Genomic DNA, 138,123 nt, shown 5'->3' with positions numbered 1-138,123 from the left:
AGTTGGATTAGGCCGGACTGACATTCATTGTGATGTAATGTGGGAGAAGACTCAAAACATTACTGTTCGAATAATCCAGCAATTTAGTTTCCTCCGCTTTGACAAAGCCACATCGTCATTTCTTTGGAGTTTCAGTTTCTTCTGAAAACACTGAATACACTGACAAGTGGAGATGAGATGGTTGTGACTGCTGTCTTTGAAAGAGAGTGCAGAGTCAGCTGAACAACTCTAGGCGGCTGAGAATCGCAGCACAGGCATAATAACAGTTGATGAATCAATGTCAGCTCAGGAAGTAAAGGCTGCAAGTCGTCCCACATCCTCAACCCAGAAGCAGTAGAGGAAGCAGGCCCTCAACGTGGCCATAAGTGAGGGAAAGTATTTGGTTAAAGACTCGATTTGATGCTGTAATAGTAACAAAAGGACAAATTTACCCACAAAAAGCCATTTCTATATCAATTACTCGTCCTGTGATTTGTTAAACAAAACTTTGTTTTTCTCGTGGTCCTTTAAGCACACATCTGAATACCCAAGATATGCCAGGATAATTATTGCTGTACTGTACATTATCTTGTGTTGTTGAGTTACAACTAAAAAAGGTTGAAGACAGTAGGATTTGGTCAATTGGAACAAATGAATTAAAAAAAAAAAAAAAAGGATTTGTGCATTTTTTTTACAGATTTTTTTTTCTTTTCAAAGAGGAAGTGGCTCCTGGGAATTTGAGAAGTGAGCTGTAGCAATGTTGGTGTTGAGTAAGATGTCAAAAAGTAAGCAGGTGAGGTGTGCTGGTAAGAATTGCTGAGTAGACAAAGCGAGTGGGCAACATCAAAATCTTTCTGGGTCTTTTAGCACAATTTGGTGAAAACATTTCCTCGAAAGAATCTTTGACCACCACCAAATACATATCTTGTCTATTTCCCAAATGAATAATGTAAGTGTCTTGTCTAATTGTATTGATGACCATTGTAAAGTCTTTAAAAGGCAACTGGTTTGTTGGCTTAAAAAACAACAACTTCTCCTTCAGTTTTTTTTTTTAGTGCAGCAGTGTTGACATCACCGAGCCATTTCTGGGCGAGGGGGAACATGTCGACATTGGCACTTTCAACATGTTGTTGCCAGAGGTGCCCTTTTGAACGATTTATTGTGTCTGTGCTCGTGAGCAGGTTTTCTTTTGGGCCTTGCGTTCGCGTGTTCATTTCATTCAGGTGCCGTGTATGCCAGCCTTGCACACCACTCATCACATGCGAGCAGCTTTGCATCATCAGAACTCTCATCAGCCAAAAACACTTTTAGTTCCTCCCACAGCACATACACACACAGAGAGCACTTTGCCACACAACAACCATTGGACTTAAGTGTGTAGCAACAGGGCTTTACGCTCCTTTATTTTCAGCTGGGTAAGACATTTTTCTTTTTAAAATATTTCTCCATCGGCAATCTTCACCACAACCTAATTGTATTATCATGAATTCAACCAGGAGAGACTTGTTTCAGAGTTTAAGGAAAATTTATGACAATTGCATATTTTTAAATAGTCAAACTCTTTTGGCGATTGGACTCCATCCTGACTTAGGGTAAGCACGTGTAGTGATGCTGACATCTGCGCCATCAGAATCCCCCCTGGAGTCCAGACACTGGTGGTGGTAGTGTTGAAGAAGGGAGTTTGCTGTAAACCAGTGATTAATGGTGAGCAGGACTGAATGCTCATTGGAGGTGCTGGGGTGGAGGAGGGTTGCGTCGGTTCAAGCTCAAAATGACAACTGACAGCAAGCAGAGCGGGGAAACTATTTCAAAGTTTGACAGCAGCATTGTGATTGGCTTATAGAAATCGCTCCGTCTCCGACTGGTTGGATCATTCAACATCCACGCCCCCAATCAGCTGATGGCGTAATCGCTGCGAGACTAGACTGGTTTCATGAATAAACCGGAGAGTAGGGATTGTCCTCCTGACTGAATTTACGCTTCAGCTTCATTTAACAAGGTCGTTATTGTGCTACCTACTGCCGCCCACTGGCATGGAAGAGTATGTAATTACTCTGCCAGCCACTATTGCAGGCTCAGACGCTCAACAATGGCAAATTATTTGCGGCAAGTAGAAGAAGTAAGAAGAAGTAAGAAAGCAGCAGGGGAGAGTGTTTGAGTGGTGTTTTCTTTGTAAATAATTTGTTGGCATTATTAGTATTGTTTCTGAGAGTACGGCCACTGGCTGGCCCACCTCAGCCCCCCACATTTTGTAATCTCAAAAGTTTTCTTCATGATCATTTACAATTGTTTATAAAGAGAAACCTGAATCAAATTCAAATATGTTTCTTTACTTTTTTGCTATGACACACTGCTTTAAGCATTCATTACATATAATAATGACTAATACTATTACATTCCTCCTGAAAAAAGGAGCAAAATAATTTAGCTAAAAGGACATTTTCATGTGTGTATGTATGTATGTATGTGCATATGTATATGTATACAACCATTTGTCAATAAAGTACGGGAAGCTCACATCATCCATTAGACCTTTACATAGAACATATTTGTTTGTTGCTATATTAATGCTGTGAATGATTCAGATTGCTTCTTTACAGGCTGCATCTCTTTTTCTCAATGAAACAGACTTTTCTTGCTGTTTTGATCCTATGTTCACACCTCGAGTGACAAAAGCAACAAAACACCCGAGTGCGGCCGGCTACATTGTTGGAGAGTCACAGTTGAAGTGTTGCTCAAGTGCTCGTTGATGTAGTGATGTCATTTCATAGTATTGGGAATTGGCTAATGGCATTATTATATTATGTAGATAGTAGTTTAAATATTATTATAGGCCTAAATACAATGGGCTGAAGTGAGATGAACTGAGTGAAAACGTTATTTTATTCGATTAAACAAATAACAACGGCATAATTTGCGTTGAACAAAGGTGATGTATTGTAATGTTTGACATTGCAATGTTTAGATATTGCAATACACATCTCGCAAAATTCTTATTGTATTTAAAATTGTATTTGGACTTAAGTCAGCCCCCTGTTTTTTTTCTTTCTTAAGATATAACTTATTTTGATGATTCTTTAGTGCCAGGTTTAATGTTCATTTAACAATGACAGGCAGTGAGATTTTACAATACAAGCACAGAACAGCATCTAGTGAGCATACGCATAATATGTAACAATTATATACATTCATTCATAGATATAAAGACAGAATCAAATAGCAATCATTCCCACTTAGACATCCTAGAGCCTAAATTGTTCTTTTCCATGAGGTCAGACATCGCCAACTCCATTGAAACTCACACTTGACATGTTGTTAAATAACTGAATATATATTTACTATATTCTATAGTAACATAACAAACAGAGCTAAAACACTAATAAAGCATCAAAGTGTGATTCATTAGTCTGGGATACAGTTCAGTACGTGCTAGATTCCCGCTAGATTCTGCTACTTTATGAATCACAGAGTTATCATCGGCTCAGGGTTTTCTAATTCTGCATTCTCTATCAGTTTATTGGTATCGACCACATCGGGCTGGGATCGTTCACTGTCGAAGTAGAGTGGATTGTCAAAGGTGGGTAAAGGACGAGGAGACTTCTTGTAGATGAAGAATGCAACAACTATCAGCGTAGAACTGATCGTAATCATCAGCACGACAATCAAACTCGTGTGGACGCGACCGCGCGGATCCTGACTGCCATGAGGTTCTGCACAAGCAAACAGATGTGGATCAGTCAAAGCAATTCAAAGTGTGTTTTTGCTTTAAACATCATTTGCATTCACTCCATGTTTTTGATAACAGTCAATGTTGCATTACATGTAAAAAAAAATATATTATTCTTGTTAATAAATAATTCAAATTTACTCAACTTAAGTAGATACAAAGGTGTAACTTACCAGGTTTTTCTTGTTCTGAATCTTTGGAACTCACTGTGTAAAGAGAAGGAAATGGTAAATAATCTTTTTGAAGGAATACTTCCTGTTCCTATTGACCCCAGTCTCTCTCCAGTCTACCATTAAAATTATGGTAATAATTTTTCAGCAGTATATACATAAAGTAACAAATAAAATAACAGAATAAAAAATGATCTGATGCTGGATGTGGAATTTAAGGCAGTTGATGGAGGATTATCTTTAATGTTTTTTTTAGAAACAACCCTTGTAATAGCAATTGTTACAAATCATAAAGTTGTAAGATAATAGGGAGTTTTTATCTCTTCGTTTTATTAGATGTTTAGGACAATGGACCTTTAACAGAGGCTTGAGTATGACTCCTTATTCCAAAGGCTTTAAACAATGTGTCCACATGGATGAGGAGAACTGTTGAAAACGTCATCCATTTGAACCACATGGGAATGATGATCTTACCTTTGGGTGTTTTACAGATGTATGCTCTGTCGTGCCATCTGCGACCTGTCCTCCAGGTCCCACCTGATGTTTCCATTGCTGCATAGTCATCGTCTGGCTCAGCTTCACCCCAGTTAGTGTAGTCCACGACTGTTTTATCCAACCACTTCCATTCCCCTAGAGCCGAACAGAAACTTCATGTAATACTGTTTTTATAGTTTGTCATGTCACGGTTTGATACCGTCAATTTGCCCTGTCAAAGTGTGTATTAAAAGTAAACAAAAGAGCGACAATTAATAGGTTACCCTCTGGTAAACACAATTTAAAAAAAAAGGTATTTGCGCTAAAAGTATTTTCTCAAATTAATAATGTTCCCATTTTAATTTGTTTGTTTCACTTTCATCAGCAGGAACGTTGATTATATGACCAATTTGTTTGAATGTGCATTTGCACGGACAAGTGGATAATGTCTTACACATTCCTACATTAGAGGAATAATAATGTAGGACAGAGTTTAACATTATTCCACTGACAGCAATGTGTAAGTACAGTTTATTTGTGGGTGAATAAAGTACAGAACAGAAAAGAGTGCAATCATACCGTTATGAGTTTTGTACATGCCAACCCAGAAAGCGCTGTGGCCATCTTTAAATATTTCCACGTTGCTTTTGATGAATTGTTGCTCAGCAGGATTTTCAATGCTAGTCAGAATTCCACCTTCACAACAAAAAACAGTCAGGTTGTCACAATTATGAACCACTTATTACTAATTGCTGTTTGTTACATCGTACACTTGATCTACTCGAGATCTAAAAGTGTCTCTTACCATGCCGGACGCAGCTGCTCGCTGCATCTGCCCATTCAATTTCATCGGTTACAAACAAATAGCAATGGCCCTTAAACGGCAGCCAGGTGTAACTCTGGTGGTACTCCTCAGTCGTGTCTGGAGGGCAAATCCCTGGAAAGATGGTTGACTCTGTTGGTGGCACATCTGTGGGTTACAGAGACAGTGATGAGGGGATTGTAATAACTTGCACTGATCCATATCCTGGATTAATATTGCGGTATTGCATATGAGTGAAAAGTCAGTGTTCATGACTTTAATGGGAGAAGGTGGAAATCACAAACTCTCATGAAACTGATTATAATGTTGGGGAAAAAAACCACATCTTACACTAATGGAGTGTCCATGTGTAATGTCCATTTAATTCAGATTGTTTTTAAATGAACTGACGGATTAAATATTTGTTCATGGCTTCACATTAAAAAACAACAAATTTAAGGGATTCAAGATGATTGCTTTTGTAAAAAATATATGTATATATATATTTCCGGAATAAAATTACCAGGTTGTTTATTCTATATTGATGAAAGTATCTTCCTCAAACACCCAGTCTCGGTCGAACTATAGTTCAGTCATATAGAACAACATGAACATATGAGCTGTCATGGATCTCAGCTAGGCTAACAAGCTAACATTTGATACACCATACGCCGAGGATGTAAGCAAAATAAAGTATATTGTAGCACTTGCAGTATGATCACTTAAGCCCTCAGAAGTTGACACTAGGCATGACTGATGGATTGTGGATTATATTAATGTATGTTGCCTGCTAACAACCGTACCTGTAGACTGCATGCAAACACTGTTCATGGTCAAATTGCAGAAAGCGGTCTTCCACTTTCCATCCACATCCAGGTACACACAAGGTCGTTCTCTGCTTGGTTCATCTTCAGCCCAGCTGGCAGAGTGCATGTGCCAGCCGTCGCTATACTTAAAATAACCGCTCTGAAAGCAAGAGAGATCAAATTACATATTACAACATATTAGTTCAGCGTGCATTGTAAATGGCGTTTGGAAATGTCTCTCTTTGCCAAATAGATGGAACAAATTATATACAGAGTATAGTCAGCTGTCTTGTGAGGCTTCTATGCCATGTGACACGGGAAAAAAAAGCTAATCATGTGGAGTTCATTATTTTTGTTTCAGTTATTTTCCCCCCTGGAACTAGCCAGTAGTTGTTTTTGTGCTACAGCACCTGTTTGCTGAGTCCAATCCAAAGAGGAGCTTTGAGATTCATCGCCAGCAGCTCGACGTAGGCTTGCGTCCACTCATTTCGAAGGCTCGCCAGGTTGGCTTTATCCACTGCACAGTTTTTCCTGGCATCATCCCAGGTCAGATTTTTAGTGACAACCTTGACACTGTCATTTCCCAGAGTTACATAGATGTTACTAACAGATGGCTCTGGTTTAGGCTGGATATTTGGGTCTGTTGAGTCAAGAGATAAATAGTTGTTATTATTTTTTTATTCCATTTTTACAGACAACTTGACACAAGAACTACAGGTTGAAATGATGGTTTCCAATGTTCAAAACCACGTTTACTCTATTACATGTAATTTGAACTGAGGTTGTAGGACTCTATATTGAATGATTCATTGTTTGGCCTTAAAGAGAGAGAGAGAACAAACTCACCAAGATCTCGAAGACAGATAAATCCATTGGTGTCATTGCAGGGCTTAATTAACCATTTCCCGGTGCCAAAGAAAGGACTGTGGTTCAACACAACACATTCATCCTGGTGAAGGATGTAGGGAGGAGTTAGAAACCATTGGAAAAAGATTCTAAAATCTTTGGAAAAGATTTTTTAATCTTTTCAATCAAACGGCTGACTGGTTTAAACTTGCAGTGTTCTTAACTGTTTGAGTAAGGGAGGGAGTAAATGAATAAATGAAGGATCGATTTAGACTGATGCTTTTCTTAACTCTTTGAAGCAAGAGAAATTTATTTTAGGATAGGAATATATAAGCATTTTTGCTTCCACCTATACCTTTTTAGTCTCTTTTTTTGTATATTATAGAGTATAGTAATATTGTTATATCATGATTGACTGAATAAACAAAACAAACTTTGGTCTGCTCTGTTATGACAAAAACTAAAAAAGAGTTATATTTTACTTTAAAATGTTGTCTTAGATATGTTACCTCATTCCATCTTTGATAAAAAGACCCCGGACGGCGTCGATTTTTCTAAAGAGAACAAGAGAAACAATAATTCAAACTTTTTCATGTCTATTAAATGGAGACGCAACACTAAGCTAAGATTGTGTGTACTTACAGAATAGCCCCAGTTGGTGTATTTCCTTGCTTTTCCATCAGTCCAGTAAAATCCATCTTGTTTGAAAGAACTTAAACCAACCCACAGGTCTGTACTTGCTATTTCAGCCATATTGGTGGTCAAAAATGCTGAAATTTTTACAAAAAGTTCAATTTAAATTAAGTTCATCATTGTTTTTAAGGTCAATAATGAACTTTCACGATCTGTTTTCACATTGTACACATGATTATGTAGTACATATACACACCTTGCACGCGCCTTGTGGGGATTGAGGCCAAATTACCGCCCATGGTAATGCACTGTCTCATTGCTTCTTCCCAACTGGCCCGCCGGTTACTAATGACACTGTAACACTACGAATGAGAAATGAAACTGTGAGTTTTCACTGAAACACTGGTCTTCTTTCATGAAGCGTTGATGACATTTGATCTGATCCTGAAACATGCCTGTGTCCTTATTTTTCTACCAAACTATTTTTATAGTTTCTTCATTGTAGTAACTCTAAAACCATTGCCAGCTACTTATATATATATATATATATATATATATATATATATATATATATATATATATATATATATATATATATATATATATATATATAAAGAGGACTAGACTGTGTGACTGTACTTTGCGTGAGGAATGCATTGTGAGGTAAAAACATGTTGATAAATGACATATTTGTTTCTTTTGATAATGTTACCTAGATTTTTTTCCCCTATTGACCAATTTGTATTGCTTCAGAAGAAGGAATTTTCAACTTATGTAACTTTGCATGGAAATGAATCTTGTGTCAAATGGTTTCTCACATTTGATATATTTTGTATTTTTATTTACTTCAATTTATGAATACAGTATTTGTATGCTTGTCTGCACCACCAATACTTGCTTAAATGAGCACTTGCTTAAATAAGGGCATGTCATATGTGTACAAAATATGTACAAAATAACAAGTTGTATGGCATACTGTAATTTTGAAAGCAAATTATTTTACTCCTCAGATATTGAATAACAATTGTACATCACACCTGCACAAATCCATTCAGTCCCAACGTAACTTTCAATGCGAGCCAATGTCTAATTGTTGATCAGACTAAATGTTCATGAACTGACATTTTAGAAGTGGCACTGAACGTTTTAAACTGGAGATTAGTTGACAGTGATTTCTGACCTTTGAGTCCAACTTGGTCCACTTGAGTGGACAGCCACCTTTGGGAGGAACTGTGGGGGCTGCAGTGGTGTTGACAGGCGCTGAGTTTCCTCGTTTGCAAATAAACTGGTGCTCTTGGCCACAATTACAAGTACGCCAGAAGCCTGCAAGTCCAGGGGAGATGGAATAATTCACATTTTACCAGGAACTGTTTTTATTCAGAGTAGCGTATTGATCTTATCTAGAAGAGAGCTTTTGAGGTTCGGTTTGGAGTTACTCACCCATATAGTAAGTCATAGTAACGCAGTTCTCATTAAAGGAATTGGTGTTTGGTTGATCTTCATCCCATCTTTGTAACCCCACTGGAGAACCATCCATCCACCTTTAAACACACACACAGTTACATTGAATTATGACGTATGATCATCGAAACAATAACTGTTTCACATTCAACCTTTGTATCCTTGTTGATGTTTTGCAATAGTGGTAAATGAACAGAGGACAAATGCAATATAGAAGTTGCAATAAATGTAGCCTGGCAAGTAAAAGAAAAAATATATATAGAAAACTGATTCGAAAGTCAAATTGAAGTTTTAAATTAGTTTAAATGTCAGTACCAGTAATACTTGAAAATATTATAATACTAATAAGCAATAACTTAAAAGTAGGATCAATTTTAAAATTTAAAGTAGAGCAAAAACATGAATCATGTAATCGGTAAACTTGAATTCACTGAATTACATTTTTATGACATTTACTACTCACCAAAATGACCCATCAAGATCCACTGACAAACCTAAATAATACGACCCATAGCTTCTGGAAATCTGTGAACACATAATTACACAAGCTTTAAGAGCACTTTTCCAGAAAGTAAACTGGCTTTCAATATAAATAAAAATGTGTTGTTTTGCAAAGCCCAAAAGAATAAACGACTACCTGTTTCCATATGAAGACATTTTCATCTTTACTGCTGATAGACACCAAGTCTCCATGCCACTTCTGACAGAAATGACGGGCATCCTCCATGGACATCGTGTCTCTATTGATCAAGTACTGATTCCCTCTCCACACAAGCCAGCCATCGGAAGTGGTGTTAAATTCTGCAAAGGTGTGAGAAACAATGTGTGCTTTACTTTGATGTGTCTTCCTGGTAAAGTACATCTTTTACAGCCTAATGTCTGTCAAATAAAAGGTTTGTGAATTATTTTTATTGGCCCTCGCTAGAAGCTGTAATATTACTGATGCCAAGTGTCGCTTTTTTGTTTTGTTTAGTTTTAAGATGTATTGGTTTCGTTAAGTGGACCAATAAAAATCCTGTCTGTGAATGACCTGACTAATGGAAAAGAACATATTGAATGCTCACAGTTTCATTGTTTTTGCCTCTGTGTTACCATTTTTAAAGACTGTCAATTCATGACTCTTGGTCAATGCATTGCTTTGTCCATCTTTCATTTAGATTTGTTCAATTTGGATTTCGCAAAACATCAAAAACAATAGTAAGACTATCCTGATCATTTTGAAACTTGCTCATTATTAAAGTAATCTCAACTCTAAAATGGGACTTGTGAATTTATACCCGCTCTAACCAGCTTTGGCTAGTTTCCCAACATGTTTGACTTCATGTTTTCGCCACGCTGTGTGTGTGTGTGTTTGTGTGTTAACTTACCCACCACAGTATTATTTGGAGGTAGTTTTGGAATCACTCCTGTAAAACCACAAACAAGTGTCAACTTCCTGAAGAGAGAACACGAACACATCTGCCACTCTCTCCATTCTGAATTCTACTTTCAGTCGAATGTCGTGCTGTGTGGGATGGTGTAACTCAGAAAGGGGAGCATGGCAGTCGCCCGGTTTGACCCCTCGAGCTGTGAGTTACTATGATAACACATAACAGTATCCAGAAAATGACTTGAGTGAACTTTGCGTTGATACATATTCAATACGGTCTTCAATAGTTTCACTAGCAATATTTGATGACCTGACCTTATTTTACGAAGAAAAGAAAATCATGTAAAAAGTATTTCCTTTTCAAGTTTGTACAGGTGTATATTGTAGAAAACGTATCAGAGGTTAACATTCTCACTTTGAGCGAGACGGTTCACATCTGTATTACTGTTACAGCAAGACAATGATATTAAATATATATATAACCTGCAATACTGTGGTCTGTTTAATCCCATTTGATGTAAGGCGAGGCCTAAATATGGCCAATATATAAATCTCAGATTTACATATATATGAGCAAACTAGACCTCAAACAACAAAGGATGCATAACATACATTATTAACTACATCAAACTTTACTTTTTAGAAAAATAGATAACCAACTGTTTCAACTGTACCTGCACGGATCTGACACAGCCAGTCATTGTAACTCTCACAGTTTATATCGTTCCAGGACCCGACCTCGTCCCAGTTGTACGTTCTGAATTCAGTACAAGATTCGTCGTTGTTATGATTGTTTGGTTCTCCTTCCTGCCAGTGTTGGTAGTTCACCTTTGAACAGAAAGAAACAGTAAACCAACTTGTCTGTTAAACCATATGTATATATAAGTACAAAAATACAGGATTTAATACAGATTTATTGCAACAACAAAAAAAAAAAAGTAGAGCACAGTAAACTAACCGGAGATCCATCACTCCAAACATAACCCGTGCTCGTGTCAGGAATCTGAAGTCCAATCCAGGCTCTTCCATGTCTGCTGTACACAAAGTTATATCAATCAATCTAACGTATTTTAGAACGTTGTTACCCCGTAGAGGCAACTGTGACTGAAACGAGAATTACTGTACATCAAAAAAGTACTCAAGTTACATCTTAGTAGTGCAGTGAATTTTGCATTCTATTTCATTTTACTTTTATGTATTCATTGTGAGTGACCTTAAAATATTGACTTGCTTTTCTGAAATCCACTTTGGCGCCTGTGTGTGCCAGTATTTGTGATGTTTTAATCCTCTCATATACGGAGGGCTCTTTTACTGCACATTGTTTTATGTTCACTGGTGTCTGGTAAAATAGCATCTCCCCAGCGCGTACCGTCCCACACGTAGCTCGGCGTCGCTGTGGATGCTGAGCAGGTCTCCTCCGATGGCCCTGCAGTAATCCCTGGCCTCATACCAGGTCTTCTCATCAGCCCGAGGCCCAGTGAAGAACTTGAACACAAGAGTGAACGTCTGATTAAAGTAGACCAGATATGTAGAGCAGTAGAGTAAATTACTTGAATAGACTTTTATTTATTTTGCCCGATTTGTCTATCATACTAAGAGAAATTGACCCATTTCTAAAGCTAGAATAAAACAAATGTCTGGCCACTAAGGAGAAACAGAAACACGCTGCAAACAGAACACTGACATATTATTGTCTTTTGAATTAAACTATTTTTCATTATGTACACATCTAGCAGTAATGGATCAGCGTTGTCATTCATTTGGCAGGAGGTCGGTACCAGCCAAAGTCTAATATTTGCTCTGTTAGAGCTCTGTATTGGCCTCTACCATCATTTTTTTTTTAAATTTCAGCTGCTAACACTTCCACGATTAGTCTGTTGTTTGCTGCTGGATGTGGCACAAGTAAAATATGTAAAATAATGTTACATTTACATAATAAAGACGAATTATCTAACAATAACAACATACATACAGTATGCTATGGTGATTGTGACTGGATACTGGTCTTATTTAGTCGGTCTTTGCATGTTTTTAATCTCTGGTTGTACCTTCGAGCAGAAGTTTCTTGTTCCCACTCGGGCCCAACCTTCCTCGCACTTGGGAGGCGTTTGAGTCGGCGGCGCAACGGTTAGAACCGCCCCCTCTGCCAGGTGTTTGCAGATGTATTTTTCCTTGTTGGTGCAGGGCAGCCGTTCCCAGAGGCCGGCCAAGATCCCAGTCGTCATGGCAACGCAGCCCTGTTCGTAACCTTGAGTTGTTGAAGATAGAAAATAGTCAAGTGTAAGTGACGCAGCTCCTGTTGGTGCCTTCTATTTTAAAGATGGAGCGGCATCTCTCTCCATACCTGGCATTTCTGCGTTCCAGTGAGTGAACCCCACTGAATCTGTGTTGGTCCACACAAATTGATCAATGTTCTTCTGATTTGAAAGACCCAACCAGAAGTATTTCTCCGGTCTCAAACCCACCAAGCTGACAAGGAAGGCATTGTCCACCCTGGAAATGTTTACAAAAGATGTGTTGTCTCATCGTGTCAAACGCGCTGTATCGCACGTCCGCACACAGTTATTTCACGGCTAATAAAACACAAGGCGGTGTTACCCATTTGAAACGTCAGCTAAGTAGGAATCTGAGGTCTTGCAGTCGTCGTTCGCTTCATCAAAGGTCTTTGTCTCTGTTCCGACGAAGTAGCAGTAGGACCCATGTCTTTTCCACCCCTGTGGGAAAGGATTTGAGGTTTGAGTAGTTGTGATTTTAAAATGCAACATATCCATTTTGTTCATGAAAGACATGTATCTATGTCCAAGTGGACATGATGTTGAACCAGTTACTTATGTCAGGGTTTTAATCGTGCACTTAGAGGAGTCAGATGTTGATGGAGATCATATACTTGTTTCATAGATTGCATGTACATGTACTCACAGCTTTGCATCCTATATCCATATCTAATTCATCTCCGGTGCGTTCAGTGGCACTCTGCTTCATACAGATGAAGCCGTGTTTGTCACTACACGAGCGATCGGCCCAGTTCCCTTTCTGCAAGAAGAATTGTAGATTGAATGTACTGGATGGGTGGACTAGAAAAAACTGAATTATTAGAAAATAAAAGGAAAACTTGTCCATATACCAGTGGTTTGTTGTTGGACTAATATGTTTTAATTTTTTTTTATGGAATTCCCGAGAACCTGACACAAAAGATTGTATAAACAATCCACAAATAAATGTAGTTTCTAGCTACTGGAAAAAAGAAAGAAATCGACAAATCCGACAAAAGGTCTTATTTTGATTGTTTGCTGAAGTTACAACCAAAATGTGAGCTGATCCAATGTATGATGTAGTCAGATATACATGTATGATGTAGTCAGATATACATGTATGATGTAGTCAGATATACATGTATGATGTAGTCAGATATACGTGTATGATGTAGTCAGATATACATGTATGATGTAGTCAGATATACATGTATGATGTAGTCAGATATACGTATGTTATAAGAAGGTCAAACTATACGTGCAGCATCGTGGCGCTCGCTACCTTTCCCGTGATGAGAACGCAGTCATCTGAATCAGTGGCGACAGTTGGTTTCCCAAAATCCCAGCTGGTGAAGCTGACAGTCGAGTGGTCACTCCACTCGAACAGCCCCTCTGTCATTATGTCATTCAGTCCAATCCAAAGCTCATCCGTGGATGCTGCAGACAGGTCGGGGAGGAATGTGCCTCATGTCAACCGGTGGTTCAAATATCAGAATGGTATTAAAGATCCACAGAGTGAAATGAATGACGCTATCAGCGCCATAGGAATATTGGTAAACATGCTCAATCTTAGACATCTGTCAGTAAGTATTCTCTGACAGCAGAAACAGAAGGTCGGACTGTCTTTGTGTATATTGTCATCACTTACCGTATCCAAGTTGCGAGATGACAAAACTCTGGTCCTCCACGTTGCGGATGCTCACTAAGTCCCCGGTCTCTTTGCGGCACTCTTTCTGAGCCTCAGACCATGTTTGAATAGTACGATGAAGGTGAAAGCAGTGGCCATTGTAGGGAATCCAAGGGGGTGAACAAAAACCCTGCTCAACTGATGATTAAAAGAACAAAAGATAAATGGGGTTTATTAACTTATTTCATATGGTGAACAGGTCACGTAGAGACACAATACAGTATCCAGAGGAGGGTAGAATAGAATAGAGTTGAATATGTGTCTGTACTTTGGGGAGGAGATGGCGGGGCCCCGTCTTTGTAGCATATGTAGCCCTGCTTCTTGACGCAAGACGAGCTTTGCCAGGTTTGCTCCCCAGCAGAGTCCAGAAATGCACAGTTGTGTCCCGGATTACGAGTCGGACTTCCTAAAACAAGAGGGTGATTTCAATTAAAATTCCTCCTCTGCTAGTGCAGATCTACATACATCACGTCCTCGAGAGTTTTCACAGCATTTTGCACGTTTCGATAGTGTAAAATTGTTGAATTGGTAGGGTCAGAATGAATAGAAAACTGCATTTTATAGGCTCTAGGTCTATCGAGGATAGGTCTATCTCGAGACATGAGAGGTAGAATGACAGAAATACTAATTATGATTGATGAAAAGAAACAATGTCGTTGTTTCATCGGTTGGCCTTGTTAGAAAAGTGTACACCTGCACCTGCTGCTGGGTTCTTGCTCTCCACAAACTCCTCTAGCTGCTAAATGCTCCACTATGTTCAGCAGCTAGTCATTCACATTGTCTGTTTGGTTCTGAGCAGAAAGAACTGTCGGTTTTTAGAAGTTGATGTCTGAACGCTATAGAAAATGCCCGTGAGGGCCGTTAGAGGGAACTATAGCAGGACAGTTTCAGGCTCTAAAACAATAAAGCAGACACTGAAATCCTTGAAAGAGCCGGAGGGGAACTTCAAAGCCATGCAATCATTTTCTGTCGGTTTATATATGAACGACCTTCGTCACATACAAACAGACAATGATTCATTGTTTAGGTTTTTGAGGTGAAGTTACGCAACCTCACACCTGGGATTTTTCTCTTTTCTTGAACTTGTTAGTGACCTTCGGTATAGCTCCAGACGTATATGGCCATCGTTTATGGGAACTCCAGCGAAGCATATTTTTATTGGAGTGAAGTCTTACCTGTACTCCATCTCAGATAACGGAACGGCTTCCCATCAGACCACTGCCAGCCGTGTTCTGGGTCCAGGACCAGTCCGATCCAGAGTTTATGATTCCCTGATCCCATTAGCGCTGTTTATTTGTGTTTGTGTGGTTGAGAGGGGCAAAAAAAGGAAAAGGACTGAGTAAAGAAATTGTTCCTCTTTTTCACATTGTTCCTCTTTTTCATTATTTAAAAACAAGTCAGCAGAAAGACAAAACTAACTGAACAAGGAAATATATCACGGATCACACAAAAACAAAAAATGGGAAATTTTACAAGATGAATTATGAAATACCGTTCGCGATACTGGTTTGCTCCATAGGTGCAAGAGGCAACAGTAGTAGTCATTTCATCAATAATTTCCTGTTTTTTTTTTTAACTAAAACAGCTACAACCCTGTCAAATAATGTCTATAATCTATTAAATAATTGAATTTAAATTGTTTCACATGCAAATCGGCTAAATTAAAAATGTTATGGTGGACACTCCAGAAACATGGAGAACAGGGCTGTGAAATGATATTTTCCAGCAAATTTTTAAGATGTGTTTTCACCGCTTCTGAAGTATCAAATGGACTTCATCTTTCTCAAATAGATTTCTTTCTGAGGATGAATGCATTAAACATCAGTTTAAATAGCAATGTATGCATATGCTGCATTAGAAATATAACATAATAATTAAAAACTACTGTATAAACTAACCCTATGACCCTATAACCACTAACTCTATGTTGGCTCAGTTGCAGAAGCAGCACACATCCACCAGGCATCATCTTACCTGAGACAAAAGCCTGCTGGTGAGGATCATTGATGCTGAGCAGGGAGGTGCCCTGCTGTTTGCAGCTGGCTTCAGCCTGGGCCCACGTCAGAACCGACTGTGTGTTGACCTGGTAATACGTTCCTGTTACGGGGTTCTTTGCCCAGGTGTCTGTGGCTGTGCATCAATACAGCACAATAGAAAACAAAATGATTTAGTCATTTCAACAACACTGTATTGCTGTATCCTGAACTTGTGCTCTAACATTGTGCGCCATGTGTTGGAAAGCATCAAATACATTGATAAACTAATGGACAACCATTTGTAATGCGTCCTCTGAAACGGAATGAAGCTTTCTGAAGATGCATGCAGCGCTGGCATTTGGCATTCAAATCTTAAATTCAGTACTCACAGGTGGTCGGGCAGTATCCCCACTGCTCATGTTCATATTTTGTATTAACCGCACACCAAGAGCGCTTTACTGAGGAGTCGTACATCGTGCATTCTCCAAACCACCGGTCTTTGTACAGGAAGGGAAACGCGCAGATCTTACCAAACGCATTTCCTTCAATGGTATATAACTCTAAAAGGGGAAGAAAAAAAAAGATTGATCACTTTCAATTGTTTTTAATTGATTTGCTGTCGCAAATGAAGTATTCTGCAAAGGTGTATTGTTTTGCTAATTATTTTTAGGGCAAACCTAAACAGTTTCTTCATCATAATCTTTTCGTCACTATGATTGACTTTGGACGTGCACAAACCAAACTCTCGCTCGGAGGACCTTCATGCGTCGTTCAACTTGATCATACGTCAGATGTGAATCTGAGAACAATCATGCATAGTTGCTCATGTATTGTGTTGTTCAGTTTTAACACTGTACCTCTGTACGTTCTCGAACAAGCACCGCTGGCCGTCCCTGTGATTGTGAGCTCGTTATTGGGCCCGACGGTTCTTGAGAGGGCAATTGAATTGTCCGGTTTTATTTCAATGTAGAGCTGTTGGCCTTTGAGAGCAAGCATTGTTCCGTTCTTGCATTCCCACTTTTGAAGGTCACTGCTGTCGGCACAGTCATAGAGGCTTACTTCACTCCCCACACTTTTGCCCTGAGCGCCGAGGCACTTTTTGGTTGAGGTGGCAAAGAGACGATCCCCGGTGGTCCAGCGCATGTCTTGGCAGCGGTTGGACTTTTTCAGCAAACAAAAACCGGTGGCTTTGTTAGTGAGCGAGAATGGAGAATCTGAAAAGAGTGAAAAGATGTAAAAGTGTTAGTGTTCTTTTCAACTGGAGCTCCTCTCTCGTACAAACTAGATGTGCACTCAGGGCATCCTTCAAACCCAGTCTGTTGCTGAAGTGGTGTCAGCTTTTATTTAATGAAACCCAAATGGACATATGTTATAAGACATTAAAGCATAGTTATAGTTTACACAATACGATGACATTGTTTTGATTCCTGTCCAAATGTTCAGTAAAACTAATGTATGAAGACAGCTGATCTTTTGCATCAGTACCAAGAGATATCAGACACGTAGATACATACATACACATGAGAAAGCTTAAGTGCATACTGTACCATTTCTTGTTGAGCATGTTGGGATGAAGAGCACAAAGGCTGCTAGAGTTATCCTGTGCGTGAGCATTCTTCTGATAAGTCTCAGAGCAGGAGACATTGTCCACGCATTGCAAGCAGAGGACGTATGAGCATGAACATGAAAAGGAGGGAATCTTAATACCACTGACACTTTTTTTTCTCTTCTTCTTCTCATTGAGAAAGTGTCATGTTTCAGATTGGCACATTTCAACATTTTGCTACTGGTAAAAAGGGGGGTGGGGGCGTTGGGACACAAAAAAAAAATACTCCCAAACACACACTGGCTTGCTTGCATGGATGTCACACCCACAAAAGGGCAAAAAAAAAAAAAAAAAGCCCCATTCACTTCCTGGCCTGAAACAAAATGATGTGTAAGAGATTCATGCTAAACATGACTCATGAGTCAATAGTCCACACTCATAGACTTGGATGCACATTCCCGGTATACTGTTGGTGGCTGCAGGTTGACACTGGCAAGAGGTGACCTTTCAGTGCATTCTTATGTATACGTATGGATGAAATGGATATTCTGAAACACTAAAGGAAAACAATTAATTATTGAAAGTGACACGTTTTCAGGTTTATTTGAGGAAACACTGTGTCTAATTCAATGTTCAGTGATGGCATGTGCATGTGGATCACTGATGTGAAAAACACACTATCTATTCTATAAAACTCTTATAGTGAGAGACGTGAGAAGAAAGGAACAGCCCGATCAGCTGAGTATGTACTCGAGAGACAAAAATCAGACTGACACTTTGAGTCCAATGAACAGCTCCTCAACATCTTAGAAACACCTATTTACCTAAAAAAAAAAAAAAAAGTTGAGCTTTTTGCATTTATATTTCCTGCATCGCATGATTAGACGAGGCTACAACGAGGCTACAACTACAGTCAGTTGTGCAACCTTGTGTTGCAGAAAGACAACATATGATCCTTAAACCGTCCCAAACACTTTAGCAAGTAATACGCTGGTGACTTTTGCTTTTCAAGTGCGCATGCTTGCGTTAAAAAGCGGTTGAAAGTCACAAATCCGCTGAGCGTCTACAAATGCTATGGTACCTGGGAGGAGGCACGAGATTACTTGCGAGGTTATTAGAGCAAAGTGATGTTGCACTGTTGCTGATGAAGAGAAAATGCTGTGCATCCTGAGTGTAGCAACACAATATCCTGTTTGGGGGGAGAGGCATTCAGATGTTGAGGTTGGTTCTCCAACTCTTCCTTTACATCTATCATAGCATTTTGTATTTTCACTTCCTCTTTGGTTATTCTCCTTTTTGGCGCGGAGGGCTGTGCTGAAATATGAACTTTTGTGACTGCAGTGATTGTTTTATGAGGCCTGTACGTAGGACTAGTGCAGGTTTATATTCTGGTGTAGTTTCTTAGTAACTTTGTCCCACATTCTTCTGATAAATCTCTATCTCAATATGTTCAGGGTCATTAATAGTGAGGGAAAAAAGATGATGTGCTTTTGTATGTTTTCTTTGATGAACCTGCCAGGCCCTGCATGTGATAATGAGCCTGTACAGTTACATCTGGTACATGTGCATACTAGTTCATATTAATTAATCTGCATTGTCCCTTTTTAAATGAAATAAACACAACATTTATCAAAAAAAAAAGTGGACTGCTACCCGTATTTACTTTCAGGGTGCTGCAGGTTCACTAAGCCCTCAAGGAACCTAACTTCACCCCAAACCAAAAACAGATCCACACAAAGTAAAATGTCTAGAATATAGCTCTCGTCCCCCCAGAGGTAAAACAAAACACATGACGCCTGCACACCTTACAGGTGTGACCTGAGACCTTAAAGTCATTTACAGCCCCTGTAGATGAAGGAGGAAGAGGATGTTGATGAGGGTTTGGGACTGATAGGAAAAGTAGCAACCATTGTTGTTGGTTTTGGGCTTTAGAAGCTTTCTGAGCACATGATCACTGCACCTTTTAAAAACCAGAGGATCCTAATCTGGATTCTTTTTGTATTTTTTGCAAATAAAACATATAAAACACAAGAAAATATATTGATGTTATACACCAAATAAAACACCAAATCTTTTGCTATAAGAATCAGTCAGCCATTGAAGAAAAAAACTCAAACAGAAAGAAAGATAATCATAAAAGTATAAAACAAAACAAAAAAATGATGTTAAAACTTTTAGGTAGGATTTGGGAGAATTTAAAAGTTTACGAACGCATCATTTCAAGGTAAAAATCATCCTAAAAGTGCTTTTTTTTCTAGCCGGACCTGAAACTTTACATTTCTTTCTGTGTGTCATCTTCATTTACTCTTAACCAGTAACACTTATATATTTACGCATCTGAGCAAAACTTAACATTATACTTGTTTATTAACTCCAAGATTATTCAAATAGCTCTCGTGGTCGCAGAGACACAGCCATTTTACTTTGTATGTCATTTTCAAGCAGAAAGCTAAAAAAAACTCGGGGCTTAACAGGGTTTTGAACAGTTAAGCTGCATCCATAGTGCTTTTGTGGTCCAGGCTATTCTCTGAGGTTTGAGCCCATTCATGGTGTAGTACTCTGCGACCTAGAGTTGTTTGACTGCTGATGAAGTTATTATTAATAGTTCTTTCTCTCTGTTTTGTCTGGTATTTTTATTTCCCAGTTAGAAAGTCAGACAAGATTCAGTCCAGCTTGCACACCTTCATGCTAATATTTATTGTGCCAAATGCATCAAATACTTTTAGTTGATGCTCTTTGTTTCAATGTATGCGTCGGTTCATGAGAGGAACATCTCAAACTAATTCCAGGTCAAAGTTCACTCACATCAATATTTACGAAAACAAAGAAGGAAAAAAAACCTGCATCTTTACTGCCATCTGGAATATCTACGGTAACATTCGGTAGTGTTTGTTAAATATGTCACTGCTTTACTGAAGTAACAGTGGAGAGATAAGCAACGAGGATCATAAAGACAAGCAACGGAATATATTGCAGTTCACTGAGAAAACTCTGGACTTTAAGCTTGGAAGGGTTTACCGATAAGGAATCACAGCCTTTTATTACAACAATTGATGTGGCAATTGTTGTAATAGAAGTTGCTCTCCAGCAATTCAGTCACAAACTGTTAATCTGAGGGTTGGCTGGTGTAGGTCATGCTTTGAGGATCTTTACCATTTTCTTGCCATGTGTCATGTTCCTCCAGACATGAAGCCATTCTTTTTTTTGCTGTCAGGTAAGGGTCTTCATAGCTAAATACTTTCTTCAGGGGCCGTGGACATTATTCATGTGAATGCTGGTTGAATAAAGAGTGTAAAGATGGAGGAAGAAGTCACCACAAGTTGTCTGTCAGAACTTGTCAATAGCGTGCATGCATTTTCCCCTCCAATGTCTTGTTATGTCTTTGTAACACAATTCTCTTCACAGTATTGTTGGTCATCGTGTCTTCTAGTCCTGATGGGTTGTTCAACTGCACATCTGGAGAAAGTCTCCCTGCCGGACTCGTCTGTGATTTTAAGGAGGACTGTAAAGATGGCACAGACGAGGAGTTTTGTGGTACGCTGACTGGCAAATATTTTTAAAATCAAGTCCAATTTAACTTTTTTCAAACTAAAAGTCACCAAAGGAAATCAGAATGTGCATCAAGAATGCAGAATTTGACACAATTTCACATAATCTGTGAATATACTGTCTGATTGGGGCTCTCTTTTTCTTGTAAAGGGTCATGTTCCTTTGAGCGTCACTCCTGTGGTTGGAAAGACATCAGTAGTGGCTCGTACCGCTGGAGTCCGCAGATGGCAAACATCACCTCAATACCTGGAGAGGACCATACCACAGGAAGTCCGTTTGGTAAACATTAACCTTTTGCCTTGTTTTATTTGTGTCATTACTTTGTTGATAATACCTTTAAAACGGATCCGGCCACGTTTACAGTCTGCGCTAAAAATGTTTTATTAGATTACAAGATCAAGCCTTGGATGATAATCTTGTTATTGGATATTTGTCTGCTGGATACAGGACATGTCATGCATATAGATGGCCAAGAAGGCATTGTTTTTTCTTCGGCTCTTTTGGAGTATTCTGTTGCCCACCTGGCCGCTCTGGGATGCCAGATGAGGTATTAAAAACAATGCATTTTATTCAAGCTGTGCTTTTTCATAAATAAACATGTCCTTAAATGACAACACATTTCAATTATGTCTCGAGAATTTGTCTTGAATTTGCCATACATCCCGCGCTAGCTGTTGCCTGCTTTTTTTTCTGATTTGACTGTCAATATTTTTCAGCTTCTGGTACCATATTTACTACAATTCATCATCATCATCAGAACCAACAGAACCAACCCTTACAGTAACAATGATCAGAGGCAGCACTGATGAAAAGTGGCTACTAAAGCTTTATAAAATTAACACAAACGGTTGGGAGAATGCCACAGTTGTCATCGGAAATCGACCGGGAGGATACAAGGTAAGGTTTAGGCTGTTCACAGACAGTCAGATCAAACTGTGTTGTCCATAAATCAGCTTAGGAATCATCGAAAAATGACACCTCTTACAACTGCAGAACCTGAGAATTATTGTGTTTAAGTTTTCTTCCTCATGAAAATAATCCAGTAGTTGTCTTCACATTCATTGGTTTATTGTGGAGAAAAAAAGTTAGGGTTTACTTTTCAACCCCTGCTTATGTTTTATTTGTTGATACGAGCTATAATTGAATAAAGATTCAAGGTGTAGCGCTCGTAATCTCTTCAATTTTATTGTACCCCTACATTTATTGTATCTTTATCTTCTCTGTTTCCTGTAATTGTTTATTGTATAACAATATACAATAAACAGGGACTGGACAACGCTGGGGGATCAGTAGAGGCACATATTTCGTGGATGAAAAAACAAATTATTCTTGGGAAATTATTTCAAATATTGATTTTCAGAAGAAATGCAGAGTACAATACTTCTCTCTCTCCAGCTGCGGCTTTCTTTCCGCCCTGGAAACAAGGCAGCCAGCGAGGTGATGTTGGATGATGTCACCTTCGCCCACTGTGGAGAAGGCGACGTCCCCGCAGGATCAGACCAGCTCTCCTGTGACTTTGAAAAGGACACCTGTTCATGGTACCACGACTACACTGCCGGGCTTTTGTGGAAAAGTAGTAATGAAGCATTTAGTGGAGACACAACTGCGGGTGAGTATCCTACTGGCTGTAAAACAAGACTTTTGTTGTCTCAATGACTTTGTGGCATCCTTATTCTGCACATTTCTAATGCACACAGTAAGCTCAATATTAATTGAATGAATACGTTTATGTGATGATGCAGGTGATTACATTTTTCTTTCAATAATGTGCATTAGTGGCACTTTCAGTCTTAAATTATTAAGTATTTAATTACTTTTCTTTTCTTAAATGTATTAAATTAGTCTTCTGAATAACTCAGCATGTTGTCATTCACCCAAACTAGCATGTTCTCTTCATTATTTATTTATTGGATCCATTGTACGCTTCTGCCATAGCGGTTGCTTAATCTCCGTAATAGATGTCAAACTAGAATATGAATACATTCATGAGAGCAAAGGTCTAAATTAGGTCCAACAGTGTAAGCACATGTTGATTCTCTAGTACTAGTGCACTAAAGTGCACGGAGGGTTTGATGATTTGTAAAGGAATACATGATTTTTCTTTTTTCCTCCACAGGCTACTACATGCGCGTAACTGCAAACTACAAACTGAACATCTCATCAGCAGCCAGACTCGTCAGCTTCCCTCAACCTGCAGATCAAGTCATATGTGTGAGCTTCTTGTACCACATATTTGGCACCAGCATTGGTAGGCGCCTCACTGTCCATAACGACACTTTACTGTGCGCATGCATACGAATGCTCTGTTGATGTTTGTTTTGTTACTATCAGGTTCCTTGAAGTTTATCACAAAGCGCTCTGGTGAAGAGGAGACGGTCGTATGGATGAGAAGTGGCACCCAGGGAAACAAATGGAGATTTGCAGATCTTACCTTCAACAGTGACAAACCAATACAGGTATTCCCTTTGCTCTATTCTCGTGTTTATTCTTCTGCTGATTAATAACAGATGTTTTTTAGAGGACTTTTTAGAATAGGTGTATGGATTCAAAGAGTTTTACTAAGCCTTCCTCCCAGTGAAATTCCGATCATCTATCAAATAAGATCAATAATATTTAATATATGACTATAATAATATTAATATATTTATTTATTTATATTGTGAGTATAGATAGTATAAACCTATAGACACATTGAATTTAGAATAAGAAAAACCAATAGAATCTTTACCAAATGTCCCATTTATTTTAAAAAAAACCAGAGCAATTTAGAAAGATTTAACACGTGTGTTTTCTTGGAAGACTTGTTCAAAGATTGCCAAGAGTGTAAATGCACGCGACTCAATGTTCCTGCCTCTTATTTCAGTTTCTTCCTCCCTGTTTCTTCCGATTAATGTTTTTCTATTCTGATTGACGTCTAGTTAGCTCGGTTAGCTTTAGTGCGCCTGCATTGGATATGATTTTGACTTCCTATACATGTTTCATGACAAAAATCTCTTCAACCCACCCCGAAATGAACGTGTGTCCTTCTCCAGTTCATTATAGAAGCTGTGGCCGGTGGTACGGAGGGCAGCATAGGCATTGATAACGTACTGGTGTCCGTCAGTGAGAATAGCTCCTGTCCGGCTGAGAGAGAGTGCACCTTCCAGGGCTCCCTCTGCGGCCTGCTGCCCCAAACGTCTGCCGACTTCAGCTGGACCCGCATTAAGGGGGCGTCCCGACCGGCCAACTCTTCAGGCCCAGCCACAGATCACACTCTGAGGACAGAGGAAGGTACACAAACCCTTGAGTTACAGACTCCACTTGCTAACATGTGAGGACATGTAGCAATATTTGAGAATGATGCACAGTTCGTGGCGTAAACGTTAAATTAGTTATCGTGGATAACTCCGTGTGATGGGATGCCATACAAAACATCACATACAAATCAGCATGTTCACAACTCCGCCTTCTGTGTAGGTTATTACCTGAGTGCCCAGCTGCGGAGTCACGCTGTGGGGTCCAGAGGCGCGATGATGACTGCGGTGATGGAGCCCACTGCTGCTGACGGGGAATGCCTCATGTTCTGGTACTACATGGAGGGAAGTGAAGCGGGGGAACTCAGCGTTTCCCTTCAAACTCTTGACAGCAACAACAGTGTCCCGCTCTGGACCAGAAGTGGAGATCAGGGGACGCACTGGAGGCACGGAAGAGTGACACTGAACCATCCCAGTGCCCCGTATCAGGTTAGTTATTGAATAATGATTGGTGAATAAATGTTTTCCCAATTAGTGCACATATTGGAAAACTCTATGCACATGTTTTATACATTTTGTTGTCTGTCTCTTTACTTTCTTTCTTCTGTAAATGCTGCTCTGAATAAAGCAACATGAATTAAGTTAACTTACTGTAAGGACATTACAAGTTAAAACATACATGCACACAAATATGAATTTCATTTTCATTTGGAAAACACATTTTTTCCAGGTAATTGTATGCAGTGAGATGCAACAGTGTCGATGTAGATCCACCAAATGGCATTAAAGTAGAAGTTCACAGTCTTTCAAAAACAACATATGTATGGGAATGCAATGTAAACATCAAAACTCTCCAGTGAGACGCTTTAATTACAGTCGCCTTCCAAAATGACAAGAAAATAAAATATAAAAAGTATCTATTTAGTGTGTACAGTGTAATACTGTGGCAACAACGAAGCGCAAAGAGGACATTTGGTTCTAAAAAGGGAATAATGCTGGAAAGTAACGTTGACATTACTTTCAAAAGGGATCTCTACTTGTTGCCTGTATGTACAGGATCATACACGTATGAGCATTGTTTTCAGATTAATTGGAGTACGGGTGGATTGTGACATTTAGCGAAAGCTTTTTCAGACTCTTCATAGTTTGAGGGAAGTCATACAGTATAAATGGAAAAGAAAAATGGAAATACAGTGTGAGTCATAGTGGTATGAATGGTCCTTCTGAGTGACAGGTGATCTTTGAGGCGGTGGTTGGGGATGGACAGAGGAGAGATGTCGCCATTGACGACCTCACTGTCCTGAATGGCGCCTGTCCCCCGCCCGGTGCGTGACTGCTGTGAACCTTCAACTGTAAAGTTGAAAAAGAAAATTGACTAGTGTAAATGTGTGGAGGGGGCATTCTTTATTTGAATATGCGTTACTCCTTTCGCAGGATTTTGTGACTTTGAACTGGACCTCTGCGGTTGGGTCAACAATCCTCCAGCAGGGTCCGGAGTGGACTGGGACTGGCTGTCAGGGGAGAGCAAGGTTCAATTTGTCCCAGAAACTGACCACTCCACAAATTCTGTTTCAGGTAGTTCGCCACACGCATTCTTCACCTGTAGCCCAATGAGTGGGACATTTAGATTTATCAGTCTACAAAATAGAGAACAAAACAGGGATCTTGTGCCTAAGATGGACTGAAAAGGGAAACTTAAACTACTTTAATTTAAAGGTTTGCAATGCTTCAAGTCTGTCTGATGAACAACATGAACACTGAGACAGTTTGTGTTTGCTGTAATCGGCCCTCCTTTTCATACTAGCTAGAGGTCACTGAGATGGGAGGACAAGATCTACAGTTCTCCTGTCTGACAAATTAAGAGTAAATTTTCCAAAGTTACAGGCTCAATGGTACACAACTCCCTCTTGTCTTTCCTCTTTTAGAATCAGAATCAGAACCATTTATTGCCATGTATGTTTTCACATGTAATGAATATGTCCTGGCGGGACATTCAACAATAAACATTTAACAATAAACAAAGGGCAATAAATGGGAGCATGACTTTTTGACAAAGAAATATACAGTAGAATATAAAATTAAAGTTAAAATAAAGTGCACAGACAAGAGATAACAGCACTTTAAGGTGTAATGTAAGTGTGATGCGAAAGTGACAAGTGTCATGATAAGTGGCAAGTGTATTTAAATATGAGCTACAGCTGCAGTAGAGAGATGCTAACATAAAGAAGCACTTTCACACTTAAGATACTGTAACTTTGGAAGGTACCAACTTGATCTGTTGCCTCTGACTGTTGCTAGCTCATATTGACTTCAGATAAACTTTTTCATACATATTTTCCCCAAGACTTTAGATTTTGTCGCTCATCTCTTACAAAAAAAAACATGTCCCAATGTAGTAGTATAAACAGGAGGGATGATTGTAGTGCACAAAAACGCTTTGAATATTTTACATTCATTGGACAGCTGGGTTGTGGGTTATATGCAACTGAAGATGCTCCTCACACTAAATGTGAATATGACATCATGCAAACTATTTGCACTTGCAGGAGACTTTTGGAAAATGGTTCTCCTGGATATTTTGTGTTTTGTGTCGCTCCACAGGCCACTTTGCGTTCTTCGCGCCCTCGACGTCTAGCAGAGAAGAAATTGCGCAACTGGAGAGTGAGACGATGGAGCCAGTAGAGCGAGCTTGCCTTGAGATCTGGCACCAAGCCCATGGCTGGCTCGACGATAGTAAGTGCCGTCTTTTCTACTGCGTCAGAAAGCATCGATCCGGTCATTCGGATGTCACCATTGTTAGAGGGTTCTTTGCATTTTTGAATGAATATTTTTTACATCTATTTTTTACATACATTGCACAGTTATATTGGGCGGTTGGTAATTTACTGTAAATCCTGTCAAATCCTGCAGCCAAATGTAACCCAGACACCTACACTCTTGTCCTACATATATTATTAATCCTCGTCAAGAACGTTAAACATTTCTGTCAATAAACACAAAATCTGGTCTTCTGATTATGAATTTTGGTGTTTCCAGAGCCCTCATCCGTTACACTAACAGTGTTCGTGAATGAGACTGCTGGACTGCGACCTGTTTGGATTACAAATGGTTTTCTAAATGACTTGTGGATCCTGGACAGGGTGGACTACAATGCTTCAGGGCCTCACAAGGCAAAGCAAATATTGTATTTTCATAATAAATCATGACCAAGTAAAAAAAAAAACAAAGAAGAAAGAAATCTGTGCGAATTTCTAAACACCAAATTTCATTACAGATAATATTACAAGCCTATTGTACCAAGTCAATGGATGGAAACATTGCGCTGGACGACATTCACATCATCAGGGACAGGTACTGCGATGACGTCATCCCAACCACCACTCCAGACCCGCCCACCTCGACCCCCACCGCTCCTGCCTCCAACATGGACTGCACTTTTGAACAAGGTTTCTCTTGGGACGGGAATCGTCTCTTATCTTTGTGTCATAAAGTGTCATGGGCAACATTTCAGTAAATATTTGATATCCTGTTACTTTTGTTACAAACAAAGTAGTTTAACAAGTACAATGATATTTCGTGAAATAGGTCTATGCAGTTGGGTCCAGGAAGTCAGTGATGATTTGAACTGGACTCTGAGTAGCGGACTTAAAGTGGACCAGCCATGGGATGGACCTCAGTATGATCATACTGTTGACAACAATCAAGGTATGAACTGTCAGTAACGACATGAGCACCAACACTTTGAGTATTAGATTATCACTGGAAATCTACTGAGAACCTGACGTGAAAACATAAGAAGCCAAGGAGTTTCAGTCCACATGGTTACTTTACTACAGACACAGAAACGTCACCAGAACATGAATCAATCATGAATAACTGTCTTCTGTCTACTGTTTTCAAAGAAATATCTAAAAGGTTTGCTGATTCCAGCTCCTCATATGTGATGATTTGTTTTGCTTTATTCTGTTTTATATAATTATGATATATAAAAAACATTCCTCCCTGTCCACTAAGGGGTTTTCTTATTGTTGAATGGATCTGGATCTAAGGATGGGGAGAGAGCAGCCGTCTCTGTTCCTCTCACTGTGCTCACTTCACCTATCTGTGTTGAATTCTGGTACTACATGCTCGGGCCTTCAGTGTCCGGCCTGGACCTGCTGGTTGAGACAGTATGTATGCGAGTTAGTGCTACTCCAAACCTGCTGCTATAGGGGTCTTCACTTTTGAGCTGAAATGACTTGGTTTTGTTCTAGGAAACCTCTGAACTCGTCTGGACTCGCCGGGGGACTCAGAATCCAGAGTGGATTAACGCACAAGTAACCGTCAACATGACCAACGCCACCCGGGTAAAAATGAACTTTTTTAAGGCTGATCAATATTTTGAAGTTAAAAAAAATCTGCTGTTGTGAGATTATATATGTTCAGGACCTTTTAGAGTTTTAACAATCTCAAACATATTTATCACATGACTACGCCGTTACAATAAAGGCATTTTAATAGTTTAAAAGAGAGTGCCTTGGAGTTTCCTGAAGATCTTTTTTTATTCTCAAACGCTGGTATTTCTACACTGCCTTGTCTTGTTACGTATCTATTGATGTATATAATAAAGCCATATATATATATATATATATATATATATATATATATATATATATATATATATATATATATATATATATATATATATATATATATATGCAATAAGCTAATATTGGCTGATCAGTAGGGCTCAAATCTGCAATTCATTTATTTTATTCGGGTCTCCTTCAGCTTCATCAAGACAGAATACAGAACAGAAGCAGTTTTACAGAACCAAAACCAGCTTTTTATTAAATAAAGAAAACAAATATTATTGTTTTAAATGCTGTATGTCCACAGCTGATGTTCACTGGCCATAGAAACACCAACAGTCAAGGATTCATTGCCATTGATGACATTCGAGTGAAGGAGGGGGCCTGCACTAACCAGTGTACGTAAACACAGACCACCTTTGCCGTATGTTCACAGGAGATACAGAGATTGTTAAGATTTGGCTCTTTTCCACACCATTGTAGATATGTGTGGGTTCGATTCCAGCTGGTGTGACTTTCAGAACGTTGTCAATCACAAGGGTCGCTGGGTTCGCAAGAGAGGCACAAAACATCAGGTGGATCACTCTTATGGAACGGAAAATGGTGAGTAGAAAACCTCTGTGGTACCAATCAAGTTCATGCTAAGAAGACATGGTTGAAAGAACGGAAAAATCCTGGTCTCACCACAACTGGATGACGGTTATAATATAAAGTGAATCAATAGTAAGTCAGAAGTTATGCTTATTTATGTGTTGACGCTTGTGTTAGTTCACACCCTCGTAATCAGGACGCCACATTGTCAGAGGTTTGGGCAAAATAAAACTCTGAGGAGTTGCAAGATGGTTTCTCCCGCTGACTTTGGCGATCCTCTAACTTTTCATATCACTCCACCATCAGTTCGTTAATTTCTTTGGCTAATGACCAAATACCTGCAAAACTAATGACACTTCCATCAGCCTGAGCTGTGCTTTGTGTTGATGCCATTCAGCAAATGTTAGTATGATAACAAGCTCCACTAAGGTGATTAACAAAGAAAAAATATGCCATGCTCAACATCACAACGCTGGTATTGTCACTCTAAGCATGTTAGCATTCTGACATTAGCATCTAGCTCACAGCATCGCTATGCATAAGTACTGATAAGCAGCTAGCAGCTGTTTGCTTATTTGACACAATTACCTTGAAACTTGTTATTACAGTTCCTTTGTTGCTATATTATTCATAATAGATTTAGTGTAGTTTTTGTCTATTGAGATGAGGGCAAAAACCTGCAAAGATGTGTGCAAAATGATCTAAAACCATCAGTGTTGCTGTAACTGCATGTTTGGCTTAAAATGTCTCTCTCTCTCTCTCTCTCTCTCTCTCTCTCTCTCTCTCTCTCTCTCTCTCTCTCTCTCTCTCTCTCTCTCTCTCTCTTTGCTGCAGGTTTCTACATGACTTCGATGGCATCAAACACTACACAGACGGAAGTAGCTGGGCTGCAAACACCCGAGTTGGCTTCAGCTTCAGAGATATGTGTGCGTTTCTGGTGAGTCCAGTCGTGCCAATCATACACATTTGTGTACTGCTGTCTGCTGCGGGTTGTACTGTTTGTGTTTCTACTGTCCCTGGTCAGGTACTGGATCTCTGCAGGGTCCAGCAACCTTGGCGTGCATGTGCTGCCGAGCGGGGAGCTGGATGATGCACTTTGGGAACGATCTGGAGCGCCATCCTCGAACTGGGAGTTGGCGGAGGTCACTGTTTCCCCCCGTGGAAACTTCCATGTAAGACAGTTTTTAAAATGAACCCTTTTCTCACACTCTGTGTCAGTCAAACTTTCGCTTTCGCAGTGAGTCACTAAACTCCATTAAGGAATTGTATTGTTCATTAATTCCTGTTAGAATGCTTCCTAAAACAGTGTATGTCCCTCACCAGGTTGTGTTTAAGGCCGTCCATGTGCCAGGCACTAACTCTACAGTGAAATTAGATGATATTTCTGTGAGGGAGGGGGCCTGCAGTCCTCCAGGCAGCTGTGACTTTGAATCCGGACAGTGTACTTGGGTGAACATCCCCAAAGAAGATGGACATGACTGGGTGCTGGCTAATGGAGGCCTCCAGGGTCCACCGACAGACCACACAACGCAGACCCCTGAGGGTACATTCTTTGATATACCTCAAAATGATAAGAAAAACATGGGCATGCAGCTGTTGTCGACATCCCAGCTGTAAACAGAGATCTCAGTAATAGGGGAACATATTCCAAGTATAATGTATTACTGATTCCCCCTGAAATTACATTTTGATATCCATATATTTATACACAACAAAATACCAAGAGCAAATGTTATGAATATGTTGGTAACTTTGAAAGGTACAAAGTTATAAAGTGAATATGAAGTGAGCGAAATAATTAGTTCAACAACTGGCAATGTTGCAATTTATGATGAATATGAGCCGCTGAAGTTGCCGTTTGACCGGCACAGTCTGTCATTTATTAACTTCTCCTTTTATCCCTGACTTATGTCCTGTGGCTGTCATCACCTCCCCATTGCCACACAAACAATGTCCTCGTTGGTTCTCCCAAATAACTGCTTCAAAATCATTAGAAATAAACATTGTTCATCCACGAGTTCAAACTGCCAGAATAAGCAGCACTGAGAAGAATTCAAAGCTGATAGTTTGCACTTAAAATAAATAAGTCTTTTATGAGACGTGTGCATTTAGCTCCCACATTTAAATGACTGACCAATAACGACGCAATAATTAAGTATCCACATCTGTGATTTCAGGTTGGTTCTTGTTGAGCTCATCGCTGCACCCGAACCACAGCAACGTAGCGCAGGTGTTGTCAGAATGGATCCAGCTGAGTGACATCACCTCCTGTATCACCTTATGGTACCATATGGACGGCAGGTCAGCGAAATAAATCTACAAACCACCAACATTTTCACACCATACAGTATGTGACAATACAGAGGATGCACTTCATCCTGTTTGGTTTCCTCATTCACTTCCTCAGAAAGTGTGCACAAATGTCATTTAAACATGAATCACCTGCCTCATCCCCTTTGAGCAAGACTAGGACTATTCTGTGGCAGAGTTCACTCTTCACACAGATCTGTGAGCGTGGGATCAAAAAAGACCTAATATAAAAAATACGTTCAACCAATCAACCTGAAAATATGATTCATGTAGAATATGAAAAATCAAATAAGCCCAAAAGAAACAAGTAGTAGTAATATATTAGCCTTGCCTTTTATTATATTGTCTTTGTAAAGATACACATTTTGGTAAACTAACTTGACCGAAGATGTTTTCACAAATCAAACAAATACACTAAATGTCTTTATTTGTCAGTGAGTCTGGCACGTTGAGGGTGTTCATGCGTTCAGGGCCATCGGAAGAAGATCTGGTGTTCAACAGTAACAGCAGTGGACACAGCTGGACCAGGTTCTCTCAGTCTGTCGAGACGATCAAACCGTTCCAGGTAATCAAGAAGAAGTTAAGTAGTAAAAAAAAAAAAAAAGAAGAAGATCAAATGAATAAAATAAAATATATATTTTATCAATGCCGATCACTGATTCCCTCAACGACCAGCTGCTGATGGAAGCAGAGACTAACAACATTGGATTTATTGCCATCGATGACATCCGTGTCACAGCGGGCCCTTGTCAAGGTATTGATATTGCCTTCACTTCTATAGCTAATGACTGAAGTATGTTTGATGATGTTCAAATGAGAAATGAATTTTCTTTTTTTTTTCTTAAAGTAAATGAAACAACATCGGTATTTGTTGGTTGCACCTTTGAAAATGGAACATGTGGCTGGGAGGACGTCAGTTCTGGCCAGTGTCAGTGGATGAGAGGGAGGAATGCCACAATGAACACTGGACCCTCTGTGGACAACACAGTGAGCACTGAACTGGGTATGGCCACACACCAACCCACCAGCACACTGACAGGCAGACTGGCTGTCTCCGGCTCTCGATTCAAATCATAGAATCATAGAAGAAACAATTACCCTTCACGGTTAAAAGCCCTTTCCCAAAAAAAGATGGAAACACCAAGATCTTTGAACCATTTTTTTATCAAAACATTTGCGTCACACAAATATATTTTGGGTGAGATTAGAATGAGATGTTCTTTTAAGGCTGAATGTGCAAATATGCTGAACAAGCTAAAACCGCTTCCCTTTTTACGGTAGCAATGTTAGCTGCAGAGTGGGCACATCCTTGACTTGTTCTGGTTTGAATTTGCTATGCTAAACATGAAATCGACACCTCTGCAATCTTTTTTACTCAATTATGCTGTTTGGTCAACTGTCATCACACCTAAAATATATTGCAAGTTTGAATTTTGCACCTCATTTTTTGATTGTTCCAGGTTGGTACATGTTTGTGGCTCCTTACCGAGAAGATGGAATGAGTCCTGCTGCTGTGCAGAGTCCCACCATGAAACAGGCCAGCGCCACCTGCACACTACACTTCTACTACAACATGAAGGGAGAGAGTAGGTTTCACCTACGCGTGTTCGTGCAGACATTACAATCACATGTTCTTGCTTTCTTTGATACGATACACTTTATCGCACCCTAAAGGAAATGTGTCTTGGACTCGAGTGCTGCACACCTGATATGACAAAGGGCATGTGGTCTTATCATATAACTGCCTCCGTAGTCGTGATAATAGAGAAACAAACCTACAAACACGCAACAGAGTCTGCATGCAGTCTTTAAACCTGTGCTTTGTTACAGACATAGAGATGCTTAACGTGCTGCTGAAGGAGGGCTCCAGGACCACCGCACTGTGGTGGCTATCTGGTAATCATGGAGATGCGTGGCATCTCGGTGAGGTAACGGTTGGTCGATTTCCTCGAGAATTCGCCATCCTGTTTGAAGCCAGGAGGACCTTCAGCAGTCCCGGACACGTCGCCATCGACGACATCGGTTTCATCAACTGCACCCTGCCCGGTAGGCAACCGGCTCCAGCTTGCACGCTAGCCGGCAGCCGCTGGTTCAAGCTGATTCATTCAATGTGTTTTTGGTTTCCTTCTCAGAGCCCCAACCCTTGTGTCCGGAAAATGTGTTTGTGTGCAACAACAGTGTGTGTGTGCAGCACAACCAAGTGTGTGACTTCAGTGATGACTGTGGGGACGGGTCTGATGAGAGCAACTGCGGTGAGATACCACTCGTGTTGATGTAAAATACGTGAGAACTACTGAATGCACTGGTACGCTGGATTCTTACGCTCTCCTTGTTTCCTAGTTTGTGTTTTTCAAAATGTAGTACAGATTTATAGAGCTGCAGCAATTCATTCATGGTGAGGTAATCAATTGGAAGCTTGTTTTATCATTGTTTCATTCAGGTTATCATCATTGTTACGCAGGAATGACGATAACACTATTTCCTAACAATTAACTGTGAACATAATCAGCAGATTAATCTGCGTGAACTGTTAGTTGCAGCTATCCACAGGTTGTTGTTCTTCAGTAGCAGTTTATGACTCGTCTCCCTTTTGCCTTCAGAGCAACACGGTGTTGTTGAGCGCTGCAGCTTTGAACAAGACCTATGTTTCTGGGGGGAAAGCGATGTGCACACAGCTGGAGCAGCGTGGACGCTTCACAAAGGACAGGAAGCCTGGCCCAGACACGGGCCTTCCAGGGATCACACCCAAAACTCTGATGCAGGTATGAGTCTCTCTGAGCTGCTCGGCGTTGAGATTAATCCTCATGGTTCTCAATGTTATGCCCTTTGAATCTAACCTGTTCCAGGTCACTATGTCGTCCCTGGGGATCTGACTGAGGGCGGCCAGACATCAGAGATTCTCTCCAAAACTTTACTAGCCAGCTCCGACTGCACTGTGAGTACACAGAGAGGCTTTTGAAGAAGTAATGTAATCACAAGCCTCATAACTAAGAATGCTGACTTGCTAAATAGCAGGTCATATTTCCCAAGTGTCAGCATGCTGCACATTGCTAATTAGCGCAGGGGTACAGATGCCGCTAACGGCAATTTCATAAGTTGAACAGATATTTAGCCACAAATGAAGGTTTGGATTTCAAATATTAAACCTGATGATGGTGCAAAATGAAAAGTTGGTGTTTACCAAAGGGATTACAGCTGTGTTTCAATCTCTGCATTTTTTGCTCTACTTATCTGGCACAGCACAAATATAAACCTCTGAAGTATTTCACAGTAAGGCCGTGCTGATGCTGAGCTCTTATTATCTATCGCTTGCTTATCTCGGCTCTACAGTATGTTACAGGTTGGTCACAGTTCAAAAGACTGTTCTGCGCACTTACTGTAGATAAAAGCAAGTGATTCATTCTTGATTGATTTTAGAGCACATCATGGCCTCCTTTTCTTTACTTCCCTTTACTGTGATGACTCTTATTGTGTCCGTGTAGGTGAGATTCTTCTACTTCAGCCTGGATGATGCTGCAGCCACACTGACAGCCTGGTCCAGGACGCTGCGGTCGGGTAGGGAGGACGTTCTGTTGTGGCTCAGCGGAAACCCACACAGCTACGACTGGCGGAGAGCAGAGGTCAAGCTCTCCACCTCTGTCAATAGCAAGGTCAGTGAGGAGTCCACCAGGGCTTCGTTTATGAAAATGGTATCAGATTTGTTCACTCGATGTTATCATACGGGTATGATTTACAGGAGATCAATCAATCGTTCAGAACATGTAATAAATACAGGTATACCAGGATAGAATTCATCCATAGAATCCATACATTTCTAGAACCTGATGTGATGCGATTGGTTGTCTTTTGTCCTCTTGCACTCAAAGATAAACTGATTACAATGTGGTCAGAGGTCAAAGGTCAGTGTTGCCTCTTAAAACACGTTGTTGGCCATAAATCCGATATTTTAAGGTTTGTCTTGTTCTCAGATTGTCTTCAGGTATGAGCGAGGTGATGGTCTCAGAGGGCTGGTCGCGCTGGACGACATCTCTTTCTCGAGGGAGTGTCTATTTGACCCCGACAACAACAAACTGCCCGACCCGTCCTCCACCTCCGCCCCGCCTACATCCGCTACCACGCCCACTCCTCCGCTCCCCTGTCAGGTGAACGACTTGACGAAATGAGCTCATATAATATGTGAAACGTAATGTTTAAAAATAGTTTGTAAGCCTGTATCACCCAGAGCCGCTGCTCTCTTTGTGTTGCAGGATAATGAGTTTTTCTGTTGGCGGTCAGATTTGAAAGTGTGTATTCTGGCGGCTCTACGGTGTAATTATCATCCAGACTGCCCACAAGGGGAGGACGAGGACGACTGTGGTGAGCTGCGTGGTTCACTGACTGACAAATGCTTTTGCAGAACAGTGTCTTACAATAACGATGACTTTTTGTCCTCGGGTTGATTCATTACCAAGCTACTAGATCTAAAGCAGGGCGGTAACTAAATCTTGTTCCTCTAGGTGGGGAGAATGAGATCAATTGAGCATGTGGGTCGAAAGTATTGTGCAGAAAATATGTCACGTGACCACTGAAGGTTTCCTTCCAGATACAATGCGTAATGAGAAAATGAATAGGAAGGTCAAAATGTAGTTTTGTTTTATTTCTTTTGCACTTTTTGACCTTTTTGTATGTTCAAATATTCGATAACCTGAGTAAGTTTCAGTTTTGTATTCATACAGGATGTGCAAGTTGTGATGACAGTTGTGTTTTTTTTAAAGATAAGATAAATTATTATCATTTCAGGATAAATGAGGACTCAACCACAAGACCTCGTTACATTTAAAGTTCAAACTTATTTCATACGAGCAACAAAGTGTCACAAATGTCACAAAAGCCACTTTGTGACGAACACGTAATTAATGAATGGACTCCCTTTTTTCCTCACGCCTTGTCTCAAACTTTCAGGTCAGTGCACATTTGAGAGTGACCAGTGCCAGTGGACGGACACCAGTGACGGACAGAGCAGGTGGCAGAGGCAGAAAGCCAGCAACAACACTGAGCCTCCCACTGATCACACCACAGAGACGGGTGACTTTAGGGGCTTATTGACTTATTTCATAGTTTATTGATTTAAATGGACCCACAGGACAAGAATTCTAAGCATAACCTAACTCTAAACTCCACTACCTACATGTTTAGGAGACATTTCTTTTTGATTCAAGACGTTTTCTCTCGTTCTCAGGCTACTACATGAGAGTGAATTTCAGTCAGGGGTCCACTCAGACTGAAGCTCGACTCCAGAGTCCCCCACTCCCGCTTTCATCCCCTTACTGCCAGATTCTGTAAGCAAAAACATCGATGGCCACATTTCCTGCATTATCATGTCTAGTATCTGTAAAATATTTGTTTTGATTCAGAGTTCAATATTTAAAGTACAAATTGCTCAATGCTCCGCACCACCCTTGTCTTTCTTACCATGCAATTATCTTCCCAATCCAACGCTCTCCTCTTCTTCCTCAACACAGGTTTCACTTCCACATCAGTGCAGAGAGTTCTGGGTCACTCCGAGTGCTTATGCAGCAAGCTGAGGGGAGTGAAGCAATCCTGTGGTCACGCAGTCACAACACTGTCTCCCATTGGCCTCCAGAGCATCTGCCTGTAGGCCGACACCAGCAGCCGTACAAGGTGTGGGGGCTCGAGTATCCACTGAAGAGTTGAATAGTTACGTTCAATCCATGGGAATGGGGCATGCAAACAAATGACATATTCAATAAAAACTAATTCCTTAATGAATACGGGAGCATTATGAATGAAGAGGCTTGCATACAGGCCACAAGGGTTGACTTCGTCTATGGGATGGTTGACACATCACTGACAATAATAATAATAATCTATGTATTCACATTGAATGGAGATCTAATATGAAAACATACATTGGAATGTGCATATATGTATACAATATGTTTAAACACGTGAAATAATATGTTTTCTATGTATTGCAGAATATTTCAAATAAGACTTATTTTGTATGGAGTAAAACTATTGCTGTATATTATACTATATCTATCATATGCAGTATATCTGAATGTGATATAGCCGAGGGCGACACGTCATCTTCAAATTACAAAGTCATTTATAAATAGAAAATAGGTAAATAGAATAGATAACTTTAAGATGATCAGTAGTTTAGGGTGTTGATGAGGGCGAGGTGTGTAAACATTGGAAACTGGGTTACATTTCATACATGTTCATGTGCAGGGCTTTTGAAGTGCAATGTGTAAATGAATGTTTCCTTTGTTGTGGAGGACACTAATCGTGCAAAAGCATGAACGCAATCATTTCTAATGCCAGGTTTGGTTCAGCGGCATGAAAGAAGGGATTCAGACCGACACGACTTCTGGAGATCACATTGTTGCCGTGGATGATATTTCTTTTATAAACTGTGAAAAGTCCTACCAACCACCAGGTAAGTTTAAATGTATTGGACATGAGTAGCAGTGGTATGAGTCATAACTTAGCTAGTGGGATAAGTTTCTTTAAGCTACATGTGTTTCCCTCCTCAGCTCTGTCTGCCTGCGGCTGCTCTTTTGAAGATGGTCTGTGTGTTTGGGTTCAGGGGGCTGAAGATGAGCAGGACTGGCTCAGCTGGTCCGGATCCACTGAAACCCCCAACACCGGGCCTGCAGAAGACCACACCACCGGCAAAGGTCACTTTTCTGCCACACTACCCTTCGACAAGTGTCCTAAAACACTATTCACATAATTAATAGTAGTGTTTTGCACTTAATTAATGAATGAATTACTTTAAATACAGAAAGAACATTATTGCATTTGCTCGGAATTCTTCTTTGAAGATGGCTTTGGTAACTTTTACAGTTACTGTGGCCTCATGTGACAATTACTGGAAAATTCACAGGAGGCAAAGTCTCATTAAGACAAAAGGACTGACTCAATGTTGTTAGTTCCGTTAATGCTAGTCATCGCAGAGCCGTTCCTTCTGCAACGCTGTCTACAGCGTTGCATTTTATTTCCTATAAGTTCATCTTCTGATTTGCGGGAGGAAGATTATGTCATAACTTCTTAGAAAAGTCTCGCTTAAAATTGATGATGATGAGGTGGTTTCCAATCTGGGTTTACAAGATGATTACCAGAGTCAGAAAGCAGAATTAAACTAAACTCCAACTCCCCCGTAACATTTTATTTATCTTTTTTCAAATTAATTTGTTTTTGTGATTCTTTTTATTCAAAAATGTATTGACTATCAATGATTCTGTTGATTCACAGGTAAATACATTTACATCGAAGGTTCCCGACCAAGTGTGAAGGGAAATACGGCCCAACTGAAGTCTTTGCTGCTGCCACCTGCTGGTGAACAAGGATACTGTTTCACATTTTGGTACCACATGTTCGGCGCTACTGTCGGCTCCTTGAGGATGCTTCTACAAACAGCTGATCCATTCACGAAAACATTGGTAAAAGGAGGCATGAAATTAGTCGTTTTCTTAGTTTAACGTATTTTTCAACAAGTATGGATAACATAGGTCAGAGAAGGACACTTTTTTTTCAATCTGGACACCTCACTTCCCTTTACTACAATGGCAGAAAAACGGTCTATTGAGAAATATTTGTGACCGCTCCCCCTCTGTTTTCTCTGTTATTATACTTTTCACATAGTTGTGAAATGCTGATTGCAAAATACCAGAGATGCATTGTATAGTGAGTGCAAGCTGCACGGTGTCAGCGCATACCACGATGTTGCAAAAACCTCCTCACATCCTCATTGTGACGAGTGAATCAGCCTCTTGTCTTTCCTGTAGGTGTGGCAAAAATCAGGAAATCAAGGAGACGAGTGGCTGCTGGTGCAGAATCACGTGACCTTGCAGAAAGTCCACCAAGTGATTCTGGAGGCTACAGTGGGGGGAGAAGCAGGAGACATAGCCATTGATGACGTCTCCTTCATCAGTGGACCATGTCCTAACTCTGGTAATAAAACAAACTGAGGAACATCCCTGAAAAACCAACACCATTTGACCTTCTGGTTCAATTTAGACTGTAATTCTCAAGTCTGGTCTTCATTTTAAAGCGGTTGATTATGTAAAAGGTTGAGTTAAATAGCCATGAAAAGAAGGAGTCCTGGCACATTTTCAAGAATCTGTGTCTCTCTTCAGTGAGTCACATCCAGTTAATAATATCTTCCTCCTTAAGGACCTCATTGGCTCGCACACTGAAAAGAAAAAAAATATCTTGGAGAGGAAAAATGTTGCAAGTCTCTCTTCTCATGTAATTATTGTTGGCACAACTATGTGATCAAATCTTGGGCGATAGGGATGTCTTGATACAGTCTGGATATATTGTGTATTTATATGTTTTTCTTGTTGTCGACCAGCAGGACTAGAAATGATTAATCAAAGAGCTTTTGAATCATAAATGTGATCATTATTTTTGAAGCACTGACAGTATCCTTCTGTTAAGTCCTTGTTTAATATCTCACTCAGACTGACTGTACACGGTCAGCAACACAATTTGAGTTACCGTTTCAATTCTTTGCTAATTGTATGCATACTTTGTCGATGCTTTTCCAAAAAACATTGTCCCGTAGATATGTGTGATTTCGAGGAGGGGAGCTGTTACTGGCAGCAGCAGACCACCGATGACTTCGACTGGGTCAGACAATCGGGCTCCAGCCTAAACCCCAACACCGGGCCGGACAGTGACCACACCACCAACACACCCGGAGGCCATTACTACTACCTGCCCTCCTCTGCTGCCGACCGCGCGGGACAGAGCGCGACAATGTCTTCACCACTGTACCCTGCAGGTGTGTGCGTGTGTGTGTGTGTGTGTGTGTGTGTGTGTGTGTGTGTGTGTGTGTGTGTGTGTGTGTGTGTGTGTGTGTGAGATTGGACCCTATGAGTTCCTTTTCTTGCCCAATAAATCAGCCTTTTAGTATTCTAGTGTATTCCTTAATTATAATGATGATGATTATTCGCTGATACTTTTTTTGTAGTATTAGAGGAAATATTGTGATCTTTTATTTAAGTAAAAGTACTAATATTTTATTTTATAAATCTCATATACTCGATGCTAAAGAAAAAAGGCTGTGGCTCTTACATCATTAGATTATTATTGCAAATGAATTAATGTCAAAGAAGTGCTTCCTACTATTTTATATAAGGCAGCAACTAAAGATTATTAATTAGAAATGAATATGCTGATTATGTTATTCAGGAAATAGTGAGAAACCTGTGTAGTTGGTAAAAATCATCAAATTCATGAATAATGACCTAAATCGATAAATCTGTAAAAAAAAAAAAAAATGTTTAGAAATTGTTTAATTAATTGCTTGATTAGTGAATAATTTCAACTCAATTGCAAGTACTGTTCATCTGCATGTTCTATAAGCACTCCAGACTTTTTATGCTACTTTGTAAAGTAGTCAATAAATGTAGTGGACAGTAAATATGGCCAAATATATCCACTATAATTGCTAGATGTATTGGAGTGGAAGTATAAAGGAACATCTAATGGAAATACTTGAGTAAATTAGAAGTAGCGCTACGTAAAAACACACTTATCTGGACATTTAAGCGATCTGAATTGTAAAATAGATGATAATTGATTCATCTGATCTGTGTTTTCTTCTTCTGGGCCTTCAGACAAAAGAGCGTGTGTGCAGCTGTGGTACCACATGTATGGCAAAGGGATGGGGCAGCTCAACGTTTACCAGCAGAGTCAAGAAGGGAAGCAAGCTCTGATTTTCTCTCAGACAGGAGACCAGGGTCGACTCTGGAGGTTCGCTCAAGCGTCACTTCTGCCCCGGGTTCAGCCTTACAGGGTGAGTCACATGGATCTGCCCGAGACAGTCAGGTAGTAACACATGGGAGAATTTCCATTTGATGCCCCTCTTTAAATTCACTTCATTATACTTTAGAGGAAAGCTTTCGCCTGGTACTTTTGGCTGAATATAAAGTAACATGTTGAATGTAAAATTTTTACTTGCAACCGAGTTGTATTGGTATTTATACCAATATGGCTATCATGCTTCTTCCATGTTCATTAAGCACAAAATGAAATGGAAACCTATGAAGTTTGAATCTCTTTTTAAGGTTGAGGTCACCCAAAGTACAAATTATTGAGTAAATCTCTACTAAATCCGTATAATCCACAGACGAAACAGTTTTCTTTGGGGGTATTCTTTGAGTTAAATGAGTATTAAGTCAAATTGATATATCTAAACATCTACACATACAACTAGTGTGATCCCACCTCTATCACACAAAATGTAAACTGTATATTGCTATTCAAGGTCAGCAGGTTACATTGTGACACGCGTTGTGTTTCAGATCGTGGTGGAAGGTGTGAAGGCCGGCCCCACCCTGGAGGGAGACATGGCGTTTGATGATGTCCAGCTGACTGACACTCAATGTCCTCCTCCTGGACATTGTGACTTTGAGAGCAACTCGTGCAGCTGGAGCAACCTGGGAGGAGGAGTCGACCAGGGGGACTGGCTCCGCGGCAGAGGAGCCTCCTCAAACACCAACACGGGGCCCAGTGTTGACCACACCACCAACTCGACACATGGTAACGACACGTGCGCACTGATCTGCGATTCCACGTCGAAAGCGAGTGGATGTGATTTAATCTGATTTATGGAAACTTACAGAATCGTCATGCCACTTGATTGGACGTCATGTCTGCACTGGAAAAGCATAAAGGAGTTCCACAGCAGCCTTATTAACATATGTTAACGTATATTCACATATGTTTTACGGGTGTTTAGTAGGGGTTATGAATTGAACACTTCTTTGCTCACAGAAAAGTGCAAATCAAGACTCTGGAGGGAAACACACCAGTGTTTTTGTGGGTGATGAACAGACAATCTCTGATGAATGTAACACTAATATTCACTCTCGTGTTATTATGAAAAGAGATGCCTGCTGCGTCTGAAAAAGCTGAATGTGAGTCATAACAGTCAAGTTGTGGCCTGTAAAACCCGAACAATGAGTGGAAAAACACGAAGCTCTCTGTGAGGTGTCAGGAATTACAGAGTCTGTGACAGATCCCACATTACACATTTGAGCCATTCGTCATACAAAATCATTGGTTATTGCAGCTTAAACTCCTTACTTTCTGAATGATGATGGTACTTGCATTAAGACCTGTTCATAAGGCACTTAACATGCATGTAGTAAAAAAAAAAAAAGCTTCACATGTAGAGCACGGACACAAACCAGAGACACAGACATAACTAATCCAAGTTTATTATCATAAACCTGTGAAAGTATACATGTTTTCAGTTTGCTTTGTGGGGAGTGGCTTCAGTGCAGCAAGCCAGCTGTACATGTGTTTTATGTCGACCATATCATAAATGAATACGCTATTTGTGAGTGATCGTGCCACGTTTCCACCAGGTTTCTATCTATATGTGGACAGCTCGGTGGGTGAGTGGGGCGACATGTCCTTCCTGGTCGGTGACGTGTTCCAGCCGTCCACCAGGGGTCACTGTCTGACATTCTGGTACCACATGTACGGCCACCAAGTGGGGACGCTCAGAGTTTTCATAAATGACAGGTGACCTACTGGTAATGTCTCACGAGTTGCTTCATTGAACAGGATCTGTACACTGATAACAATTGAATAAACATGTGCTGTCCTGTCTCGTAGAGAAACACAATCTGGTGGAGACGAAGAAGGGAGTCTGGAGTGGATCGAGACAGGAAACAAGGGAGACAGGTGGCACATGGCCAGTGTGACTGTTAAACACGGAGAAGCATTCTGGGTAATTACGAACTCCTGGTTGTTTCATCAGAAGGAATGCAAACACATTCACACAAGTACTGTGCACAAGTACTGTACTGTGCTTTATACTTCTACTCTGCTACGTTTCAGAGGGACGTACGACACTCCGCCGGGGCTCGACCACTAGCTTATGAGCCACTTGACTAAACTAACTAATTTAATACAAAGCAATCAAACAAAAACTAAAAAATAATCCTTGATCTTTCTGATGAAATTCAATTTTAATGGAACAGCAGCATTTAGTAAATGCTGTGTCCGTCATTTATGGTGATAACTTGTATGATCACACATTGTTTTACTGTTTTGTTCACAACAGTATTTTACCAATGTGTATTTGATTTTTTTTTGTTGCAGTTTGTGTTTGTGTATCAGCGGGGTATGGGTACAGATGGGGATGTTGCTCTTGATGATGTCACTATCCTCCCTGGCAGCTGCTCCTCAGAGCCCCCTATTCATCCACCTGAGGATGATAACGGTAACTTGAGACCTTCTTCAGCTTCAACTGAGCAGAGCGTTATTCCATAGTTGTGTTATGAATTGGTTGTCAATTTATCTCACAAAATACAAATCATTAAGCCCTCATCTCGATATTAGTGTAAAAAACACTTGTTGAAAGTAACTAAAACTGATATGGATTGAACTACGAGGCATTCAATCGCAAAATGTGCCTAATTTCGCAACATTATCGCGAAAGTATTTGGTCTGCGTTGTGTATTAGCCTGGTGATATTTCATGTTTTCCTACTGTCAGCAAAGCCCATTGAAAAGGTCAAAACCAGCAAAGCGTTTGTCCATCTCTCCGTGCTTTCTGATGTGCGCTCATTGTCTCTGGCATTCAGCCACACACACATTTATCCCTCCTGAAAACTTGAATCTTCAAAATGGTTTAAAAGATGTATTATACAAAGTTTCGATAATTTCCTGATCACTGTAGTCTTCAGCAAACAATAAGCAAGTCAATATTTGTTCGGGACTATTACGTATTTACGACAGCAGGACAAAGTATGTCGGATTGACACACGAAGCGCCTCAATGCATTTATGTGTTTCAACAGGTTTTGGATAGCTGTAACAATAGAGTGCTATTGCACAGAATAATACGCTTCATCAGGTTTTGAAGACACAGTCAACACTTGATATTAGGATGAATGAATTGTTCATGTTGGTCTTTTTAGGTTGACAATAGGAAAAACATAGAATATCAACAGCTGCATTCCAGAAATAACCAATTCAAATGATTCTGTATGCAAATGTTTAAAAGTTTCTGTGCAAGTGGACAGAGTTTGTACAAAGTGTTAAGACGGAGGCGGATGTCAACTGTTTCTGCGTCTGCAGACGTATTGACTGCAGGTCTGGCTGTTGGTCTGACGATGCTGGCCGGAATCATCATCTCCATCTTCCTCTTCATGGCGAACAGGACGTGTAGTATAAAGTACAATGTCGTTCATAAATACATACATCATTTATGTCATGTGGATAAGAACATTGAAGAATGCTGGTTTTTGTTGTCGGCTGAGATTTCTGCTCGTGTGTCTCAGGAATCAGCCACCATTTGGGAATGACGACGCAATGAAGCAGAACTCTGTGTTTGACCTCTTTGACTGCAAGATAGATGTAAGTCAGCAGGATTTATTAACATAATTCTTGTCCAGCATTCACAAGGGAACAGATTATTTAATATTGTGTTTCCTTTTCAGGGCACGCAACACGGAACTGAATCAGACTTTACCTTCTCCAACCGTCTGTATAATCCATCTCCACGTGCGACTGACGCCACAGTAGCTTCATCTGATGCTTAGACCAGATTAATAACTACCAATTTGTAATTTCTACCTGTGTTCTTGGAGACATTTGAATCCCATTGTAACTGTTATTTATATGATTAAATATTGATGTTAGTGGGACAATTTACTGAGAAAAGATACGTTAATGTTAAATAAGTTCAAGTGAAAGCTAATGTCAGTTAAATGAGAAAGTATCCGTGACTCTTTACTTGTAATAATGACAAGAAGATTAAGAAACAAGTGATGATATGTATTACTAACCTAGAAACCATGTGGCTGAGGATTAGTGAACAATGAACATTTGAACTTTTTGGAGAATAGAATAAAACATACTTTATATTCTAACTTGTTTCATGTTAAGTATGCCTAAACTATTTTTGCCAAAAGCTTTTGGTCCTATTGTTTTAGGAAACTGTACACTGTAACGCTGTCTGTTTTTCTGTTCTGCTTTCGGATTTGAAACTGTTCATGTTTGTGAATTAAGTATTTTATTTACGGTTTTATTGAAATTTAAAAAAAAAATTAAACATACAGCTAACAACACTGAAAATTAATGTTCTGTGATATTGTCTGACGGATGGATGTCTTAGTGAGCAACCTAAAAGTCAACTTTGGTAGACCCCGGTCAGTAGAAACATGACTTTTCAAACTCAATACTGTTAACACCTAATTAGGGGACCCTTTTATATCAGGTCACAATGTACAAATCAAGAAAAAAACATGATATAAATCCCCTCTACACAACTCAAACAATAAATAGGGTTGTGGTGAGGGCTTAAAGGGCTACAGCTCAGTCATGAAATATATTCGAGGAAAAGGGTCACATTTATTTACACCTGCTTTTTTAAACATTTCTATTACTTTCCTTACTGAGGACTTGGCAACACTGAGTGAGAAGCTTTGTTTGTGATCTGTGGTTCGATCAGCAGATGGCGTACGAGCTCCAAGCATGTACAAAGGACAAAATGGACTGTAAAGAATCAAATAGACAACGAGTGTAAATATTTACTCAAGTGGAGAGATTTTTTTAACCGTCTGTTTCTAAAGCATTTAAAAACCTAGTACGCATTCTATGTATGATTCCAGGAGTTCTTAATAGTGCCTTCATCAGATGACTATTTGTGACGCGGTGCAGGACCAAGCGCCGCGCCCCACGTGCCGGCAGCAGGGCGCGTTTTCCTTCTTCGTCTTCTTTTGACGCGCATGCGCATCGCACAGCCTTCACTTTGTACAGCGAGTCTGAGCTACGGTCGCGAGGGAAGACTGCACGGAAAGAACAATGGGCGTAGATGTCGAAACCATTCAACCAGGAGACGGTAAACGATGTATTTTATTCGAATCGCTCGATAACCGAAGTAAATGTCCTGTTATTTCAAAATAAAGCCGTTTTTTCGTCTTTTTTGAACCCCACGTTTTTGTTTTTTTTCCTCCCTCATTTCAGGAAAGTCTTACCCGCGGAAGGGACAGACGGTTTCCGTCCACTACGTTGGTAAATATAACGCTATTTCACAGCTGACTGCTCATTTAGTCCATTCACACTAAGACCACATTACCAAATGCTCGATCATAAACCCGCGGTCCGTTTTCGGAGGTGAGGTCCGATGCTGCTCTCGTGCCTGTGTGGTAACGTTAGCTTAGCACAAGTACTGGGAAACGGGGGGGCGACGGCCAGCTTGGCTCCGGACCAATTTAACAGAATATGCAGCTCCCAAATGCTCGCCATCTTATATTATATACTACACGTAACGTCAGTCGCCCCCACGTTGCCTGTACGTGTGTTGAGATGACTGCATTGTGTGCGTTACTTCATGGTCGTTTAGGTGGTTTAATTCTACCCACGACAAATCAATTATTCCTTAACGATACGTGTTAAAATGTAACTGCTATAAAAATTTAAAAAAACACTGCCAACAAGAGTGCATATCTATTTTACTGCATGTAACGTTAGTGGTTCTCAGTCTAGATTGTGTTTGTCTGGGTCTAGTTTAGGATGTATGTATAAATGCCTTTTGAATATAATGGGACTATATGGCTGTCAAAGCACCACTTTTGCTAGAAATTCTGACTGGGTTACTTCAAAATAATCCACAACTGCTCACCACGTGGTTGTCTGTATATGTAAGTTATGTATTTTGATCAGGTCTTTTTTGTCTTTTTTTTCTCGGTTGTTGAACAGGCACACTGACAAATGGGAAGAAGTTTGACTCTTCTCGGGACCGAGGAGAACCCTTCAAATTCAGCATTGGCCGCGGTGAAGTCATTCGTGCTTGGGATGAGGGTGTAGCTCAGGTAAGGAGACGAGTTTAAACACAACCACGCTGACAATTGTATACATAAAGATGAGTTTACACATGTTGGACTTGTGACTTAGGGCTTGGTAATTTGGTCAAACATGAACATCTTATCTCCAGAGCTGGGATAATTACATTTGTAATAATTCCCCCTGCAAAATGTGCCAGGACAATAAAGTTATTAAAGGGCCATACCTTTTTAGCTCTTCATGAGGAGCTAAAAGAGGATTTTGCATTTTGGGAGGAGCTCACAAAAGGCTAGCACCATCTGGTGATCTCCTCCAGTTGTTGTTTTCCTGTCTTCCCCTTGATATCTGCACACAACTGACTCTAGTTTTGGTTACTCTGGAGGTAGAAACAGACTGTTCCAAGTAAAATACACACACCAGTTTGTCAACTCCTGTGGCTTCACCTCTTGTAACCAGAAATAATATAACAATTACAAACGGAGCATGAACATCAGCGTGCAGAGTCTTCTTTGGGATCGTTTGCAATTGTCTTTTTTATGACACAACTAATGTTGATCCCGCCCCAACTCGATGGAAATGCATTACTAAATCACTGGAACCCACAGAGATGCCAAAAAGCAGGTGTGCCATTCAATATCAAACCTTTTACTACCTTTTTTATGGAGCTTGCTCTTCATCTCCACAGATGAGCATTGGCCAGAGGGCCAAGTTGACCTGCTCGCCGGACTACGCGTACGGTGCCGCAGGATACCCGCCTGTCATTCCCGGGAACTCCACTCTCATCTTCGATGTGGAGCTGCTGGGTTTTTCTTAAAGTTGAAGGTTGCACGTCACAGTTTCTCATGCCATCAACATCTGACACAAATAACTTTATTTAAAGGTGCCGTCAGCAGCGTTTATATACCTAAATAAATCACTGTAAAAATGATTCTGATATCTTGGGTTGATTGAGACAAATTTGACACATGCTGGTGCTAATGTTAGTGCTAAGATGACGCTGGGATCTAAAAAACGTAAGAAAACTGCCACTTATTTCTTTCAGGATTCACGTCGCCTCCATTGCTACGCTTGTCTGAGAAATCATAGATACTTTGTGGAATAATTAGAACCACTGGCCTGCTTGTGTGTTTTTTTTTACAACAATCCAACAGAACCACAACCGAATCCAAGCCATTAGCACTAAATTTGCACATAATAAATATGTATTCTAGTGTCCCAAAAACAGTGCGGAAATGGTTATTGTAATTTAAAAGAAATGCGCATGAAACACCTTTTTAATGAAGAACTTATTTGTGTTTTCTTGCATTAATATATTTAACAGATGCATTGAGTTGATGGTTTGGAACTTTGACACAATGTAAAGAATGGCTTGCAGACAGTAACGGATTATGATTTATTTTCATCCCAACATGTATTGCCTTTTATCGTATTGATTTTGAACTCTGACTCTTAAACTTTATTCTTGTCATTTCAACAAGAATAAAGGCTTCAAGTGTCCTTGTGTTATGTCATGCTTAACCTGTTTTTTGGTAATGTTTTACTTAAGGTGTCATTCATTAGCACGGGTCTTTTCCATGGGTATTGCATTCAATTGATCAAGTATACAACATTAACATGGCATTTATTGAGATTCACATGATTTAGACTTTGAACAACTATTTTGACTGGGAACAGATTTCTCCAGGTGTCCTGTAAATCGGGTAGGGCCAGAGGCGTTAGGAATGTTTTCACATAAACATTACTGCTATCAAACTGGAATCTGCTGTGTTCAGGTGCTCCGTAGCAAGTGTAATGCAGCCGTCTGCACGTGTAAGCGTGCAGGTAAAACATCTTTCCCAGCCTCTTGTGAGAGACGGTTTAAGTTCATCTCAGTAGTGAAAGAAGTTACTATTTACTTCAGTAAAAGTACCACAGTGTAAAAATGCTCTACAAGAAAGAGTACTGTAACTTAAATCCTATGAAAAGCACATTAGTATTGCCAGGTAAAGGTACTTGAAATGAAACAAATTAACAAAACGTAATACATTTCAATAAATTGGTCGAGTTACATTTCATTAAGCTGAAGCTTTTATCCAAAGTGACTTACAATAAGTGCATTTAACCATGAGTACAAACTCAGGACAACAAGAATCAAGAAGGTACCATTTCTTCAAGAAGCCCAAACTACAAAGCGCTATTAGTAAGTCCCATTAAAGTGCTACTTTCTTTTATTCAAGGTAGTTAGAAAATATGTGGTTTTAGTTCTTTCCCAAATACATACTTTTGCTCTTGATATACTGTACATTTCTGCTTTTAAAGTTGTTTATTTTCAAACATTTTATTTTTATTCTGTACAGTAACAAATCAGCTTCACAAATGCAGAGCCTTCATGTGTGTTTGGGTTTCATGGGTTTGTTTTAGGGCCCTCTAGTGGGGAAATCTCTGAATCGCATGCGGGACGTACCATCTGCTGCCTTCACTTGCTCTTTGTAATCTTCGAGCTTCACGATCAATCTCTTGATTGAGGAAACTATCAGCAGTTGCAGTCCAAAGCAACAATGCTCCACCAACTAATTACGACAGTAAAATCCTGATTTATTTTTTTATCCATCAGTATTCTAATATAGTATCACAGTTAAAGGGCCCATTAATCTACATAAGGAGTTTACTGTAAGTAAATGTTCCTTGTTAAAGTTACCAATGCAGCGTTTTTACTTTAAATAGAGTATGTCTTGTGTGGCGAGCTAGCAGTTCTCCACCACTATTTTGGGTTCACATTAGTGACAATTACGACGGCAAGTGAAGGCGGCATTTGGTCTCAGCTCAACAGGACAGACTCATACCTGAAGAAGCGTCAAACTGACGCACAGACGCACAATCTGAAGGTTTAACGTGGACATCAACATGGCGAGGAACTGTACGCTTGGCCTCAATAATAGTTAACGTTGCCTCGTCTTCCATTTGTTTTTATTTTTAGAGAAGTGGATTACTTCTTTTTTTTTGACTTGGTAGGTAATTAACATTTAGACGTTGGAGGGTCGCGGCGCAAACTCATTGCGCTTCGTTCTTTGCGCTTTGACGATGCGTTGCGAACTGAGAGGAAGGATGACGAAGACCCTGACGAAGACTGCGCATCTCATCACTGCACTGGTTTTCGTTTTCCAGTTACAAATAAGCTTCACGAAGCTTAAATCCGCCTATGGTAAGTTATACAATGTGACTATTCTTGAATCTAAAAATAATTGGTTATAAGGTAACCTAACTTAAGAGGAACAGGAGTCAGTATATATACATTCAGTAAAAAGCTGCTTCAGTAAATTATTATTTGGACCTCAAGCTTTTTTTTAAATCACAAAGTTGTGTAACATTTCTGTTAAAATTAACAACTATAAACACGGACTACTCACTACGTTATATTTTTTAGTGTAATGTAATTTTTGTTGCAATTATTAATGATACTTTGTATTTGTATAAAGCTTTAAAAGTACTCAATGCACTTAAAAGACATACAATAGAGGCAACAATAAAACAAGAAAGATAAGAGTGAACAAAAATAATACTACATTTTGTGCATGGCATATTGTGTTGCAATATACATGTAGCACCCCCTTAACTATAGTCAAGTGATCTATACGGAATTGTAATGGAAGAATGAGGAGGTGCTTGGGTTCGAAAATATTTGAAAGACCATATAGGAACTTTACAAGACCACAGACATCAGGTTCCGGTTTAAAATAATTTAGTTTGCTTATTACTAATAAATTGGCTTCTGATACTCTCATAGAGAGCATCAACACGCTGCTCACATCATGCAGGGCCACCATGTGACAGAAATATAGACACAGCATCACAGCTGTCTGGACTCACATGCCTGGTCCTGGACCTGCAGGTGTGAAGAATGTGAAGCATGCTTTCACTCTCTACTGCGAAAAGACACAAATCGGACGCACAGTGGTCACTGGAAAGGGTGGAATGACGCGATGACAGGGCATGCTTGCCACATGGCGCGCGCTGGGGAATTGTTTATCTCTTGTTGCATGAGAGAAGAAGATGCAGGAGTTTGTGAACGGGTGTTTGAGATGTTCAAAGATGCTTTCTCCACATCTAGCAATCCATATAGAATTGTCTTTACTTATTTCTCTGTTGTTACAATATTCCACACTGAGGCTGAAGCAATTTGTATGTGAAATATTCAAACTCAAGACTCAATGTTTTTTTAAAGGAAATATTCTAGATTGCGTTTTACATTGTTGTAAACAGACTCCCCTAACATTTAGCCCGGCATTTTTGGCATTTTTTGGAAACGTTAAAATAATTGGCCAAGTTTAAAATGAGAAACATTTGATGGCTGCAAATCCTCAAATGTTCGCTACCTTTGTTGGTCTTTCTCGCATTCTGCTGCAGCAAACGGCATCATGCTTTGGGGCCCAGTAGGCTGCGTCTTCTACTTTCCTCCAGGCCGCTAGGGGCCGCTAGAGGAAACAAGTTCCTACAGTGAGGGGATAGTAGCTTGCTGAACTTTGGGGGGAAACTAGGCAATTTTCATTATACGAGAAGCTTTTGTTGTTGATTGATAAATTACTTAAATGATTTTCATATTTGGAAAATTTGGGGTTCCTGAGTTTTGTATTTTTCTCTGAATATGTTAATTTATTTACATTTTAACGATTTATTTTCGTTGTTGGCGTTTCAATATTGGTTGTTGTTGGTGCTTCAATATTAGTGAATTTTATAAACATGTTAGCTATAATGTATGTAAACTTCTTTGTGCCCTGAAGAGTTTTTCTTACCTTATTTTTTATTATTATTTTAAATGCAGTAGATTAACCGTTAATCATATTTAAAGTCTCAAAAAAATAAGTTGCGACGCAACAAAATAATCTTTTTTCTTCTTCTTCAGTTACGTCTAAAACGAACAACATGATACATTGCCACATCAATCATTACTTTTGTTCTTTGTACAAAAAGTGCTCTAAAATGTGGACTCTCATCAGGCATTTTTATTTTTTATCATTAGTAATATACTAATGATTTACCGAGTATAAAAAAAGAAAAGAAAACTGGAAGCAAATGATGTGTTCCAAACATAAACACTAACCTCCCTCTCGTTGATTCCTCAGGGGTCTACCGCCCTGACACACAGGGGCCGTCTCCTCCAGAGGTACGGCCGTATGCGGCCACAGGAAACAACAAGCCCAGCGAGAGGAGTCCCAGGTCTGCGGCCCCCGGCTGGGCTGCAGATAAGAGGGGCCACTACAGAGACCAGCACAAGCCAGAGGACTCGGATCCAGACCTGCTGTTGGACGAGGGGCACAACAATTCTACACAGATTGTGGTAAAGTTATTTACAGCTAAGAGAGGTTTCGCAGATGAAGGACAGAGGGACTGAAGCCTTATCTGAAAATAATGCTCCAGGGATGTATATTGGTATGGAGGGACATTGTTTAAAACGGTTTTGAAAATGATCAACGTTATGAATGATGACAATCTTGACTTTGGTTTTGATTGATGGTGACCTGCTTTTACTTTTCATACCTGTCAAAAATCTGTCCATCTCACACTTCTAAATCTGCAACAAAAAAAAAGTGCTTCGCTAAAACTACATAGCCATGGACATGTCGCGTGTCCCGTACACTGATTTCAATCCCTACATCTTTCTACAGGACATTGATCATGTTTACTACACATCCAAACTCTACGGTTCTGGAGACGCAGCCAGCAAAGAGCTGTGGGTGAACATCGACGAGATCGAAGAGGATGAGTGGAAGGTCTGTGGCTTTCTGTCCAGCACCTACAGACAAGCTGAGGTATGAGATCACCTGGGAACACCTGGGCCAGTCAGAGTTTCACTCTAAATATCTCTTGTAATAAAAGTTTGGTGGGCAATCCATCCCCTGAATGGAAAAAGTGAAACATTTTCAAGATTTTGATACCCCAATAATTTAGTCACTGTAAAAGCGGAATGTACTGCAATTCCTTTTTTAAGTTGGATTTTTTTTGTCTCCAGAACCTGGAGCACTTTTATTTAGAGATGACATGTTTGACTGACAGACAGAGAGGGTACTTTAACTTGTTGCAGTTTTGAAGAAAATGGAAGTTATTTAATTAGTTCATATTTCGTTATGAATCAGATTGAGATGTTCCACAAAAGAAATGCTACAAAAAGGTGTGCACATGCGGTCAATTATTGTCCATGATTAAAATGTGGAATCTTTTGGAATTATCCAAGATTGCAAATGGTGCCTCTGGTTATGTATGTCTTTAGCATACAGTTCATATTACACTTTGTCATTCTCTCTTTTTTTTTTCCAGAGAGTGAATCTTTCCTTCGACTTCCCTTTCTATGGACATGTACTCAAAGAAATCACAGTCGCAACTGGAGGTAAGTCTTAAACTAAGAGAAGTTGTTACGAGGCTGAGTGGTTATTCAAAGTAGTTTCAGATCGCTTCTCCTCCTGAGTTACAAGTAGAGCTGCAAAGAAAAGCCAAATTACTGTGAGTGAAGCACTTTGTTTTGGGGGTTTTGTTAGTTGGAGGGAGGGGCCCTTTGTCTCACATCTCGTCCATGATTTATATAATATTTGTGAATAACTCTGTGCATTGCATACAGCTAACTAGTAAACCCCTGCCTGTTTACCTTTCGACAGGCTTCCTTTACACTGGAGATATACTTCACCGAATGCTCACAGCCACTCAGTACATTGCTCCTCTCATGGCCAATCTCGACCCAAGTCTGTCAAAAAACTCCACCGTGTTTTACTTTGACAACGGTAAGAGACCATTTTACTCAACTGTCATTAATTGTGACTGTTTGGGTGTTTTGTCTGCTGTAGAATATGTATACCACACGTCAGTGATGGTTGTGTATGTGTGTGTGTGTATGTGTGTGTGTCTGTAGGCACTGCGCTGGTGGTTCAGTGGAACCGGATTCCCCTCCAGGACAACATCAGTCTGGGAACGTTCACCTTCCAGGCCGTTCTGCACAGCGATGGCCGTATCGTCTTTGCATACAAAGAGGTGACATTTCACTTCCTCTTTCAGTTCTTCTGTTAATGCAACATGTGCATAACCCTGCTGCTATTTTAATTTCGTTTTGTAAAGATTCCTTTCGACATCAATGACATCAGCGCGGAGAATCATCCTGTCAAAGTGGGCTTGTCCGATGCTTTTGTGGTTCTTCATGATATACAGCAGATCCCCAGTGAGTGAGACTTTTGGTGTATGGAAAATGCATTTCCTTGCTATATTTTATTTTTAACAAAACACTCGATCTCACTAGGAGTTAACAACATTGTGTCTTTCCTGACATGCTCCAGATGTTCGGAGGAGAACCATTTATGAGTATCACAAAGTCGACATCCTCAAGTCCAAAATCGCAAATTCTTCAGCTGTGGAGATGATACCGCTCCCAAGTGAGTTCATGCTAATTCAAGTATACAAAGACACGGGATGCTAACATGGAAAAACACACATTCTGATCTATGTTCTGTATATTTGAATTTAAAAGGCATGCAGGTTTAATTCACAGAAGACAAAGCCGTGTATGCCGCCTCACTCGTCACTGTTTTCTTTACACGCAGCGTGTCTCCAGTTCTCCAGCTGCGGTCCATGTGTCACTTCTCAGATTGGCTTTAACTGCAGCTGGTGCAGTCGGCTGCAAAGGTAAACTGGAACGCACTCGGAGCACATGCCACCGACAAGATTATTTTAATATAAGAATAGATGGATGATTGATCTTCATCTGAATCCAGGACTGCATTAAAATACACAGATGTTGGCTGAAGGCAGATATTATGTGAAAATATCGTAAGTGAGTCAGACTCATGACCGCTGCATTGTCATTTATATTGTTGTGGTGCGTCCTACAAGTGACCTTTTGTAGTCAGATACACTTATGAGTGCTCATATCATCTACCTTTTTGGTTCTATTACACAATTTGCAGTTGCAGATGCAAGGATTTGGCGAAGAATGACATGACAGTGGTATGAACTATAAAAAGAATAGATGGCCGCATGTGTTTTTATTGTGCGTGTCCCACTGGCGAGGTCACAGCCACTGCCATAATTTGTGCTTTTACCACTGTTGTCTGCGAGTCGCCGGCTCAGCTGTTGCCATGTTGAAAGTCATTAAAAGGCAATAGAAATGCTGTCAATCTCGCATATAGCGCCTTAAATGCATTTACAGTAAATTATGTATGCATTAAATCGGTTGACATTCATATCATATGTAAGCTGTTTTTTATCAATAATACTTTCATTCATTCATTCATTCATTGTATTTGTGTTGAGAGAGTAATTAGTTGCTTGAACTGTTCCTCCTGTTCTTCTGGCTGCAAAGAACAGTTCTCATTCTGTTAATCAAGTGTATATTTTTCAATGTTCTCATCTTGTTGGTACTAAAGTTCATGCTCCAAAAAGTTTGGAAGACACCTGCATGATCTGATTGACTCACAGCCTCATTTTAGCTTTGCTGAACGCAATTCAGCACAGAATGAGGACTCTGGGTTCTGTCCCTCATTGCCTACATTGTCATTGTTTTGGCAAAATATCTCTCTGTCGCCAGTATGAACAGAGGAGGAACAATTACAGCAACCTACAAGCTTTTCCATGTGGGATAGGGATTGTATCAAGATGGCAAAAAACACAAACTATTTTTCTATTCTTTTTAAACAAACTATAATCCAATTTACAAAAGCTTTACCCTAATGCAGTGGAGTAAACCATGTAGGTAACTATATTCTACATGATTCCTCTCAAAGCCTTCAGGCCATCTTCTGTAAACTACCTAATAACTTTAAAAAACATCAACTGGTTGCAAAAGTCTTTACTAACATTTGGATGTGAAAAAAAAGCCTCAAACATGTTGTCAATACAGTATCTTGAATGTGTGTGCAGGAACAGCTGTAATGGCAGCTCAAGCTCACAGTAACAGCATTTACTTTCTATCCTTAGATGCTCCAGCGGCTTTGATCGCAACCGGCAAGATTGGGTCGACTTCGGCTGCCCGGAGGAGGTTGTCCATTATTTTGGGATTCAAGGAAACGACAGAAAGTTGAACTCTGTAAGAATTGCCGTCTGTCTGCACGAAATAGTTGACTGATGTTTGCTTCTCCAGAGAAGAGATCTCCGGTGTCTCGGAAAAACTGATGTCACCAACGCCACATCTCGCCACCTCACGCATACGACCACGCCCGTGACAACGACCGCAAAGCAGCAGAGGTCAACGAGAGTTACCTCTCAACCCCCCAGCAGGACGTCCTCCGTCACCAAACCCTCACCGGGCAGCAGCGCGGGCAGAAGAACAACATCCACGCCGCAGCCTCCAACCAGCAGACCTGCAGAAGGTGAGCGGCCTCGACGCTCTCAAATTGTCCGGAGTGAACAAACGTGTATGTTTTAGTCGTCGAGCAGAGGCCGGCGCTAATAACACAAAGTGTCACACGGGGACGTGCATCACCTTTTACGTCGAGGCTCCATCCACATAAGATTATTTATTATGTTTGAATCCAGAGTTATATATTTAATCATTATAAAAGCTATTCATTACTTTGAGTTTAAAGTTCATTATTCCAGATTTTAAAATCCACTACAGGACTTCTCAGCTAAAAACTGCAGTATTTCTAAGACTTTAAAACGTATCCTACTATCTCGCCATTTATTCATTTTGTTTGATGGCTTTATGTCAATGAACTTCAGAGTAATTGAAAACTCAAAGTCATTTGGGACAGATTACTACTAAGGGCAGGTGTCATGACCATCTGATGTATTAATATGTGTTGCATTGTATCCGTGCCCAGTGTGTTTTGTAAAGTCTGACAGTGTGAGGGTCAAGTGGTCAGCTATTTCCCAGCCGTCTGTTAGCTCCTAGCTGAGTGTATACAGCGCCATGTTAAATACTACATCGTATCCTCAGTTGCTGAAGGATGACTCAATGTATGCGTGTCACTCTGGTTAAGTCGGAATAAAGGAGGGCTGTTATTTTTGGCTGTAGTGGATATTGTTTGTCAGCTGGAAGTAAAGTAATATTGCCTCGGTTCGAGTAGAATGTTGTACTCGGATATTTTACTTACATTTTTTCTTTGACAATCATACAAATAATACTGCTTCACCTGAAGTCAGTCATTGCATACATTTACAAAACAGTCATTGTTTAAAGACGGCTCATTTCCACTGTGATCGTCTGATGTTAAATAGTAAATCTGATGGTCGAGCCAAATCTCATCCATAAAAGGACAACTAATTGGGCAAAGTCCCCTCTTGTGAGACTATTTAATAGCCAAGATGTCTGTCAATGCTTGAATTAGTTTAAGAGAAACTGGAACTTCATTCCAGCGTGTATAAAAAAAATTAAAAAAAATAACAAGGAATTTTGCTTATTACATCGAGAAAGGATCAAATCTGTTAAGCTGCCTTATTTCCCATAGATGTGATTGTCTCTAAAGTGATTTAAAGTACTCAAACAGATATTTAGGAACAATTGCATGTCTAAGTCCCTATGAGATTAGTTTAAACTGAAAGCCACTGATATAGTTTAAAATATGCTGAATCCAGACAGCTGCAGGGAGGAACAAATACATCTGCGATTAGCTTTACATGGAGTTTAATCTTGATGTGCTGTCGCGCACTATTAAACCAGGAGGTGGCAGCATAGTTTAAGTGGTTTCGAACTTGTGTTCTGGCCAACATCTTTAATATTGATCCATTTAAAAACCCTGATGTTTTTTTCCCCAATAATTTTGTCTTTTGGCAGATTTAAAGCGAAGCCCCTTAACACCATGGCCTCCTTATGAATCCCACTTCTTTTCTTGGCATGACCTGAGAAGCATTCAAGCGCCTTACATGCTCGCTGAGGTGCCAGCAAACTGATTGGTTAAGCCCTGACCAATGAGCTGTCCTCCCCCTCACTACTCGAGGTCAAAGCTTAACCTCAACTAATCGTCTCGGTCTCAGGAAATGCATTACCATTCATAATTATGTGGCCATCCCTATAGGCGTTTGTTTAATGTACATTCTAAATGTTCAGTGTCCTCATAATATTAACAGTCTCCTCTACCGTTACAGTTCATTTCTGGAGGCCTTTCCAAGTTTAATTCTAGATCCAAAAAAAGGCCTCAGTTTGTTGTCCGTGGTCCTGATCACTGACTCCATGTTTCTACAGTAGCCCATAACGGACAAACTGTTCAGTTGGAACGGCATCTGCAACGTGCCACTAAATCTTACACACTGCTCTTGAAGCCATTGGAATATAATGGGAAAAAAAATTGTTTAAAGCATTGAAACATGTCCCGTTGACATCCTGTGTGCTTCCTGAACCACCCCGTTTCTTTTGTTCCTACACAATGAAACTTCATTGTGAATTAATTAAGTTCTCATTAAACATATTTAACAGGGTGTAGCACTCAGCAGGATCTATTGACAAATGGATTATCATTTTGCCATGTACGTTTTCTAAGGCGTGTAATCACCCTGAAAATAAGAAAAGTTGTCTTCATTACCGTAGAATGCGATGTATTAATCTATGTATGGAGCTGGACAGAAACACTAGCTCCAGATTGTTTGTGATCTTGTGTCTGTCACTGTAGTTCTCTCACATGCTTGACACACGGGAGACGTTTCAGTTGCATTCTGCGTCATGATATCACAACGTGCTGTTTTTAGCCCAATAATCTCAAGTGTTCCTAAATTGTGTCCGAGGAAGGGATGCAAATTCCACACAGTGGCTTTAACGTGACAGTTGCATCAGGTGCCGAGGAGACCACGGAAGAGGTGGACGAGCGGCCGCAGGCCGGTCTTCTCGCGGGCATCCTCATGGTGATGGTCATCATGGGAGCAGCCGTCCTGGTGTCCGTCTACATGTACAACCACCCCACCTCCAGTGTCAGCCTCTTCTTCATTGAGGTCAGTGACCATAATCCTCTCCTCTGAACAAACCCTTTTGTAAAAGCACATTTTGTTTTTTTTATTTTGGATTTCTCAATGAAATTTAAGTCAAAATGAGTAAGACTTGAAAATAAGTGTTTTCGTCATCCATCATTCGACAGTTATTGTTGCCTTGTGAACAGCAAAGCCTGAAGATAAAAGCCGGTCCTTCCAACACTTAAATCTAGTGATATTTATCTACAGATATTTTGACAACCACTAAGAAGGTACACCAAAAAAAGTTCAAGCATAATTTTTACAACGGGGATATTTTTTGATAAATTAGTGTTGATCGGGGTAGACTTGGATGAGCTCTACTTCTATATTTGTCATTTTGGAAGCTTGGTCTGAGAACATGAGTTTGTAATAGTGGCTCTCCCAAATCGAAGCGGGAGAGGTTTTAGAGGCAACATGTAACATTTATATATTCAAAGTAATTTAATTACAAAGTGTATCTTGCAGAATAGAAACAAATAGTTCAAATGCATGCTTTTTTCTCCCCTCAGCGGCGGCCGACTCGCTGGCCAATCATGAAGTTCCGGCGAGGCTCCAGTCGGCCTTCTTACACCGAGGTGGAGGCTCCGAGTCTGGACAGCACGGTGGTCATCGACCCCAAACAGTCGTTCGTCATGTCGGACAGAAGAGAGAGTGAACAGAAAGAAGGATTCATAGTTCCCGACCAGAGGGAGCGCTTCCTTGTCTCAGAGAGCTGACCAAAACTACATGTCCCAGGAGGCTTTGGAGCAGACCAGGACCTCGATGAGAGAGAGACACTATTTTCCATTCAGCTGCTGCTCAAGTTCCTTTTAAGGATATCATTTGAGTGTTCAGAGAGGAAAACACCAAACCTCTATGAGGAAACAGTTTGGCATCAGCTGAGTGAGCCAAGCTTAATGTAAAAAATATAAAAATAAAATGTATTTTGCTCAGGTCCCTCGTTTGTTTACTACAGCTGAATGTTTGTTTTGAGACCGTTTTCTCTTAAAGCTGGCTGTTATGTGTTGTTCCCACACCTCCTTCACAAAGAGGAATGTCATATTTAGGTGTCATTTCCTCATCTCAAAAATACAGACTAAATTCCTCACCCACCTTCATCTGAGGGCAAACAGGGTGCACAGGGACCTTGAATCAAATGTCTGGGACCAATTTACATTTTGTACTTTATTTTTTGAACTGAGAAAAAGCAGATAAAACATTTACTGATTGGTTTGCTGTACATGTCATGATTACAAACATCCACGGGAAAAGTATTTGTTTTCAACATGCTATATCCCCCCCGTATATTATCCTTTCCCTCACTGCACAGTATTTATATTGCTTTGTTCATCAGCAAGTTAAATAGACAAATAATGATGTTACAATGAAGTCTATAAAAAGTACAGTTAAAAATATCAGTTTTTAAAGACCTACTATAATTGAATTATTTCATCTCAATATTGGTGAATTTAAAAAGTCTAAAAGCTCAAACGTTGGAGATTTTTCAGTGAGCTGAGGATTAACTGTTTACCTGCTCATACATTTTCAAAATGTAATAGTTTTAGCTGCTGCACATTTGTACAAGATGATGTAACAGTGCTACTTGTCCAGTATTATCTGAGGCGTGTAATGAAGGCAAATTAATGGATCACTTAAAACTGGCCTGTAGGCTGCAGAGTTTCAGGGTCAAGGCACTTCATGTTGAAGATACTGCAGAGGACCTGGACCTTTAGGTTTCCTCCTTGTCTTCTGAAACAGATCAAACATGATGTAGGAAAAAAAAATGTATGCATGCATTTGTGGTTTGAGGTACTAGTTTAAAATAAGATTGTCAAACTTCAGTCAAAAAGCACTTCCTTTTGAATGGATGAATATGTCACCAAAGTGCAAATTTAATTGCACTTTTGCATACATTTGTTGAAGTAGCTTCATATCTCCAAAGATTACCAAAGAATACATTTAATCTGAGTGTGTTAATATGGCTAATTAAGAAAACGTAGCCATTACACAACCTTTAGTTTGATTTCCTGTTAGTGTAAAAAAAGTTAAGTATGGTCACTTTTGTTTCTCTTTACTGAAAATACAGTATAATGCATTATATACAGGTAAGCTGCATATAATTGGAACAGTGTGCTTCTTACCTTTTACTGGTGGTGCAGGTAATCGCCTCCTCAGCTGCCTTGATGACTCCACAGTGACAGGCTGCAACAAGACGCATGTGAAACTTTAGGAGTTTCTTTTTAATCATTGTGTTTAACATAAGGTTGTGGTAGTTACACTATTATGATACAATTTATATTACGTATTCTGGTACCATCATTGTAATGGTCTTGGTCTTTGTTAAGCGTGACTGTTGTGTGTCCACATTGAGGCCTGCACTCTTCAGAGCAGCAATTCGGGCCGAGATATCGCAAATCTGGTGCAGAAACAAGTAACACGGTACATATTTGATTAATAATTAAAACTTATAATCAGACTGTAGTTGCCACTGTACTTGCAGCACCCTAAAAGCCAATCTGTGGTTGTATGAATTTGTAAAACAGCTTCCAGAAATCCAGGCCCAACAAAAAGCAGCAGAGCACTTTTTTAATATTCCATTTTCAGCTATACAACGCATATCTAGTTTCAACTCACCTGCAGCTCAGACTGTTGAACCTTAGCAGCCGCTGATGCTACCTGCTCTTCCAGGTAGGACAGCTCCATGTCCGATGTGGCGCTGCAGACGCCCCGAGCACACTCCTCCAGGTCACTCAGCTCCGCCTCCAGACCGTACACCTCCCCAGCCGCCACGTACACCTGCATGTCCAGTTCAACAACCGGATTAACTTCTAAACGTGGTCATTCTAAATGATAACTTAAACCTGTTGGAAGTAGTATTGTTACAGGCAAGTCAACTGAAGGAATTGAAACCTAAGAATGGCTTTGACAGACCCAGTGATGCAAGTATTCTTTTCCACAGGGACTTAAACACTCAAATCAAATTTTGTAGCTTGGTTTCAATCGGTACGAGGCCGCCACCTTGAATAACATTTAACGTCAGTCAAATTACACTGTATTTTTGTAATATGTATCACTGTCAAATAGAAATTGACAGTTTTAAAACAAAGCTGAACAAAAGTAAACTTACTTTACCATTTACTTTTCTTTTGCTTTGTTTTTAGCCGTTTTACCATTTCTTGAAATACAGACATTGCAAATCACATTTTATGATATAGTGTAATTTGATATTTTCATGACTTTAACATACTATACCATTTGTACTTGGAAAAGATACTTGTTACATTCCAATCCTGTAAAAATGTAGAACTGGTCTGTCGTATAGTACTAGGAGACCAGTAGTGTAACACTGTTAGTACACTGTGCAGTAATACTACTGCACATTGAAACCAGCAAATAAAAACATAAACAGTGACATCATGTGCAGTGAAGGAGACAAATATAGATAATAAAAAGCCAAACTTACGTTCTCCTCCAGTCTTGAGAACTGTTGATCCAGTTTCTGAGGATCTGTGTTGGAGGGCAGCAACGTGCTGGAGAGTTGCGGGCCGTCTCCTCCCTGCAGCAGCAGCAGCTCTTCAGTGGCGTTCAGCACCTTCAGGACCTCAGTGGTGATGCTGCGCAGAGACACGGCCGAGTACCTCTACAACACACACACAGACAGGTTGACGGATAGCTTTGTATGAGCCAAGATTAAAAAGTACATCTCATTTGAACTGATTTGTGTTATCATCTCAAAATCCGTGGCTGGGGGTTCACCTTCTTTTTGCCAATCATGAATAGTTATATGATGTAAATTATGTAGAACCAAATAAAGACCTGCTGTTCATAATTCGTTGTGGACACACTGGTGTCTGTTATTTGTTATAGTATCATCTAATAAACGAGTGAAAAAAAAGGAAAACTCTAAAGTGCATTATTGCTTGAAAAGACATCTAAACTAAAGACATAATTGTCACTCTACTGTGAATGGCCTGTTTGGATAAATATAGGTGGCCAACATGGGCATGGAAAACATTAGTGAAAGAATAAAAGCATACTGAAAAAAAAAAAAAGTTATGGAATGAGATACATGCATGAAAAACATGAAGAAAGTGCAAATGAAGAACACTGGCTTCCTAAATCTTCAATGATCGCCACACGTTGCATTTCTCAAGCAAAACCAGTTCTCACCTGCTCCAGCAGAGTTGATATAAACTGTATTGTTTTGTAAAGCTCCATGTCTCTACCCTACAGAAGCACAGAAGAAGAAGAGCAGACAGGACAGACCAGGAAATGAAGAACAGCACCAAGCAGAGGCGATTAGTAGTTTGATACATTGCCAACAACCGTTTATAAAGAGTTACTCAGATGTAATGTTTGCTTTCAAGCGGGCCTGTAACTCTAGCTGATCGCTGTCGTAATTACAAGATGGGTCATTTTAAAATGATTATGGAGATGAAATGTGTATCAAATCGAGAAAAGTCACGAATTTATTCATACAAAATATAATCTTGACTGTACATTTGAACAGCCACTAACTATAGGTTTCTCCTGAGTGGAAAGCAGCACAATATCTATAATAAAATCCATTGCTTTTGAATGCCATGAGATGTCTTTGATGACTTGAAGTGGTCCTCAAATGCAAACATTTACAGGTTGCAACATAACCCATAGATATTTTTGCCTTTATTCTTAAATAATATATTATGCCTTTTAATATTATATTTGTGTGATTTCTGAAATATGAGCATGCAGCAGAGAGAGACTGATACTCTAAAACCAAAACACCATGGAGCAGGTGCCAATTGACACATCTATATATAGAACAATGGAATGGATTAAATGCATTGTATTGATGTAAAATGCAACGGTGCGTTTTATTGCTAATGAAAACTTTTAATTAGTTAGAGGGTGAATGTGTTATTTTTTTAAAACAGACTAATCTTAATCCTATAATCACAACAGACTTTAGTTCTTACATTTTGAATCTCCTCGGGTGACAGTAAACCCTCTTGAAGAAAAGACTCTCGCTGCTCCACATCGCCTGCATTTTCTTCTTTGGTTTCTTCAAGACTTTTACCCGTTTCTTTACTTTCACACTCTCCCTGTGTGTCCGTCATGTTCCACTCACGAGGCACTTTTCTGTCTTGTTCGCCATCGTCCATTTCTTGTCTTTTACACGTCTTTTCCGCCTTCAGCGTCTCTTTGATTTCTAAATGTATTTTTTCTTGTGCATCTCTATATTTTTCCTGCCACTCATTTTTATTTGCGCCTGTAACATCTCCACTCCCCTTTTCTCCGTTAATGTCAATTCCAATTTGTTTAAACGTTTCTCCTGGTCTTTTGCTCACAGCCGACTCTTGCGTTACGTTATCGCCTTGACTTTTAAACTCTTTTGCACTTCCTGTCTCCTCTGAAGCATTTGCGCTGTGATCATCAACCTCAAATCCACCTTCTCCCTCAATCTTTACATCCTCACCTGTCTCTACTTCCTCTGGTTCACTACTTAGGCTCCCATTTTCTGCAACTTCATCCTTTAATGGCCCCATCTGCATGTCCTCCAACGTTATCATCAACATGCTGCTGATTATTCTGTCAAATTCTGCATCTTCCTCATCGCTGTCTGCTGTTGTGTCCTGACCCTCTTCGCCTCCTGTAATCTTTCCCTCTCCTCCTTCCGGCTTGTCTGGCCACTTCGTCTCTTGGTTTTTTTCATTTGCTTTTTTAGCCACATTTGCTTTCCAAAGTTCTACTTTTTCATGACATATTTTGTACTTTGCCATCTTTTCTTCCCTGTCTGTTACTCTCCCCTCCGTGCAATCTTTCTTTTCCTCTCCCTCCGTTTTTTCTTGTTGGACATCTTCCACTTCATCACAGCTCTCTGTCTTAATTTCATCCCTTGAATCAAACATATTTACATCCAAGTCTCCAAATGATTCTCGACTATCCAAATTATTTCTCACTCCTTCCTCCCTTTTAATTCCTTCATTCATTTCCTCCTCATTCTCTCCAACTCTATCCAGCTCATCCTCAGTGGAAGAAAACTGAGAGGCACTAATGAGACTGGCCAAATTGCGCAGCTGATCGACCTGGATGTCTTTTTCTGGCTGCCGTTTCCAAAAATTCTCCTCGTCTATCGCTTCCTCCCCCTCTTCACCTCTCCCTGCTCGGTCTAACTCATCCTCAGTGGAAGAAAATTGAGTAGCGTTAGCTTGTTTAGCTAATCTGCACACCAGCTCCTCCTCCTCTTCTCCTGTCTTCTTCTCTTCATCCATGACGCCAACTTTGTCCAACTCATCCTCTGTTGAAGAAAACTGGTTTGCCCAGACTTCTTTTTCCAGCCGACAGAGTTCAGAAGTAAGTCTGACCGTCTTAGTCGCCTCCATATTTTCCTCCTCGTCTCCTTCCCATTCTCCTTCACTCCGGCCATCTTTGTCCAAGTCATCATCAGTCGACAGGTAGGTGAGTCTGGACTGTGCAATGAGCCTGTATAACTTGTATTTCATCTCTTCATCTAGTTCATCTTTCTCTCTCTCTCTTCCTTCATCCAAGTCAATCTCCATCCTCCACGGCCTCTCATCGTCTTCACCTGTGTTCTTGCTCTTTTCCTTCCTCTGTCCATTTTTATCAACATCTCTTCTTCCTTCTCCAGTTGAGGAATCAGAAACTCTGCCTGCGAGCTGGTGTAGTTTTAGCGTGAGCTGCTCCGCCATCCGATTGGCTTCATGCCTTGTGGTGTCAGCCTCAAGGTGAAAAATTTCAGGGGTTGTTGCTTCGGAGGTCAAAGTGCCAGGGGTCGCAGCATCAGACGAATGTTGGGAATGGTCGTTTTTCTCCCTGTACTCCTGTGAAGGTAAGAGATAATAGATTTAAGAATATGCTTTTTTTCTGGTATATGAAGGTGGTACAAACATTATAAGAAGCCATACTTCATGCATTTACATTGTAACAGCTGCTCCTGCCGTTAATACACTGAACACAATTAAAATATAGAGCCTAAATTCAAGTACCAGAATTAGCGGCGATCTTTCCATCTTATTTCATCTGGTCAGTTTGCAGTTTTTATTTCTTACCAGCATCGAAGACGACAACTCTTTTTTGCTCCTCCTTTTCTTCCGGGATTTTCTGACTTTTCCCGTATCTGGCTTGGCAGCCTCCTTTTTCTCCTCTTTGGCTCCTTCCACGTTAAAGTTTACGTCGATGATGCTGGTCCTACACGAGGCTGAAGGGCGCCCGATCTCTGTGGGCACCTTTCTCTTAAAACGAGCCAGCAGAGGTTTCTTAGACTTCCAGTTCCCCTCAGGGTCTGAAAACAGATCTTCTCTGCTGCCCGTCAGCGGGGACGGTGTCCTGACGCGGGCGCTGTGCTCGGATTTGGCTTCGTTGTCGGAGTCCATGCCTTCATAGGCGGACACCACTTCAGACTCTCTCTCCAAGGCACTGAAAACAAGGCTCTTCCTCCTGGTCAGCAGGCTGGGACGAGACAGCTGGGTGCTCTGCAGGGCGATCCAGTTCCCGTCTGGGCTCTTCAGCACAGAGGACAGACCTCCGTACACACCTTAGCACACACATTATGCAGAGTAGCAGACACCATATGCCACACAAGCGCACAACACAGTAAAATCACATATACAGCAACATAAAACTAAAATAAAAACAGTGAGTGACATTGACTATTATATCAATTAGAAATTATCAATATTCTATAAACTTGCTAGCAATCAGGTCACCTTTTCCATGGTGATAGCTAATTCAATATATTTAATGTGCAAAGGTAGCCAAGCAAAACAATGACAGGTGGGTTAAAAAAAGAGCCCGTTAAAGATCTTACCAGCATTGTCCAGCCGTTCAACACTCTTCCAGGTTGCCATAGCTGACCCACCTCCGTCCTTCTTTAGCAACTGTGAAGAGTCCGGTATCAGACCTGAAGGCTCATTGTCCAGCAGGGAGAAGCCAGTGTGGGACTTCTGAGGGAAGAGAGATGACACATAAAAATGATTGCTGCGTCACAGTCACACTGGATCAATAAAGTAATGACATCAGATCATGTCGACCAGTTTAACCAGCTGAGGCCAGCACATTGCACCATGAAGAGGAGTTTAGTTTGAGTTATTGTTTGTTTTACAATAGTTTCAGTTTGTTTTTGTTGGGGCCACATGCATTTTCTAAAAAGTATGGAGCTACATATAGATAAAAAATACATGGTTGGAGAACTGTGGCTGTAATGTAAATTCTAATGCTACTTTAATGTCAGATGTGAAGCCATTTTTTTTTTGGTAACGATGCAAAATAGCTAAAATACAATATTCATTCATTTATTTCAACTAGTTTTTAACCAGGTGTTTTATTTAAGGATATCGTTTCGATTTACTCTCAGATTTAATTTCAGATTACTTTAGTAGTAACACTGATCTGAACATTCAGACATTTTTGTTGTAATAAATCTCAAGTCAAAAAGGTTGCCAGTCAGTGCTTTAATCTTCAGTACTTGAGTAATTTAACTTTTAAACACTATTTCTTCACTATGGCCTTTGACATTTATTGTAGAGAAATACGTAAGTGACTGTGACTATTTTACCCAGAGATCTGGTTGGTGCTTAAGGGAACTGGATGCTTGACCACAGTCGGATTGATGATGATGAAGAAGGTCAGTGTTGTGTTCAAGTGGCCAGCCCTTGTCATATTCTGCCCTCATCTCAGTCAATGTTTTCCTCCTACTAATAATCTGAAAGAGAGAAAGAGAGAGAGAGAGAGAGAGAGAGAGAGAGAGAGAGAGAGAGAGAGAGAGAGAGAGAGAGAGAGAGAGAGAGAGAGAGATATTGTTGCATGGCTCTGTACTAACACAACACACAACACAAACATCAGCTGGATCGAGTTAGACATTGAAGAAGCAAAACAGCTGACTCACATTTCAGTATTACACGATGGCTTTTCACAGACAGTAAATCAATCTAATCGCACACACAATACAACACATGTTACTTTTCTTACTTTGTGCACAATAGTTTTTGACAGTTCCTCAACGAGCTCTCCTCTGTGCTCCCGCAGATAGTGAGCCTCATTCTGCTTCTCCTGGTCAACAAAAAAAAAACAAATAAGAAAAGTTGATTACACACACTTTAAATATACATATTTACTGCTCTCATTTCAAAAGCTTTGGGGAACTTTGGCGAATTTTCTAACATACACTTGTATTCTGAAAGGTTGCTTTGTAATTTGGGATTTACTTACAGGCAGATAGTTCTGCAGTAAAAAAATATTTAAAGAATTTCTTTAAGTTGTGGACACTAAATAAAAGACATGCATTGTGCATCTTTAGCCATCTTGGATTACATCCTGAGGTACCGAAAACAAGCAAGTCATTGTGATAGGAGTTGCGTGTCTCTTTGTAGTCATTTGGTGTCTTTCTGTAGTCATTCAGTGTTTTTTTTTATGTTATTCAGTGTATGCTTGTTTTTTTGTACAGTGTCATTGTAGATATAGAGTGCTGTTGGAATTAGTCCTAAAAAAAAGTGGAAACTAATTGTAATTTTTTGCATTTCCGGTTCCCTTGTCTTAAAGTCAATGGGTTTTGCTTACATGCCTTTAAAAAGTCTGTGGTTATTAGATGTTTTGCTTTTGGTCTGCAATTTTGAAGCACTTACAATGTCTCTACTTTTAACTCTGACTTTCTAAACGAGAAATAATCGCCTAAAACAGATACTCTGGAGCACCTTGACCACTTGGGCCCTTGAGGGCCGTTCAGTGATCGATTCATGTGTCAAAGTCTGCTCCACACGGGATATTAGTCCACTAACCTTCTACACATCTAAAAAGGAGACGAGGGGAGCCTGATCTTTGACAAAATCAATGTTTGATAGAAAGTTTATCATTAATAGTGTCTCTTGTGAAACAGGGAAGTGTTTTTAGGATGATACACAAAGAGAACCTTAAATCATTCAATTTAACAACATTATTTGTGATAAAAGTGACCCTAAATAATAAAATAAACATAATTTATTTTTTAGTCAATGAGGCCAATGTGTATTGTTAGCCGAACAATGACCCTGGTGTTGTGGTTTACTAAAGTATTAAACTGTCCTTTGGATTGCAGCATAATCTAGATGGGTTTTTTTCATAATCTGATTTAAACTCTGAGAATAAAAAGAGCAGATAATTCAGATTAAGGAGGACTGCAGAGGATATTTATCAAAGTACATGGACTGCAGACCAACGAACAATAACTATCTGTAGCATCTACAACCCGTCACTGTCAGAAAATCATTTACAGAAAAAAGGTAATTATTGTGCACAGATGTGAATTAATGTCAAATTAAACAGCAGTTTTTGGACAAGTGAAAGACAATGTGTGTGTGTATATACAAGCAATCCCCAATAAATGACTATTTATGAGATGTGAATAAAACAAATAACCTGACTGGCCGTGTCAAACTCAGCCTTTGAAATGGCCTCATCTATGGCCTCCTCTGCCACCCGCAAGGCCACAGTGATCGTCTCTGCTATGCTGTGCTCTGAAGACAAAGACACAAGAATTACTTGTTATGAACCTTAAATTTGAATTAAAATCGTTAACATAAGATGGAGTAATTGCATAATTTTGAACCGGGAGAGTGAGGAGAAGTAGGGACAGCAAACCAGAGAGCAGAACAGACTGAACACGTCAAAAGATTACAACAAGAATCAGGATCAAACTGCTTCTCTCCATCGTTTCATCTGCGGCGCAGTATTATATTCATGGCAGCTGGGAACAAATATGAGTTTATGGATTCCTCAGAGGATTACGATGAATGACCACAAAAAAAATCTTGAACTGGATAATGTGGCCACAGAGAGTCTCTTATGGAGATTGAATTAAGCTCTCGCTATTACAAGGCTGAATTACCAACTAGCCAAGTAGGGCAACTGCTCCAGGACCCTAAAGATGACCGGTTCACTGAAATGAGTTCATAGAAACATTAACTCTTGCATTTCACAGATCTTCTGCCTCAATCTTGAGGCGGCACTGTCTTGTCGAGGGGACCTGTGTCAAATTCTAGTTTCACAGATAAGTTTAACATGTTTCTTGCAAAGAGTGACTTGAGAAGATCAGCAAGACTCTGAACTGCCCATTTAATATGACTATTGTTAGCTTAGTTTAGCACCAAAACTGCAAACAGGGGAAAACCGCTCGTCTGGCTCTTAGCACTTTTAAAGCTCATGAATTAAAATGTATCTTATTTAACCTCAAGGTGGATCCGGTGAACCAGATATTACCTTTTCCACAGAACGGCCTCCTCTTGTTTCTGATTGTCAAGCAAATCTAAACTGACTATCTCCTTGGCTGTATTTAATTTCATATTTACCGTACACGTAAGAGTGGAAGCACCCCTTAAACAACTCTCATCAAGAAAGCTAATATTTCCCCAAAATGTCTAATTCTTGCTTTAATAGCTTTAATTCAGTATATCACTTGATACTGTGATTATGCACATTCTTCAATAAATTAGCACAACCAACTTCTTCCAAAACTTGGATGAGGAACACGCGTAAACACAGCTTGGGATCCCTTAGTGTTAATCCAGTCCTGGTACATGAGAGTATAAACTGTACCACTTCAGGACACAAATACTACGACTGTGGGATGCCCATGTCCCTCTCTCTTTTTATTTTGTTTCTTCTGCAATTCGGTGTGCAATACATTAGAAATTCGGCACATAAACTCATGTTAACTAAAATATGTATAGTGGGATTAGAAGATAAGTAGTTCTAGTTTTGTGGACACGTTACAAGAAAATAAAAAACGTAGGAAAACAGATTTTAAAAAAGTGTAACATTTTATTATTCCAAAGATTATTAAAGGATTAGTGAAATCATTATAAAAAAATATATGCACCTTGCGTTTGTCTGTAGAAGGTTGAGTCACTCCCACAGAAGCTGCCCTCAGTGCAGATACTGTCCTCGTAGGTGCTGCCTTCTGTGCGTGCGCACACACACACACACACACACACACACACACACACACACACACACACACACACACACACACACACACACACACACACACACACACACACACACACACACACACACACACACACACACACACCAAATCATTTGTAACATTAAACAAAACAGATAAACGAATACAAAAAGGAACGTATGCCTCTTGTGTTTAATTGTGAGGGTTCACTTTTAATGTGTGTAATTGATGTAGCACATTGTTTTAATTTTGTGCATCAGCTATTTACAGTATGTGGTGACTAATAACAGAACAATATCGAAGCAATGGTGATAGTTGTTTTGCATGTGTTATTAATGCTATTTTTCAATTATGAAAGTGATGCGTTTTTCACTAAATCATAATGCAAGATATCACTATTCATCCCAAACAATTTGGATTCAAGCCAGAGTACTCTAGAGAAATAGCCAACTGTTACCTCACAAGACAGAGTTAATGTCATGGGATCTGTGTTTTTAGACCACAAAATGTTTTGACGGCATGAACCATGTACTTGGGGGATTAAGATTGTATTTGTAAACTGAATATAGTTGGAAACCTAATATAGAGGATAGCTTCCTTTTAAATATAATAAATAAAAGGCTTTGATATTGTAACTACATGACTTGGTGACAGAGCAGCAGAGTTCAGTCACACAGCAGATAGTTTCTCTTTCCAGCTGAGTCCGTCCACAATGCAGCCATACGTGGTTACGTAAGTGCATTACAACGGCCTCACATGTTGTATTACCAGACAACCTGGTCTGTGGCGCTAGTTCAGAGGTACAGTCAAGTACACAGGGTCACTTCCAATTATTTTAAGGGGAAAACAGAGGACTTGGACTAAGTGATGTGGACTGTAGATTATTTTTTTAAATGCTGTAAACACTCTTTTTAATGCTATAAACCCTACATGCAAGCATGAGTTCACTGAGGTGATGTACCCTGTAAATTAAGAGAACATTATGTATTTTAAGAGCTGCAGCATGGAATTTCTTTCTGTGACCCCATATGTTTGCGTGTGCGTGTGTGCAGACCTCTGTGCTGTAACATCCAATGAGTTGGGACACATTTCGCGGCAGCACAGGCACATAAAAAAAAGACTCATGACCAACGAGCAGCTAAGGTCACAGTCACCCTGAAGGCAGCATGAGACTCTTTGGCTCCATACAGGTGTGTATGTGTGTTACTGTTTGATGTTTATACCTTGAAACATAATACTAATGTGATGTGTATGAATTTAAATGTATAATAAATCATTCTTGATACGTTGTCAAGACAACTGAAAATTGGGGATTACATTGTAGCAAAAGCAAACTAATATAATTCAAAATATTCTTTCACTTGTTAACATATTCAAGAGCATGACGACATGTGATGTAATGTCAGGCATACAACGCACTCCAAATGTAAATCTTTGAAACACACAATTAGCATGCTTCTGCACTAAATTTAGATGGTGAACATGGGAAACATTATACTTGCTAAACAGCTTGTAAACACTGCTCCGGTGAGCATCGTGTAGGTGGCAGAATTTAACTCAAAGCGCTACTGTGACTAAGAACAGCCCCACAGAGCTGCTGGCGAGGCTGTAATGTAAATGTATATTGTCTAAATAAAACATTAAAAGAGGAAAATGTGAAGGAAGAAACTGACCGATTGATTAATACCCAACAATATACTGTATATTCATGCTTTTGTACTTACAATGTAAGTATCATTTTGACATCTGACTCAATATGTCTCTTGATGTCTGTACTTTGATATACTGCATATAAAATAAAACATCAAATAATGTTGGCTGTCTGTACGCATGTGTTCTCTTCCTCAGGGTCACTTTGTTATTCAGCATTACTGTTTGGACGAGGACGTCTCTGAGCAGTGTAGCCGGTCAGTTTGGCTTATGGGGGAAATGTTTCACTGAGAAACAAATCTGACACATGGTGATGCCTCTATTTATAGCTACTATGTTCCAAATGTCAGGAATTGTGATTATTTTCATGCAGCTCACATTGTTTCTTATGCAAAGTTACATCAGGCGAGCTTTTCACGAGTCAGGCGATGCAGATTTGGCGGGTGATTAAATGCAATTTCCAGTCGTGAACAAATTAAACGATATGATACAGTGTGGGTGTGTGAGCGTAGAATGAAAATGGTAAACCAGAAAGAGATGCTGAGCGGTGGCCTGATGCCAGCACACATCAGTCCTCCTCCCAGAGGGGTCAGAGCACTGCATCATCTGCAGCCAGCGACCTCGCCTCCACAACACACTCATAATTCTCTGAAATCCCTTGTCTGTTCAATCAGATCAGAGTCGCTGAAGTAATGGCCCGCAGATGCACTCCAGCGCCTGTAATGCTCTGTCCCGAACATGCCGCAGCCTATGCTGCTGGGTGAACAGTCCTGTTCAGAGCCCTGTATAGTAGCTTGAATACATTGTCAGCATGGCTGGCTCCAGCAAATCTCCTGACACTGTGTGTTTACGCTCCACATTAAGCTGTTAAAGAAACACACTACTCTGAGATTATTAAATGTCAGTGAGGGTATAGACTTTAGTATCTTGCATCACATTTTTTACTGTCACTGGTAAAAAGTTATTGATAATACATTTTAAAAAAGAGGGGGGTGGGGATATTTCTTAAAACTCTCTAACAACTCAGGTTGCAATAAGAAATTTGATTGCATTTCACTATGAGAAAATGACCCTACTTCTCACTGGCTAGTTTAAAGTCTTATTCAATATTGCATTTGCCAAATTAGTGAAATCAAGTCTTCATAACGGCAGTCCACAAACCAATGGTGACGTCACGATTACTACGTCCTCTTGTATACAGTCTATGGTATTTACAGAGTTTAGCTAGCTAACGGTCACCTATCCTGCAAACACAGTGTAATATAAGCATTTATTTGAAGTTGTGCTTCTGGCCAGCTGATGAATGCAAGTCCAATTTACAGGACCTTATAGCTCCGTTTGTCTCTCCATCAACCCTGCAAAGAATCTGTTTTTTTAGCTGGTAAAGTGCAGCTTTTAGCAGATGGTCTAACTGAGCAGGTAGACACAGTGGGTTTTTAGAGCTTTGTTCACATAAGACATATCACCGAATCAAACGAGTTGTAACACAACTCTAACAAACAGAGGGGTTTACCAGCGAGCTCTGAAAGCGTGCTGTGCTCTGCCAAATGCTTCCTGTAAAGAGTCTTCAGCACTTTGGCGCTGCCGAACCTCTTGAAGCGCGTCTTCACATCAGTGTAGAACCACTCCAGTGACTGTGTCTTCAACAACCTGAGAGACACACAATCAGACATGTCGGTAAATATATATTCATTACATTTCTGGGTTTTAAATCAATTCACTTCAAATAAGAGACTTTTCCAGAATATCAAGCTTTTGTATCGCATCTTAACTGGAATTTGTCTCTTTCATTTAATCGTTCACTGCATTTTAACTGCATAATCCGTAAACCCATGGAAGGTATAAAAGCTGCTCAAGTCTGTTTGCGGTGTTTATATTTATTAATATTGCCACAACGTTTTTTATTAATGTTTTGTTCCGACTTTTACCTGCTTAATTAATAGGGAAATTAATATTTCCTCTAAATTAGTAGTGATACTGGGTATTAATCAGGGTTTTAAATGCACACACTGAGTATACACTATGACAGATGAGACAAACTCTGCCACATTCTTGATTAATCAGCCCAATTTATGCCATTTTGAGATATTTGTTGCATGCGGGCAGAAGACTGCAGGGACACCTGCAGGCATCTTTCTCAGTGTGGCTGCTGTAGAAGGAAGTTAGCCAACACTAAGGAGGGCCACTAATCTAAAAAAAAAGTAAATGTTTTATCCATGTCATTTTCATTCTCTCTCAGAAAGAAGGAGATACAGCTATCTGCTGAAAAATGCAGTTTTTGAGTGCACATCATATTGTTTTTAGAAAACATATATGTAATCGTACACATCTACCAATTCTGTGACCATGTTTTGAGTAATAAACACAAAATCCATGTCTACAGCGGTACAGTAAGAGCTTAATAACCTTTGACGTCACTCAGCCTCCCATCACACCATGGACTTGACACTCACAACATCTGAATCACTACTACAACCACCAGCGTTCAACCCTACCTGCTCTTCTGGCAGGCGGAGCAGAGCCAGGCTTTGTCCTGCTTGTTGTAGATCCGGCAGGCTTTGCAGACGTTGTAGTTGCAGTCGTGGCACTGGCGCTTGGGGTTGAGCAGGAAGGTGAAGGGCGAGCAGCAGCGGATGCAGCAGCGCTGGTTGAAGCAACTCTGCCGTGACAGCAGGAGGCAGCGACTACCCTCCTCGTCCAGCTCCTGCTTCAGTTCACTGTGGAGGAGGGGGTGTGAGAGAGAGAGAGGGGGGGGAAGGTTAGGGAGAGGAATATAGTGAAACCAGGAATATGTGTGAGAGAGACAGAGTTCTATTAAATCAGAAGGGGAGAGGGTGACACAGAATATGCATGATATTAGTCCCTCTCTGATAGTGTATCAAGTCAAATATTATGATTATCACAATGAGGTGCAGATAAACACACGTCAGTCACACTGATCTTTTGCCTCTTTTAGAACATGGAGCAGACATTAAAGTGGTTTCATGTTCTAGACATCATTTAAATGGTAAATTATGATTGGAAAAGTCCACAATAGCTCACTTAATGTACATTATTCATTGTGGTGGTGAAATGCCGGCAGAGCTCTCATTAAAAGTGCAATTTGCACTCATAAATGTCTTGATTGACAGTTTTAACGTGGCCTGCTGTGCTCATGTAAAGGTTAACACAGGAGGATATGTTGAATACTACATCAGTTTGTTCTCCTCACCAGCAGCTTGCCTGCCTCTATACAGACACCATACACATTGATTATAGCTCGAGGTCCATTTAGTGGCTGATCTGAAGCATTCCATCATATTGCATGACTTCTTGCCTACTTATGCAATTAAATAAAATTAAAACAATGATGGTCACACTCAGAAATGTTGAGTATTTTTTACTTTACTTCTTTGGAAAACAACAGTTTTAGGAAATCAAACAAATACTATCATATAAGGTCCCCAAGATGTTTATTCTATTATTTTACTCAGTATTTCAAACACTTTGGTATTACTACTTTTACTTACGTAAATTATCAGAGTACTTCTACCACACACAACGCAGAATACAAAAGTTTACAAATATAATCACATGTATTTTTGTATTTTTAAAGAATTCTGATAAGCTGAGAAGAATCGAGTAGACGGAACAAAACATTGCTTTCGCAACAAATTTTATGAAACTATATGCTGACAGGTATTTACTTATCATATTGCTAGTTTCTCTACATGTCACTTGCAAAAAAATACAAGAACAAAGGGTAGGCAAACACATGAAAAGTCCCATTACATCTCAAACCGAAGCAACATGTGAAACGGGGGCTAAAGATAATGGAATAAGACATTACAGTCGGAAAACAAGATGGACAAAGGCAGTCGAGAGACAAATGGAAAATAGTTTAGTGTTAGTAGTGCAAGATGGAAAGTGTCACAAAAAAATCCATTATTTTCACATCAGTACTGCAGAAGCATCAGCCATTACTGAATCATTTATAGATGCACGATTATGGCGTGAAACTAATGGAGTCTGACAACACGAGGACCAAGGCAGAGGGGAAAAAAACAGCCACTGTGGGTTTTAAAGTTCATTTCATTTCAGTTTTAAATGTCGGAAATTCTAAATGTTTAGCGAAAAATGAATTCTTGATTACCCTGTTAATGAGCTTTTGTATAGTGTATTAACTCGTTATTTTAAAGTGAATGGCTGCATGTCGTGCTGCATGTCATTTATGGAAAAAAGAGATGGAAAAAAGACAGAATTGTACATACATACATTGAACGGCAGCGCAATTCAATATGATAATTTATTATCTTTCCTTCAAATTCAAAATTACCTTCCAAAAGACTTGTTTTGTCCCAAAAAAAAATTAAAACCAGAAATAAAAGGAAAAGAAAATCACATCTGAGAGAAATTTTAGGCATGTTTTCTTAAAAATGTGTACCGACGAGTTCATTTTGTTGACTAATCGATGAATCGTCTCAGCTGCGACAAGGCATTTCCAAATACATCACTTCTTAAAAAGCACAGCTAATGCTGTCATGATGCGCACGCTATTTCAAGTATACAGGAATTAAATTAACACACTCGAAAAATATATTAACAGATAAATAATAAAGACTATACTACACTTTTTTACAATTAACAAAAAAACAACATTGTTGGAAAGGAAGACAACAAATGGCAAAGATACGTTGATTAGAAAATCATTTTTTTCTTCCGGATTACGTTTGTGTTTGACGTATTACAAATACGTCTTTAATCAATGTATCTTTGCCGTTTAGTCAAATGTAAGTCAGAATGCGTTTTAGTTTTGGGGAACGTAATTTTTAGGAGGCAGGGTTGGCTCTACAGACTAAATGATTTAGAAGTCTTGTTTCGAGAGCTACATTTCTCGAACATTAGCACAAAACCTTGAGGTCCCATGTTCAGTAACTCCAGACTATAAATGTTTAACAGTGACCTTCAGATGCCACTCTGGCAGAAAGAAGGCTGACCCGTCACTGCAGCCGCACACTTCATTACTGAAGCTCACTGGATAGTATAAATAACTCAGCCCACAAACAGTGACAGCTAAAATACTCGGTGATGCAAGATAGTAGAGTGTCAAGCACAAATACACATGTACTCTGTCCTCACACAACCTCGTCTAGAGACACTTTCTAGCTTCTTATTTGGGAACAAAGCTGCAAAAAATCCTTAAAAGCAGTCTGTTTTGATGATAAGATGAGGTGACGTCTACTAATGCGTGCTTGCATTTGTTTATTTTTTTTTTATTTAAAGATTATCATGTTTATTTTACATAATATATGAAAATATATTGAATGCGCTGCTTTTGAGAAACAGGGAAACTGAGACTTTGGCTATACGAGTCTAGACAATACCTTTGTTTTAATTCAAATGTAATGAACACACCTGTTCTTCCTTATGTTCTTCTTTACGTGATCTCTTGAACTTAATGTGCCACCCTGTGTGCAAATAAAGGAACTACATGTCCTCAGTCACCCAGTGTTTCCCTCAAATAAGAGGATAAGAAAGATGGATTTACCTTTTTTCTTAATGATTAGTGGCTGAGACATTTTGGCCAGACAGCCACCCTTTGTATTTTTTTTAATCGGCTGAATCCTATTGCAATTACTTATTTAATAGGTTTTAATTCTAAGAAAGAAAACGTTTTTTTCAGGTCAATAAAGATTTATTTAAATTTTAGAAATATGACAGATTCACTAAATTACCATGGAATAAAAAATGGGATTATAAATGGAATATATTATAAACTACATAAAATATATGAAACACAAATATGACATGAAACTGCTTGAATGAAATCCAATAAAAATGCCCGGTGAACAAAACGGAAAAATTAAGTTGGTTGATTGGGCTGTTTTTATTTATATTCACAAGAGTTAAATTATGGAACAAATTATAACAAATGTAAGAATTTGAAACTCACTTTCGGTTTCCAAACGAACCGTTTAAATAGCTATTTTTGATGGTTGTTCCACAGGGAGTAGTTTTAATTAATAAGACTATATGATAGGTATAACCTTTCTGCCTTTTCAGTCATTTCATTAAGAGTATATACTGTTTATATTCACAGTATTTTGTGTGATAACCAAATCCTACTAAAATGTGTTGTTTTAGTAGTTTAATAATACGACTACATATACAAACAATTGAATATAAGCTTATCTTTGTAACAGTCATTTCTAACCTCTACCGAGTACTCAGCATATTAATTGATGAGTAAGAAAGGTGGTAGGTAGGTAAATGATTGCAGAGGATTTAGGAAGCAGATTAAACCACATCATTCATTTTCTGAATTGAACTGAGGCTTTCACCTTCCTGTAACACTGAACACAACTTCACTTCCACAGACTTCCTCTCTCAATCAGCCAGGATTAACATCCAGGCTAAGGCTCAGCATGTGTTTGTGCCATGTGTGTGTGTGTGTGCGTGCAGTGTGTGTGGCTGATGACGCTACAGGACACGCATGCCAAATATCCCAAAATCGTCGTCAGGTGCAGTGGCAGCGAATTGGTTTTGGTGGCTTTTTCCTGAGAACTTGTTATTCTGCAGTAAGACTCAAGATCGCCACATTTTAAACATAATTCATACTCACAACGACGCCATGTCTGCTGCTGAATAGATATTTCTTGAATAAAACAAGTTGTTTTCAGGAATATTATAAAGCCTGTACACTCAATTGTGTATTGGTACACCAATAACTGAAACTAATAAAGTATAATAAAACAATACATTCTAGAAATGATCATGTTTAGTTTCCGAGGCGTGTTGATTTTATTAATTGTTGTGCTATTCAATTGTGTTGTGTTGAGTAGATAAAAGACGACAATCAAAAAACTAAAATTAACTTTACAAAATGTTTTATTGCTACATGTATGTTTGTGTGAGTCATGTTGCGTTTCACAATAAACATTTTCTGATAAAAGTCCAGCACCATATTGAAATTGTAATGACTGCGCACACAAAGGGAAAACATTCAATATAATACTACAGAGCTTTTCTGTGTTTTAGGAAAGTCTTAAATTCACATAATAAAGTTTGACAAAACCATAACAAAAACTTCCAAAATGGAGATCAAGTTGAATTAACACCTCTCTGAAATGCTTCAACTAAAATGTATCATTATAACCTTCATGCAGGTAGATTGTATTGCAGGAATGTTTCATTAGACCACACTAGTTTTAACTCTGTGACTAATAGACCGCCAGCTGTGTGCATCTCAGTATCAGAAACTGGATACAAGATGTGTGAGTGAAGGGTGTGTAAAATACATGCATAAGTGCAACTACAAGCTTTGCTGAATTTCACAGATTATAAAAACTAAGTATTGCTGTTTCTTCACAATTTAAAAACAGGATTATAATGGATTACTGTGAATACAGATTATATTAAATGTAAACACATCAAGGTGCGGTTAAAATCGCCTTCAGTTATAATAACCCACATTAGAAAAAACAACATTGTTTCATTTTTACTGTTGGGATTAAAAGCTTTTTCTCTGCTCAACACTCCCCCTGTTGGCTGGTAGATGAATCTCATCCTAAACTAGAAAGTACTATTATCTGCACTAGTTATACTCTGGCAACAACCGAGACAACAAAGCACCATAATGGCTGTTAACAAACGGGTGTGGGATATTTTTGTTATTGTTCACAGACACCTTTGCAAGATTATGTCCACAGATTCAGATGAGCACACACTCAACAGGCTCATGCCTGTTGAGTGTGGGTGAAGAATTGAACACTATATTCACTCATCTGTATTCCCCTCTAATATTCAACTCTTTCTATCACACGTCGTTGTTTGACATTCAGAGAGGCTCCGGGCTCTCATCTCAGAGGGCTGTCAGTAAAAGAAATTGAAAAGCAGGATGCATGAAGTCGAAGCCCACTTGAAAACTTGAGACATGTACAACCTGCACGACAAGAGGGATTTTCCTCTTCGATATCTGTTAAATGATACAAGAGCTTATGTTTCAATGTTCTTCTGTTGAAGAGGAGATGTGGTATAAAACTGTTTGAAACCATTTAGCAAGTTAAATATAAAATATGCCTCATTGGCTTCTTCACAAATAAATATATTATGTATAAATGTGTCCTCTTTGAAGCCAAATGTCAGCGGTAGTCTAATCATCTGGTACAGTAAACAACAAGATTAGCAGTACGTAGGCACCTTCATTGCTCAACACACTTGTAGTCAGAAAAAGTAAAAAGCTTACGTCATAACAGTCACCAACTCATTTAGAGCTGCATTGACACAGTTGAGATTGTGTTGTCATGTACAACAAAAGAGGTACTTCTCCATTTCAGAAGCAAATATTGGACTACGTTTTTTTTGTGTAGCTCAAGATTTAACGATAATAAAATACATATAAAGAGCTTATAACATGCAAACACTACTTGGGAGGGGCCCCTGGACACAATTCAGATGTCTAGGAGTTCCACTAAAGATATATTTTCATTCCAATTCCTCAAGATGTTTTGATTCAAATCATTATTTAAAAAGGCCCCCCATATCAAATTACTTGGGAAATGCATCCCAAATACATCTTGTGACCTGTACAAATCTACTATATTAGTATCTAAAGTTAAAGTTACAGATTAATTAGCTTGAGCTCAACCTACTACATGTCTGAACATCCAGAGAACTTGCACTGTATTTAATTTACGGTTGAATTTAGTGTTGGATATCTTGAGGAAATTACAGCTATTCAGTTTATCTTGCATGTTTAGTCCAATTTGTTATTGTTGGGTTCCCTAATGGCTGAGAGTTTTTCTGATAAGGAACACGGAGGAACAATATTATGTCAGCATAATCAAGTACAGGGAGCAAAACAGAGTCATGAGAAAATGACATGACCATGTTATTCATAACCTGACAAATCATTGTCCACTATTATGTACCCCTTTCTTTCTCCATGAGGTTGAAATAATCCCGAGGCGCAGATCGAACCCAATTAGTTTATTATTCTGTGTTTTTGTTCATACATGTTTGGGCTCTGTAGGTTTGAGGTTTTGAAGGAGCCAGTCTGAGTACAACAGGAAAGGGCGGCCACTTCCCGTCGAGAAAGGCAGGATGGGAAACACCCGGAGGTCTAAAAGTGCCTTGAATGCACGATGAGCTCTACACAATGTAAATGTATATTGCTTTTACAATACATTTTATCATTATTCGTCATTTATCTCTTGACTCACGAAAAAGTTGTTTGAGTTTATCTAAAACCTGATGAACTGCGGTTGTAATCACTGTAAAAAAGGATTGAAATGATAAACGTAGAGTACTATCACTTGATTTTGTAGCTCCTCTCAGCTTTATGAAGCTTCACAGTGAGTTTCATCTCATTGTTTAGGTGTCCTCTGCCTTAGTTTTTGGTTCACCGTTATCGCTCTTATAGTGTCATTGTGAGCCGCAGCAGGCAGCTGTTTTCGTCATTATGCTACATGCTTAGCACCAAACAGAAGAAGTTAGCCACGAGCTGGTGAACATAGTTCATCATTTAACAGCTAAAGAAATGGATATTTCCTTCAGGAGTTGGTTGAGACCAAAAACATAACTACAAGTGTGTGAATATTTGACTTACATTAACCAGATACGTCAAGCATGTGTTCGCAACTATTTTCCACGACTCGACAAAAATTGCAGGTTTCAGGAACTCCAACAAATATTTTGCAGTTTAAACCGCAGCAAGCAGTTGTTATTTTGGACATTTTGTCCATGCATTAAGTTTTAATGCAGGGACTTTCACTTGTAAGAGTGTGTTTCGACACTGTCATATTGCTACTTGGATATTAAAAAAAAAACCTCAATACTTCCCCGACCACTGACCCAAAGTACACTTGCAGTTGTATGTGCTAAAAGTCAGCGTGCGGGTCAGAACTAACCTGAGGCGCTGCTCCTCCTTCTTGCGGAGCCTCATGTCCCTCTGCACCACCTGCAGCACATGCTCCGCCTCGTTGTCCGACAGCCCCGACAGATCCAACTTCCTGCCCATCGCTGACACACCTCGGGCTGTCACTCAACCCCTCTGATCAATCAGCTTGTTGTTTTCATCTAAAAAAGAGAAAAATATTAATCAGTAAGAAAATAACACCAATCAGAGCAGACAATGAAGGTGAAATTGGGTATTGGTAGACAAGTTCATGGTAGAAAGTATCAAAGTATATTTACTTAAGTACTGTAGTAGAGTTAAATGTTGGCGGTACTTGTACTTCACTTGAGTATTTCCATTTCTGATGCCTTATACTTCACTATAATTTAGAGGGGAAAATTGTAGATTTTTACTCCACTACAAGTGCAGCAAACTATTCATGAAATGGATTCAACATCTCCCACAGAAACAGTTTCAAACAAACACTGATGGATTTCAGCACTACATGGTACTATATTGAGGAATATTAAACACTAAATGATGTTCGTATTTTAAAAAAAACTAACTAAAACCATAACGTGAAATATTGTCATAAGTGTAGCAAAGTGCCCTTTCAGAGTACTGACTAATTAGAAAGCTTCGTGTGAGTATACTAGTGAATGCACAAACACATCTGTTGCATAAACTATTTTAAATGTAGTATATGCATGTATCCCGGCACCTCATACGCATGTGAAACCTCCTGGTTTATATAATAAATAGAGCACAGAGTCCACAAGCACTTAAAACTAATTTTGACATCCTACAAGCCACTTACTCAAGTAAATCAGGGGTATTAACACCAAGCAGGAGTTGGGACTTTCTGCATTAGCATTCCTGAGGAGGAAAATCTCTTTCTGTCAGACAACTTGAGGCCCACTTTTCTATGATTGAAGCTGACATGACAGCACATCAGGGGGAATCCCTGTCGATGTGGGGATCAGCAGTTTAAGATTAAACAAAAGCCGCTAATAAAAGCCATAGTGTTCATTTCTATATTAAACACACAACAGTGAGAACTTTTGCACTTTATATGCATTACCTCATGATAATTACATGTTGCTGAGAAATAGCAAAGTGTTCCAACTGGGATGAATACATTTAATTAAGATACTTTTCTTGTATTTGTGATTTTGGGCTATACGAAATAAACTGAATTGAACTTTTATCCATGGTCATAGACACACTACCCTCGAAATAATACTGTTGGTTCAAGCTGCTGACAACAAACAGTATACGTCGTTTAAAAAAAAATGTTTGTGCATTTAATATTTTGTTTCGGCAAGTCACAAAACAACTCACCGATCTCTCTATCCGTCTCTGGTTAGATGAAACTGACCACCGGTGCACCTTCAGGGCCACAGAAAAGAAGGAAAACACGACAGCAAGGAGTTTACTCCTCGTCCGATGTATGAGAGTTCTCGCCAAAAAAAATATTCAAAACAAACACCGCTCGTTTTACAATCTCCCCTCGTACTTTGGTTGAGGAAAGGTTTCACTGCAGCGGGTCTGATTCGGGCAGCCTGTCCCCGGTTTGTAAGAGTAAAGCAGGATAAAGCCTGATCCGGGTCTACTTCCAGACTTTCTCTGCTAGGAACAAGGAATTAGCTAGGTGACATGGAAGTGATGAGCGTTTGAGTAAACAGGGGACTTAAAGACGTATTTGTTGTGATGAAGTATTTAATATGTCTAACAGAAAACATGCGCACAGCGTAAAACAAGAATAATTTGCTGAGTGACACTGTATCACAATGACTTCCATAAATAACTGTAAACATGTGTTAACACAAGCAGACTCACAGGCCAAGTAGTTGATATCCTGTTTTGTGAAACTGCAGAGTCACAGGGAGCCTGGTGGTGGAGGTGGAGGAAGCTGGAGTCTAATTGGGAAACGAGGAGCAGGTGTGCTGATGGCTCGTTGTAGAGGGCACGTGACAGAAGACGAGACACAGCTCGTGGACAGGTGGAGGCAGGCGGAAAGGGCCAGAGGGTTAGTGCTGTAACACAGGTGGAATGAAACGGAAGAACGTAAACTTAATTTTATATTGTCACAAAGGTACATGGGATTCGTCCTCTGCATTTTAACTCACAGCTCGTATGCTGCTTTGAAACTCCTACGGAGCTCCCCGAGGTTCAGTTCACACACCGACTGTGATTCTCGTTTGCTAAAAAGGTTCCTAGTGAAATGAACCAGACATACTATGTGGCAGCCATGATGAGATCTGCTTGAATTCAGTAACGGATGAGGAAAGGTGCTTTATGATTCCTTTCTATCTCTTTTAGCAGTAGGTACACTGGACCATCTTTTACCAAAGGAAAGGAGATAATGCTATCCCATAATTCTTCACTGCAGCAACATTTACTATTCATAAGCTGAAGACGTCCTTAAGAGGTGTGATTACATTTTGAACAGGTATCCTTAATTTGATTATGCAGCATTTAGTTTGTCACTATTTTCATTTTCTATGTGTGAAATAAAGAAACATCTGCAGCTGTGCAACGTTGGATTATTCATCTATAAATCCTTAATAATTGGTTTGTAATATATTTTAATTTACAAATAGGGGATACATCACTTAAAGTATGAAAACCCAATCATGAAACACATAATAGTCAAGCTTGTTAATCAAGAATAAAACATGTATAACTGTCTATAAATTGCATACTAATGAGTGTTAATGTTGGAACAACGTTTTATAAATGAGTATTTACTCATACTTAACTAATGCTAAATAGTGTGTAGTAATACAGTGTTACCAGTATTTCTCAATAAACCTGCTAGCTTTTTATTCAATGATATTATCAGGAGATTGTCCAGGGAGATACTGCAGGAAAAGGAAGCAGAGATATCAGTTGAACATAACAGAAGTCAAGTTAAACAAATCATTTTAATTTGTGTGTTATTGTATTTACTCCCTCTTAATTGCCTTCCCCTTCTTTAGAGGAAAGTGGTTGGCTGGCAGTAAGTATATAAAGACCAGCGTGTATCAAACTCTTTAGTTGCTTTGCCATGGAGAAAAGTGTGCTGCTCGCCCTGTTGTTTCTGCAGGTTTTCCTGCTCATCACAGCCTTCACTTCTGCTGATGCTGCCGCCCTGGAGACGGATCCTGAACGGCCTCCTGGTTTGGTAAGCAGATCCATTGTAAAGCTTCTCGACCCTAACCTCGTCTTCCCTTGTAGACTATATGGGTATTTCCCGCTAGGTATCCAGTAAGTAGGACTTTTATATTGATAACCCTGTGTAGCCTAATAATGCGGGCTGTAATCAAAAGCAACATTCAAAGATTTTCCTTATTTAAGGACAATTGCCCTTCGTCGTATAGGTGGTGAGAAGAAATGACCGAAACAGACGGAAAAGATCTCCCAATTGCGGGTGGAGACCAGGAGCATGTGGATTTGGAGCATTTGCGGTAAGAACCAATATTTATTCCATTCCATCTTACAATTACTGAATCTCCCAGAATCTTTATCTCAAAAGAATCTTGCTCAAGATCATTGCTGTCTGACTTCAACACTTTAATTAGCCATCATTGAAAAGGAAGAGCAAGTTGTCTCACCAACAGCTCTGAAAACTGCTGGGTTGTTACTTGTTTATTTTATTATTATTTTGTTTAGAAATATTCTAAGAATGAATATGCAACCATAAAATCAAATGTCTTTGTTACAGCCTGAAAGTCCTCGTCCTACTCTTCCGAGGTAAGAGATTACTAATGCTGACACAAAACTATATCCAACATGCTTGAAGACATAATACTAAAAAAACATATTGAGGAATCTGTAACGTTTTAGGACGGAGCACTTCATTAACTACATTCCTCACTTTCACGTCCGTCCAGGTTGCAAACATCAGTGACTCTATGTCTGACTTGGGGAAGTCCACTCCAATAGCACCATCTCAGTACCTGAGATAGAGTTACATTTGTCTAACACATTGAGCCGCTCTCTCTCGTAATGACAAAGGGTGAGAGCGTACACTTAGCTAAGTTGAACAGGGTTTTGTCAGAATTAAATGGTCTTATCTTACATGTTCCTGAACAAACTAATTCTCCACTGCAATAAAATCACATGCTTCTTTATACATTTAATTACAAGTTTCCCCACTTGTAAATACTTTGTTGCATAGTGAAACTTACATCATTCTACCATCTGACTGGCACTTACTAAACTCAAAGTGCCTGAAAACAAAGCCAAAAAGGCCTCAATTTCAAATCAGCTAAAGAATCAAAATGTGTAAATACCATAAAGTTTTGTGTGCCACAAAGCTCATTTGCTTAGAGCTCTTTTGTGTAACTTCTCTTAATTTGGTGTAAATTCTTTCTTTTCTGTGTTTCTTTCGGTCTCTGTGTACAGCCCAGAGGATTTGTTCAAATACATGAATGGAAGGGATGGACAACAAGCCATTTGATGAAGGAATCGTTACATTATTACTGATATCGCACTTATTGAGCGACTACCAAGGGTATAACTTCTGGTGATCATGACTCCGATCCATCACATATATGCACTGCTTTGAGTGTATCTTCTGTGAAAGCAAATAACACTAACAGCAAAGTTCACTGGTGTTTACGGTCAAATATTATTGTTGCTAACAGCTCCATTGAGTTAATAGTGATTGACAGATAATCATTCACTGCTCTACTGAACAAGGTGCTCACATTGTCACACATTGAGTTCCACTACAAGAGTTATGTACACCACAAAAAATGTGTTAGTGATTAAAAACAATGAAAAGCAGAACATTGTCTTTTTTTTTTGTCTCATTAAGTTTTCTGTTTCTAAATTTTTTTTAAAAACAAGACATAACAACTGTAGATTGAGTCATTTTCTGCAAACGTGTTTCATATGTTATCAGCTGTAGTTTCAATCAACTGAATAAGTAGTGCTGCATAACGAATCCACAAGATGGAGTCAGTCAGCAACACTTTCCTATGTGTTTGAAGTGAAGACACAAGCCGTGCAGCTTTTCTGAAGCCTTAATTTTAGAGTTCTACATTTGGTGTGATTTAAATGTTACAATATTTAGGGAAAGCTGACTATTCGTGCTGGCCGTGGTCAGCTGAATTGAGTTCTAGTCAGGAGACCACAGGAGGCTGTGAGGTTGCAGCTTTCTCTGTGTTGACAGCAGAGAATTTCAATATTTGTATTGAAATTGTGCAACATTCCCAGACTTAACTTCCCTTGTCAAGACGCTGTGTAAACCGAGTCTTCATCAACACATCATCTATTAATTGGTATCTTTACCTGCACAGTATTGTTCCTGGTATGACGTTTGTCGGTTATAATCATATTCAGGGTGTGATATGGAACATTTTCTCACAGGGAATCAATAAAAAGAAAGTTCTCTAATAAATTGGCACGAGTTTTGATGACAGAAATGGGCAGAGATGTCAAAAGAGAAATTACAACAGAAGGAAGCCAACATTTCAGGGTGTTTTTGAAATGATGAAATTGGACTTGTGAAATCATTTCAAAACGTGCATTGTTCTTATGGAAGAGATTATTCCGCTGCGAGTATATAAAGATCCGTCAGTTTCACACACTTCATTTCCTCAGTCATGGACAAAGGTGTGCTGCTGGTCCTGTTGGGGCTGCAGGTCTTCCTGCTCTTCACAGCCTTCACTTCTACTGATGCAGCCGCTCTGGTGAGAGATGGCCCGCGAGCACAGCCTCCGATTCTGGTAAGAAGACGATGCAGGAGATGCACAATCTCTGATTCTGATTGTGTTTTTCTCACAGGACTGTCTCAGTCTAAATACTACAACAGTGCACAATGTTGTTCATTTTGTATTGGCAGTTCTGAGAGACTTTGTGTAGAAATAATGCAGTTTCTCCCGATGATGTTGTAGGTGAAGGGAGTAAGTGCGCCCAACAGAGGAAAGAGTAGACGAAGAAGTCCACGACGATTCAACGGCTGCTGGTTTAGGCCTGGTGCATGTTCACTCATTGGAAGGGTCGAACCGGTAAAAATAAAGCGTTTTTTTCATTTTAATTCCTGACAAAATGAGTTCCTAAACTGAACTGACTTTCCCCTCTGTTTCCAGCCTGAAGTTACACCAAACCCTCAACCGCTGGCTTTAGAACAGCACATGTAAATGTGCTTCATTTTCTTGACAATGAATATGTTTATTGATTGAGATGTGTGTTATTATCCTGCAATATTGTCAATCGAGCAAGAGAATGTCTCGGTGGACAAAATGCAAACATGTTGAACTTTTTATTTTATTTAATAAACCGCCAGATTGACTGATTAATAGATTGACTTAAATTGAAATCAGAGTGTTTTTTCCTGATTCACATCTCACTGACTTTTCTCATTTTTTCTACATCAGTAAGAAGAAGGAAATCAAACCAGTCTTACAATGGAACTGAAGAAAGACACGAAGAACCTGCACCTTCTCCTCCAGAAAGCTGCTCTCTTTTGCTGTGCCGTTTACCATTTTGGTGACAATAATCAATCCTCACATGAACATCACAATGCCAGCAAGCCATGAAATTTAACGTGTATTCACCTTTTCAACTAGTTTTCATATAAAAGCTAAAAGCGTCTTTTTGCTATTTTGCTATTCTTTTGTATTTACGGCCGCTCTGATAAGTTGCTTACGATGTCTTATATTACCAGGCTGAATAATGAGATAATATTTCGCTCTATTGCTGTTGATTACAAAGTTGGTAGCAAGCAAAATAAAGTTTTTTGAAACAAGAATACACAAGGGATGAGTCATCTTTATTCTTTATGACAAACTATAAATCCAGAAAAAGGTTGTTTTCCTCTGTAAATAGCCAACAGTTTAACTTAAATGTTTATTTATTCTGGTAACACTGAGAAACCATGTCAGTGAACGGGGAGCTGCCCAGTATAAACACAGGTAGACTGGCTGTGACTGTTTTCATTTGTCTCATTGAGTTTTCCGTTTCTAAATCAGTTATCAGTGAAGTAAAAATATAAACAAGACGGAAGAATTTTAAATTTAATTATTTTCTGCAAACGTGTTTGATAGGTAGTGCTGCATAACGAATCCACAAGATGGAGTCAGTCAGCAACACTTTCCTATGTGTTTGAAGTGAAGACACAAGCCGTGCAGCTTTTCTGAAGCCTTAATTTTAGAGTTCTACATTTGGTGTGATTTAAATGTTACAATATTTAGGGAAAGCTGACTATTCGTGCTGGCCGTGGTCAGCTGAATTGAGTTCTAGTCAGGAGACCACAGGAGGCTGTGAGGTTGCAGCTTTCTGTGTGTTGACAGCATACACTTTGTAAAATTCATAACTGAGTCTTCATCAACACATCATCTATTAATTGGTACCTTTACCTGCTCAGTATTGTTCCTGGTATGACGTTTGTCGGTTATAATCATATTCAGGGTGTGATATGGAACATTTTCTCACAGGGAATCAATAAAAAGAAAGTTATCTAATAAATTGGCACGAGTATTGATGACAGAAATGGGCAGAGATGTCAAAAGAGAAATTACAACAGAAGGAAGCCAACATTTCAGGGTGTTTCTGAAATGATGAAATTGGACTTGTGAAATCATTTCAAAACGTGCATTGTTCTCATGGAAGAGATTATTCCGCTGCGAGTATATAAAGATCCGTCAGTTTCACACGCTTCATTTCCTCAGTCATGGACAAAGGTGTGCTGCTGGTCCTGTTGGGGCTGCAGGTCTTCCTGCTCTTCACAGCCTTCACTTCTACTGATGCAGCCGCTCTGGTGAGAGATGGCCCGCGAGCACAGCCTCCGATTCTGGTAAGAAGACGATGCAGGAGATGCACAATCTCTGATTCTGATTGTGTTTTTCTCACAGGACTGTCTCAGTCTAAATACTACAACAGTGCACAATGTTGTTCATTTTGTATTGGCAGTTCTGAGAGACTTTGAGTAGAAATAATGCAGTTTCTCCTGATGATGTTGTAGGTGAAGGGAGTAAGTGCGCCCGACAGAGGAAAGAGTAGACGAAGAAGTCCACGACAATTCCCCGGCTGCTGGTTTAGGCCTGGTGCATGTTCACTCATTGGAGGGGTCAAACCGGTAAAAACAAAACCTCGTTTTCATTTTAATTCCTAACTAAATGAGTTTCCCAACTGAACTGACTTTTTCCCCTCTGTTTCCAGCCTGAAGTTACACCAAACCCTCAACCGCTGGCTTTGGACCAACACATGTAAATGTGCTTCATTTTCTTGAGAATTAATATGTTTTTTGATTGATTGAGATCTGTGTTATCTTGCAATATTGTTAAGTGACCAAGAGAATGTCTCAGTGGACAAAATGCAAACATGTTGAACTTTTTATTTTACTTTATGAACCACCAAAATGTTTTTCCAGATTCACATCTAACTGCCTTTTCTCATTTGTTTCTACATCAGTTAGAAGAAGGAAATCAAACCAGTCTTACGACAGATTTGAAGGGAGACACGAAGAACTGGCACCTTCTCCTCCAGAAAGCTGCTCTCTTTTGCTTTGCTGTTTACAATCTTGGTGACAATAAACAATCCTCACATGAACAGCACTCTTCCTTTACACCTGTGCTTTCAAATGATGCCAGCAAGCCATGAAATTTAACATACTTTCACCTGGTTTTCATTAAAAAAAAAAAAACTTTAGAAGCATTTATGTGCTACTTTACTATTCTACAAAATGAATTTCCTACATTTGGGTTAAACTGTTATTTTGTACTTTGGGTGCAGTTCTGAAAATAAAAACAAGTGTGTTTGTATTTTAAATAAAAGGTGAATTCAGCCCTAAATCTGGTTGGAGGCTAGCTTGTTAGCAATAAAAGAAACTGGACAGAATTATTGGAGAAAGAAAATAACATTACATATCTTACGATTTGTAGTTTTCATAAATTTGGTTAAAAACCTACTCGGTAAATGTTATAACTTTGTATTTAAAGATGATCTGATAAAATGCTGACTGATGTCTTCAACATGATGGATAATGAGCTAAGCTTTCACTTCAATTGCTGTTTTATTTATAAAGTAGCAAACAAAATAAAGTCTTTGAAATAAGAAAGTGAAGTGTGTCATCTGTCATTTATGACAAACTAGAAACTCATAAAAAAGCATTTACCTTTGTAAATAGCTGAAAGTTTAATTTAAATGTTTATTTATTCTGGTAAGACTGAGAAAACATGTCAGTAAACTGGGGGCTGCCCAGTATAAACACAGTCTCTTGACTGGTAGACCAGCTGTGAAAGTCTCTTTTATCAGTGTGTGGTCACGTTGTCAGACAATACTGTACATCTCTGTATATTCAGAAACACAAAGAAAGCAGAGGAAGTAGTGCTGTTCTCTGTGTAGACCGGCTCCAGAGTTCATTTTGTAACAATTTTGTTAAATAAAAAAAAAAAAGGTGCAGTTAGTTCAAGTACAAAAGTTATCAAATGGGAGAAAATGTTTCAGGAAGGACTTCCGGGGAGAGAAGCAGATGATCAGTCAGTCAAATACACAGAGAGTCAGGGATGATGACATCACTTGATGTTAAACATGGGTGTGCATTGATTATTTGTTAGCTGCACACACATTGCATTGTCCCCTCGTTGTCCACATCAACCTGATTGATGGCAGTGAGTATTAGACAGAACTGTGTTGCTGGTCCTGGTGTGTCTGCATGTGTCTCTGCTCCCACGCCCTTCATGCCGCCCGCAAATGTCTCCTGATCTGGAAAGAGCAGCGGCTGTCCGAGGGCTAGCGGGGGAAACATCCAGAGGGAACCAGCACACAGACACTTTTCTAGCATATAGGGCAGCCTTTTTTGGCATCATGTGTTCTCCACTGGAAAGCCACGGAGGGCACTGTAATACATTAAACAAATATTTTATTAGAGTGTCTCAATACTAATCCACATAAAGTGGCCGCAAAACTTTACACGATGGAAAAAAAAATAGTCTTTGTGACATGCAGACTTCTTTCCGCTAACAACCCCACAATGTGATGCAAATCAAAGGTTGTGCGTCACTGCACCTGTCACGATGATGCAAAGGGATTTGTGGTGAGACAACGGATGAGGAAGTGATTTTGGACACAGCCCTTGCTGAGAGACTGGGCAGCAAGCGGCCAGCGAGCTCATGTGTGAGCTGTTAGCTTGTCAAGATGAGTTCATGTGGCGGCTGGAGCTCATGGGGAGAGTGGTCGTTCTGAAGGCACAAGGGTCGATCAATGGTCTCCCCATAGTTTGCATGTCGGAGTGTCCTTGAGCAAGACACTAAACCTTCCCCAGTTGCAGATTTTGTTCAGATGTGTAAATATCAGTATATAAGTTACTTGGTAAGATTAAATGAAGATGACACGCAGAAAAAAAAGAAAAGGTTTCAGGTCCGCCTAGAAAAAAAGCACTTCTAGGATGATTATTTACTTCAAATGATGCAGCAGTAAGGTCTAACTCTCACCCAAATCATAACACAATATGTGAACGTTCTCTTTGCAAAGGTTGACTTTGATAAAGTGAAGCAGCACTAAGTCAAAGGGTTTAGAAAATTCAGACGAGGGCTCCAAAGTTTGCATTGCATTGAGGTACATTTGCGCACATCTGTGACGTTTGAATTTGTCCATGTACCAAAGCATATATTTCACTTGTGTATTACTTATGGTGTTCAATACATCTTCATAAAACAAACTATGATTTACAGTTTTATACAACAATCGCCCCCAGGGTGGAAGATCTTTTGAGGTATTTAAAAGGTTAATTATTAAGGATGGGTTAAATACAGAGAATAATTCCCTCAAGGGGATTAATAAATTTCTCATCTGCAGCCCTGTGAGTTCCTGGATCACAGAGTTTATTGAGCCTCCCAGCATGTTAGTGAAACATTAATGAGCTTTCCTTCTGAACGTCTGTTATACAGGTTGCAAACCATACAATACCCACAGAGGAAACGTTCACTCATGTTTAACAAAGTACTTATTGAAAAGCTCTGACTTTATATAGTGATTATGATCACTAGACATGTAAAATAATAGAAACTACTTGAAAGTAGCATGCCCTTTGTGTGACTTCTCTCCAAAACATTATGTCACCAAGAAACCAAAAGAATTTCATCCTGAAAAAGGAAATCAGTGTTTATGTTTTCTGTTACTGGGTGGGGCAGCTCGACAGCCGAGGCAACATAAAACAGGGGAAGAAAGTTTTTATCTTTTATTTTTTTTTAAAGAGCCTCTCTACTCCCATATCTTGATGGATTAAAACCGAAAAGGTAACCTCTCACATTCCTTGTGGTTTTAGCTGTGGCGAGGTTATTAGTTCGAAGGATGACAGGAAAGATACCGAAGCTTTGTTCATGCTTTTAGTAGCAAGATCCTTTAATACAGAGTGATATTGCATATTGAGGACAATATGTATTCTAGCATATTTTGCAGACTTGTGTTTTTTTGTTTGTTTTATTACTGGACTAAATATCTTTGTCATTAATATTTGCTAAAGTGCAGGTTAAGCTTAAATCTTCTTTCAAATGTATCTTTCTGATTTCTTCACTTTTATGTACTAATGACTAAATATTTATATTGTTCCTCTGGGGTTGAAAGGTTACCGCATTTGCTTGCCGCTTTGTGTAAACAAGTTAATTCATGTTGAAAACACAAAAATCGTTTCCTCAATAAACAGCTTAGACAACTGATTTGGTTTCTGTCTCCCCCTCCCTCTATCTCTCTCGCTCTCTCGCTCTCTGAGTCATACTTCCAAGAAGTGTGTTTATAGAGTGCATCGCTACAAGACCAGGCTGGATCGAAAGCTTGTCTGATTCCCGGCTCTCTTGCAGACGGAACAAATCACTGACTGGTAAGATGAGTTTCTGAACCGATTATTGGGTGTAGACAGATCCAGTCATTTTTGTTTTGATTGATTCCTTTTTTGGGGGGCAGAAATGCCAAGGTAGCTTTCCCAGTAGATTTAAATTTACATAAGAGGACAACACTTGACAAAACAGTATTTACAACTTCAGAATCATTGAAATGCTGTGCTGTATATTGCTTCATGTATGTTGTGTTGTACTGGATGCATACGATACAACTCTAGGTATCTTTTGTTGGAGGAAATATGGGATGAAAATTTATTTATGTGTCAATGACTAATTGTTCCTCAGGGTGTACGCATATCGCATCATTTCCACCTTTCTGCTAATATTGCCACAAGCCTATGAATGTGTGTATGTGTGCGTGCATATGTGTGTGCGTGCATGCGTGTGTGTGTGTGTGTGTGTGTGTGTTGCAAACATAACATTTTTTCCCTCACTCTGTTAAAACAAAGCTTCGCCTCTTGCTCTTACCTGCAGAGTTAGAACAAACTAGGCTTCCACATTTGGACATGCAGCGCTCAAGAGGGAATAGTTACATTTATTTCGGCCGGTATGTAATTGCTTTTCTTTTCCTCTGTACTTAAATACGTTACCCCACTCTATTTTATGTATACGTTGTGGCAGAAGTAAAACTGTGAATGTTTAGAATGTCAAAATGTCCTCCCTCACAGCTTTGTCTGATCAGCATGAATGTCTCAGAGGAGGACGACGACTACTTCTACTCTGAAAACATCAGCCTCAACTTCAGCTACGATGACTACCCGTTCCTCTGCGAGAAGGGTGACGTCCGCTCCTTTGCGGCCGTCTTTCTCCCCATCATGTATACTGTGTGTCTGGTGGTGGGACTGGCAGGAAACAGCTTAGTCGTGGCGGTCTACGCCTACCACAAACGCCTCAAAACCATGATGGACGCCTTCCTGACCCACCTGGCCGTGGCCGACCTGCTCCTGCTCTTCACGCTGCCCTTCTGGGCTGCTGACGCGGCGAGGGGCTGGGAGCTGGGCGAGGCCGTCTGTAAGATGGTGTCGGCCTGCTACTCGGTCAACTTCACCTGCTGCATGCTGCTGCTGGCCTGCATCAGCGTGGATCGTTACTTGGCGTTAGCCAGGGCGCAAGGTAAAGACCAGAGTCGGTGGCTGCAGAGGACTTTCACCAGGAGACACTGCTGGAAGATATGTTTAGCTGTGTGGGCGACAGCTTTCGTCCTCGGTGTTCCTGATTTATTTCTCTCAGAAGTGAGACGGTTATCTAATCGGAGCGTCTGTGTGGCTATCTACCCTCCATCGATGGCTCGCGTGGGGAAAGCTGCGCTGGAGATAGCAGAGGTGCTGCTGGGATTCCTGCTTCCGCTCCTGGTTATGGTGGTCTGCTACTGGAGCGTGGGCCGCGCACTGAAGGGCCTCCCTGCGGACAGCAGAGGCAAGAAGTGGAGAGCGCTAAGTGTCCTCCTGACCGTAGTTGGGGTGTTCGTGGTCACTCAGCTGCCTTATAACGCGTTGAAGGTCTACCGAGCGATGGACTCCGTCTACGCCTTCGTGACCCACTGTGGGACGAGTAAAGTGTTGGATCAGGCGGCTCAGGTGTCAGAGAGCTTGGCCCTCGCTCACTGCTGCTTCAACCCCATCCTCTACGCCTTCATGGGGTCGTCCTTCAGGCAGCACATGATGAAGGTGGCCAAGACGTTTGGCGAGAAGAGAAGAAAGAGGAGGAGGAGGAGGAGGAGGGAGAATTCAGCAGAGGACGAAGAGATGGAGATGTCATTTAACTCCCACAATGCATCCCAAGAGACAAACACTTTCTCAATATGAGCCAACACGGTTGAAACATTCCTGTTTAAATCCCATATTTAGCAAAACAGGACAGTGGATGCAACAGCAATAGAAGCTTGTGATCAAATCATTAAATGTGTACAACATTTAAACAAATGTTTTAATATTTGAACGCTTTAATTCTCTAAAAAGAGGTTGTTTGTTGTATTTTTGTTTACTTTCAAAGGCCAAAGAAATGTAATTTTTTCTATTATACGTAATAAATGCAAAAGGAATTTGGATTTAAGTGATGTTTGTCCGTTTTTATATCCTGGTCAGGAGGAAAAAACGTTTAATTTCAATTGTATTTTTCATAGTTAACATTACAATTACCTCTTAGTATTTGGACTAAAACTGGTTCTACTTAATCAAATATGCACTACGCAGAAAGCCCACAAGCTTAAATCTGTTTTAGTTTTTTTTAGTATCCAGATCTGAGGAAACAAACATTTCAGAAGAACAATGTAACACTTATTGTAACACTTCCAGCTGCACAAATAAGATAGATGCATGAAGCTCATACTCTTCATTACACACTATACAAATTATTTGTGAATCAATGAATGAGCTGGAAACAACGTTGGATTGCAACGTGTTTGAAATAATGCACGTTTTAGGTCTTTAAGTCACTTTCAGTAAATAATCCTGATTCATTTGATATCACACATCTGCACAGCCTTAACCAAAGGTGGGCTACCACACACACGTTTTTAATATTCTTCTAGTTTAACCATATACTTTCTAACTATGTAGTTATTTTCAGCTCAAAATGACCTTAAGTTCCTGATAATTAAAAGATGTCACATATCAGCTAGATTGCACTGGTGGTGTTGCGTTGTACCAAATCCAGTGGGATTTAACTTCCTTCATGTGGGAAAGCTTAAGATTAGTTTCCTGAGTTCGTCTGAACATCAGAGGCAATGCAGCACTGAAATGGAAAAATACAGAGACTGAAACTTGTGTTTAGGTTTAAGATGCAATCTCTGTGCTGTGGTCTTGACTGGAACATATCAAAAAACTACTGTTAATGGCAAAGACTGTGATTAACCAGCCTTTTTAAGAATTTCTCTATGGAAGGTTCAATATCTGTCAGTAATTGTGAATGAGCGAATTGTTTAGATTTGTTTAAGCTTATTAACTGCCGTTTGCCGGGTCTGTGAGAAATAGCCTCAGAGTAGAGAAGTGTTTACTAGATTGGCAGAAGATTTGATGCCATGCAGTTGAAACCAATTTTTAAAAAAGCCTGAAGGTAAGACTATTAATGCAAGCAGCAGCATGAGAAGTTCAGTTGCACAATTTCCCAGAAGGGTTTGTATAGCTGATGCAATTTTGCTAATAAATTCCTTACATGAGAGCTGAGGGGTTACTGACAGAAGCAAATGCACACTGTATCTAATTGTAAGTTAGACATAAACACAGCACTACATCGTTTAAATAGTTGGCATTAAATGGTATTTTTTCTTGTTGGATGGATGTATGCTGTGGTTAGTCGAGTGGTTAATCTCGCATAGAAAATGTAAACACAAGTTTTTACTGAAAGCTAGAACTTCATGTTCTTCGTCAACAAGGAAACCACATGTTCATTTTAAATGTGTTTTCCTTGTCGTCTTCCTGTACTCCAGCTGGTACAAATCAAGAGATGCTGCAGGTCGTGCGCTGGCAAGTGAGCTTTCTCATGTGGAATTAATTTCACTGAGGTTTGCCATCTGTTCACTGAGCAAAACATTTCACTCAACCAAAACGTTGGAAAAAGAAAACCTGGGCATCAGACTGTGTGTGAATAACAACGCCTTTATGGTTTAATACAATCGTGGCAACTCCCAAACAAACTAATCTTACGTGACAAAGGTTGCGTACATGTTGAAATAATTCGTTTTCCTTCTCTCATTTTTAATGTGTTCAAACCAAACTCAAACCTTTAGTCAAAAAAAATATTTTAAATCCATTTATTGAAAAAAAACTTTCATAAAATGTGCAAATAAAGAGCAAACTGTCATTGAAAACATGACTTGTATTCAAAGAAAACTATAAATATACAAAAATGCCACTTCAGATATTTCACATCAGAAATATGGCTAATTCACTTGTATTAGAATTAAGGCTGGTCAACCAGCATCATTTAACAATTTAGAACCAAGAAATAGTTTTCCTTAAATTAAATAAAAATGATTAGTTATTCAAATATACAACTAACTAAATAAAAAATATTTGAGGCCCAAAATGGCAGTGTCACAATAATTTAGAAAATAAATCTTTCTGCCTTTTTCACACGAAGACAAGGTCACAAAATGTAACTGAAACATTCACTCATTAAATACAATTGACCAAATCTAACTGTTGAATTGAGTAAGTTTTTACACAATATGCTTTTTAAAGAACCTTAAGGCTAAGTTACTTACTTACGTAGCCAGAACTAGATTACTGACCCTGCATCAAATGTTAGAAAGCAGTAAATACTGAGTTGTTACATGCTACTGTGAATATCAAACTAATATGAAAACACTCTCACAGTCCCAACTGTTCATGAACAGAAAGTAAAGCCGTCGTATGAATCTCAGACTTTCCACTGGATGTGGAAAAATACAAAAATACTAACATGCAAAAGTGCAGAAGAAGGCCGAAGGATTTGTCCTGGCTTACTTCGGCTCAGCAACTAGTTTCAGTGAATGGTCTGTACCCAGTGAAACCATATAAGTGGACATATAATGACTCTTGGCTTCACAAATATCTCTTGGCAAATGAAATCAGGCACTGTGCTTTGTGTTGGCAAACAGTCAGAGTAGTAAATCACCGTTGTCTGGCAGACATCGTAGTCGTGTAAATGTATGTAAAAGTGTTTTTTTTATGACAATGGCATGTCATAATAAATATTGGGAAAAGGCATCTTTGAAGTGTCTTACGAGAGAGAGGCAGAGGCGGCTCCTGAGATTGTAAAAGCGTGCAGCGGAGGAGGCGCAGCCAGCCGTCAGTAGTTGAGGATCTGTACATCAAACAGGTCGCACACTCCCTCGTTGTCGTCCAGGTTGAAGCTGTAGTCTATTCCTGCGTGAGAGAGGAGCATTAATAAGGCATCATACTTTAAATCACAGATAATTCAAAGACAGATCGAAAGGCTGCCATGACATTTTTATAGAATCATTAGCAACAAACAAACATTGGGCGGTCAAACCACTTTGGTCCAGACAGAAATATGTCAGAAACCGTATCATACATTGCTTTAAATTTAGTTATGGATAACTACGGTGTTTGGTGCCAATTTATTGTGTTTTGTTCTGCCTGCGGTTAGCGTCCAAACTTTAGCATCTCTTAGAGCTGATAGCTGTACTCTCAGTTGATTCCTTTTTTAAACATATGGTCATGGCAAATATTTGTTGATACAATTTTTCATTTATAAAGTAAGTCAAGGTTTTTAGACGCTTACCATCAGTCGACATCAGCTCATCAATCAGGTCGACAGCTCCTACAAGAGAATTGCAAATGTTTCCATTTCCCAGTATACGGAACAGTCACTGCAGACTACAAAGCTGGATAAAAGTATCAGATAAAAAAAATGGCAGTATATTATTCAGCCATTTTCTCTCACCAGTCCCAGTCTTAAAGCTTGGGATAAAAACTCTAAGTAAAAGCAAGCTGAGATCTTAAAGCCTTTACAGAACACTAAGTGAAACAAATGGGATGTAATTAAGAGTAAACAGCATCGCAGTGTCCGGGCCCCTGGGCCTTACCCTCTCGGTCGTCCTTCATGTGATCTCCAGCAGCGTTGAGCTTCAACAGGCTGCTCACGTCCAGCACAGATGGGAACTCTTGGCCCGCCAGGTCCATCTGGTGCTGCTCCAACACTGCTCCCGACTGACTGCGACACTCTGCAGGGAACATCGGAGATGCAACAACAATGCTCAGCTGTACAGCAGAGCCACTTGTGGAAAATTACACCTCCACTAAGGATCTTCATTCCGTATGACTATGTCTTCAGGTAATAAAATGCACCGGCCAACATCTGTAAACCTGGGTCATCATGTAAACACAGTGTGATTTTTGTCAACGTTTTCAATATTGTGATATACAACAGTAAATATTGTTTAGTAAATGTCTATTTTTGGGGTTTTTCTATGTATGTAATGAGTTTCAATTTGAGAAGAAGAGTCTTAGCCAGTGCTATCTGTGCTGATACATCCCGACTCATTATTTTCTTAGAAACATAGCTCCAGAAAAAGGAAGTGCTTTGTCTCTCACACAGACTGGAAGTTTATTGTATCTTTAGTCCGTTCCCATGACATGAGCTGGATTCAAATGTAAATGCAGTCTGTCTGGGAAACAAGGCAATGTATAGTTTTATATGCATTATGAGCCTCTTTATCGTGTCTCTTACACAGCAAATTTATTTATATCCAGAGATGACAATCAAAATCTACCATTGCAAAAACATACCGAGATCAAATCACATATGTTTCCAATTCTGCATGTGCTGCAATTAACTCATTGATTCTACAGAACCATTGTATGCAAGAACTGTGTTGCCTTTAGGCTTTAACTACAGATGTTGTTGCTTTCTCAGCACTACAGCTGTTGTGGAGGTTTTGGAGAAATCATACTTGTTCCTGAGCTGACAAACTAGATCATTTTATACAGAAAGATTTGACAAAACGTTCACCAATTAAGGCTGATGGAGGAGGAAAAAGGGGTTTTTAAACCCTCATTTAATTCTCTTAGACAGTTAATTCCGAAGAGAGAAATATAAGGCTTTCGCAAAACTGAGTTCAACATTAAACTTGCTTGAGTTAGGTCAGCTATCATCACACACACACACACACACACACACACACACACACACACACACACACACACAGATTACATTGTATTACAGATGCGAGCATTGACATTAAAAGAAAATGTGTTCCTGTTCTTGCATGTCAGGGCAACATGACATTTTATATTCAGTGAACTGATCGAAAGCAATCTTTTTAAGGCAACGATCAACCAAATTCACATGATTCATTCGTATAACGGAAGTGTTTTCTTACCGCTTGTCATCCGGATTTGATTTCCTGACAACATATCTCAGCAATTTGATACTTTCAGTTCTTGGACATGGGAACATCTTTTGAATGCAACATTGAGATTTGAAAAAGTGTCTCAGTCAATATTTAGCCAACTGCCATTGTAAGCAATATGTTTTACTCTCAGTATAATGCAACACAGGTTAACAACAAGGTGACCATCTGATTTGCCCAAGTGCAGAGTGACACACAAAACAAAATGAGAACACGGAGTATCTTATAGTTTAAAATGAGTAATCGCTTTGCACACCTTGGATTCATGAGCCCTTTTTTTGTCAATTTGAAACTAGCTTCCCACTCATTTCTATGCGGAATGAGAAAAGACATTTCCAGGGCTGGTATATTTAACTGCTGCATCAGTTGTCGCTAGGCGGCAACTGAGTCTATTGTCTCTTAAGCTTCTTTGGGTGAGTTATATTGCTGGTGACATTTGGTAGACAAGTCTACACAGGCGTCATCTGCTCTGCTGGCTCTGTTCTCATTTAACTGAAACATGAAGCACAGTCAGCCAGTATCACTGTGGACATCCAACAACATTCATATTGCAATAACTGACAAAATGAGTGGGAGGGACCAAAACCAATGTCTTTTGACTCACAGAGTAGAAGATGTTATTTCAAATAGATCATGACGGAGGATTTGAGAGAGAAAAATGAAACCACCCAAGTATGACAGGATATTACTGTCATAAGCCACCGTTTATTCAATGTGTAAGGGTTCCATATTTTGTGATGTCTGTTCTTGATATTGTCAGACATAATATGTGGTCTGAAAAGGTGAAAATCAACCAATACCTTATGTTTGTAAGCTATAAAAGCTGTGGGTGGGTTTATTAATTATATTTTTTGTTATTAAAATTTTACTGTATGTATAAAATATTACCCTGCACAAAATATACAAATCTGAGAGTAAAGTCAAGCTTTTGTCTTTCCAATTTTGTTCACTGCCGCCGAAGAAGAGGGCATTAAAAAACAGTAACAATTGGGTTGTCTAGAATAACTTAATAAGCAATGAAATCTGCAAAGTCCCTGCGCTTACCCATTTGCACATCAGGAGGGGTGGACGATGGAGTCAGCACTTGCTCAAGTTCTGGTAGCACCATCTGGTGGTCTGAGCAGAGAGAGTCCTGGCTGCAGTAGGAGGGGGTGGAGTACACCGACATGGAGAAAGGGAACCTCTGCAGGCTGGCGGGGGTGCTCGGTGGAGTTGGCATTGGACAGATGTCGTCAGTGGGTGGCACAGAAAAGACCACAGGTATCGTGGAGTCTGAATCCCTGTTGATGAGCATGACCTGGATGGGGGCCGAGTGGCTGCGTAGGTTTACCTGGTATTTCTTCTGACCACTCTGGCCCTGAGGATTAGCAGTGTAGATCAGTTTATCGTCATTACAGCAGATCAAAATCTATTTTTATTTTATATACACAGTGGGTCACAGAACATCTTGCACGTAAAATGAGTCGCTTGTCGTGATGAACACACAGAAACCCAGGAGCAGAGCCTTTTCTTTTTGTATGCCAATCGATAAAGAAAAGCTTATAAGACGTGACCAACCGTTTCAGGTAGTGGTACCTCCAGCTGCGTTCCAGCAGGAGCCACTACAGCAAGAAGAGTGTCTCCACTGAAGGCACTGCAGATGTCTTCATGTGTGACAAATTTATAAGTGGAAGGGTGTTAAGGAAACAGGAGCTAGATTACTTTGGGGAGGAAAATGGAGACAAACTGGAAAAACAAGACTGTGAGCATTGTGCAAATCAGGATTAGCCTAGCCGGGATTTCACAAGAGACTGACAATAGCAATTGTATTTATAATCCTCCCTTTATAGCATTTTCTTAATAACAAACAATGTTAAAAGGATAAGTAGGGATTTATTTCCTCTGAGATGAATAAATGGGGCCTCAAGAGGACTAGAGTTACAAACTGTAGACGAACGTGTACTCAATATTAGAGAACGTAAAGAAATACACAAAACCTACAACCTGATTTGGACTAAACAAAAACTAAAGAACCTTTAGGTAGGTACAAGCAAAACATCTCCATTTAAAGCCAGATGGCAAAGGATATGTGCTGGTGATAGGATCGAGATTAAAGTGTTTGATGTTCTGCTCTAACCAAGTCTTCTGGTTGTCCAGCTCTTTCTCTTGAGCCTCCAGGTCTGAAATTTGGGCCTTCAAAGCATTCACCTGTTCTAGCACCTCCTTAGTTTGGCTGCTTGAGTTCTCTCCCCTGGACACAAGGAAAATTACAGATCGTATAAGCAAGCATGAGGTATGAGCCCAAGTCGTGTACTCCTAATGTTTTGCTACATTTTGGCAGGTTAACAGGCAACTAAAGATAATATTTGCTGCTAAAAGCATCCAAATGTTTCATTTAAAAATGCAATGCCTGAGGGTTGGATGGGAGACCCTTACATCTTTCACACTGACAACAAGAGTTTAAAGATACCGAAGGCATTGACTTATCAGTAAGAAAGAAAATATATCATGGATATTTAAAGATGAAAATAGTTTTTTCAAACCTCCACTGGATTACGTTCTTGTTTTTCTTCTCTAGCAACCCCACTCCTTCCAGTACGTTGGTAATGTCATATATCCTCCTCTTCTGCTTCACTGCCAAGCTGTCCGCAGCCTGTTAATTCAGTCAGACATTTCCATTAAGGGTCTTAATGAGTGGCAGCTTAATATGAACCATGCTGACAGACACATCACGGTCCAGTCTTTAATAGGAAACCCAGAACTTCTGTGGGAAAGACACTTGAACAAAGCCAACAAATTAAGGATTTGGCAAAATAAGCTGCACAAACAGAAAATGAAACCCTTTGGCAAGAGAGGACAGTTACAATAGTAGAGGGAGGAGGAGGAGGAGGAGGGAAAGGGTCCAAGAAGCCTGCTGTGTAAACATTACCAAGTTTTGGCGCGCAAGAAGAGAGGGAAAACTGCTATTAGTGTGATGAAAATAAGGTAGAATTCTGGAAGACATTTCAGATAGCAGAGACACATCTGCCAGCCTAACCATTAAGGGCAGTGAGGCAGATGATGCAACCACAAAGTGTACATCAATGATTGAGGGGAGGAGTTTAAAAAAAATCATTCACTGTTAGTTTCTAGCTGATAGCAGACAGCCATAACAAAACTATCATTTACGAGGAAAGAAACTTTCAGAGGGATGATAAAGCAGACGAATGCAGAAAATCTGGACCCATAGTTTGGATATTTTGTGTCCAAACCAATCAATTATTAAAATAGTTGCTGCACTGGGAGTAGGAGGGAGTCTGGACACATCAGAGGGTCATAAAAAACATTATTTTGAACATGACAATAAAAAAGCAGGAGAAAACACACAAAACTATATTTTAGATATTCCTCCTAATCATTGCATTTGTTCTATGTATGAATTACTTCATTGTTTTACCTCATCTGGGCTCTAAAACTAAACAAAAATGCATAGTGTATTCAGTGTGTATACAGTGAAATAGGAGTATGAATAACCCACATAACCCATAGATATGCACTTGGTAAAACTCTGTTAGAGTCTTGTTTAAAGGTGTTAGTTAGTATCCAGAGAGATTGGGATAACTCCTTTGGTAAAATAGGAAACATAAATGTCGTCCTGATTTCACGAATCAACATAGTATTAAAATGGACTGCCTCGCGACTTGGTTTGTTTTGTTACCTTACTCTATACTGAAGCGGGGAGGGTCTCACTTTAAACGTAATTAACGGTACACACTGATTCATTCCCATTAACAATATGACTGGAAACTGGTAGTTACACACTTTCTCTGTAAGTAGTTTTATTTTATCCCCTCACACACTTGTGAGGTGACGTTATTGAACCCACAAACGAGGAGGTAATGGCGGCTCTGGCTAATCCACCTGTTCACCAAATCAATGCACCTGACCGGCGTTGATGACAGCCCTTTGTGGCCGATGGTACGCTAAACACCGGTTAATTCCACCCCACACGCCCGCTGGCTGCTCTCCGTTTCACTGACCACTTTCAGATCAAGGACGCCGTCCTTCGCTTCTTGAAGCAGACTGACAAACTTCATCGTGAGGAGCCCCAAACTTTTCTCGTGGCGACTCGGTGTCGAGCGAACGGTCTCCGTCGCCTCAAACTCCATCTTCTTTTTCTTTAAAAAAAAAAAAAAACTGCTGATTTTACAGTCAGCCGTAACAGTAACTAGCTAACGTTAGAACTAACGGACGTTACACTCCAACGTAACGTGTCTGCGGGACGACGGTGGAACCTGCATCTGGGTTTTTAAATCAACGGACGTTACGTTAGGTTACGGTTGCCATGGCAACCCTTGTCCCGCTCGCGCCCCCCTGCTAAAGATGCCCCTCCCCCCTTCAACCATACAATCGAACTATACTAATTCTCAAGTCAAAATGTGCGGCATATTTTATTTACTATTATGTTTTTGTTAAATCCTAATTCTATTTCATGTACAATGTGTGACAGGCATTTTACTGCACATTGCAGATGGATGAAATATTTTTACATTTTGTCCCATCGAACCTTGTGTTCTCATCCCAAGGTTGTGTTGACACAAATGTATGTAAACTTTAAGAAAAGACAGAAATATGCACAAGGGGGCATTTATTAGATAAATCATGATGTACTAAAATACAACAATAACTGAACAAACATGTAGAAAAAACGGGTCAATTTATTAATTGAAATAAATATGTATTATAATTTAAATTCATACATTGCCATAGCTGCAAAGTCATATTTCAATTGTTAAAAGTCTTTTAGAACACTTGTGAGACGTTTCATTTTCTCTTCCGTGATTCTCTTGACAGTTTCCGTCTCCTCCAAAAGCTGACGCATCTCCTCCTCCACGTCAAACACCTGAAGAAGACACACGCATATACAACCTTTTTGAATGGTGAAGAAGGTAAAATACAATAAAATCCCACCGCTGTACAATATTAAACAAAGACTATGCTTAGTGTATTTACCACAAACTGAATCCTTAGAGGTTGTTAAAATATGTCACGTATAAACACACTGGTACAAAGCACCTTTTTTTGACTTCCATCTGGGAGCAAAACTATCCTGGGGTAAATATATTGTACCTTCTGATTAGCTCGTTCAATCTGTTTCTGCTTCTCATTCGCCAGTCGAAGCAACTCAGTTTGATGGGTAGCCTGGCAGGATTCCAGCTGTCGACGAAATGCATCATCCACACAGTGTAACTTCTCCACTGCAGCTCTGCGAGACAAACAACAAATACAACTAAATGTTATATAAGACACTTGGCTGTCACACAAACTGCCCTCGTACATTACCTTTTGGCGTGGGGTGGACGGCCTCAGAAGATAATCACTTAAACATAAACAAATAATGTATTCATCATCTACTTTAGTCTCAGGCGCTCAATACACTCTGATCATGATTTTACCCCAGACTTCATAACTACTATGTAATTACAATTTTGAATCTTCAAAGTTTCTCATTTTGGGGTTTGGGAGAAAGATGAGGAGCCATGTTTAATGCTAGTAACATCATGTGATCATGTGGGGTATTAGAACTGAGACTTGATAACTTCACATGGGCACAAAATGTAACAGAGCAACACATTTTTGAAGAATTTAAAAATGTTTGCTTGGACGTGTTGTATCGTACTTGTGCGCTTCTGTTGCTTTATCTCTTTCTTCCAGCAGCAAATGTTCCTTGGAATCAAAGTTTTCCTTCATGCCCTTCACCTGGTTCTCCAGCCGAGTCAGCAGGTCAGCCTTCGCCTGCCACTTCTTACTGGAATCACTGGTAGTCAAAATAAATATGGAGTAATAAGGAAAAAAAACAAACTCAACTTGATGATGGTAAAGAAACAGATCTGATCAGGAAGACGATAAAGAGAGCTGGTTCAAGTCATGAGCTGTAGTGGGCTTCATTCAAACAATCACATCAGTTATTCCTATTGGATAATACTTACAAATTGTTATTTTTTTCTGGTATATCTATGTTTGTAGATAGCGTAAATATCTAGTATATCTGTGTGTGCTTGTGATGGGACGCTTGCCTGTAAACTCTTTTCATCTCCTCAAGCTCTGCCTCCTTGTCTTCCAGTTGCTGCTTCAGCTCCTCCTTGCGCAGGCTCAGATGCTCCAGCCGGTCCCTCAGCTCAGCCTGCTGAGCCGTTTCCTCCTCCAGCTGCTGCTGGGACCTCTTCTGGGTCTTGACCGACTCCTCACTCAGCCTACGGATCTGATCATCACGCTCCTGCACGGTCTAGACAGCAGGAAGACAGAGGAGGAGGAGAAATGGCTTCAGGGTGTCAAGAGATAAAATCAGAAGAGATATTAATAGAAATACATAAACGCACATAAACCAGTCACACAGTAATGTTCATGTTAAAATGCACAAATACAACTTTTGTTTTAAGAACGACATACTGCTTTCAATAATTACATGATGCCAGCGTATTGGTAGATGTTGTAAAAAAAGAACAAAATAAGTTTATTGAAATCTTAAGTAAAGAGGGAAAAATAACAAATTCATTTGTAGTTTACATTTTGAGCTACCTTGTCATTTGCCATTTTGTGTCATCATGTCAAGTGTTGATTGTAAAAAAATACATGTTATTTCCCACTACCTCTTTGAGTCTGCGGATGGTCTCTGTCTGGTCAGCAAGGATTTTGGTTTTGATTTTTAGGGCATCGTTGTCTCTCTCGTTCTGTTTCTTCTGAGTCTCCAACTCAGCACCCAGGACCTCTATCTTTGCCTCCAGGCGTCCACGATCCTGAGCTAAGGATGATCCTTATCAAGAGAAGCACAGAAAACTGTAAAATTGGGGGCATTCTGTATTTGTTTTTACTGTCTACGCCAGAGTGTGTTTCTCACAAATAACCACTAGATGACAGGCTTTACTCGTTACGGATGAAATAAAATGTTAGCAGATATTAAGCTAAACAGCTCATGTCTCCTTCATGATGACTAAAGTGAGTGACTCACTCTGCTGGCCAATATGAGAAAGCTCGACTCAGGGGAAATCCTGTGTCTGATGAGCAACTAAAACTAGTTGCCAAGTGTTGCATGTACTAAAAGGCTCATTCTAAGTTGGGAACATGTGCCCTCAAAGACGCCTCCCACCTTGCTGAGCGAGCTCCTGGCCCCAGATCCTTCTCTCTGCTCTGAGGCCATCGATCACCGACTCCTGAGCTGTCAGCTGAGACAACAGGCGAGCCTTGTCCTTCTTGAGCAACTCGAGCTGCAGACTGAAACGCCGATCCTGCGCCACCTCTGTTTCCAAGGAATGCAGACGGTTCTGGCAGAGGGACAGAAACAAACAGACAGAGAGACAAAACAAACAGAGAGTGAAAGAGAGAAAGGGGAGAGGGAGAGAGAGAGAGAGAGAGAGAGAGAGAGAGAGAGAGAGAGAGAGAGAGAGAGAGAGAGAGAGAGTGATGGAGTATTAATGATCAACAGCCATCTGTCATGGCTGACAGATGGAAAGGCAGCTGGACCATTCAGCGTTGATGAGGTCCTAAAAGTCTCCCAAAGGCTCACGCTGAACAATATGACTGATGCCCAGAACTGCATATCTCTATTGTATCTTATTTACAGTGTTGGGAAGTACATATAGTGGCGTTAATATTTCAATTACATTTGTCAGTTGCGTGGATCGAGTGCCACGGTTTCCTGATGAAATCATTTTTTTGTAACTTAGCTTTTCAACTAAAAGCTATATTTCTGAAGCTAAAATGCAGCAGTTTTCTCCTGCAGTCTGAAATAAAACTGCAAGGGATCAGTGTGTGTATGTTTAGCTGACAGTAGGGGTGGACGATGACATCACATACAAATCCTTAAACTGATGCCTATGACGTCTCAAGCTTGTGTTGGCTTATTGAAAAGTTAACAGAGGGTGAGGACGACCAGAAATTGAGTTACACATACACTGTTTGATTATACTAATATGGTACAGACAGAGTATCTATTTTAAATAATTCATAACTCATTATTTAACTTTAGTGCTGTACCTTCAGATCAGTGACAGCATCTCTCTTAGCTTTGATGAGATCAGTGATGCGGGACTTCTGTTCTTTGACCATGGCTGTGAGCTCCTGCACCAGGGAACCGGATTTCTTCTCCCTCTGCTGGGTTTGGGCGAGGCTCGCCTTGAGCCCCAACAGCTCTGCAACCATCTGATCATAAACCTCCTTTACCTACAGAAGCAGAGCGAGGACAAGGAATCAAATGAGTATTGGAGTTGAACTGTGTGAAGCAATTCGGTTGGATCAATACCTGACTTGCCAATGTGATCAATCAATGTCACATTATGACAGAAGACGTTTTAGAGTTACGTTTTTTAAAGAAAGATATTTTCAAAGGTTTCCTATAGCGAGCGTCTGACTCACAATCTGAATCTTATTCAGACGTTTCCAAAGGTCCAAGGCTTTAAGTAGAAAAGTGTGTGAGCAGTAGCAGTCAAGACAAGATTACATTGTCTGCAGAATGTGTGAATTAAATCTGTAACCATAATGAAAAGATTGATTCAAATCCAATCCTTTCTTTCTGTGTGAATTACAGACTACTTGTCCAGAATCAGATGACCCTAATTCAATCTCAGCTTTCACACTAATGCTGAAGCTATCTAGATTGGGGTCAATTCCAGGTCAGTCATTTCCCTTTTTACTGGACACACTTGTAATGTATCAGCTTAATTGTACAGATAATGTAGAGACAACATTGCAGTGATGACAGGCCACCTGTATGGCATGCATCCATCTTAAATCTGACCTCAGAGAAGCGAGCAGCCTCGATGGTTAGCGCCATGCGGAACTCGTCTTCCAGAGCAGCATACTGTTTCCTGCCCTCTGCCAGTTTCTCCTGCAGCTCCACCTCCTTGTGGCCGTGTCTCTGTTCCACTGATGCAACTTCTTTCGCCACTGCCTCTCTGAAATCTGCGCCGCCAGGCTGCAACCGCAGATCCAACTGTTTTCTGTGAAACAATACAAACAAGCATAGTACACTGAGCTGTTCTAAAGGCTGCTGGAGCCTTAACACAAATCGGAGAGCATGCAAATGGTAATGTGTGGGTCATAACATACAATTCCAACTGTATAGATCATACTGCTATTGTGGATTCTTTACTGTTTTATTACTGTTTTTTTTTTATATTACTTGTTTTTTTAATCTTATTTTACAATGTGTCTTTTGTGTGCACGTTACCTGTTTGCTTCTATAACCCTGCAATTTGCTCACTGCAAGACTTATAAAGGATTATCTTATTTTATCTTATATTTAAAATGGTACAAAAAGATTCAAAATAAACACAGTAAATCGTCACCTTTTAATTCAAAGAATGTGCGATACTGTTTGGTGCACAGACATACGAGTATCACTGTTTTCCAACTGAGCCCTGCCTACTTAAAACTAGGGAAAAGAGCAAAGACAAAAACCTTTATATGAAATAACCAAATCTATTCTATATTTGGCAGAACATGTTTAAGATTGTATTCTTTTAATAGAGGATAACATTGATATTGGGCAACAGTTCTACTAGTGATTCAGAGTAAAATCCTTTAAGTGTACCTGTGCTCTTGTTCCCTGGATGCCAGCAGTTCATGCAGCTTCTGCATTTTGTCTTTGTACTGATGCACTGAGGCTCTCTGGATGTCCGACTCTCTCTTTAGAGCTGCTGCCTTGTTCTCCAGCTCCTGCTGCCGCTTCATCTGAGGAAGGTCGGCACATGTTTTATCAGAACCGGTCGGCGCTGAATGTAACCTCTCTGCTGAATCCTTTCATCTGGCTGCATACATTCCCTCTGCAGGAGAGATCACTGAATTTCTTTGCTTTTCGGGAGTTTACATGCTCAGTTGTAGGGAATAGAAACAGCACGATATTTTCATAATGTATGAGTTAGGCATGTTCAGATTTCATCACTGAATGAACACTAATGTGTATCAATATGGCGATGAAAGAGTTCTTAGGTATACTAAACTAACTACTGTACCTCCTCGGCCTGCTGGCGAGCCCTGAGTGCCTCTCCATGGGAGATGCTTTCCTCCAGTCTGCGCAGTGCAGTCTTGTGTTCATCGTCACGGCTGCGGGCCTGTTCCAGCTGCTGGGTTAGGGACTGACACCTCCCCTCCAGCTCCTCAGCACGAGTCTGCAGTTCAGAGCGACCCGATCGCTCCTTTATCAACAACTCTTTCAGTCTGTACGGGTAGAACAAACCATAAGAGCAGCAAGAGTAATACCTTGTATGGCTGTTGTTACTGTGTATAGAAACTGGTATAGGCAACCACTAACAATATCGTGATGCTCTTGATTGTCCCCTGTGTTTTATTGCCTGCTGATAAAAACTGCTGCGAACTTCAAGAAATATGATATTACAGCATCGTCAAAATTTAATCTTAAAGGAAGAGAAAATGAACATATATTGAAAATTGCAAGAGGAAAAAACATATGACAGGGATTTCTGGTAAAAAAAATGTAAAAAAATGAAAAAACACACATGGAGAATTTAGGAAAAAGTACAACCTACAATAAGCGTATAACCACTCATTTTACTGTAAGCTGTCGCCTGACGAGTGAGGGAGTCAACAGTAGCTGCCACGTTCAGTGTCATTACACAGTGACGGTTAAGATTGATTAATGTGACGCAGCAGACATATGCTTGCCACCAAGCTTCTAATTACAACCATAATGCAGATTTATCTCAGCAGGGTGTGCTACTTACAATATTTACACCTGGCTCTATGGATGCAGTGTGGAAGCCAAACAGTTTCACATATAGGAGTACAGGTTGGGTGTGTAGGTTAATGATGTTTACACTAATAGCTTTAACATAGAAGGCAACTGCATGCATACTTCATAGTTTTGGAGTAATGGAGCCAAAATGTGTGGTTGATTTTCTGAGAGGCTCGGACAATGATACTGAGGACTTTTAATGGTGAGATGGATATTCATTTTTCAAGAATGAGACAGGCAGCGCGCCCTGGTTTCAGGGGAGCCTATACAAAATATGAAGAGGGCTGAAATGGATGATAATCCATTATGCAGTTGACAAAAATCTACAGAGACAAGTCCAATTATCTCTTTTCCTCAAGATATCTGCTTTAAAGTTATTGCAACAATTCATGTGGAGGTTTGTGTGCAAACGTGCATCTAAGCGGTTTTCCTCTTACCTGTCGGTGGTGTGCAGGGCCATGCTCTGCAGGTCTTTCTCCTCCCCGACTTTTGTCTTCAGGCAATTTAGATCCTCTGTTAGTTTCCTCACAGCCTGCTCAGCCTTCCAACGCCTCTCCCTTTCCTGGTCACGCTCTTCCACAATAGTCTGGCACATGCACAAATACCGAATGAGGCATGAATAATAGAACATTGACTTGTTTCAAAAGGTTCAAGTATCAGTAAATTCCGGTAAAAAATATTTTTTAAGATCCATCAATTTTACACATTACAGTCTGTTTCCAGGTCTTAGGGAGTACGTTTGCACGTTTAAAACATTTGCATAAGGCATTTTGTGCTACGTGAAATCAGATGAATTGCCTCAAGTGATGTAATGTAAGTCCATGTCAGTTGGGTCTGGGGACTATAAATTTGAAGTAAAACAAATCTGGGGTTGTGGAGTTCGAAAGACAAGTTTATCAGACCTCTGCAGACCGCTCATCTCTGCATGAGGCTAGCAGCTGGCGGCTACTAGCTGTTAGCTGCTGCTAGCATAACACACCCAAAGGTTTAATTTGTATTCATGTAACTGAATTCATATCCTATTTTATTTAGTTAATATTTGTTGTGTGTGAAGCACAGTGAGCTAACTGTATGAAATGTACTATCCAAATAAGTTAAGTCAGTTTTTTTCGGCTATTGACTAGAGTTTCTCAGAATGAGCAAAAAGTCTTATGGAAAGTTTTGATGTGGTTTGTTATTGTCTTTGATTTATTGGGTATCTATTATTCTGTTCCTGTATGTGCATGTTGTTTGGTATTGGTTTTGTGTAAAAAAGTTAATAAAATACAAACAAAAGTATACTTTCACCGAGTTGCGAGTACAAACACCTGGAGGATGTGTATGCTCCTCTTGAACAAAGACATACACTTTTTCATATTATATTACATCATCAAGCTGTTGTTCAGACCACAGGTGACCTATCCGTGCCGTACCCTGTAGGTTTCCTCCTCCTCAGTGGACTTGGTTTTCATGTTGCCTGAGGCCTCAGCAGCTCTCACAGGTCCTCTCTTCATTAGCCCCGCTGAGGCTGTACCCCCTGGGCCGCCAGTCTGCCTTCGGTGCCCCTCAGCAGACTTTGAACTCCTCTGTTTATGATTCTCCTGATCGCTGCACATAAAACAAATAGTGCACGTAAAACATAAGTATTGAACCAGCTGTAAGATGGATAAGACACAAAGCTCAAGCTTAAGTCTGGATCCATAATGGTCAAACCAGAAAACTTGCTCACTTTTATAGGTAAGCAAAGTTTGAACAACTTTGAATTAAATTTGGAGCTAATATTTAAAAAATCACCTTGCCTCTGATGAGGACGGTTGGGAGCTTACTCAAGTTAAATTACTAAATCCTGAACACGTTATCAGTGGCTGATGAAGCACGATCGTTAATCACGGGACTCAGATGGCTATTGTAATATAAAACAGAGAGGAGGAAACTTCACAACATCGCTCAGAGAAGAAAACATGATTATTATGACTCAAAGGTACACGCCTTAAATGTCTTCACACAGTTGAGTTTTAAAACATTAACAGAGTGTTCTGATGAATTTTAGGTTTTACGTGGGTGGCATTTAGTGACTAAAACAAAATCAGGGAACATGTTAATATGAAGGCAAAACCAATTATTTTTCATTACAAAGTAAATTACTTGACAACTAAAAAAGAATTGTGCAGAAGTATATGTGGTTGCTAAAGCACCTGTCGGATTTTCGGCCCTTGATCTTCTTGGGGCTCAGCCTCGATGTTATGTTGTTACGATGTTTGGGGATCCTGGTGCGCCTCGTGTTTTCCTTTCCGCTGTCACACTCACTCTCTGACGTGCGGTCAGTGTCCCTCTTGGCTTTCTGTACCATTGCCACAGAATGAGTAGGGCAAGTTGATTTGTCACCAGCAGGAGCCTGGTTAAACATTGCAGAAATAATTAAAATATGTACTACTGTACTTGTTTAGATAAATAAGCTAAATCACAAATGAATAAAACATAGAATGTATTTGATAGACAAAAGGAGCAACATAAATTGTTACATTTAGAAAAAAACATGTGAATTTAATTCAAACAGAAAAACTACACACTGAAAGGTAAATAAGTTTCAACTGTGTTATCAAAGCTGGGACCACAAATACTTAAACTAGAACTGTCACATTTAGCAGAACCCCCCCCGACGGGCATCTTTAGGGAAGAATGTTGGTAAAAAAAAAAAAAAGTTAGATGGTATAATGCTGAAATACTCTGGTTTCTAATATTATGTGTGATTTCTAATCTGTTTTGTAAAACGGGGTGATTACCTACGCTGGCTAACTACTGCTGTTTTTTTTAAATCTAAATATAATCCATCAATGTTTTATCCTTCACCCACTCTCAGCTCCTATATACTTCACACAAAGCTTCTTAATTATTGACTTAATGGCTTTCAGCTGTGTTAAATAAGCACCTTCTGGATGAGCTGGGACACCTGGTGCTCCAGTTTCCGGATGCGTTGTTCATTTACTGGGTCTGCTGGATTGGCCACAGGAGATCGAACCTGTACAGCTGGATCTGTGACTGCTTCGGAGGCAATCCGCTGACGAAACTGGGTCAGCACCTCATCGATGCGGGGTGTAGTGAGAGTGACGTCTTCTCTAACCTGCAAGAGAAACTTAAACTTAGATTTGCTTTGTTTCCATTTCATTGTGTTACACTGCAGCTGATTTTGCTGAAAAGAAAAACAAATGGATTTTGCCATCTGATGCAATGAATTTAACATTTAACTTTCAATAAGCAACTTATTGGTAAGAGACCAGAGATTCCCTAAATTCTATTTTTCTTGTAATAAATCCACTAAATTACACAATATTCCAGCCATTCAGTGACCTATGGGAATCTGCTATTTACAAGCACTACTTTGGTTGAAAGATGACAACTTAACGAATATTATATTCCATTTCTGCTAATATCAAAGCTACATACTGGCCCTTCAAAGTAAAGCGTCTCTCTCTCATTCCTCTCATGTTCGGTTTTATTGTGCTACATATAAATGTCGTAAATAAACGGTATGTGTTCTTCTGTGACTGTGTGTTGGCCAGGTGAGTGATTTAAAATTCTGCATGGGTAAATAAATGTTGAATTAAGAAACAATTAAACCTGAAAATGGTAATTATAATGGTATAAATTTAAGACTAATAATGGTGGTATGGCATCAAAACCTACCGCTTCATTGTGACTAGTATCCGAGGACAGCAGGAGGTCCACATAGTCTTCCAGACCGGGGATATCACAGGGACTCCCGAGACCTCGATGTGATGGATTTCCCAGCCGGTCCAGACCATCCAGAGCAGAGATCTGTGGCAACGACTGAATAACAATCTCTCTGTATCCTGTAGCAAGACAGACACAAATACATTAAAGAAACTGCCGGGGGAGGAGCTGCAAATCTGTCCACAAACACCATTATATAGTATTGTCACATTAGTGTTTTATGGCTTGGCTAAAACATCAGGTGTTAGGGTGGATATGTTGCACAAATCAAATAATCTATATCTAAATGAATAACTTCTCCTCTGTGTGTACTATCCTCATATGCAGCACTTCACGTATTGACAGCAAAGGTTGTAAGAATACTTTAAGTGTGCCCTCATTGATATAAATATGTCCTTTCAGCAGCTACTGCTGTGAAATAAATTATGAACTGGAAGATATGGATCACGGGGGCACGGCATAACTTAAAGGCAAACACTGCAACGATTGTACATTCGTATGAATTGAGTCAATACAATTATGAAAAGATACTGACGTATTATGTCTAAAAAGATAAATATACCAGTCATTACCATCAGTAGCTGTCAACATCCACTGATTCATTATTGACAATACAAAGGGAGAGTTATGAGTTAATTATTGAGAGAGAGAGAGAGAGAGAGAGAGAGAGAGAGAGAAAGAGAGAGAGAGAGAGAGAGAGAGAGAGAGAGAGAGAGAGAGAGAGAGATTATAGCCACAAATTTGACCTATAAACTCAGTCGTCAGTTTAATCGTTATAACTTCATAAATCCTACCTTTATGATGGTTATGGCATTCAAACTGTTTTAGAGATATTTGAGAAGGAGGATATATTTGATAGGCATGGTGCAGTTGTGGTGCTGTTGAATTAAGAGGTGTTTCTGATATTTAGTCTACCATCATTAATAGAAACATGGTAGACAGAATAGTTCCATATAAAGCCTCCAAAAGGACCATAAAGCTGAATAATGTTCACCAAAAACTGAGCATTATTTGAGCATTACAATAAATCTGTGAAAAGCCAATATCTGTAGGTGATATTACAGTCCAACCTAGTTGCCAATACTCCAAAATAAGCTTTTTACGTCTTACCTGGTGACCGACACACAGCGTTGTCTCCGCCATCCTGACTCAAAGTGACCTCTCTTAAACGTATCAATCCAAGCAGGCACTGCAGGAGGTGATCAATGTTGTCCAGGTGGTTGCTATGGAGACTGAGGTGCTTCAGCTTGTAGTCCGTGCCATGAAGATACAACAAGCCTAAAAAAAAGACGCCAGGAATCAACAGCATTGATGAGTCGATCACTTGTTTGTATTTTCAGTGGAGCAAAAGAACGACACAAGAGCTTGGAGTTGTTGTTCAACTCACCAGTGAGGTTGTTTATCTGATTGTAGGACAAGTTTAATCTTGTTAAGTTCACAAGGCCATTTAGTCCTGCGGTAAAGGGAGGGGACATTAACAACCGAGTGATTTCACAGCTCAAAGAGTCTGTAATGAAGAAGTATTACTCAGAGAACACCCACAACGCTGAAACATTTATCGTCAGAGTAAAAGGGTGCCGAAAAGACTCACCTTCAACCTTGGTGATTGAGTTACAGGATAAATTTAAAGTCCTCAGGAAAGTGAGGGAACTTAGACCCTCAATCTTAGAAATACAATTAGAGGAAAGGTCCAAGTGTCGCAGGTGCCACGCTGAGGTCAGACCCTCGATCCTCGGGATGTGATTGCAGTGCAGATTGAGTGATGTTACAGTGGGACTCAGAGGGACATCGAGCAAACTAGACAGAAAGCAACACAGTTAAACGACAGATTCACCAAGAAAGAAAGGTAAGTCTATGAAAAGTCACAGAAAGCGTGAAAAATCAAGGTAACGTCTTCAAACGACATTCAGTACATCTTCTCAATTAAACTCAGTGTTGAGTTAACACTAACTGGGTTAGTACTTTACCTGCACACTTATTTTGTTATACCTTGAACTTTCACTCCACTAAATATCAGAGAGATGTATTTAACTTGACTCATTGCATTTCTCAGACAGTTATAGATACTTGTCAGAGAAGATTTCACATACACACATACAATGATCTTATAAAGGGAGATGAATTATTCAAATATAAAAAAATAAAATAGTTTGCCAATTTAAAATGCTGTTATACTTGAATGCATAAGTAATAACGATCCAATAATATATGCCAAATCAGCATCAACACGTAATAGTATGAGGGAAAGGAGGTATTCTACTGCATTAAGAGTAACGTTACAGTCACTTCAAGTATTTTAACTAAATGCTGCTTCTACACTTTTACTAATGGTTTGAAGGCAATGATTTCAACGTTTAATACAACTCAGGGCACAATTGTTAAGGAAACTATCGAGCAAAGTAAACACACACACACACACAAAAACTAATAACGTAAACGTTACCTTGATATATTCTTGTCTATAAGACTCAGCTCCTTGTCTCCCATAACGACGAAACGCAGCCACCGTTACGTCACCCACCAATAATTTGTCGCACACGTGTAACTTAGACTGTACTCGTTAAGTATAAAGTCTGCGGACTAATTATTGAAGCCTTTAGCGGAGTTAAACGAGCGTCTTAGCACAAGTTTACTAGCGATCGAATTCAGGAGCTTAACGTTTACAAAACACAGTCACAAACACTGTAAGAGCCACTGAGGGCTGGATGGTATTGTAGCTAACGTTAAAACGTGTTTTGGTATTGTTTTGAGCCTCATCTCTGTCGAGTAATTGAAATAACCGCTCTTAACATCGTACTTCCGGCTTCTATGACGTAGCTAGTCAACAGTAACATCCGGGACATCTGCGACGGAGCGGTTCAACCAGGCGCGTTCCAACTGTACAGTGCAGAAGTAGTAGTCCAGCATTCACAACTTTATTTAGCTAAAAGTACGCATAAGTATTAGCATCAAAATATACTCTATGTAGGCCGACTAGAAGTAAAAGTATTCTTTATGCAAAATCATATATGTGCCTATTAAATGATAGTATTATAGTGATGTGTTAATGCTTTATTAACATATCACTCCTTATTAACTTTATTAACTCCTTTATACTGCTGCATAGCTTAATCTATGATAATATATCTTGTTTTATTAGTTTAAAATATGTGTTATAATAATATATATCTATATATTAAGTAGTAGCTAATTTATAAAACAAATGTCGTTTTGTAAAAAGTACAATATTTTACTCTGAGAAGTAAAAGTTAAGTACCAAAACATAGTAAATGCTCCCACTTGTTACTTCTCTGTGTGTTCCCTGTATATAGCTCTGTATCTGGTACAGTGGACAACACGCTGTGAATAATTTGTATGTGTCAGCTTAGTTACTCGGTTTGATGTTTCTATACAGGTTTTATAGAGGTACCTGGAAGAAATCATCCACGTTATGATTTTCAAAGTTCATTCTTTATAAAACAATGTCCATTTAGTGGCTGCTTTTGATCATATCGTGAGATGATATAATTTTTTTCTGCTGCACATGTCCAGGACTAAACATTTAAGCTTTTTTTAAGGTTTTATAAACCATAACAATACAATAAGCATGTTATATCCGGTTGTTTTTTTTACGTGACTCAATTTATGGAAGAGAAAATACTAAAACATTGACTCTCCATTATGTAAAGCATACACAATTTAAGTTGTACAGCAATTATAATTATTGTGAATTTGCTATTCTCAGCCCAATGTTGTTAATCCCTCACACATTTTTTGTCTGCTCTTTTAATCCCTGTTTTATCCGATATTGCTCCTTTTTTTTAACTTATCTTAAAGCTGTGGGGAAAAAACAAGTTAAAAATAAGGATATATGCGTTTGCTTCCAGTTTTTCAAATCTTCATTCTTGATTCTTTTAAAGCACCAGGCGCTTCCTCAGAATGTGTAACCCTTTCCTGGGAGCAATCACACACAATGTAGCAAATACTGAGAGAAAAACAAAGACACAAACTGTTGCATGAAAAACACAATATTTCATGCCTGCTAAAACAAAGATGTTTGAGTATATTGGAAATTATGCCTTTGTCTCAAAGCAACCATACAGTTTATCACGACCAGGTGTGGCGGACAGAGGTGCAGAGTAATCACCACAAGAAGCAGAGTCGGGAAAAATCTAAACAATCTAAACAATCAGGGGACACACATGGGAGTGGCTGAGGACAGTTGAAGGGAATGAAATAATCAGGAGACGCACAAACAATCAACAGGGTGTTACACAGTAATCGTCTTCAAATTAAATTACTTTGCTCTTCCTCTTGCCATTTGTGTGATCAACTGAATATAATCTGCCTGCTGATGCAAATAATGATATATAAATCTAGGATGCCTCACACACACACACACACACACACACACACACACACACACACACACGCGCGCACGCATACACATGCACACACACGCATACTATAAACTTTAAAAGAAAAGTATGATTGATAAAACCAATACTAATAAGCCTCTCCAAACCAGAATTAAATAAAAATGCCAATAGAGAATCAATATATATGGCTCTTCGCTAAGATATAATTCATAAAACCTGAACATTAGTTGTGCATTTTTACTTGAGCATGGCTAATCACAGATGTGTTATAAAGATCCTGACCCCTCTTAAACTCATAATTCCTCCAGCAGCAAAAGCCTGGTGATTGATTCAGTTCATCACGCACTGAACATTGTCCATATTAGATGAGCTGCATGACTGATCATTGTACTCACTGGCTGCTAGCCAGCAATGATAGAGCCAATTATACCTGAAAAGCAGCCAATGGCCCTCCTTAACCTGTGAAAATGATGATCTGGTGCTAATGAAGTGAGTGAATTAGAAATACCATCTGCTGCAGCCCCACCACTATGTATCCCTCATTTCATTTTCAAGGGCATCATACTTTTAAAAAAAAAAAAAAAATAGAGGAATAATTTCAAAGCCAATTATGTAGGAATGCTAACTTGAGTTGAGGGAACATTTACCATCAACTTGTGCCATTATTTTCACTTTGCTACTCCCATTTGTTTTGAAAATGGTTTGACGGTGGAGAGGAAAGTTACCTTAAGGTAAGCTAGTGGCATTGTGATGTTTTACTTTGGCATTGCTTATGACAATGCTCACATACTGATGTTAAGAAGGTCAATGTATAACACCTTTATCATTTTAGGCTGGTCTGTTAACATTTGCTAGAACGACACACAAAGCACAGCTGAGGCTGACTGTTTTTTAATCATAAACTAAAGTATTGAACACATTTAATGTAATAGAATTCCTCCTGAGAGACACATAGATCTCTGTCGGTGGAGAAAATATATCCTTTACGAGTTTTTAAACACCGTATTCAAAAAACACTCCATGAGAACTCCTGTATTGACAATGTTACGTCAGTAAAATCAAGAAAATATTTATACAAAGTAAAAGTACTGTACTCCATGAAGAAATGTGCCCTGTAACTGTCATACTGTAGTTTATATCATGAGATTGGTATTACTCATTTATTAACGAGTATGCAGCAGTTCAATGTTGGTTGGCATTATGTTTTTGGATCATTCTTGTGAATGCTATATATAAAAAATAACGTGGCACAATGATTATATTTCAGAGGTCAAAGGTCAATGTGACCTTACTTTCATATAATGATGACAATTTTACATAAATGTTTAAAAGGATAAAGTGATGAAGTGTTTAGATTTTGGCCAACTGCAACAGATTAAAAAAAAGCGGTGAAAATGATACAACAATGAAATAGTTTACAATTATTTGCATATTGTTTGGAGGCTAAATAATTATCAATAACTAGTATAAAGTGGGCTACAACATGTCCATCTGAATAGTAACGTAAAATACAACATAAAGTATGTATGTTTAAAATGGCAGGAAAAAAGTACAAGTCCAACTACTCAAAGTTGTCCTGTAATCTTCAGGGGAGCAATAATGACTGAAGAAATATCCCATGACAATTCATCCAGTAGATAATTTGACATAGGCATTTTCATCCCTACTGCCATGTTTTAAGTTTAGTCGGGTAGACATTTTCCAATTTCGGCTTCTTGTGTCATATAAGGTTTTTAAACCTTTTGTTGAAGTTGTTTTTTTTATGCAGAATGTAAACATATATTTTTACTGAGCAGAAAACCCAAACAGAAACTAAATGTGCATTTCCCCTTCCAGATTGTTTGTACAAAATAAAAGCCACAACACCCTGTCAGAGTTTTTTTATGTTTTGGGAGGAACAGGTTTATTTTAAAAACTGCTATAATCCATAGCTGTACAACAGACGCAATGAATACAAATGATCTATAATAATATTTTTCTTTAACATGCTTATAGTAAAAAATTGTAAGTTTTTTTGTCAACCATAAACAGAAAGTAAACAGAATTCAAAATACATCTCATCATGGATAACGAATGACAAACATGATATGCATATGACACTGTGTGGAGACATTATGAATAAATTACAATTCAGTTAAATGTACAAATAAAGCAAAATCACATTATCAAGTGTTCTCTCTTCCAGCGCTGCGGCTCGTCTTAGTTTTCAATGCACAGAAACAGAACAAACATGACAACAAAAGAGTGCGTTTAGTGGTTCATCTGATTGATAACGCAACTGTATTTTTAATGCACAATACAGACCATAATATATTAAGAACACAATATATTGTCTTCACTTTCCAGAAAGGCAATCAGCTTGAAGGGGAATCATAGATTGATCTTTTCAGGTGATTTAGCTGTCGTCCGGAGAATATTCATAACCAGCATTTAGATGAAGTACACATCAGGAGTGCCATGTTTTAATGAGGCAAACGAGCAAAAAAAAAGTTTGAAAAACTCTTCCTCTGCTTTCAGTCATTCCCGTCATCGCTTTCCATACATTTCAAATACACCTTCTTGATCAAGAAGGTTTTGCTGGCATCTTTTCTCCCCTCTTGTACTGTAGGCTCCCCTTTTCCCCAACTTGAGAAAAAAAAGAGAATACAAGACAGACAGTAGTGATAATTATTATTATTACTAATAATCATAATACTATGATCTACTTACACAGTGAACCCGTGTAGAAAAGATGGCTACATCATAAGCTGCATCATCTGCGAGATGAAAAACAGAGGCGAAATAGGGTCTGCGATGAACATTAAAATAAACAAATGCTTTTGATGTTACCTGCAACCACTGAGATATCCACCTGAGAACAAGCAGTTAATTATGTTATCGTTTTAACGATCCATCATGTTCAGAGCGGCTGAAAAGGATTTACGTTATCTGGCACTTGAGGACAGCAGGGAGGAAATGTCAGCCAAGAGGCAAATTAAATCTCAAAGCTATTTGTTCATACAAAGAAAATCAGGGGATTTAAATGTCGCCTGACGGAAAGTGTGGCTGAGACAGAGTCGTATGTCTGCGGCTGTTCAGTCATCAGTGATAACTGCAGAGAAGCTGTCTTTGCCTCATTCGCACCCAGACGGAGAGAATGACATGCCATTTAGAAGATAGAATGAGGAGCGTTTCTTACTCTGCTTAAAAAAAAAAAAAAAAAAAGGAAAATAAGCTGAAGATCTTCAGCATCAACGCTGTTGCTGACTACAAGTGGCTTGGAACTGAAAACGGCTAAACACTGCTAAAAGTCTGTTCACAAAATGAAATTCCATATTAATAAATAATTATTCCCTTTTAAGAAGAGATTAAACACTGACCTTACTCAGTTGTCAATGTCCGATATGTGGTTTTCTATCTGCGATTAAAAGAAAGAAAAAAAAACAATATAAATATCAGAGAGATGAACATTCTTTTAACTTGCCCTTCTTCAATTCCCAATCATTTAAAATGAAACAATTCATTTGTGTTTGTTGTTTGATAAGTCGTGTAAAAAACATTTTGATGAGCTACCAACGGCAAAATATCAGAATAAAAGAATTTAGATTTGCTATTAAAGTTACAAAAAACTAAAGAGTTATAGTTTATTCTACTGCAATACATTGATTGGTTTTCATATTTTTTCACAATAAATAAGGACACAAAAATATATAGATACACAAAGAGGGAACGTTAAGTAAAAGTAAGTTATTATTCTCTCAAACATTCAACTGAGTAACTTGGTTTTCAGGTAGTGCATAATACGTTGTATCTTTGGAACGCTTTCATGAGCATACGTCAGTGTTCCTATGGCTAGGCAGCTTGAGAGGCTATTCAGCCATTGATTAACAGCTCAGGTATTCAGGTGCGGGAAAACATATTCTTTTTCACTCCTATTGAGACTGTAAACGTCTACTTGACCTGCTGACCATGTCGCTGTTGCCTTCGTCTTCAAAGTCCTCTTCACCGCCGTCCGTCATCTCTCCTGCTTCCACCTCGGCCGTCCTCTCCGCCTCCTCTCTACCCGAGTGGTTTGCTGCGTCACCATGGAGACGCTCACACATCTCCTCTTGTTTCCGCTGCATGTCTGCGAAATGAGAGACTTGCAGTTTACATCAGAGAGCAAAACCCACTCTATAAAGCTTTAGTAGTTGTTAGTTTCGTTATGTGTGTGTGTGTGTGTCTTTCATTTCCACATCTACATATGCATGCTCCTCCAGCGGACTCGTCCTCCACCTCTGTCGACTCTCACCGCCGTCGGAGCGATGCTGCCTCTCAATCCTCTCCAGCCTTCCAAGCAGTGAGTCGATCTTGGTCTTGATCTGTGACAGCTCCTTCTTGATTGTTAGGAGCTGGTCTGTCTTCACTGTAATAAAGTTTAAAAAAAAAGCATAATTAATGTGACGTTCGACGAGGAGATAGAAACGGCTTCAACAGCGACTGCACTGTTTGAACACGTTTCAGCAGCCAACTTCGTTGCCAGAAATGTAGCAGAGGCACAATCGTGAAAGGGCGTTCGACTAGATGCCAAAGTCAATTATGTATTCTACGGCGTTATTATGAAGAGAATACTGATTAATGGAGATTACAAGCAGTGCAGAGGCAACTGTTGAACAATTAAAAGAAAATGAAGGTTTCATACAATCTGGATCCTATTTTTCATTCCTTTCAGTAATAACAATATACTTTAACATTTTTTAAATATGCTCATTTGCTTTCTGGCTGAGATTCTGTAGCTGCTGGTGGGGCCGTTTAGTTACCAACAGACAGAGCCAGGTTGGCCCCCCGTTCCAAGTCTTTGTGCTAACCTAAGCTAACTGACTGCAGCTTTACAGACACACACGAGCAGTGTTGCCAACTGTTTAACAATCTGTCCCTTCTTTAGCTGCTAAATGCTGCACTATGATCAGGTGCTAATTGCTAACTGAGTATGTCTGTCATTTGATGGAGAGCAGGTAGTGTATTGTTTAGGGGGTTTTCATGAAAACAGCCACGCAGCTAAACAATGATCTAAGAGGATTCAGAAATGGTTCATGGAATGGTGAAGAACGACAGGGTCAGAGGATATCTCTGTCTTTATCACTATAAGCGACACCTTTTACATTACACTAGGACAAAACAACCCTCTGCTAAAGTGTTTTTAAGTTATCAAATGTTAAAAATCCCTTTGGTGAGTACATACTTATCCACAACATGGAAAGGACAAAACAGAATGACCTAAGTTGTAATGAATGTATGTTTCCGTTTAAACAGAGCAACAAAAAAAAAAGTGACAAAGACAACATACGTTTAGGGACTGCGATAGAAGAGCCGACATTGAGCGCTCGGGAGGAGGAAGAAGAGGAGGAGGAAGAAGAACAGGCCCTGACTGGAAAGGAGGATTTGGGTCTGCGTGTGGACGGGACGACTAGCCGCGAACGTTTGATGGGGATCACAGCACGGGTCGGAGGCACGACACGACCGTGGTACTCAAAGAGTCTGAAGACACATGAGAAATAACAGAAATGTTACAAAATAAATTACAGTGCAGATGAACTAATCTTTTTAAACAGCAAATGTGCTGGTGTATTTTTCTTTTCAGAAGCCACTCCCATGTTGTCTTGATGTTGTTACTCCAGCAAAAAGAAACACTTAGAAAGCCCCTTAAAGATGTTTGAATGATAGAGGTGCATATTATACGCCGTGGACATTAAATCAAATCTTGTTCCCACTTGCCTATGACACATTAAATTGCCAAAATAGCAATAATGACTCAAAGCTGAAGGATTCAACTCTCATCGGGGGTATTGCAAAGTAGAGGAAGTAAACAAGCCAATGAACATGTCAGAAGGAAGATACATCCTCTGCCTTGCCAGCGCAAATGACCAGCCTGGGGACTATCTGACATTCAGTACTCGCCTATGCGGATAACAGCATCATTAGCAATTCCAACAGAAAGGAATGAAAACCTCCCCAATATTACGATTATTATGCCTATGATAATGTAGTTACTTTGCCTTAGATTGAAAATGGGACCATTCTATTTAAAGCTCATCTTTATCTAAGTAGCCATTTCTGAAACGAGGATAAAAGAGGCTGAACAGTGAAGGACAAAATACCAGGAGAAGTGGGATTAGAATAACAATGTGGGGAAGAAAGTGACCGGTTCAGCCAAACTGTGCTAATATTTACCATCAGATACGCCTTTTTACATACCTGCTGTAGAAGTCATCTCTGTAGTAATCATAGTCAAACTCGTAGCCACTGTGAAGATAAAACAGAGTTTTTAAGGTACCTGTTAGGATTAAATGTATAAAAGTCCAGATGTATATCAAATTTGGCAATTAGCGTCACCTACTGACAATAATACCAAACATTACTTAGACACCTGGCTAATGTTGGCCCTCCCGAATATCATTAAATATCATCAGTTTGATGGTTTGGTTAGTTATTGATAACAAACATATCTAGGAAACTAATAGCTGGGGACCACTGTGAGTTCAGTGGCGTTATTCTTTCCTCTTTTCATAAATTTCATATATACAACCGTCTTCATGTTACAATAAATTAACTGTCTGCCATGGTGTTATTTTTACACTTCAGTTTCTGCCCAGATTTAGTAAACAACATACAAGCTTTAAAGTTGCTGGTAAGCAATTGTTTTTGCCGCCAGACAGAGCCAGGCTAGTTTCCAGCCTTTGTGCTAAGCTAAGCTAACTAGCTGCTGAGTGTAGTTTCACATTCATCCATACTCTCTTCTAACTCTGCCAGAAAACAATTCAGACTATTTCTGAAATTGTACAAATATGCATAAAGCAGCCAACAGCTGATTAAGTTAGCTTAGCATAAAAACTGGGGGAAACAGCCAGACTGGCTCTGTGATTTCAGCAAGTCATTCCTCTGGCACAAAACTTCACATAATGCCAGAACAACATAATGTTTACACAGTTTACGTGCGGATTAAATAAACAATCTTACTATGAAACATGTTAATGAAATAACTTTAGCAGTGCAGGTAGGAGCACACAGCTAGCATGGCCTTTTAGCATACAGACATGAGGCAAGAAGACGAATAAGCTATTTTAACAAAATTCCTGAAAAAGCCCTAATGATCATTTGTACTTCTTTTAGCTTCTCAAAATGTCAGCCATGTCACTTCCACTTTTTTTTCTTTTCCTCCAACAAGACACTAACTGTCAAGAAAAAGCGAATGTGTAACAACAGACACTGATAGCAGTTAGGAAATTGGCTGTTCCTGCTGAAGTACCCGATCAGACAGCAGAATATAACTACGGAGGGAAAAGTAGGTCAGCAAAGCATTAGCCGAACAGCCAAATAAGACACGTTTCACACAGACCTGTAGAGGGACGACAGAGGCCTCTTGGAGCCCATCTTAGGCCTGTATGGTTTCGGCTCTCCTGCCATGTTGATATCTGCAAACAAAATGAGAATTGATGTCATGACGTGACAGAGTAGCACCTTATAATATACAGAAAGCCTTCTAAAAATAGCTTAGTAAAAATAGAAATTGAGCGAGAGTGAAATCCCGTGTAAAATAAGGGTGTAGAATGAATGTTTTTAACATCTATAAACCTGCATTGTTTTTCTTATTGTGAAACTATTACACAATATTTTCACGTTTCGTAATAAATTTAACATGTAACAATTTTATGAGCTTCCAAGCTGTTTAATTGTCACACATTACGTTAACAATATTAATGAAAATACTGTGGAAATTTGCCTAATACATCATTGCTTGTGAAGCGCTTGCAGGGTATGAATTCATGACAACATGTTCATTATTGCATATCTCCAAAATGTGATAAGGGCTTGAGCATGAAAGTACAGCGATCCTATTGTTTGGAGATTATTATTCTACCGTGCATTCACATTTTTGAGTGGTTTGGGAACAAAATAGGCACAAGATTCAAAACTGCAGAATGTTCTGAAGTGATGAGCCTTTTTCACCATTTTCTGACATGCTACAGAAAAACAGATACAATTCTTATATCAATTAATAAATGCGTGCAAGATCTATCTCAAATGAAAATATGTGTTAGCCGTACCATTTTGTGTCTTACTTTTGTACCCCATACCATGTAATCACACAGTTAATCAAAACTGCATCTTTTTAGACACTAATAACAGTCTTGTTTAGAGCTCGACCACCACACATTTTTCAACTATAGGAACGCAAGTGGAACATATCATTATCCATTTTAAAGTGAAAACATCAGTATCCAAACTTTGAGAGACGAGGGACACTACGAATTAGAGGCGGAGAGAAAAGAGATTAGAGAAAGAGCGTCGCTGACAATCCCTCGAGGGCCGATTCCCTCTAAATCACTTGTCGGACACGGACACAACAGACAGACTTAATTCTCACTGTCTTCTATATTTTACCTATCTGGTAAACTTTTTTTCCCAGCATCTTAGAGAAATTTCATTTGGGCCTTCCTCAACTCAAGGCTGGATCTTTGCATTGAAGCCCTGCGGACTCAGATGTTGCAAGACTGTGCCTTATAAACAATGCATCATCTCTATACAACTTTTATTTTACCCTTACTATGACATTGTCATAGCAACCACTGTAGTCAAAGGACATAATCCATCCGTTTCCTGTTTAATGCTAAGTTTACCATCTCCAGCTTAATATTTAGTGTACAGATTAGTTTATTAGTAATTAACCAATGCAAATCTATAGACTTTTATTCAAAGAATTTGTTAGTTGGAGCTCTGAAGCTAACAGAGAGGGTCATGCTTGTTGGGCTCCGTGTGATGAGATTAACCAGCTGAATAAAAGGTAGAAAGCATTGATACACTTAGTGATTTAACTACAGCCCACTGCAGCTTTCACAGACAAAAAGACGAGCAGAGAGGCTGGAAACTTTTTAAGGGTTTATAGTGCCTTGAGACAACCGAGACATCGATTGAGTAAGAAAGTGACAGTGATGGTAAAAAAGAAAATAAAAATCATTTAGGGAAAAAAAAAAGAAAAACAATGAAATTCCCTTTAAATGCATTAGCTACTGTGACTCTTCACCAGATGGCGAGTTATGATTGACAGACCTTTCTAGCTTCCAAGTAGCCTGCTATTGCTGCGTTTAGTCTGTCGGCTTCTCAGCGTCGCTTCTGCCCAACTCAGCTCAGTCAGCCTTGAGTGCTACTCAAGGTCATACACAAAAACACAAACAAATATCAAACACCCACTTCCCGTGCACACAAACAGAGGCACACACCGACAAAGCAGGGCAGACCCTAGTCTGACGGGATGAGTTACCCTCGACAGCTTCGAAGAAGTTGCACAGATAAGCTCTGCATCAACTGCTTCGGGGATCATGCAGCAGAAACTTTTATGACAGGAGCTGAAGTCGAGCCAATTTAAAGAATACGAGATATATAGTGGATCTCTGTTTTCGTCTGTCACACCATTTCTCTCTGACAACACACACAAACACACACACACACACACACACACACACACACACACCTTTCCTTCCTCTGTCTTTATTCCCTCCTTTACCTCCTCGCTCTCCCTAATGGACTAATGAATCTGGGATGTATCAGCCGCTCTCTGGTGCACAGGGACGTCTGTATCATTATCATTAGGCTCCAAGAAGACGTGAGGAATGGTTCACATCGTTAAGTGTGCTCTTCTATCTCTGGTCCCCTGCTGGGGTCGTTAAAGAGAGAGTGAAGCACTAAAAAGCACTCTCTAAGCGAACACCGCAAACCCTCCACACACACGACAGACACACACTGAGCCTCTGATTGATTACAGTCATTATATTAATCATATACAAAAATGAAACAAATGTGCGTGAGCCTGTGTGCGACTGACGGACTTCATTGTATGTGTGTATCTATTACAATGTTGAGCCTGGAGATGGAGGAGATGGAGGCCGTGTTGCTAAGCAATTGCCAGTGAGGACTCAATTTATACTGTAAACTGTATGCAGCATCACATTAAGGGGGAAATTAAAAGTTGCCTGCTGCTGAAGCCATCATGAGTGAGTTGGACGCCGCACATAAGAGACACATTTTTAAAAAAGTACTCAAAAAGGAACAGACTGTCTATAAGAGGTTTGCGTATAGTCAAGCGGATGCCACTCTTTGGTTTGTAGATTACCGTTTCGAAGCCTGGAGTTCATCATTTTGGCCGTCACCATCTTTTTTTTTTGTGCAACCTCAAGTGACACGAGAGAGTGGAGCTAAGTACAACCCAACACTGAATTATGGATCTTCAGAGCGTGTTTATGTGTGTTTAAGTATAGAATAACCTAATATTAAAATAATTATCAGTGAAAAGTATGATATTGTATCAAGCAAATTCAAATGAACAGATTTAAAGTTATAATTGTTAAGATTTCAGTCCTCGTGACACTCGTGTTTACTGGTGATGGCGAGTGCATTTTAATACAGGACCAATGCCGAGTGTCCTCTTCTAAAACGTGTATGGCTCACTGGGGGATGGAAACAAGGTTGTCAATCGCTCGTATCAAGTCTTCTTCAATACATTTAAGAGTATGATTCAGGGCTGGCTTACTGTGATTGACAGATTTTCACAGTAAGAGGTTTAGTTTGCAAGTCACACACTCAAAGGTCAGAGAGGTCAAAGGGGTGTTTTCATACCGCCTCCTCTGATATTGGACAAGAGGAAAGCCTTAAATTGTGGGATTTACCAGATCTCCTTTTAATTGAGCGTCTTCTTTAGTAAAGAGGTGGTTGAATTCAGTAACAGTTTTTTTCCATCCACTCTGAATCCTTTTAAATTACAATCATCACCACCTCGGGGCACCTCTGCCTCCGTTTGGGTTCATTCATATTAATGGCGTTGTGCTAAATTACCTTTGAGTATCTTTTTTTTTGTTATAAATAGACCCTTCGGCTCAGCTTGCCCTTGAGCTCTTTGTCTCTGGAGACGTGGACGAGTCATTATGACCGGACCAGCGCAGACAAAACTTTGAGTTACTCCAAAGGGATGAGCTTAGTTTGAGTAAAAGGAAAACGCAGCTAAATAACTGCTTAGCCCTTGTGCAGCTTCTATTTAGCCTTGGCAAGCAGAACTATAGTGTATTAGCAATTTTCCTGCTGACTGGGATGATTCACATGGGGAATACATTTGAAGAGACTGTGCAAAGCAACTTTTAACTTTGGGAATAGGGATAGTTTGGAAGACAGTGGTTGTCCATGTTAAACTATAGCCTGCTAAGGTAATCGATGAGGTAATACTGCCTGAGAAAAGTAATGAGAGAGAATACATTACGGCCCTGCACTAATACTAAAACACAATCTTTGGCGGGCAGAGCATCACTCCTGGCACAGAACAATCTCTGTCTGTGCTGTTACACAAGAGCAGGTGAGCAGTATTTGATTAAGAGATCGTCCAGGCACCTGTGTGAATACAAATGAGCGACTAAGAGAAATCCTGCATGACAGCAGCCGCAGATTCAATCTACGCTGCGTTTTCGCTTCCCGTAAATCTGACAAAGACTTGAACAATCTCTTAGCTCGGCTCAAGGGCACAGGCAGTTTAGGCTTTTCATTACACCTGAGAGAGTGTTTCCTCAAGCAGGGCCGGGTGAGTGACAAGGTAAGGGAAGCGCACACTGTGTGTATGCCCAGACATACACGCATCAATGTGGGTGTGGATATACTGTATAATGACCTTCTGTTCACATTGTCTTGAAATATTGTTCTTTCTGGTCATAATGCCATTTGCAGTAACCATAAATGTAATTCTGGATAGAAACGACTAGGACTTGGCTCAAACAGAGAATCTGATTTCAGATAAATGTCCAAATTCATTCCTTGCACTATTTAGTTCTTGCCTATTTTGGATAATCTGTCATGAATTAGGGGTACATTGAGATAATTTTTCCAAACTGAAACAGATTAGCCACGACATGACGTAGTAACGTATAAGCGCCAAAAGACAAATAGAGAACGCTACAAATATTTCACAATAAAAAGCCTTCTTATGACAGATACACAGAAGTGGTGAGTTTTCATTAACATCATAATGCAGTAAGAAATAAGTAACAGAGCAAAGAATCAGAAACTAAAATACGACCCAATGGAGCGGCAAAGTCCTGCCCCTCCTGGTGTCCCCCAATGGGACCTTATTTCAGATTAAAAAAATAAGTACAGTAGTCAACGGCAAAAGACAAATGTAGTTTTATTCTGTTTTGGATTAGCTCATGAATGACACAGTTGCCATTGTTTTGTCAGTTCATAAGATAATTTTGCAAGGCAAGAAAGTTGCAGTTTGTCATAGATTCGATTAATTTAGTGAAGCGTGAACCCGATCCGTCTCGCTAAAAGCACAACACACACACAGCCGTTGCCTCGACTTGCTAGCTAGCTAGGTAGCCATTATCCATTTCGATGCACAAATGTAACGTTATCTTACCTGATGTCGTTTATCCAGCGACTGGTTTAATCAGCTGGGAGGCAAACGAACGAGCGAGAACAAGCTTTTTTGGTGCGAAGACACAACCCGGTACGAAACACAGACAACGAAGCTGAAACATATCTTTTAAATTGACAACCATCATAAGTGCAATTCGTGGCGCAATTCACTCGCTCTAGACTGCCGTACATACTTTTCCCGAAATAAGATCCCGTGGTGGTCCATCGGAGTGCAACTTCACCTCTCTATACATTTATTAATAAAAGCCTGCTTCAAATAAAGGCCTGCGGTCCACCATTTGAGGAATTATGACATCTTTAAATTTCCAATACAATTCCATTGTTCTTACTTGTAAGAATGTTATGACAGAAATCTAAAATAAACTTAAATTTAGGCTGGTAAAAATGTACTTGGAGATCGTAAATTAAAGTTATTACTAATCTCGTTTGGACTGCAGACATCTTTGAGCTACAAGCGCTGATTGAGAGTGTTTCACCTCAGGACTGATTCCACCAATCAAGATGAAGACCTTGAAGCTTTTTTGTTATAGTTGGAAGGCAACACGTGAATTAATTGCCGTCCTTCCTTAATGAATTCTTTGTACTTGCTCTTTCGCCCTTTTAAGGAAAATGGTTTCTTGGCAGCCCATACATTTTGGCAGCCAGTCCCTGAGCTCCTGAGGAATATACAATCTAATACAATTATTTTCATTAGACCTGTTGAGCTACGGTCCATTAAGGAGAGCCTTGCTACGTTTTTCGGGTCTACTGTTGCTCAAAATATCGCATTGGGAATACAAGCATTTGTGTGAATGTTCTTTGGGGCTGCAGTAGGAAAGGTCACATGTTTTCACGCCTGCGGTACATCTCAACTTTGGCATGTGTTGATTTTTCCAATAAATCATAATGAGTATATAGCCGTAGCCTGAGGGAAAGATAATTTAGTCTTTCATCTCTCCTGAGCTGTTTATACACTTTTCCTCTTTTTTCCTTTTTGTCATTTCTTTCTTATGATGTAACTATGCTTCTCTTAAGTGCAATGCTTTGAATCCTTTCAAGCCCAGGAGCTGGGCCATCATTTCCACCTCGCCACACACTGGTGAGTCTGTGTAAGCAGCTGGAAACAAACCGGCAGCTGCCACCTGCTTGAAACTGCTCGTAAATCTGCTCTGAAACTTGGCCTCCTCGTTCAGTTTGACCGTGGAAACACTGAGCAGCATACGTAGTTCGACATCAGCGCAATTAAACGATTAGGTGATTCATCATTCAGTTGACCAACATAAAATGAATTACAAAAGGTTTAAGGGGTTAGAAAAAGAAGATAAAACTTGTTCCGGCTACTCAAAATTATGTTAATCAGATGCTCCTCAATTCTTGGCTTTTTATTTCCTCTTGTTGTTTTAAATTTTAGGCCTTTCAAAGATTAATCCAATGAAACAAGTGCCAAACTAATTATTAATTGGTTGAGTTGGTCACACAATACATTGCTTCACTTTAAGGATCACAAGCCATTAAGAAGCTTAGGGGTTCAGGTTCTCCAGTGTTCAGATAAGTTCAGTAGTTTGTCTTATGTGGCGGTTAATTAGACTTAAGAAAGTTGGTCAGACAAAACAAGCACCGCAGGAAATCTCAAGGGATTCTTTCCCTGTTTTCTCACATTTTATTTATCAAATGATTGATTTATTAACTGTGGAAAATAATTGGCCTTTGTTCCAGGGAGCCATTTTGTCATGTCACAGTCTGAAAAGCACAGGAGTAAATAATAGAAATTAATGATGGCTGGATTCCATTTCGCTGCATTAGTTTCAGGGTCCTGATCGAGTGTCGCAGGAATAAGCTCTAAAACCTGGAAATGAGTCGCTATTCTTGCACTTCCGGTCCCCTCGACTTTCAGGCGATCAATTAAGATACATAAAATGAGATTTGTGGTCGGCTCAAGCTGAAGATATGGAGTCTTTACATCTTAAGACAGACTTATAGTCTTTCATAGTTTCCAAATTTCTGCTGTTTATATGTTTCTTTTAAACTATTTTGGCGACCATTAAACCTAAAAACCGACTGGTTCGTCCTTACAGCCGCGTTGTGTGTACTTACGCTCATGTGACCGTGGTGTAGTTCATCTATAGATTCACGTTATCTTTTTTTTCTGTGGATTGCTTTAATACTTTAAAAAAAGAAATTTAAAAATGTGAATGCGGTGTTCATTCACGACGATTATCTTGCTGATCAAACAGTTTGAGTATCATAAACATTTGTTTGCCACAGAGTTTATTTAAATACAAAAATCCCATTTGAACCAGCTGGGTGTTTCTAACTTCCGGGGTCAGCCTAAGTCGTCTTTGCAGAACTCTATGTGCATGCTCACCCTCACCGTCGAGGCTTTTAGTTTATTCGTTTCTGTCAAAATATCTAGTGTGAATAAGGCTTCTTGATAATAAAAAAGAATTGTTGCAGCCCTGACTTTATACATCTAAATGAATATGAATAAAACCTTACATGCGAAACTCACAGGTTGTATATATAATGTATTCCGGTCATGAATCAGTAAATCTGGCTGTTATTATAAGAGATATAAATTATTCATTTAACTGCAGATCTGCCAACAGTGCAGAAATATAACTTCATTGGCCTCTTAGATACACACGTGCACAGCTCACCTGGAGCTGCCATGTGCAACCAACCGCTGCAGCTCCAGTACTTTGCTCAAAGGCACTTCTGCACTGAACATCACAACACCAACACTTTAATATTTTAATCTGCACCAACAAAATGGATTCAAATGAATGTTATATGCCTTATGCAGCAATCTCCTGCCTGTAATAAAATTACTCTGAATTTTTATTTAATTTCACACAATTCCTGCTAAAGAAAAGCACAAAAACTGGATGAAGAGTATTTATGTTGTCTGAATTAGATTAGTAAAAGATTAGCTCATTTGCCATGGCATTGTTTATCCAGTGTGATTCGCAGCAGTCGTTATGCTTTAATTCATTATTTAAGCTACAATGCAATTTTAACATAAAATATGGATTACTTCACTAGAATTTTGAAATGTACACAAAAATGCTGATGCACACAGAGCGACGGAGAGGTGGAGATGCAGATTTCAAGCATGAAAACACTGCAAAGAAGCTTGCACTCAGTTAATGTATTTTAACAATTTATAATTAGCAGCAAGGGATGAATACTCTCTGGCAGTGGGGGAAGAAGTACTCTGATCTCTTGAAGTACAAGTAAACGCAATACCACAGTGAAAAAATGTATTCTTTAACAAGTGAAAGTGCTGCATTTGAATTTTTACATACACGAGAAAGCTACAAGAAGCCAGTTGTATTAAAGTATCAAAAGTAAAATACTTATAAAAGGCACAATAGCTCCACTCAACGTTTTACTTTTATCATTTGAATAATGTTCTTGACTCCTAGCCATCTGAGCAGCATCAACATATTATCAAATGACAACTAAATTCCATTATATGGTTATATTTTTTTAGAAAAAAAAAGCTATTTAATTAATTGATCATATGTATTGAATATTGATCTGTACCTAACGTTACATCCATCATTTATACTATATGTAAACATTACAATATTCCCCTGTAAGATATAATGGAAATACTCACGTACAGCACAAGTAGCATATCAAATGTGTACAATATTTCACCAATGCTCTGAGCAAACTAACAGCATTAACTTCAGCGACATGTAATTAAAACTCCTCGTCACGAGGGATTGACGTCTCATACTCACATCTCAGGTTGCGACGCCTGCCTTTGTACATGGTCATGTCGAAACGGGGGTAAAACACTTGTGACGTCTCTGCTGCGGTCGAGTAGACTTCTGCTTGCTTTTCTCTCCCTAAAAAAAGCCAGACTGCGCGTGCACCTCCTGCTCCAGACTCACAGCGGAGCCGCTTCGGACCAAACCATTTGGAGAACTATTCCAGGGGGAGCTCTCGCCCCAAAATACTCATCTCTCTCCTCCAAAGACAGGAGTTGAATTTGTAATCGTGTTGGGTTTTTTTTGTTTCTGTGAAGTACTGATTGAGAAGTGAGGAAATAGTTTAATATGATACTTTGTGGGTGACATTGTCAGACTGTTTGACTCCCAAAAAGTCATTCTCTCCCCGTAAATGCGAAATGTATGTGACAGCCTTGGTGATGTTGTTTTAATTAACTAGATTAATTTGTTCAGTGACCTATCAATTTTGTTGAAAATACAGAAACGGACTGGCCATAAAGTACTCAAGCATATAGGGTCCAACATGCTGGAATTAGGGCCTGAAAAATACTCATCACGTGTAGATGGCTGCAACTAACAATTACTTTAATTATCAATTAATCTACCTTCTCAATTCATTGTTTGGTCTCTTAAATTGTATCATCACAAGTTACTATCATTGAAACGTCTTGAAATGTAAAATGTATTGTTTTACATGAGCATGTAGCACAAATGTTCATGATTCATTACAATATAGTTTCAATATCTTTCAGTGCTCCATAAACTCCAGAGGGAAATATCTAGCTCTTTAGCGGCTAAATGTTCCACTCACCAGCTCGTTATTAACTTGGTGCAGGGGAAAGACACAATGAGGGCAGTGAGAGTCGAGTTATAATTGCATTATTACAATTACAATGACTCATTTGGACCCATTGTTAATAGGAAATATTGACTTGTGCACAAAGATGTAAATATTGAATGAGTTTTGATGGATTCACTGGTCACATACTTATATGTATGCTTATATGTGTACACACATGCATATTATAAACTTAATTTATCCACGATTTACAACTATGCATATGTCAATGCATACCTGGATATGTATAATACATACATGCACAGTCACTATATACTGTTTTTATCCTGAATCTGTTTTATTTCTTTGTTTATTCAGATATAGGACATGGTCTGAAAATTAGAGCATACAAAACATATTTCGCATTTATTCATTTTAAATGGAAAAAATATATTTAAAGGCAAGTGCTTGTCGATAACAAATAATTGTGCTCAGAAGCACAAAAGAAATATAGAAAGTGTAAAAAATAATTGGAATTTGCTTGATAGACTCACATCATTTAACACACATTTAACAACAACAAAAACACCAAGAGATGAAT

The 138,123-nt window shown here is 39.5% G+C and overlaps 9 protein-coding genes and 2 long non-coding RNA genes across 21 annotated transcripts in view; 6 read left to right on the top strand and 5 right to left on the bottom strand.

Annotated features, from left to right (window-relative positions):
- Window positions 1–2,924: 2,924 nt before the first annotated feature.
- LOC137804321 (macrophage mannose receptor 1-like) lies at window positions 2,925–17,826 on the bottom strand. 2 transcript variants are annotated; one of them, XM_068603494.1, is made up of 31 exons: window positions 17,730–17,826; window positions 17,040–17,396; window positions 16,572–16,742; window positions 16,181–16,336; window positions 15,382–15,492; window positions 14,475–14,612; window positions 14,168–14,344; window positions 13,802–13,956; window positions 13,187–13,300; window positions 12,866–12,981; window positions 12,612–12,760; window positions 12,316–12,515; window positions 11,637–11,752; window positions 11,226–11,301; window positions 10,942–11,095; window positions 10,266–10,304; window positions 9,536–9,699; window positions 9,362–9,423; window positions 8,878–8,978; window positions 8,618–8,760; window positions 7,694–7,799; window positions 7,447–7,574; window positions 7,314–7,358; window positions 6,805–6,907; window positions 6,369–6,598; window positions 5,956–6,118; window positions 5,156–5,320; window positions 4,930–5,046; window positions 4,351–4,506; window positions 3,880–3,912; window positions 2,925–3,689 (listed from the first exon to the last, which is right to left on the bottom strand). In XM_068603494.1, the coding sequence occupies exons 1-31, from the start codon at window positions 17,824–17,826 to the stop codon at window positions 3,442–3,444; spliced, it is 4,290 nt and encodes a 1,429-aa protein (XP_068459595.1). In that variant the 3' UTR covers window positions 2,925–3,441. The 2 variants fall into 2 exon arrangements, with proteins under 2 accessions (XP_068459595.1, XP_068459604.1); XM_068603503.1 differs by having other exon boundaries at window positions 11,226–11,298.
- Window positions 17,827–35,843: 18,017 nt separating this feature from the next.
- On the top strand, window positions 35,844–45,778 carry si:ch211-106h4.4 (MAM and LDL-receptor class A domain-containing protein 1). 3 transcript variants are annotated; one of them, XM_068571440.1, is made up of 19 exons: window positions 35,844–35,881; window positions 35,951–36,124; window positions 36,230–36,338; window positions 36,924–37,046; window positions 37,201–37,300; window positions 37,484–37,643; window positions 38,310–38,424; window positions 38,522–38,665; window positions 39,243–39,430; window positions 39,776–39,941; window positions 40,558–40,776; window positions 41,615–41,793; window positions 42,302–42,539; window positions 43,370–43,529; window positions 43,623–43,737; window positions 44,112–44,232; window positions 45,091–45,187; window positions 45,294–45,369; window positions 45,453–45,778. In XM_068571440.1, the coding sequence occupies exons 5-19, from the start codon at window positions 37,209–37,211 to the stop codon at window positions 45,552–45,554; spliced, it is 2,172 nt and encodes a 723-aa protein (XP_068427541.1). In that variant the 5' UTR covers window positions 35,844–35,881; window positions 35,951–36,124; window positions 36,230–36,338; window positions 36,924–37,046; window positions 37,201–37,208; the 3' UTR covers window positions 45,555–45,778. The 3 variants fall into 3 exon arrangements, with proteins under 3 accessions (XP_068427541.1, XP_068427542.1, XP_068427543.1); XM_068571441.1 differs by lacking the exon at window positions 36,230–36,338; XM_068571442.1 differs by lacking the exons at window positions 35,844–35,881; window positions 35,951–36,124; window positions 36,230–36,338; window positions 36,924–37,046; window positions 37,201–37,300 and having other exon boundaries at window positions 37,512–37,679.
- A 954-nt stretch (window positions 45,779–46,732) lies between these two features.
- On the top strand, window positions 46,733–48,727 carry LOC137782293 (peptidyl-prolyl cis-trans isomerase FKBP1A-like). The gene is made up of 4 exons (XM_068571519.1): window positions 46,733–46,855; window positions 46,981–47,028; window positions 47,716–47,828; window positions 48,485–48,727. Exons 1-4 carry the CDS (start codon window positions 46,819–46,821, stop codon window positions 48,611–48,613), a joined length of 327 nt encoding a protein of 108 aa, XP_068427620.1. The 5' UTR covers window positions 46,733–46,818; the 3' UTR covers window positions 48,614–48,727.
- A 1,529-nt stretch (window positions 48,728–50,256) lies between these two features.
- plxdc2a (plexin domain containing 2a) lies at window positions 50,257–60,618 on the top strand. Its single transcript, XM_068571334.1, has 13 exons — window positions 50,257–50,980; window positions 52,899–53,113; window positions 53,442–53,585; window positions 54,091–54,160; window positions 54,426–54,548; window positions 54,677–54,795; window positions 54,880–54,979; window positions 55,095–55,190; window positions 55,359–55,440; window positions 56,731–56,791; window positions 56,894–57,122; window positions 59,522–59,676; window positions 60,204–60,618. The coding sequence occupies exons 1-13, from the start codon at window positions 50,860–50,862 to the stop codon at window positions 60,408–60,410; spliced, it is 1,722 nt and encodes a 573-aa protein (XP_068427435.1). The 5' UTR covers window positions 50,257–50,859; the 3' UTR covers window positions 60,411–60,618.
- A 261-nt stretch (window positions 60,619–60,879) lies between these two features.
- On the bottom strand, window positions 60,880–84,688 carry myripa (myosin VIIA and Rab interacting protein a). Of its 2 annotated transcripts, none has more exons than XM_068571331.1 (16): window positions 84,477–84,688; window positions 83,149–83,317; window positions 75,757–75,978; window positions 74,775–74,911; window positions 71,525–71,605; window positions 70,066–70,163; window positions 68,644–68,724; window positions 68,231–68,377; window positions 67,484–67,619; window positions 66,726–67,210; window positions 64,632–66,497; window positions 63,137–63,313; window positions 62,308–62,469; window positions 61,988–62,089; window positions 61,815–61,875; window positions 60,880–61,422 (listed from the first exon to the last, which is right to left on the bottom strand). In XM_068571331.1, the coding sequence occupies exons 2-16, from the start codon at window positions 83,256–83,258 to the stop codon at window positions 61,403–61,405; spliced, it is 3,885 nt and encodes a 1,294-aa protein (XP_068427432.1). In that variant the 5' UTR covers window positions 83,259–83,317; window positions 84,477–84,688; the 3' UTR covers window positions 60,880–61,402. The 2 variants fall into 2 exon arrangements, with proteins under 2 accessions (XP_068427432.1, XP_068427433.1); XM_068571332.1 differs by having other exon boundaries at window positions 60,880–61,419.
- A 4,050-nt stretch (window positions 84,689–88,738) lies between these two features.
- Window positions 88,739–89,800, top strand: LOC137782397 (uncharacterized). Its single transcript, XR_011077266.1, has 3 exons — window positions 88,739–88,852; window positions 89,021–89,134; window positions 89,504–89,800. It is a non-coding gene; the product is annotated as an uncharacterized lncRNA (long non-coding RNA).
- A 1,006-nt stretch (window positions 89,801–90,806) lies between these two features.
- On the top strand, window positions 90,807–92,158 carry LOC137782279 (uncharacterized). The gene is made up of 4 exons (XR_011077255.1): window positions 90,807–90,921; window positions 91,090–91,203; window positions 91,287–91,333; window positions 91,539–92,158. It is a non-coding gene; the product is annotated as an uncharacterized lncRNA (long non-coding RNA).
- Window positions 92,159–94,321: 2,163 nt separating this feature from the next.
- On the top strand, window positions 94,322–96,951 carry ackr4a (atypical chemokine receptor 4a). 2 transcript variants are annotated; one of them, XM_068566667.1, is made up of 4 exons: window positions 94,322–94,363; window positions 94,837–94,944; window positions 95,438–95,510; window positions 95,632–96,951. In XM_068566667.1, the coding sequence occupies exon 4, from the start codon at window positions 95,647–95,649 to the stop codon at window positions 96,766–96,768; it is 1,122 nt and encodes a 373-aa protein (XP_068422768.1). In that variant the 5' UTR covers window positions 94,322–94,363; window positions 94,837–94,944; window positions 95,438–95,510; window positions 95,632–95,646; the 3' UTR covers window positions 96,769–96,951. The 2 variants fall into 2 exon arrangements, with proteins under 2 accessions (XP_068422768.1, XP_068422778.1); XM_068566677.1 differs by lacking the exon at window positions 95,438–95,510.
- A 1,749-nt stretch (window positions 96,952–98,700) lies between these two features.
- Window positions 98,701–106,084, bottom strand: e2f5 (E2F transcription factor 5). Its single transcript, XM_068566689.1, has 8 exons — window positions 105,818–106,084; window positions 104,342–104,451; window positions 103,891–104,049; window positions 103,377–103,488; window positions 102,864–103,176; window positions 100,494–100,631; window positions 100,190–100,228; window positions 98,701–99,810 (listed from the first exon to the last, which is right to left on the bottom strand). Exons 1-8 carry the CDS (start codon window positions 105,944–105,946, stop codon window positions 99,734–99,736), a joined length of 1,077 nt encoding a protein of 358 aa, XP_068422790.1. The 5' UTR covers window positions 105,947–106,084; the 3' UTR covers window positions 98,701–99,733.
- Window positions 106,085–106,408: 324 nt separating this feature from the next.
- Window positions 106,409–119,049, bottom strand: lrrcc1 (leucine rich repeat and coiled-coil centrosomal protein 1). Of its 2 annotated transcripts, XM_068566647.1 has the most exons (19): window positions 118,682–119,049; window positions 117,830–118,035; window positions 117,626–117,691; window positions 117,349–117,516; window positions 116,191–116,357; window positions 115,436–115,627; window positions 114,702–114,901; window positions 113,940–114,114; window positions 112,965–113,113; window positions 111,788–111,992; window positions 111,367–111,506; window positions 110,572–110,773; window positions 109,812–109,997; window positions 108,925–109,099; window positions 108,428–108,591; window positions 107,855–108,063; window positions 107,458–107,595; window positions 106,908–107,043; window positions 106,409–106,680 (listed from the first exon to the last, which is right to left on the bottom strand). In XM_068566647.1, exons 1-19 carry the CDS (start codon window positions 118,723–118,725, stop codon window positions 106,570–106,572), a joined length of 3,033 nt encoding a protein of 1,010 aa, XP_068422748.1. In that variant the 5' UTR covers window positions 118,726–119,049; the 3' UTR covers window positions 106,409–106,569. The 2 variants fall into 2 exon arrangements, with proteins under 2 accessions (XP_068422748.1, XP_068422757.1); XM_068566656.1 differs by lacking the exons at window positions 106,409–106,680; window positions 106,908–107,043; window positions 107,458–107,595 and having other exon boundaries at window positions 107,920–108,099.
- A 3,349-nt stretch (window positions 119,050–122,398) lies between these two features.
- The window catches only part of ralyl (RALY RNA binding protein like), a 35,107-nt gene continuing 19,382 nt past the window's right edge, over window positions 122,399–138,123 (bottom strand). For 2 of the 5 annotated variants that reach the window (XM_068566471.1, XM_068566461.1), the window contains exons 3-8: window positions 127,951–128,026; window positions 126,810–126,857; window positions 125,902–126,092; window positions 124,867–124,980; window positions 124,544–124,701; window positions 122,400–123,221 (exon numbers count right to left, since the gene is read on the bottom strand). In XM_068566471.1, the coding sequence (XP_068422572.1) occupies window positions 123,123–123,221; window positions 124,544–124,701; window positions 124,867–124,980; window positions 125,902–126,092; window positions 126,810–126,857; window positions 127,951–128,026 (686 nt within the window). In that variant the 3' untranslated portion in view covers window positions 122,400–123,122. Of the gene's footprint in view, window positions 123,222–123,305; window positions 123,353–123,955; window positions 123,994–124,543; window positions 124,702–124,866; window positions 124,981–125,901; window positions 126,093–126,809; window positions 126,858–127,950; window positions 128,027–138,123 lie in introns of all 5 variants that reach the window. The other 3 variants (XR_011077036.1, XM_068566489.1, XM_068566480.1) reach the window with 3 other exon arrangements.

Source organism: Clinocottus analis, unplaced genomic scaffold (genome assembly GCF_023055335.1).
Source record: "Clinocottus analis isolate CAN_PGR_092001 unplaced genomic scaffold, fCliAna1.0.p SCAF_11, whole genome shotgun sequence".
NCBI classification, from domain to species: domain Eukaryota; kingdom Metazoa; phylum Chordata; class Actinopteri; order Perciformes; family Cottidae; genus Clinocottus; species Clinocottus analis.
This window is presented reverse-complemented; position numbering and strand designations above follow the sequence as displayed.

Excerpts from the sequence above, each read along its gene's own strand:
- LOC137782293 (XM_068571519.1), top strand. The coding sequence starts at position 46,819 with ATGGGCGTAGATGTCGAAACCATTCAACCAGGAGACG. Across the intron at positions 46,856-46,980 it reads AACCATTCAACCAGGAGACG|GAAAGTCTTACCCGCGGAAG; the intron begins GTAAACGATGTA and ends CCCTCATTTCAG. Across the intron at positions 47,029-47,715 it reads GGTTTCCGTCCACTACGTTG|GCACACTGACAAATGGGAAG; the intron begins GTAAATATAACG and ends GTTGTTGAACAG.
- lrrcc1 (XM_068566647.1), bottom strand. The coding sequence starts at position 118,725 with ATGGGAGACAAGGAGCTGAGTCTTATAGACAAGAATATATCAAG. Across the intron at positions 116,358-117,348 it reads CGCTGTGTGTCGGTCACCAG|GATACAGAGAGATTGTTATT; the intron begins GTAAGACGTAAA and ends GTCTTGCTACAG. Across the intron at positions 113,114-113,939 it reads AGGAGGAGGAAACCTACAGG|ACTATTGTGGAAGAGCGTGA; the intron begins GTACGGCACGGA and ends TGCATGTGCCAG.
- myripa (XM_068571331.1), bottom strand. The coding sequence starts at position 83,258 with ATGGGCAGGAAGTTGGATCTGTCGGGGCTGTCGGACAACGAGGCGGAG. Across the intron at positions 75,979-83,148 it reads AAGGAGGAGCAGCGCCTCAG|TGAACTGAAGCAGGAGCTGG; the intron begins GTTAGTTCTGAC and ends CCTCCTCCACAG. Across the intron at positions 62,470-63,136 it reads TCTCAAGACTGGAGGAGAAC|GTGTACGTGGCGGCTGGGGA; the intron begins GTAAGTTTGGCT and ends CTGGACATGCAG.
- ackr4a (XM_068566677.1), top strand. The coding sequence starts at position 95,647 with ATGAATGTCTCAGAGGAGGACGACGACTACTTCTACTCTGAAAACATC.
- e2f5 (XM_068566689.1), bottom strand. The coding sequence starts at position 105,946 with ATGGAGTTTGAGGCGACGGAGACCGTTCGCTCGACACCGAGTCGCCAC. Across the intron at positions 104,050-104,341 it reads AAGAACGTAATCCAGTGGAG|GGGAGAGAACTCAAGCAGCC; the intron begins GTTTGAAAAAAC and ends CCTTGTGTCCAG. Across the intron at positions 99,811-100,189 it reads TGAGCTGATGTCGACTGATG|GAATAGACTACAGCTTCAAC; the intron begins GTAAGCGTCTAA and ends TCTCTCACGCAG.
- si:ch211-106h4.4 (XM_068571441.1), top strand. The coding sequence starts at position 37,209 with ATGAGAGTGAATTTCAGTCAGGGGTCCACTCAGACTGAAGCTCGACTC. Across the intron at positions 38,666-39,242 it reads AGACCACACCACCGGCAAAG|GTAAATACATTTACATCGAA; the intron begins GTCACTTTTCTG and ends GTTGATTCACAG. Across the intron at positions 39,431-39,775 it reads ATCCATTCACGAAAACATTG|GTGTGGCAAAAATCAGGAAA; the intron begins GTAAAAGGAGGC and ends TCTTTCCTGTAG.
- plxdc2a (XM_068571334.1), top strand. The coding sequence starts at position 50,860 with ATGCGTTGCGAACTGAGAGGAAGGATGACGAAGACCCTGACGAAGACT. Across the intron at positions 55,191-55,358 it reads GGAGATGATACCGCTCCCAA|CGTGTCTCCAGTTCTCCAGC; the intron begins GTGAGTTCATGC and ends CTTTACACGCAG. Across the intron at positions 59,677-60,203 it reads TCAGCCTCTTCTTCATTGAG|CGGCGGCCGACTCGCTGGCC; the intron begins GTCAGTGACCAT and ends TTCTCCCCTCAG.
- LOC137804321 (XM_068603494.1), bottom strand. The coding sequence starts at position 17,826 with ATGTCTCCTGCTCTGAGACTTATCAGAAGAATGCTCACGCACAGGATA. Across the intron at positions 7,800-8,617 it reads GGACCAAGTTGGACTCAAAG|TGTTACAGTGTCATTAGTAA; the intron begins GTCAGAAATCAC and ends TCTCATTCGTAG. Across the intron at positions 3,690-3,879 it reads TTCAGAACAAGAAAAACCTG|AACCTCATGGCAGTCAGGAT; the intron begins GTAAGTTACACC and ends TTGCTTGTGCAG.